This window comes from Arachis hypogaea, chromosome 12, assembly GCF_003086295.3.
Source record: "Arachis hypogaea cultivar Tifrunner chromosome 12, arahy.Tifrunner.gnm2.J5K5, whole genome shotgun sequence".
NCBI lineage: Eukaryota > Viridiplantae > Streptophyta > Magnoliopsida > Fabales > Fabaceae > Arachis > Arachis hypogaea.
The window spans coordinates 13618364-13762542 of record NC_092047.1 but is presented as its reverse complement, the minus strand read 5'-3'; the positions used below and the strand labels follow the sequence as shown (position 1 = coordinate 13762542).

The following is a 144179-nucleotide window of genomic DNA, read 5'->3' as shown; positions in this document are numbered from 1 at the left end:
TAAACCCTAAAATTAGAAATGAAGTTAGTTAATTAATTAGGGACTACTACTCACTGATGAAGGGGACAAAGATGAGGACGATGTAGAGTGCCAAACCAGCACCGGTGCCGGCGAAGAAGAGTGCGATGGGATGGACGGAGACTACGACGGCGCCAACAGCGATCGTAGCGAGCAGCTGAAAGGCGATTATAATGTAGACCTTCCTAATGAAGGACCACCGAAGTTCGGGACTCTCGAGCATCATAGGGTACAGTGGTCTCGCTCCACCACCCCTTTCTAAATCAGTCTTTCCGAACGGTTGGTTCCACATCTTCGCTGAAATCGTTCGAACACGGAAGGAAGGTTTTTCGATTCCGGGAGATTTTTCTTCTTTGTTTGTTTGTTTTATTTTCCGGAAAAATTTGTTGACTGGGAAAGTGAAGGAAAACGAAGAAGAAAGAGAATTGAATCTATGGAGATTGTGTTTGTGCCAACGCAAATCGATAAAAACTCTCTCTCTCTCTATAAATATTATAAATAAACCGCACATGAGCCTCGTTGAATTGATTAATTAATTAATTAGTTATACTTAGACAATAATTTAAGAGATTAATGATGATTAATCATTTTTCATTTTATTCCCTCCGATAATATTTATTGGGCAGAAAAGAAAACGAATTAAGAAAAATAAAAAATATAAATTAGACAAATAGATTAAAAAGTACACCACAATATTATCACAAATTATTAGTGCCTATTGATTTTTTTTAATTTGTTAAATATATATAAAAATAATAAAAATAGAATTAGTTAAGATAATAAATTTTTATAATTTAACTAAAAAAGTTTTTAATTTAAATTTTGAAAATAATAAATGTATTAATTCTTCTCATATTTTTATATGTATATGGTATAAAAATATAGCTATAGATATAAATTATAAAAACATTGACTATATATAAATATATATATAATAGTTTATTTCTATAATATTAAATATATTTTTATTTTAAACAGTAAATTTTCCGAAAATTTTTTATTAAATTAAAAAAATACTATTTAAATATTATAAATTAGTAACTAATTAATTTGAATTTGAATTAAGTAGGCAAGGAAAGGGAAAATATTGAGAAAGTTCCCGAGAGATCGCTTACCATTGGAGGATGAAGGATCGCCGTCATAAGCGACATGAACACGTGGGTGTTTTACGCTTTGACACGTGTAAAAAGATAACATTTCTAGACTTTTCCAACAGTCAGATTCTGGTTACCGAGCGGGGAAAAAAAACGTCACTCACAAAAAATGGCACTCAACTAATTTTATTATTAATATCCCTACGTTATCAACAGTATTTCTATCAACTTCTACCAATTTTTATTTATAATTATATTTAATGAAAGTGTCTTTATAAATGTGTCTAATAAAAATATCTTTTTTATGGTTATATTTAATGAAAATGTCTTTATAAATATATTTTTTAGATGTGTCTCTTTATATATGTGTTTAAAATATAATAATTAATTATTATTGACAAAAAATTGACAAATAATATATTAGTACCCTATACTTTTTCTTTTATTATCGACAAAAATACATTTAAATTTTATTATCAATAAAAATATTTTTAAATAATTTTAAAATATAATAAAAAATACTTCACATTAAAATGTATATTAAAAAATATTTTAAAAATTAAATTTTGATATACTCTTTTATAAACATGATTAAAAAAATGAGATTTTTTTTTAAATTTAGTAATTTTTTATTAAATATATATTTTTTGTGATTTTTTTATTAACAACCAATAATACTTTAAAAAAATAAAAAATATAGAAATCAAATTTTAATTCACTTTTTTAAAATAGTTATCTAAATATTTTTATAAATTTTTGGATTAAATGTATAAATAGTTTTTTAAATACAAAAATTGTTTGTCACTTATAAAAAAAATAATATTTTTAAAATATTTTGTCGATTTTTTTTTAATATTAACTGTCAATTGGTATAATACGTGATTATAATAAAGTTGTGTATTTTATTGTGATATTCACTTTTTACTATTTGTAAAAACAATAAAAGACCAAAAAGTATCAGAAAGGAAGATGGAAGAGATGACTAGAAGCATGGTGGAAGCTATATAAGTTATATAATAATATGAAATAACTAATGTGACTATAATTAATATTTATAAATAAATTAAAAAGTTATAATTTCTTAATAATAAATATATGATGATTAATTAGTAATTGGTTTTTTTATATTATATAATATTTTTTATTCAAAAATAATTCTTTGTTAAATATATCATTTAAATAATTATAAAAAGTAAATTTGATTTGATAATACCGTATTAAAAAAATTTGCTAGTTATAGGTGAAAATAAATTAAACTCGTTACACAAATGGTGTAATATGTCATATGTGTATTCTGTTCAAAATTTAAAATGATTTGTCACCAAAAAAAAAAAAAAATTTAAAATGATTTGGCTCTCAATGTGAAACTATAATCTTACTATCTTAGCGCATTAGCATATGCGAGAATGTGTGAGAATATCCCTATATGGTGATTGGTGGATACCTTCTAGTCTTCTCCCAAACTTTTTGGTCAACGTGGTTAACTGGTTATATCTATTTTATGGTAAGTAAATTACATTAGTATTTTTTCTTAGAATAAAATATCGGAGTTTAAAATTAAAATGGTCATTGAATTTTTATTTGAACTTCAAATTAGCTCACATTAATTTCTAAAGTATTTTTTATTAATGGCGTATATACTAATGTGATATACTAACATAGAAATATCAAGTGTCAAAACATAATTCTACCGTATATTGTAGGATAATAATATGTGTATTAATGACATGTGACATATTAATGTAAATAATAGTATTATGTTATGTTATACCATAATTTATTCAAGGGTCAAGTCTTTTATGTAGATTAAAAAAAATATCTATATGTGTAAATTAAGAAATGAATGAGTGTATAAATGATAAGTATCTTTTGAAGAGGACAAAGACTACAGTGAATGCAAGATGTGCAGCAGATGCAATAAAATTCACTGCTAAAGGGGTCAAGTACTTTTTATATAAAGATTGCTAATTACCATTACGTTGATTAATTAGCAAGTTGGTTCATTTTTGTTTTGTTTTTCTTGGATTTGACCAAATGGTTAAGTGAGTTCAGAGATGATTTTTTTGTAACAAAAAGTTTTTTAAATGAAAGAATGATCCCTGAGAAAAAAAAAAGTTGATCCACTGCTATCACTATTTCATAGTTAATTATTTTCAATGGCTGATAGAGTTCAAAAAAAGAAAAGCATCGAAAGAGTAAAGACTCCTCCACCATGGTTACGTGCTATTTGTTGGATTTTTTTTTCTCTTTTATGAGGCACAAACTCAATATTTTGAAGGTATTTTTTTGCACTTCACAATCTTAATCAAATTTTGAGAGTCATTGAGAGGTAGAGAGTGTAGCTACCAAAGTGAGAGAGGAGAGGGAAAATAGAATTTTCGTTTTTATATAAAGCAATAAATCTTAAATGGCAATTTCTCATTCGCTCACCGTAGGATCGGCTTGAAATTTGAACTGCGTATTTCTATCATCTTGTTCTTCATTCTGGTCGGTGGAGATGTTGATTGAAGATTTGCAGCGGGAGAAATTGGCTTCTCAAGAGAAAAAATAGGTTTCCCGATTTTACACAGAGCAGCATTCTTTAAACAGCCGTTTCTCATTCTGTCACCGTTGGATCAAAATAAAATTTGGACTGTAGATTCTGCACATTTGGTTCTTCATTCTGAACGGTGAAGATTTTGGTTGGAGGTCTGAAGAGAGAGAAATAAGCTTCACACAACAGCTCTATTTTTTGGTATTTTTCATCTTCTTGCTTCTTATTTGTAAGCTTTGGTGCTTTGATATTTTGGCTAGCTATATGCACGTTTTTGTACTCTGTTTGAGACTCTCTTGTATCTCATTTGATTATAGTGGAGCTATTTCATTGGTTTGGGCGACCCGTGGTTTTTACCTCTCACATTGAAGAGGTTTTCCACGTTAAAATCTCGGTGTGTTCTTAGCTTGTTATTGCTTTACTTGCTATATTTGCTTGTTATAGTTGCTGTCATATTGTGTTGTGAGTGCTTCCATATTATTTTTATGTTGGATATTGTGTCGTTTCCGCTGCTAGGCTCTTTCATACTGGCATCAGAGCTTGTTGGTATTTTTCTGGACTTGTGATTATGTGAACAATGGAAACTAATACTAATACTAGTAGGATGATCACTCTTAATGGTCCTAATTATGATTTGTAAAAGTCAAAGATGGAAGATTTGCTTTATGTAAAAAATTTTTATCAATCAATTTTTGGTACAGAGAAGCCTAATGATAAATCTGATGATGATTGGACTTTGTTGCATAGACAAGTTTGTAGATATATTAGGCAGTAGGCTGACGATAATGTGTTGAACTATATTATTGAAGAGACACATGCTCGAACCCTTTGGATTAAACTTGAACAATTGTATGCTCGGAAAATTGGGAATAACAAGATGTTTTTGATCAAGTAGTTGTTGGCTTTGAAGTATACAGATGGGACATCAATGACAGATCACTTAAATAACTTCCAAGGAATAATGAATCAGTTATCTATCAAGTTTGATGAAGAGGTTCAAGGATTGTTACTTCTTGGCTCCTTACCAGACTCGTGGAAAATTCTCAGAATGTCATTGTCCAATTCTGCTCCTGATGGTGTAATCTCTATGGATCTTGCCAAGAGCAGTGTTTTGAATGAAAAGATGAGAAGAAAGTCACAAGGTACATCGACTACACATTCAGATGTTCTTATTTCTGAGTCTAGGGGGAGAAACAAAGTCGAGGTCCTAAAAGTAGAGATCAAAGCAGAAGCAAGTCTCGAAAAAAATATAAGAATATTGAGTGTCATCATTGTGGTCAAAAGGGACATGTGAAGAAATTTTGTTGGCAGCTAAAGAAGGAGAAAGGTAAAGCGAGTAAAGACAATAGCACAAATAAAGATGATGGTAGCAATGAAGACAAGGTTAATGTAACTCATGATGATTTTCTTCTTGTTGAGGAGTTTGAATCTATTAACCTTGTTGATAATAGCACTAGTTGGGTAATTGATACTGGTGCTTCTATTCATGTTACATCTAGGAGGGATTTGTTTACATCTTATACTCCTGGTGATTTTGGTGATGTGAAAATGGCTCATCAAGGTGTTGCAAAATGTGCCGGTGTTGGACAAGTTTGCTTAGAAACTTCCAACGGTACCAAGTTGACTTTGAAGCGTGTGAAGCATGTTCCAGATATTCGGTTGAACTTACTTTCTGTTGGTAAGTTGTGTGATGAAGACTTGGATAGCTCATTCTCTCGTGAGAGTTGAAAGCTCACAAAGGATTCCATGGTTGTTGCTAGAGGTACACGACACTTTACTCTTTATTTAACTCAAGCAAAGATTGTGAAAGATGCTGTTAATGCTACTGAGTTTGTTGATGAAACTGATTTATGGCATAAGAGATTATGTAGTATGAGTGAGAAAGGCATGAATATGTTATCCAAGAGCAATCTTTTATCTGGTTGTAAGGTTGCTTTGCAAAAGTGCAACCATTGCTTTGTTGGGAAACAAAACAGGGTTTCTTTCAAGAGTCATCCACCTTCAAGAAAGTCAGAGATACTTGACTTGGTGCATTTTGATGTATGTGGGCCGATGAAGACAAGAACACTTGGAGGGTCTATCTATTTTGTAACTTTTATTGATGATCATTCTTGGAAATTATGGGTTTACACTTTGAAGACCAAAGATAAAGTTTTGAATGTGTTCAAGCAATTTCAATCTTCTGTTGAAAGAGAAACTGGGAAGACATTGAAATGCATTCGTACTGACAATGGTGGTGAGTACTCAGGTCCATTTGATGTTTATTGTAAAGAGTATGGTATAATACATCAGAAGACTCCTCCGAAAACTCCTCAGTTGAATGGCTTAGCTGAAAGGATGAACAGAATATTGGTTGAAAGAGTTAGGTATTTATTGTCACAGTCTAGATTAGCAAAATCCTTTTGGGGTGAAGCTTTGAGCACTGTTGTTCATGTCTTGAACTGGACACCATGTGTTCCCTTGCAATTTGAACTGCCAGAGAAGGTATGGTCAGGTAAAGATATTTCTTATGATCATTTAAGAGTCTTTGAATGTAAATCTTTTGTTCATATTCCCAAAGATGAGAGATCTAAGTTTGATGTAAAGACTAGGCAGTGTATTTTTATTGGCTATGGCATGGATGAGCTTGGTTACAGATTTTATGATCCAGTTAGCAAGAAGGTGATTCGGAGTAGAGATATTGTCTTTGTTCAAGACCAAATATTGAAGGATGTTGATAATGCGGAGAAGCCAATGGTTCAGTCTAGTGATGATTTTTCTAACTTGGATATTACTCCCTCTATGTTTATGGTAGAAGATGGTATAGTTGAAGCTTAAAATAATGAGCATGATACAGGTGCAGGTGAAGATAGAACAGTTGATCCGATACTTGATGAAGTTGGTGATGATGATCAAGATGAAGAACCAGCTTTGGAAATTCCTGCAAATGCACTCAGAAGGTCTACAAGAGAGGGGAAGCCTTCATCAAAGTATTCTCCACATAAGTTTGTTTTGTTGACTGATGGAGGAGAACCTGAATGCTTTAGAGAGACTGTTGAAGATGAAAGCAAAGCTCAATGGCTTGAAGCTATGCAAGAAGAAATGAAGTCCTTACTTGAGAATGATACCTATGAGTTGGTGAAGCTACCGAATGATATGCGAGTTTTGAAGAACAAATGGGTATTCAGAATCAAGAATGAAGAACACAATTATAAGTCTCGGTATAAACCTAGATTGGTTGTTAAAGGCTTTTGCCAGAGAAAAGGTGTTGATTATGAGGAGATCTTTTCTCCTGTTGTGAGGATGTCATCCATTCGTGCTGTGCTTGGATTAGCAGCGTCTCTTGATCTGGAGATTGAGCAAATGGATATGAAGACAGCTTTTCTTCATGGTGATTTAGACAAGGAGATCTACATGGAGCAATCGGAGGGCTTTGTTGTTAAAGAAAAGGAAGATTTTGTGTGGAAGCTTAAGAAGAGTCTTTATGGGTTGAAGCAAGCTCCAAGACAGTGGTACAAGAAGCTTGAATCTGTTATGGGGGAGCATAGTTATCGTAAGACAACTTTAGATCATTGTGTATTTGTACAAAAATTTTCTGATGGTGATTTTATCATTCTTTTATTTTATGTGGATGATATTTTGATTGTAGGCAAGAATGCTTTGAGGATTAATGAGTTGAAGAAATAATTGAGCAAGTTCTTTGCTATAAAGGACTTGGGTCCTGCCAAACAAATTTTGGGCATGACTATTACTCGTTATAGAGATTCCAAGAAGCTTTATTTGTCACAGGAGAAGTACATAAAGAATGTGCTTCAAAGGTTTGGCATGAATGATGCCAAATGTGTTGGTAGTTCTTTTGCTCCTCATTTTAAGTTGAGTACCAAGCAGTGTCCAACCACTAATGAGGAGAAACAAGCAATGGATGAAATTCCTTATGCCTCAGCTGTTGGAAGCTTGATGTATGCTATGATGTATACTAGACCAGACATTACTCATGCGGTTGGTACTATAAGTCATTTTCTCTCTAATCCAGGTAAGAAACATTGGAATGCTGTTAAATGAATTATGAGATATCTCAAAGGTACAACTAATTTGAGTTTGAGTTTTGGTGGTGAAAAATATTTGCTAGTTTGCTTTACTGATGCAGACATGGCAGGAGATATTGATTCTCAAAAGTCTACTTCAGGTTATTTGGTCAAGTTTGCAGGGGGAGCTATTTCATGGCAGTCAAGGCTACAGAAGTGTGTTGCACTTTCTACCACAGAGGCAGAGTTTATTGCAGCAAGTGAAGCATGTAAAGAGTTGTTGTGGATGAAGAAGTTTCTTGTAGCACTTGGTTTCAAGCAAGACCATTATGTGTTGTTGTGTGATAGCTAAAGTGCTATTTATCTTGTCAAGAATTCTACTTTTCATGCAAGATCTAAATATATTGATGTTAGGTATCATTGGATACGAGATGTGTTAGATTCTAAGTTGTTGGAACTTGAGAAAGTTCACACTGATGACAATGGTACTGATATGATGACAAAAACATTGTCAAGAGAAAAGTTTGAAACATGTTTGATCGCCGGAATAGCGAGAGCCTCCACCTAGTCGAGAAGGGAGAGATTTGTTGGGTTTTTTCCTCTCTTTTGTGAGGCCCAAGCCCAATATTTTGAGGGTATTTTTTTACATCCATTATACCACAATCCTAATCAGATTTTGGGGGTCATTGAAAGGTAGAGAGTGTAGCCACCAAAGTGAGAGAGGAGAGGAAAAACATAATTTCCATTTTTATACAAAGTAGTAAATTTCAAATAGCAGTTATTCATTCGTTCACCGTTGGATCGGCTTGAAATTTGAACTTCATGTTCCTATTATCTTGTTCTTTATTTTGGTAGGTGGAGATGTTGATTAGAGATTTGCAGTGGGAGAAATTGGCTTCGCAAGAGAGAAAATAGGGTTCCCGATTTTACACAGAGCAACATTCTTTGAACAACAATTTCTCATTCTTTTACCGTTAGATCGACGTGAAATTTAGACTGTAGATTCTTCACATTTTGTTCTTCATTCTGAATGGTGAAGATTTTGATTGGAGGTCTGCAGATGGAGAAATAAGCTTTGCACAACAGCTCTGCTTTTGGATATTTTTCATCTTCTTGCTTCTCATTTGTAAACTTTGGTGCTTTGATGTTTTGGCTAGCTATATGCACATTTTTGTGCTTTGTTTGAGACTCTCTTGTACCTCATTTAATTATAGTGGAGCTATTTTATTGGTCTGGACGACCCGTGGTTTTTACCTCTCACATTGAAGGGGTTTTCCACGTTAAAATCTCAGTGTGTTCTTGTTATTGATTTACTTGCTATATTTGCTTGTTATAGTTGCTACCATATTGTGTTGTTAGTGCTTCCATATTATTATTGTGTTGGATATTTGTGTCGTTTCCGCTGCTAGGCTCTTTCACTATTGGCGACTGTCATTGTGTGAGTCTGGGAAGAGAATATACAACTTATTAGAATAATAAGAATTTTCCCCTTTCTTTAATAATATTTAGGGTAAAGTATTAAATTGGTTCCTACATTTGGGCGTAATCTTATTTTGGTCCTTAAAATTTAAAGTGTTCTATTTGTATCCAAAAAAGTTTCATTTATCTTTAATATAGTCCCACAGTGAGGTCAAAGCTAAATAATTAATGGAATGTCCTACATAACAGCAGTACAAGAACTCGATAATATGGAAAACAAGTACAAACTCCAGAAGTACAAAATCAACATTGGATACATCAATACATTTATTTATCATTCTCTTTAGTTCTCTAGAAAAATATTTAATTTAAATTGTAAGAAAAATGATAAATAAATATATTAATACATTCACAGTCGATTTTGTGCTTCTAAAACTTGTATTTGTTCTCCAGATTATCTCCATTATTCTTGTACTGCTGTCATGTAAGACATTTAATTAATTATTTAACTTTGACCTTACGGTGGGACTACATTAAAACTAAATGAAACTTTTTTGAATTTAAATAGAACACTTTAAACCTTAGAGACCAAAACAAGATTATACCCAAACGTAGAGGACTAATTTAATACTTTACTCGTAATATTTACGTATAATCTTTCTGTGTTATATTTTTTTTTATCTCAAATCAATTCCTGAAAGATAATTAATCGAACAATTTAATATTGAATAAATTTTAATCACTAAATTAATCTATAAATTTGAATATCTAAATTTGTCATAATTTATTTTTTTTAGGATTAATTATTAGGGTAAAAAAGTGTTAAATCATAACATTAATAATATAAATAACATTATTTATCTTTTATTATTATTATTATTATTATTATTATTATTATTATTATTATTATTATTTACCACTCTCAAATAAATGTATTCTAAGCAGTAGAATGATTTTTTTTTTTCCGAAAAAAGATAGAAATCTGGTTTTTAAATAACGATGATTTGTAAATAATAACATTTATACTGTCTTCTATTATTCTATCCCATTCATTTCTAAATAATATTATTATCTTTTGTACTGTTATTAATATTTGTGATTTATATTAATATTATAACTACTAGTAAGAAGTGTACCTAAGTGTTATTATTGTTGTAAATATAATTAGTAGTGTTAGTACGTAGTTGTAATTGGATCATCGTTTTATTCTAAGGTGATACAAAAAATAATTATGGTGTATTTAATTTGTGTTTTTATTTTTTGTTTTTATTTTTTATATTTTTTATTTTTTAAATTTTGTAAAAGAAAAAATAAAAATAGAAAACATAATTTTATTATTTTATTGTTTTTACTTTTTTTTTATAAAATTCAAAAAATAGAAAATATTAAAAATAAAAACAAAAAATAAAAATGCAAACTAAACACACTCTTAGTAGTTCTAGTAGTTATAACTGGATTATCATTTTCTAGTTGTTACAAAAAATAATATGTAAGTCCATTAATAAGAAAAAAATTACATTGTTCTAAGGTGTTAAGACCCATAAAATGTTTAGTCCAACAAAACGTAAATGTGCCTAACTGATGTCTAATGACACAACTTCTAATTAATTTAATCAACTTCTCTTAATCCCAAAAGTTACGCCATTATACACTGACTCCTGTTGACATTGGTACGCCTGCCACTGAATAATCCTCAAATTTGTCTCTTTAAACAGATATTTATCAATCAGATGTTTCTCCAACACAAATCTACATGTCTAGATTTATCCCTGTATCTATATCGAAAAATTGGTCTTATCCAAATATTGCATGTGATAATATTATTTGTTCATATATTACAATTCATCTATGAAAACAACTCAAATTAGTATATTAGCCCTTGAATTTTATCAAACGACTTAGTTTAATTTTTGAAATGAAAGAGTCGTGAATCAAATATTCAAAGTCTAGTGACAATGAGATTGTTCTTAGGATTGTAGATATAACCGGCATTTTACAGGATTTTTTATTTAAATTAAATAAATATAATATTTATAAAAATATATAATATATAGAAGAATTATAAATTTATTACACATTTTGGATATAGAAACATAAAATTTAATAATATCACAAACCGGATAATCTGTATCCGGAATATACGAAAAAGATTGGGTGCACCTAAAATATAATATAACTACTACATAAACCAGGTGTATAGTATCAGAAATATAGCCTTAAATAATTATAAAACACTGTGTACCTGGGATATGTGCATGAATATATAGGAGTCTTTATACTTTAAATAAGTATAAAATGTTACGACGAGGATACTATGGATAAGAATGGATGTCCATTAATGAGTAATTTAACTTTTTTATACTGAGAAGAACAAGTTTTTATATTGAAGAACATTAATGAGGTTTGAAAAAGCAAGTTTTGTATGCCTATAAAAGGATGTACGGGCAAAAGGAATATACACACAACAACAGAACAAAATACCATTCTCCCTTCCTTTTCATACAAATAAATCAATCCTATTTTATGCTGCAATCAAATACTCTTCTCCTTATATTTCTACTACAATACTTTCTCTTTTTTTATTTTATAAGTATTTTAAATTCTATTTTCTATTACTCTTTACATATAATATTAATAGCATTATTAATCATCTTTATTATATTGAGATTGTAATAATAAACAAATGCGATTCTCCCTCTCTTTATTTTTAATACTTCTTTCTATCTTTGTATATATATACACAATACAACATATAATTTTATTATATATATATAAATTATTATTGAGCTAATTATTTTAATACTAGAGTCTTCTATTTATACAACTTTATTATATATATATTTTTTATTTCACAACACGTTATCAGCACGAGACTCTGATCAAATTTTTAGGAAGACTCAGGTAACAAATTTTCATTATGTCGAAACTCTCTCATCTTGAATTCAATGCTCTTGATATATCTGGAAACAATTATTTATCATGGATACTAGATGCTGAAATCCATCTTGATTCAATGGATCTTGGAGATACCATTAAGGCTGAAAATAATGCATCCCAGAAGGATAAAGCTAAAGCCATGATTTTTCTTCGTCGTCATCTTGACGAAGGATTGAAAAATGAATATCTTACATTAAAAGATCCTGCAGATCTTTGGAAAGACCTTGAAGAAAGGTATAATCATCAGAAAACGGTGATACTTCCTCAGGCCCGATATGAATGGACGCATTTGCGTTTACAAGATTTTAAATCTATAAATGAATATAATTCTGCAATGTTTCGAATCACCTCACGAATGAAATTGTGTGGGGAAAAAATAACTGATCATGATATGTTGGAGAAAACTTTCTCAACCTTCCATGCCTCGAATGTGCTCCTGCAGCAGCAGTATCGAGAGAAAGGGTTTAAGAAATATTCTGAGTTAATTTCTTGCCTTCTTGTTGCCGAATGCAATAATGAGTTATTATTGAAAAATCATGAAGCGCGCCCAGCTGGCGCCGCCCCATTTCCTGAAGTAAATGCGGCAAATCATTACCCCAGAAGAGGTAAATGGCAAGCTTTTAATAACAAGAAAAATTATGGAAGGAAAAAGAATTATGTTCAAAAGAGAGGATCTCACCAGAAGTGGGACAAAGAAAGGAATATCGGGCAGAATAAATCAACCGAGGAGAAGTGTTTCCGCTGTGGTGGAAAGGGCCATTGGTCACGTACCTGTCGTACCCCAAGGCACCTAGTCGATCTTTACCAGGCATCTTTGAAAAAGAACGACAAAGGAAAGGAAACAAATTTTGTTTCAAATGATGCTGAGAACTCCACCACTTATTATGATGTATCTGATTTCTTTGAGGACCCTGAAGGAAATATTGGCCATTTGATCAATGATGGAATAGTTTAATATGTGAAATTGTGAAGTATCTATGTAAATAAATAATGTAAAAAATTTATTGTTAAGTTTTATGTATTTAAGTTTCAAATGTGATGTACATAAATAATGAAATATTAATATGAATTTTGAAATTATTAAATGTGTCAAATTTTAAAATAAAATTTTAGTATATGACATTATTTTATGTACAGTATTTCTTAGAAAAATAATTCTGATCAAGTATTCAATTTATCTGTGCATACTACTCATTTTATTATTATTTGTTTTTTGAAGAGAATGGCAAGGATATGTAATGAAGATGTATGCCTTGCGGATAGTGCAAGTTCGCACACTATTCTCAAAAGTGATATATATTTTACCCATCTTGTGCCAAAAGAGGAATATGTTAATACTATTATTGGCTCAGGCAATGTGATAGAGGGCTCCGGAAGAGCTATAATTTTGTTTCCTGGAGGAACAAAATTTATAATAAATAATGCACTATTATCTACCAAGTCTCTGAGGAACTTGTTGAGTTTCAAAGATATTCGCCGAAATGGATATCATGTTGAGACGATGAATGAGGGAAATCATGAGTATTTATGTATCACAACTCATGATTCAAATAAGAAAGTTATATTAGAAAAATTACCCTCACTTTCATCTGGGTTGTATTATACCAAGATTAATGCAATTGAATCACATGCCACTGTAAACCAGAAGTTTATTAGCCCAAATGAATTCATAACTTGGCACGACCGATTGGGTCATCCGGGAACAACCATGATGAGAAGAATTATTGAAAACTCTCATGGACATTCACTAAAGAACCAGAAGATTCTTAAAACTAGTGAATTTTGTTGTGCTGCATGTTCTCAAGGAAAGTTAATTTTAAGGCCATCACCAGTAAAGATTGGATTTGAGTCTCCTGAATTCCTGGAAAGGATTCAAGGTGATATATGTGGACCTATTCATCCACCATGTGGATCTTTTAGATATTTTATGGTCCTGATAGACGCATCTTCGAGATGGTCACATGTGTGCTTATTATCTTCTCGCAACCTGGCGTTTGCGAGATTACTGGCTCAAATTATTCGATTAAAAGCACAATTTCCAGAAAATCCAATTAAAGCAATTCGTCTTGATAATGCTGGTGAATTTACTTCCCAAGCTTTTGATGCTTATTGTATGGCTAATGGAATAAGTGTTGAACATCCAGTAGCTTATGTTCACACACAAAATGGGTTAGCAGAATCACTTATTAAGCGCCTCCAATTAATTGCTAGACCCTTGCTTATGAGAACAAATCTCCCAACCTCGGTTTGGGGGCATGCTATTTTACATGCCGCAGCACTTATTCGTTTGAGGCCAACGAGTTATCATCAATTCTCTCCTATACAATTAGCTTTTGGCCAGCAGCCAAATGTTTCCCATTTAAGAATATTTGGGTGTGCGATATATGTTCCCATTGCACCACCTAATCGCACCAAAATGGGATCCCAAAGAAAATTGGGGATATATGTTGGATATGATTCTCCCTCTATAGTGAGGTATCTTGAGATACAAACTGGTGATGTGTTTAAAGCCCGGTTTGCGGATTGTCATTTTGATGAATCAAAATTTCCAACATTAGGGGGAGAGAATAAGCTTCCTGAAAAGGAACTTAATTGGAATGCATCATCGTTGATGCATTTAGATCCTCGATCAGGGCAATGTGAACTAGAAGTTCAAAAGATTATACATTTGCAAAGAATAGCAAATGAATTGCCTGATGCATTTTCCGATACAAAGAGAATAACCAAATCTTACATACCAGCGGAAAATGCCTCAATTCGAATTGACGTCCCAGTAGGACAAGTAGCCACTGAAGCAAATTCACGCCAGAAGCGTGGCAGGGCGGAAAATGCCCCAATTCGAATTGATGTCCCAGTAGGGCAAATAGCCACGGAAGCAAATACACGCCAGAAGCGTGGCAGGCCTGTCGGTTCCAAAGATAAAAATCCTCGAAAGAGAAAAGAGGTAAATACGATTCCTGTTGAAAAAGACATAGTAAAGACACCGGCAGTTGTCCAAAATTCTGATATAATGCCAGAAGACGTTCAGGTACCTGAAAATTGTGAAAATAACGAGATCTCGATAAATTATGTCTTTACAGGAGAGAAGTGGGACCGAAATAAGACAATTGTCAATGAAATATTTGCATATAATGTGGCATTAGATATCATGCATGAAAGTAAGGATCTTGAGCCAAGATCAATTGAAGAATGTCGACAAAGAAATGATTGGCCAAAATGGGAAGCAGCCATGAAGGCTGAATTAGACTCACTTGCAAAACGTGAAGTCTTTGGACCTGTAGTCCGTACACCTGAAGATGTAAAACCTGTTGGATATAAGTGGGTATTTGTGAGAAAACGAAATGAGAAAAATGAAGTTGTGCGCTATAAAGTCCGACTTGTGGCACAAGGTTTTTCACAAAGGCCCGGTATAGATTATGAAGAAACGTATTCCCCTGTAGTGGATGCGATAACATTGCGTTATTTGGTCAGTTTATCTGCATATCATAAACTGCATATGCATTTAATAGATGTGGTAACAGCCTATTTGTACGGCTCATTAGATCGGGATATCTATATGAAAGTCCCTGAAGGACTAAAGATATCCAAACCATCCAATGAATATTCGCAAGGGTTATACTCAGTCAAATTGCAAAGATCTTTATATGGTCTAAAGCAATCTGGACGAATGTGGTATAATCGTCTTACTGAGTATCTGGCCAAAAACGGATTCAAGAATGATGATATCTGCCCGTGTGATTTCATAAAGAAATCTGCATCCGGATTCATTATAATTGCTGTGTACGTTGATGATTTAAATATCATTGGGACTCCTGAAGAGATTCCAACAATTATAAAAACTCTAAAAGAAGAGTTTGAGATGAAAGATCTTGGAAAGACTAAGTTTTGTCTCGGCCTGCAGATCGAGCATATAAAAGGTGGGATCTTTATTCATCAAACAACATACACAGAAAAGATCTTGAAAAGATTTTATATGGATAAGTCACATCCATTAAGTACCCCAATGATCGTAAGATCTTTGGATGTGAAAAAGGATCAATTCCGTCCTAAAGAAGAAAATGAAGATATCCTTGGTCCTGAAGTACCATATCTTAGTGCCATTGGAGCGCTAATGTATCTTGCTAATAATACGCGACCCGATATATCATTTGCTATGAATTTACTAGCAAGATATAGTTCCTCTCCAACCAGAAGACATTGGAGTGGAATCAAACAAATCTTTCGATATCTTCATGGGACGGTTGATATTATCCCTATGAATCCAAGTCACAATTAGTTGGTTATGCAGATGCTGGATACTTGTCTGATCCACATAAAGGGAGATCTCAAACAGGATACCTGTTCACATATGGTGGTACAGCTATATCTTGGAGGTCCACAAAACAGACGATTGCTGCAACATCCTCTAATCATGCTGAAATACTGGCGATTCATGAAGCTAGTCGCGAGTGTTTTTGGCTGAGGAGTCTGATTCAATATATTCTATCATCATGTGGACTGATTGATCATAAGATAGCTCCAACTGTCCTGTTTGAAGATAATGCAGCATGCATTGCTCAACTTAAGGGTGGATACATCAAAGGTGATAGAACAAAGCATATTTCTCCCAAATTCTTCTTCACTCATGACCTTCAAAATCAAGGGACAATTGATGTCCAACAGATCCGTTCAAGTGACAATCTGGCAGATTTATTTACAAAGTCACTCCCAAAATCCTCCTTTGAAAGATTGGTACATGAGATTGGAATGCGCCGATTTCGAGACATTAAATGATGTCGGCAAGAGGGGGAGACTGTACTCTTTTTCCCTTGGTCAGGTTTTTTCCCATTGGGTTTTTCTTGACAAGGTTTTTAATGAGGCAGTCCCCATCATTAAAGGATATTGTACTCTTTTTCCTTCACTAAAGTTTTTTTTCCCACTGGGTTTTTCTTTAGTAAGGTTTTAACGAGGCAATAATCCTAAATGGACATCCAAGGGGGAGTGTTATGACGAGGATACTATGGATAAGAATGGATGTCCATTAATGAGCAATTTAACTTTCCTATACTGAGAGGAACAAGTTTTTATATTGAAGAACATTAATGAGGTTTGAAAAAGCAAGTTTTGTATGCCTATAAAAGGATGTACGGGCAAAAGGAATATACACACAACAACAGAACAAAATACCATTCTCCCTTCCTTTTCATACAAATAAATCAATCCTATTTTATGCTGCAATCAAATACTCTTCTCCTTATATTTCTACTACAATTCTTTCTCTTCTTTTATTTTATAAGTATTTTAAATTCTATTTTCTATTACTCTTTACATATAATATTAATAGCATTATTAATCATCTTTATTATATTGAGATTGTAACAATAAACAAATGCGATTCTCCCTCTCTTTATTTTTAATACTTCTTTCTATCTTTGTATATATATACACAATACAACATATAATTTTATTATATATATATAAATTATTATTGAGCTAATTATTTTAATACTAGAGTCTTCTATTTATACAACTTTATTATATATATATTTTTTATTTCACAACATAAAAAAAGACTTTTTTATAAGTAGTTTTTTGCCTCAACCATTTATCACACTACATCCATTTCAATTGTATGCATAATTATCAAAATCGAATCGATAATTAACCCAGGTAAATTACTGGATTATTGAGTTAATGGTTCAACTAATAAGTTACTGATCGAACCGTTTGATCCGATAATAATTAAATAATATATAAATTAAAATAAAATTATAAAATATAAATTTAACTTTGATGCACTATATCAATTATGTAATGCTATATTAATAAAAATAATTAATTAATTATCTTATAATTAGTTACATAAATAATCATTTAAAAAACATAAATATAATTAGACAACTGTATAAAATATTATATAATATTAATATATCAAAATTAAATTATAAAAATAAATAAATACAATATTATTAATGAAGAATAATAATAATATTTTTTATTATAAAATACATAATTGATTAATTATTAGTCTTTAGTATCACTACCAAAAATGCAGTGATTAGCCACGGAAAAACCGTGGCTAAAATAAAGAAAAAATTTTGTGGCAATTAAGGGTTAACAACGAATAATTTCTGTGGCTAACAAGGGCGATGCCTTTTCAGTTATCCACGGTTTTCGGCCTGTTAGCCACAGTTTTATGACCCGTGGAGACATCTAAATAGTCACGGTTTTTATGTTATTGGCCACACTCTAAACCGTGGCTAAATGACAACAATGTAACCAACAAGTATACTTTTGCCACAATTTTTTCTTGGCTAATATTGACAGACTGAGCTTTTTTGTCACATTTTTTCTGTGGCTAAACAATGCTGATTTATTTAGCCATGGTTTTTTCTGTGACAAAAAAAAATATGTACAAAAAATATTTGACAAGCTGTGTTTTTTTTCACACTTTTTTCCATGGCCAATATTATGGGCTATTTACCAACACATAAATCCGTAGCTAAATTTTTTTTAATTAAAAAAAACTCCCAGCCATAATTACCAATTGAATATTTTTTTTAAATCGATATTGCATATATTTATTTCTATATATATACTAACATGTTAAAAATATTTTATAATAATAAAAACAATCCAAGCAACAATAATAACTATTAAAACAAAAAATAGCAAACTAAGTAATAACGGTAAATTAAAGCATATGCATTGTTCATATATATAGTAAAGAAATAACAAAAACCAAGTTCTATAATTCTGTACAACAAAAAATAAAAGTATCTCTAATCACAGTATAAAATAGAAATAAATTAAGATTAAAATAAACATGACATGAGGTGCATCAATCCGACTGAATGTGTGGCATAGAATCAGAGAAGGTAGGTACTTCATCACCGTATTTCTGTTGTAGAAATTTGTAGAGAGTTGCCATTTGATCTTTAGCTTCTTGAAGTTGCCTCTCTAAATCTGCAACATGTTGTTGCAATGTATTGTTAGAACTTCCGCATATTACCCCTCCAAAGATGCGCTTTGACTTACCAAAACCACTTGGACATACAGCATTACTAAAGCCACGCACTCGCTTACCATTCTCAGGACAACAAACTTTTCCAATTTCATCATCCGGATGAGTCAAGACTTTTGAATAAATACCTTCAGTGGCAGACTAGCAGCACGCTCTTGATCTTCAGGCAAATGCTCTGCTATTTTTTCCTACAAACAAATGAAAATCGAAATGGATTAGAGTATTGACATAAGGCATATAAAAAAATATACAATCATATAAAAAAATTGAGACACTCACAACTAATCGTTGTCCTTTCCCGCTTACATAACTTCCATCTTTCTTTAGCAAAGTTGATACAATAACCTTGCTTCGACATACAGGCCTTCCCAATTTTTTCTCCTAATATAATAAATACAATATTAAAGATAACCACAAATTTAATTAAAATTGCTAATTTTATAGAAATGGTATAACAGTACTAGGCTCAATAATAATAAAAAATAATACCATCTGAGTTGCTCTTCTAGTATTGCTTTTACTTCCACCGGCATGTGAAACTATAAGCTTCTCACGATTTCTGGCGTTTTGCAAACATTGTTTCTATGATTTTCAAGAACAAAAAACTAGTAAATAAATGTTACCAGATATCCATAATAAATATTCAATAAAAAAAATAAAAAAGCATAGATTAATTCTTTACCTTTGTTTTAGGGTCTATATAATGATCCACAAAGCAGTCCATTCAACAGGAGGTATGTCTGAGGGATTGGCAGCCAGAATTTCTGCATTTCTTTTGTTAGGAAAGAAGTATTCTCCTCGTAAATTATAATTATGGGCCTTCCATCTGTCACCTAAGGTCCTTAGAGCCCATTTGACCCCAGCAGCATAATCAAACTCAAAATTTTCCTTAAAATATTTCATAGAGGAGATCAATTATTAAATGACAACAAATCAATAAAAGGCACATCAAAGTGAAATAAACTTACTTCAATAAGTTCCCACTATCTTTTTGTGTTGTCTTATGGCATCTTATCCTATCTTTTGATTGATATGGGACAAAATATAATTCGACGAGCTACTTGACCAAGAAATCTCACAAACAGGTTTGAGCCGTTATCTCGACCTTGTCCATCTGCATCCAACTCCATCATAACTTTTTTACGTTTTTCAAGGTCCAAACTTGAATCGCTATCATCTTGCGAGTGATGATTTCTCCAGTAGAGGTGTCTGAATTAATGAAGAACGTCAAGTCAAACTAAACCAAAATTAAAAAAAGAAAAACAAAATGGCATAGATGACAAACTTAAATTTATCAAATTAATTTCACCCATATACATCACTAACTAATCTAAATTTCATACTAATCTAATGTAACTTGCATACACATATCGGTACCAAACTAAATATAGTATTTGAACAAGGTAATCTTTGGAATCATATTTATCAGTGATGTAATGTATTCTGTTTGCTGATTATTGGAGAATTAGAAATAGAGTAATCTCTGCTGTTCCTAGAATTTTCAGAATATTTCTCAATTTTAGATGGATATGTCCATGGCTTTTTCTAAAATAAAAAATATTATGCATTCTCCCTCTTTCAGGCTTCTGTCATGATATCAATAGCCAAATGACCACACTTTCATTGTGTAATTTAGTATATAGCATTTTGAGAAGTTTTAAACAAGAGGCTTTGTAGTGTTTTTTTCCCAGTTACAATTGATTTGTCCCAGATGAATAAAGCTTGAGATGCAATACTCTAGGAATGGCATGGCAACTTACTTATTCTAGTATCTCCACTGGACTCACAATAGAACTTCACCTCATTTCGGCATTCTGTCTGTTAAGAAAAAATAGGTTTGTTGAGTTAGCAGTTTGTGATAAGAGCCTTTCTAAGTAAGTTGTAATGCTGTTAGTTCAATCTGGAAACATTTGCAGGCATTGGACACTTTCAACACTACTGTCGTACCACCATTTTACTATGTCATGTTTACAACATTTACCATTTTTGCCAGCATGATCATGTTTAAGGTGACTTTTACCTTTGTGCCCATTATGAATTTTTTGTTCCAAACAATTGTTACTTTTGTTTAGACCTTAGAGCTGCGATACTATCTTCAAATCTAGTAGTTTGTGGAAATAAAAATGCCTTATTCAGAGTGCATGTCAACGTAAAATTGAAAGATAAAACATGGATGGAATATGTGATAAACATCATTACCTATGGTATTAACAATAAATCAGTACTCTCTGGCTAGTTTTTACAGAACATGGACATCTATATTTAGGCACACTGAATTTAACAATATTATGTGAATTTGATTAGTTGAACTAGTGATCACGCTGCTAGAGTTACAATATAGAGAAAAATAAATCTACTCTATTCACAATGAGGTTCTAATTTGTATTTCAGACACCAAGACTCCAAGATTATACTTTAGAATCTGTTGATCTGTTTTCACATAAAATCTATGTTGACACTTTGCAAATGATGTTCTTCTCTACCTTGGTGGTTTATTTTTGGTGCTGTGCAGGATGGGCCTCGCAAAATGCAGCGCGAATCGCGACTGAGTTGTACAGATTTGTCACAATTTTATTTGAGACCTTTCTCCTTCACAAAACTATGGACATGCAAGAGAAACCGATACTTGCTCCCCATGTGTTCATAACTCCAAAAGACACTAGAAATGTCTCAGAAACAACATAGGCAGTGTACTGTGCAGCGGTGATGGTCTTTTCCCCTTTATTTAGAGAAATTTGATGAAGGTTATGCTAAATGCTCTTTCAAAGATGAAAGTTGTAATAGAAAAACGGCAAAGCCAAAAAGGCATCATCTTCCAAAGATTACAGGAAGCGTAGCTGGAAATTGTATATAGATACATGCCACAGTTTAGTTTCTCTTGGTCTTGTTGAATAATTTTTCTTTTTTGTACAACTAAATTATGGAAACAGATACTTTTATTTTATTTTTGGGCAAAAGACTAACAATAATCTTGGTTGAACATGTATAATTTCCTTTATTTACGTCATAACTGTGACAACATTCACCGGTAGATAATAACGTTTTTGAATTTATAAATGTTATATACGATTTTAGTTTATGGAATTAACAACACTACTATTAATACTAAGTATAAATAAAAATTTTCACATGGAAAATAAAACAAAGCATAAAACAGCATCATAAATTGAATTGGAAATTTCAGTGCATCATATAGTGATGATCATATAGCATGTTCAGATGAAAACCAAATGTAACATTAAACAGAAAGACTAAGCCTAGATAAAATTGGAATAGGAAACTAAGAGAGCTAATAATATAGTGGGGTTATGTTCAACGAAACTAAACTTAAAGCACATTAGACATAATATTCTCCTGGATACCAAATATCACAAAATCGTCTAACTTTCTCATGAGCAACAAGATCCAAATCCTCCTTCCAGAATGGCTTCTTGTTAAGATCAAAATCCTTTACCGTAGCCTGGGTTTCTGGTGATTCAGTTGTAGAGCGAACATATCCTCTCTTTTGAAAAAAATTTGCAATGTGTTGCTCTATGATGATAAATTGTTTTTGACGTGCCCACTTGAACTCACATGCTGTCTTGGTTTTAACGCTTGTCTACATAGATAAAAAATGCAATGATTTATATTCAATGTATAGTGTTATATACAGGTGCTAGCAAACAATTTATTTTTAAAAGTTACCTTCAGATCCATTAATATAACATCTGCATCCCAGAAGAAATAGTAAAATATGGAAACCCATGTTTTTTCAGATACTGCACGCTAAGTGCATATATCTCCTACAAGTTTCCAATCAAACCGAATAACTATAGAGAATTATTAAATAATAACATCATGTTAAATTCGATAACAAAGCGCAAACATAATATTAAAGACAGAAAACCTCTATACTAGAATCCATAGCAGAAGATGGGGCACTAGTGTAAAATGCATGTGAGAAGGGCGACTTTTCAAAGATATTAATGTGAGCATTGACTGCTATCAGCAAAGAATGCATATTAATCTTGTTACACTAAATATCGGAGGTCCCATCGAGTGCGTGTTGCAACGAGGAGAATGGAGAAGCAGAAGCCATCTTCGTAGCAAACTTGATGCTTCCACAACATTCAAGTAAGTCACGCTCTTTCATAGTAATCCAGGTTGAATCTTTTCTGCAAGGTCGTGCAATTGTCATTTTGCATGAACTAAATAGTAACAAATACATCAAGATTTAAAAGCATAATTAGTCATATTTTTATAATTGGGACAATTAATCAGATTCATATAAACAAATAAAAGATTGAAAAATCACTAGAATATACTAACAAAATTAGTTCTCATTCACTTCACACCCCAAGTCAAATCATGCTCCTTATCAGAAGGAGTTAAACTATACTAACATACCATAATTATATATAGAAATAGCCATCAAAACTAAAAGTTAAAGATGAAATTCAAAACAGAATTAAAACCTGACCATGAATAAATTTTGCATGTTCTTTATTATTTGTATTTCTTATCTTTTTATTTTTTACTATTTATTTATGGTAGAGTTAAATTTTGATTCTATTTGAGATACATACTTAAGAATACAGACACAAGAGTCACAACAATCATCACCAAACTATTGAAAGAGAATTCAACGCTACAATAATAATCCATCATATATATGAAAGAAATATAACTGATATAAAAGGTGATTTTTAGTCGATAAATAGTTTATAAAATTAGTTTCTTTTTGTACTCTTTTGTACTCTTCTTATAATTTTAACATATATAACATGGATCATTATTATTGTAGCATTGAATTCTCTTCTAACAATTTGATGATGATTGTAGTGACTATTGTATCTGTACTCTCAGGTATGCATCTCAAACAGAATCAAAATTTAACTCCACCATAAACAAAATAGTAAAGAATAAAAGGGTAATAAAAACAAACATAACCACAATAAATAAATAAGAAAGAATAAATTGCATTTGGCAAGAAAGAACATCGATAAAAAAATGTGCATGGTAAAAATGAAAGAAAGAGTGAAATTGCAAGTCATGATCCGCATCTAATTTTTATACCGCTAATAAACAACATAACCACACTGAGAAATTACTATTTAATCAAGAAGCGAAAATTAACAACTTTAGCAATCATGAATCGCATCTAAAATTAAATAATTAACATACCTTATTAATTCTCAATGGCAGCACTGGGAAGGAGGAAGAAGAAACCAATTATTAGGAAACTGAAAAAAAAAACTTGCACCCTAGTATTTATTTGAGGTTAATTACGGTTTAAATTTAAGAAAAATATGAACTGCGTAAAAATATTTTGAAAGGGTTGGAGAGAAACACCAAATTAAGTGCAGAATTGGAAGTGAACATCATTCCATTTTGTCACGGTGATCATTGGGTCTGTGGCAAATGAGAAAACCCATCTCAAATTGGCCACCGACAAATAAGAACGTCGGAAAACTCCATAAAATTTGACCGCAGAGATACAATACGTTGCAACTGGATACCACAGTCATTGAACTTTGCCACAGTTTATCGTTCGTGGGTACCTTCCCGTTGGTAATTCCCATGTTTTTTGTAGTGTATGATGAGTAAGTTGATGTTAACGGAAGACATTTTTTAGTTATATATGTAATTATTAGCCTAGCATATTGTAAAGAATTTGTTGGTCCAGTAGCAGATGACTAGCCTTTTACAATAGTGAAGGTCTCAAGTTCAAATAATGTAGAATGTATTTTTTGGATTAATATAAAAGGCTATCTCCTACCATGATCCAGCATATCGTTGGTGCACTGTGGAGGCGCGTGTCCCATCGAGTTAAATCGATTTTGTCCGGGCCGATAGTAGAAGTGGTTGGAAGCTTAACTCGGACCGGTTTAGAATATGGTAAACCGGTCCGAATTTGATAACTATGATTCTATGTATTTTTCCTCTCCTTGTTTCTCATACAAAGAAGTGATATTTGAGTACAATTCGGTTTGAAAAAAGTTGACATATTTGAGTACTATTTGATTTAAAGAAAGTTGGCCGAGTAGCATATAGATGCCGAGTCGTCCAACAAGAGTGAGTCATCTAAGGAGTATGTGCTGGATACCCCACCTTGTGGAGTTGCTCAGTTTCTTCTTCCTTCCTCGTTGGCTATTCCACAATTATCAGAAAATCTAAGCCATTATCACACTCTTAATTTAGATGCGATGCAATTAGAGGACCTTTTCAATCTTGGTGACAGGAAAGATTACAACATAGATGGTGGTGTGAAATTTCGAGTAGGCCACATATTTTGGAATAGAGATGTTGTTCTAATGGTAGTGAAGAATTACAAGATTCAAAGAAAAGAAAGTATAGGAAAACAATAATAATTGTAAACAACATGGATAATGGATTAAAAAAGAAAGGTAAAATTAAAATAAAAAATTGGTTTAATTACTCTGCAGGTCCTTATAGTTTCACCGAATTTTCAATTAGGTCCCTATACTTTTTTGTCTTTTCAATTGGGTCCCTATATGTTATTTTTTTTTCAATTAAGTCCCTGTCGTGAGAATAACGTTTATGATAACAGAATATTCTTGGTAAAAAAACGAATATTCCTGTCATTTGGTTGGAGTAGCTAGCTGAACAAATATTAATTTTTCCAAAATACCGAAAACACCCTTTACATTTTATCCCAAAGGAAAAAAGAACCCTAAGTTGCTCTCTAGAGATCGTGTCCACTGCCGTCTCCTGCGTCGGTCCATCGTCATCATCCGTCTCTGCGTCATCTGCAACAAACGCTTGGTGGTCTGCTGTCCGTCGCCTCCTTCTCTGTGCTGGTCTGCTCTGCTTTGTTATGTTCGGAGGTCTTCTGCGTCGTTTGCCCGTCCAAGCCGTCGCCGTCCCTCGCGGTGCTTCGGCTCGCCTGACGCCACTGCGCCGCATGGAGCCGAGCCTCATAGCACCTGGCCTCCCATCCTCGCATTGTGCTTCTGCTCGGTCTCCCTGTACTCGAACTGTCTGTAAACAGGTGACAAAAAAGCCTCTTTTTCAGCTTTAAAACTTGATGTTTATGCTAATTTTTTTTTTTTAAATATGGCATTGGTTGAGTATCTATTTGTTGAATTGATTTTTGGATTGTTTTGATATAATGGTTTATTTAGGGTTTACAATATAGATATTTATGTACAGAGATTTTGTTAATTGGTGAATTGACATATAAATTAATTTTGCTTATGATGAATTTGGTTTATTCTTGATTGTTGATTATTGTTGCTGTGATGATGTCGTTTTATTAGGATTCTGTTTCTCTTTTTTTTTAATGTAGTGATGGGGATTCAGATTTTACCATAGACATATATCATGGTTGCAAGTTTCATGATATAGGACATGTGCTAGAATATTTGGGGGAAGGAAAGTGGAAGAACATTCTCAAAGATCCCCAATTCGCACCCTTTCTCACTTCACGTTACAAAATTCTCTTAAGTAGCCTTTTCAATTTCGTGTCTTTAAGTTTTAAATTTTATTGTAATGTGCCTAATTCTCTTTCGTGTATTCCATTTTTTGGATAAATGGTGAAATTTGAGCGTGAAAAAACTGAATCAAGGGTTTAGGGTTTTTAATTTTTCTTCTTTTGTGGTAATTTCCCTGCTGGTGCTACCCCAGTTGCTGCTGATAATGCCATTGTTGTTTTTGGGGAAGATACTATTCTTGTCACCACTATGATTCATCAACCTGATTTTTCTGTTGCTGTTGGTGATTCCTCTCAAAATGATGAAGATGCCAAGAGTCCTCTTGGGTATGCGAATTAATGTCACTAATTCTATATGGATTATTGCAATCAAATGATGTGGATTAGGATTGTAGTTGTGGTTAAAACTGTTGTATGCCTCAATAAGATAAAAAAGATATTTTGTTACTTTTGAATTGTTCCAAGACTTGGTTGCTTTTGTTTATCTTCTCCCCAGGTACAATGTAATGGTTTTAGAAGCGCTGTCAGCTCTGGGATCTAACTTGAATGCCATTGTTAACTTCATTGAGGTAAGATTATTCATTGTTTTTTTTTATCATAATGGTTTCAATACATCTATGGTTGATTGAAATGTTGTATATCTGAGATTATATGTTATATAGGTGTTACATGTAAAAGCTGCGAATAGAAATGTGTTAAATATAGTTATGCATTTCTTATTTTTAGTGATGGGTATATGGAGGTGTATATGGAAGTGTCCGAAGAACCCCAAAGAGATGAATGGATCTCACAAAGATGATTTTACTCCGACTTCTTTTGTTTCGAAAGCAGGATGCCATGCTTTTATTGAAGTTTTTGGTGAAAAAGACTATCTTGTTGGGACACCTGATGAACTCAAGTTTGCTCTTTCAGAATCTTTTTCGGCTTGGAAATTGGCCGTTATCAATGTTATTATTAATTTTATACTAGTTCAGAGTGTGGGAGGCTGCAATACAAGAACTGATTTCTATATTATCTGTATTGCATTGAAAACTACATTTTCTATGGTTTTCGTTTTTAGATTTCAAATTTCAAAAATACAAATTACATAGTCTTGTGATTTTCTATGGTGTACCATGATATGATAAAGACACAAACTATATTCCTACACAAATGTAAAATGTTACATGATCATAATGAATACTTGAATGATGGAAATTGAATTTTACATATACTGATTACTATTATTTCTGTTTCATTTTATCCCTTCCTTTTCGTTATATGTTCTTAAGATAAGGTATTTTAATTGTAAAAAAAAAGAAGAAGGTATTTTTTGTATAATTTGTATATAAATAAGTAAAAGAATGATAGTGACAAAATAAAAAGGACTATAGGAATATCTTTCATGTCGTAAAATCATTAAATAGGGATTATAGGAATATCTTTCATTGAATATTTATACTTTCACCGAATTTTCAATTAGGTCCCTATATTTTTTTTCCTTTTCAATTGGGTCCCTAAGGGTATACAAGTAATTTCACAATTCACTAACATTTTTTTAACGTTTAACGTTAACAGGGACTTAATTGAAAAAAAAAATTAACGTACAAGAACCCAATTGAAAAGAAAAAAAGTATAGGGACCTAATTGAAAATTCGGTAAAACTATAGGGACCTGCGGAGTAATTAAACCTAAAAAATTATATCATTAATTAATTATTTAATATTTTAAAATTTGAAAAGTTAGGATTATCATTTAAACGCATTCACACTACTTATTCCTAATCTCACCATAACCTCCAATACACGTCCTCATCGTCATCATTGTCTGGTCCTCACCTCGTGCAGCTGCACCCACCGGCCACACCGACGTCGCCGCAGCCTCCCTCCGTAGCAAAGACCAATGAACTCTGCATGGAGATTGATCCACCCACGTTGGAAGGAAGACAGTGCGAAATACAATATATATTTTTTCTTTCTGATTTGGGTGCTGTTTGGCATGGCCTCCGACGCTACAGCAGATGGTCTTTGTCAGGCGATCTTCGGGTGGATATTCACTTTAGTCTTTAAATTAGGATAAGCCTTGAAAGCTTTCACGAACTCTTTCTCTGGAATCCATGTGCAGTGCAAGTACGAGAGTCCCTTTCACTTAACAAGGTATTGTTTCACAAATATTTGCTTTGATCCTAAATTTGTGGCATCATCATTAGCAGCTACAGTAGGGTGCATCTCACAATCTAGTATTTTATCAATATCATTGAGTGGGCTAACACATTCAAGGCACCTCCAGTTGTCTGGAATGGGAGACCACTGCGTGGAGCGCCGGCCTTACCGCCGCAATTGTAGCTGCACGCTGCATAGCAAGTCCCATAACGGAGGTGGCGCGTGGGCGTGGAGTGAAGGGAGCTTGATTATGGTTGTTTCTTCTATTCGTTCATCTCTTTCTTCTTCTACTTCAATGGCCAGTTTAGGATAGTCATTTTAGTAGATATGCGGATGGTTATTTTAATTCTTATGTGGATGATTATTTTGATTAGATTAGGTTTCATTATATATAATTAAAATATGTTGGATATTCAATTCATTAGGTATGTGGATTTTTATTTTTATCCTTAAATGGATGGTTATTTTCTATAGGGGTGAGTAACGCTGGTGGCAGCGTGTGGCAAGCCAACCAACGACGGTAAAATGGGATGATTATTGATGAAGGTAGGGGTGGCACCAGGTTGAAAAAGAAGAGGGTATTAGAGTGAAATGCTTTGGTAAATTAGGGTTTGAGATTATTATTTTTGTGGAATAATTAAGTGATTTTTTTATTTAGGTAATTTATGAAGTGTTTTTTATTTTTTATATGTATTGGACTAAATCAGTAGCCCATTATTCACATTGTTTAGATTTTCTATTGTCTCCCTAGCGAAGTTGTTCGAAAAAATGCTGAATACAAGATTGTAGAGTCGGATAGACTGAAATACCATTGTCGATGCAAGTAATTCTCTGTTGGGTGTCTATGGAGTCTTCGTGTAACACTTCGACAGAATCTGAACTACTGGTAAATGTCATATTTTACACTTTATATAATTAAAGTAATATTTATTAAAGTATATCTTAGATGATAAATTTTATAAGATCTTTTGTGGTCTGAGAATTTTCTCTTGCGTGGGGTATGGTGGGAGGAGTGAAATGTGGCTGTAAATTGTATTGAGATAATTCGAATCCTTATATAGAGTATACCAACACTAAATCAAATCAGGTTTCGATTATGTTGGTAGTGTTTCCTTGTAATTCGAATCTATTTAATTCGATTTACCTTGGGCATCTCTCTTGTAAATCGAGTTCAATGGATTTGATTTATTATGGACTATCTATCTAGGGTAAATCGATTTCAATGGATTCAATTTACCATGTGCTACCAATATTCTATAAATTGAATTTAATGTTTTGATTTGCCATGTGCTTCTAACATAGTGTAAATCGAATCCAATTAATTTGATTTGCATTGAAAAAGTGTAAATCAAATTTATTTGATTTGATTTACATAAAGTCAAAGAAGTCATGCATGTAACTAAATTCAGTTTAGGATATTTGTGTAATTTTAATCCTCATTCAATTTATCAGTATAAATTACCTAATATTAATAACACCAACTTGTTTTTTTAGATCTTGTTTGTTTCGCAGACCATTAGCAAAACAAAGTTTTCATCAATTTGAAAAGTGATAAACCAAAAGCAAAAAATATAGAATAATTACCAATCATGTTTTAATCAACTCAGGTGGATGAAGTAGTTAGCTCGCTTGTCTACTTAAATAAGTGTCGAGATTTGAATTTTGCTTTGTGTATCCAGTAATTTATTGACTAGCAACAAATCTTTAAATAGAACTAAGATACTTTAGTCCTTGACCTATCGAAATGAAGATATCATAATAATAAAAAAAAAATCATATTTTTCCACATTTTAAAATATGAAAATGAAAACTAATTTTTAATAAATAAAAACAAAAATAAAAATAGAACATATTTTTTGAATATAAATACACCTAAGCAGTTACTAAAACTCACACAATTTTTTTATAATGGATATAATTAATAAAGACAGATAGAATTTTATTTTATTTAAAAATTTTCTAATTTAAAACATAGGATTGCATTTATTTTTAAAATGGAAAAGAGGACAAATATGTCCTGACCTTTTAAAATTCTGATAAATATCGGTTCCTCACAAATTTTAATTATAAATGTATCTTTGATGTTTGCCAACGACGAACAGATACGTTCTTTCGTCCATTTGCCTCTCCTAAAGCAAACAGAGATGACTGAGCTAGTGCCCACATGTTCATAACGGAACTATGTGTCTGTTACGATGCTAAAATATAATCTCTCAAAAAAACTTAGAGGACAACTAGGTTCTTATGCTTCCAAAACAGCGCCATTTTGAGAGCTATCTTAAATCTTCAAATTCTAGTCAAAATCCAGATCTTGCATTACCCGAAGATGGAGATTCTATCACCGTCAGAGACTCCCTACCACCCCATGTGGGTCGAAGAGGCTCTTATGTTGGTGTTGCCGGAGGGCTTGCAATAGTGGACGTGGATATTGTGGATGATCACATTCAAGGCGTATTGGGGCGTGATGTAGCCGTGATCGGTGACGTGGACATTGGTGCTACAGCCGTCCACTGTCTTGTAGTTGTTGAAATCTTGTTCAACTTCAGGAAAGGATTTTCCCTCAAAGGTGTTCCACATTCCAAGGGTGAACGCAACTGTTGTTCCGTAGCGATACGGACTCGACCCGCTCTTACCCACTCTGGGGCACCATAGCCGATTTACCCATGGAAAGGGATTGAAAGCCTTGGTTTCACCACCCCTATTTCATTAGTAGATCTGGCTGCCTTTCTGCCCATTGCGTTGCATCCAAAGCCGATGCCACAATCGGTGAGCTTCTGCCGATTTATTAACCAGTTTAGGTCGCATCGCCAGCAGTCGTCGATGGGATTTTCAGTGAGAGAAATAAATGATTGGTCTTTTGAGAGAAGCTCCCTTCTTGAAAAATGCGAGGATCTGATTCCATGGAATAGATGTAAAAAAGTTGAATATTTTAGCGCTTGAATTACGAGAAAACAGCTAAAGATTAAGTTTTTATAAAGGGGGTTCTGGTTTAGTATAACAATGACAATGTTATTTATGTGTTAAGGTTGAATTGAAAAGGGGCTTATCTTTGAACTTGATGAACAGCACTGCAATGGAGTCTAACAAGAATTTGAAGATTTAAGACAGCTCTCAAAACGACACCATTTTAGGAGTACAAGGATCTAGTTGTCCTCTATTTTTTCTGGGGAGATTACACTTTAACACCGTAACAGACACATAGCTCCGTTATGGACACGTGAGTGCCAGCTCAACCATTTCCATTTACTTTAGGAGAGACAAATAGATGGAAGGATATACTATTCGTCGTTTACAAATGTCAGAGATGTATTTATAATTAAAACTTGTGAGAAATTTATTTGTCAAAATTAGTTAGAGACTTACTTATCTTTTTTCCTTTAAAATGCACCGCTCATGGATGGAATATTTAATAATAAAAGATGTTGGCAAAATAATAAAATCAACATATTGCAAGTAACCAAAAATCGAGGCCATATAAGCATAAATGCGTAACACAAGGTATAGCTATGACTGTTCTTCTCTTACTTTGGTATTTAACTTTGTCTCTTTTTTTTTTTCCTTTGGTCCCCTCATCATCTTTAGCTTGTGTTGTTGTCTTATTTCGCGTGGACAAGCCAAAAAGCCAATATTCAAGAATAAAGATGGTGAAAAAAATTCTCCAAAATGAATATTTACATGATTAATTGCGACTACAGATTAAATGAAGACCTGTCAAATATTTATAAGCACATGAACTTGCTCCCGCAAATAAATAGGAATAAAGACGGAAGTATAAGTATTCGTTTCACAGAGATCCGTCAAGTCTTTGCGAACGTAAAATTATTAAAGTATCATAAAAAATTATGTTATTTTATTATATTAAACAAATATTTTTATGTTATTTTTTTAAAATTATTATTTTTTATAATAAATATGTTATATATTTTTAGTGTATAAGTTAGATTATGTTAAATTGTGTTAGCTTCATATTTAATTGTGTTGAATTGCATTAAATTCACTTATTATGTTATGTTTTTTTTATTTTTTTAAATTTTTTAAATATAATATTTATGGATATTCGCAAATACTCACTTTTTGTGGAATAATTAAATAGAGGAGATTTTTAATTTTGATATGAATCCGTTGATGGAGTATAGCAGTGAGATGGGGGTTATTGGTGTTTCACGGATTTGTGATGGCTGGGTAGCAGAAATCGGTGGCACCGAGTGGTAGGAAGGAAATCGTAGGCACCGATTTTAGGACGCGGATGGTGCACAAATCGGTGGGTCCGATTTGTGTTCCCTGTCCACGCGTCACGCATGCAAGCCTCCCTTGGTTGGCCCGTGACTCCCTTGGTACAAAAGACCAATGTTCCCCCCTCCCGGATTCAGCAGTATCCCTTTCACTCTCGTCTCCCTCTCTTCAACACACACTCAACCCCACCACTTCTTTCTGCATCATCATTGTTGGACCACAACAAATCTTGGACTGAATTAAAAAAAAATGCCAAGAAGACCAAAAATTAAAGAAGTAAATCAACCAAAAAATCTTAAGCCACTAATATAAAGTCTAATATAATAACTAAATAAACAAAATTAAAATATATCAAATTAAATTGAATATTTTAAAATTATAAATTAATAATTTTTAAATAAAATTTAAACTCTTCATATAACGAATATTTAAATCACGTATAAAAATGTTAATTAAAAAAAGTACTCTTCTATTACACAAATTTCTAAGATTTATAATTAGAATCTTATATATGATATATGCACTTATTTTTCATGCCCACCTAAACTATGAATTGGGCTGTATAGGCATTTGTTTTACTACAATTTTGTTATTTTAGTAAGAATAGAATATAATCAATTTGGGTTGGTCAAATAATCAATTTATTTGTTTGTTTAAGTTAATATCAAAAGTTTGAATCTTATCTTGTACATACAATAATTTATTGACCAATAATAGACTCTTAAATAGAGTTTAATCTTTGATGTATTGAACCAAAAAATACTCTATACAACGAAAAAACAAAAATATGAAAAAGTGGTATATATACATTTAGTTGGCTTAGTTAATTCACTTAATTGTTTTGTTTGGGTTTTTTCCCTGACTTTTTTATTTATATACGCATGGAAAAAACATTATTTTCCATAATGCTCATGCCTCAAAAGTGTTCATGATGCGCATGGTCATTTCATGCTAAGTATTCACGAAATGGAATTAGCCTCCATTTTAAGGGAGGTGTACACGAAATGGGTGAGGAGTACTGTGCGCGTCAGAGAACCCATTTCAAGGGAGGCAAGCATGAAATGGAACAACTCATGTATACCAACCACGAAATGGAACAATCTGTGACTGACACACGCGAAATGGGGACTTCAATGGAGCTGAACACAAAATGATTTACTACTTGTATAAATGATTTATTCTTCATTAATTTTAAAATATAAATATCAATAAAAATACTCGAATTTAGATTCAAATAAAATATAAAAAAATCAAAATAAATAAAAATATAAATTCAAAATTTGTATTTTACTTCAAATTCTAAAAATCTACATTTTTACGAATTTATAAATTTAAAATGAAACAATAAATAATTTTTAAAAATTTATTAAAAATTATTCTTTGACTCATTAGCATCTAAAGAGTCATAAATGAGACTTTTGATGTTGAAAAAGTTAATATAAAGTATAGCTCTTCAAAATAGCATATGAATTAAAATTTGGATTTTTCAAAGTTAGAAGTAACCTATAATATTATCAAAATGTTTGTTCTATACTTAATTTTACAAATTAAATAATAATTTAATTGATATAATATTTTAATTACTTTTAAAATTATATATTGTATAAATTGAATTAAGTTGATTCGATTTAAATAGAAGTATGTATAATTTTGAGCTTTATTTATTTTATTTATATAAATGATCCAAAATTAAATTTATATAATATTTTATAATGTTATCCATTAAGAGCATGAGAATGTGCGATATAATAATAGGGATAATCATAATAAAGCTCATCAAATTGGTATAATGTTGGAAAATTTTAACTTTATAATCATCATGACATTTTATTACATATATGGAGTAAGAAATTCAATTGATTTAATATTGAACATTAACTGTAGAATGAGTTATGCACACAGCTGAATAATGTATGACCCATCACCTATATATGAGTGGCCATTTCGTGTTTAGCTGTATTGAAGTCCAGGAGTGGTCTATTTCGTGTTCAACTCCATTAAAGTCCCCATTTTGCGTGTGTCAGTTACAGATTGCTCCATTTCGTGCCTACTTCCTTTGGAATGGGTTCTCTAAAACACACAGTACTCCTCACTCATCTCGTGTGCACCTTCTTTAAAATTGAGGCTAATTTCATTTCGTGAATGCTTGGCATGAAATGACCATCCACATTTCAAAAATACTTTTGAAGTATACGTATTATGAAAAATAATATTTTTTTCATGCGTATATAAATAAAAAAAGCCTTTTTTTTCCCTGTATTTTGGAATCCAATACTTATTTATCGAAAAAAAAGAAATATTTTTTAACTAATAATTTAGACACTATCTTAGATATATACTTAGTAATTTATGTATAAAATAATCGAGCATTATTGTAATAAACTAAGGGATGCAAAAGAAGAGGAGGAGGGAGGGGGGATAATGGGCCGGGATCCCCTATTGAATTCTGGAATTATTTTAATATTTATCTTTTAATATTTTAGATGTATGCATTTTTCACTTTAAATTTTGAGAAACTTTTTTTTCTCATAATTTGCATGATTAGAAACTTCATTTTTTTATTTTTAAAATTGGATTAACAATGATATTTTTTTGAATTGTAAACTGCTGTGATTTTTTTTAAAATGTGGGATGATTTAATTTAGGGAGTAGAAGTCAGATCATCCGATTTTTAAGAAATACAGAAATTGGACCATCCAATTTTTGGGTATAAAATCGGACCTTCTGATTTTTGTACTCGGATCCTCCGATTTTTGTACCCAAATTTTTTTAATTTTTTAAACATAAATCGGAGGGTCTGATTTGTGTACCTTCTACAGTTTTAAAAAATACCAAAAATTACAATGTTAAAGTACATCATTCATCCCACTTTTATATCTAAATTTTTTAGTTTTAGAAACTTCAAGTGAAATAAAAATTATCGATTTAAAGATGAAAATCTATTGTGAAGAACCAAATTGAATTTTATATGAATATGTAGATTATAAAGGAATTTTTTATTTAAATAAATAAAATAAATATAATAATTACCGAAATAAATAATTTAAAAAATATTTATCGTTTTGCATTCTCAAGTCATATCTCGTTTATAGTGTAAACGAGATGACAATGCATGTGTAAACGAGATATGACACGTCAACTGCAACGTGTCTATCTCTTTTACACTATAAACGAGATATGTGAATTGTTCATCTCGTTTACAGTATAAACGAGATACATATAAGACAATCGAAGCAGCTATAAAAGGATGTGTAACTCTTGATATTCTTCACAAATTTTTTCTATCCTTTTTGTGTCTCATATTTCTCATGAATACAAGGCAATATGGCCAGTAATAATAATCCATACATAGTTGTGCTTGTTTATCCCAATTGTCGTATGAGAAATGGCGACAACGGGATGACATTTGAGTGTGAGGATCCGATATTGTTTCGCACTCAGCGTGTGGAGACGTTGTCGGATTTGAAGAGTTTGATATTGAGCAATCTCGGTGGTACACAAGCGAGGAAATTAGAAGGTGGCGTATAGGTTGCTGGCACCCATGGGTAATGGAGTCTTCCGGTTTTGACTATTCCGACTTCAAGGGGACGAGCATGTGCGACTGATGTTCGACATCCATGGGAGGATTATGGTGGAGCAGGTAATGGAGCTTTCCGCGGAGGTGGGACACAATGGTGATGAGAGTTCTGTACACTTGACCTATGTACAGGACGACCGACCTCTCGCACCACCGCCCATTCATGTCGCCATTCCAGTGGATGAAGCAAAGGAGGGCGAGGAGCAGTCGGACGAGGATTACGTGGCGGACAGTACGGACAACGACTTGTCCGATGGTGGGGATGAAGATGAGTGTGTTCCGGATACACCTGTACAGACTGCGGCGCGCCATGTCCTGCCTCCACCTCACCTAATTTTCTGTTATCGGCAGTGCCAACTCACTATCAGAGTCTGGATCTGGACGCCATGTATGAGAGGACTCCGTTTCCTGACACGGGTGAAGAGAATTACAACCTAGACGGCAGTAAACGAGATAGACACTGTAAACGAGATATGACTTGAGAATGTAAAACGATAAATATTTTTTAAATTATTTATTTCGATAATTATTATATTTATTTTATTTATTTAAATAAAAAATCCGATTATAAATACTTAAATGAAAATTTGGTTAAAACTGTTATGAGCCAATCACATTAAAATGTTTATTATATTCATACAATAGTTATACTCATAACTAAAAGCAATTACAATAGTAGTTGATTACATGCCTAAATATGAGAGTATTTTTTTTATTGTCAGCTTTTAAATTTATTTTTAATTTAAAAAAGAGGTTATTTATTTAATATTCCTTTCTACTCAAATATAATAACAATAGTTACTATTATTTATTTCATTCTTTATTTCTAAAAAAACCTGTCATTCTCAAAACCTTTTAGCAAACACTATTAAGAAATTCACAATAATAAATACTTTGATTTTACCAAAAAAAAGTAATTATAGGGTAAACCTAAATATCAAATCTAATTTATTTATCAGTTGTTTAAATTACACAAAGTATTTCAAATTCTAACAACTTAGATATTTATCATAACAAATTTATTTGTAGTTTATATAGAGATGGCAAATGGGCCTAAATCCGCCGGACCGATCCGCGTAATTCGCCAAAAAATATGGATCGGACTAAAAAATTAATACCGCCACACTTTGAAAGTTCGCCTAACCAACACTGCTTAAACCGCGTACTTTGACAAGGCGGGAACGGACCTCCCCGGTAGGTTCAGTGCTTTTTTTATTAGATATATTTTTTTAAAGATATTCGAATTTAGTGCTTTGAATTATGTTTTACGTTTGATCAATTATGTTATAAACTTATAGATGATTAATTATATGTTTTGGATAATGTTTATTTTGTTTTGGAAAATATCAGTTTTATTATTTTATTTTAAAAAATTTAGTATATGATTATATTTATTACATATTTATATTTTTAAATACTTTAATATTTATAAATTTAAAAATTATAATTTTTTATGTCTTTAAAAATTTATTAAGTTATAAAATTATATATATTATTTAATATTTAATAATAATAAAAAAAGATTTGGCAGGCTGCCTGCCCGCACTTAAACAGAGTGGGGCGGGACGAACTTCCCCCCTTTCTCACCCCTAAGTTTATCACTATCTCTTCAAATTGGATACGCAATAGATCTAATTAGAAATCAATGTACAAATCATAGTCTTCTAATATTTCCTTCTTTTTTGTTTTTAGCGGCATACTTGCAAGATTGGAAAAACTACCATTTGTACCCATAAATTTTGCGAACGCTGACAAAAGTACCCATCAAACAAGAAAACTAATGTTGTACCCATGAAAGATGGGTTCCATGTGACAATAGTACCCAAACCGTGATTTTTTGTTAACTTTTTAATAAAATTCCCAAATTACCCCTTCTATCTTCTTTTCCAAATTCTAAATTTCACAACCCTCATCCTTCGTCTTCCTCTGCCACCGCCAGTCACCATTCCCTCAAGACCCAATCATCTGATGTCTTCCTCCAACCTTTATTCTCAACTTCCATCTCTCTTTATTCCAATCCTAATTTGTTCTCCAAATCTAAATCCAAATCAACTTTAACATCATTACCCTTGTTTCTTTCTTCTTCGGATGCAACAACAACACTAAGAAAGCACATCCTTGTCAAACTCTTCAACCTCTTCAACCTGAATATTGTTGTTCTTTTTATTCCAAAGAAATAAGTAGCAGAATTCAGCAACCAGAGCCAACAAGAGGCCGGTGGCCACGTTCTCTTTCCAACAGTGACTCCAAACACTGCTCAGCGCCGTCGATCTGTACAAAAAGGGCTGCTGTTAGAGTATCTTCATGCCATTTGGTGGAATGATATTCATATCGCAGCCGCCGCCGCTGTGCAGGCTAGGCTTCCGAGGCCACCGCAGAATCCTCTAGAAGGTTGTGGTGGTAGTAACGTTATTGTTGAAGGACCTTGTTTCACTTTGAGTACTGGAGAACAAGGAGGGATGATAGTGGAAGGGTACATTGATGAGGATGAGCTTCTGAACATGCCGAGTATGATCGAAGACATGGCCAGGGGAATGCAGGGTGAAGAAGGACTCACACTCCCAAGCTCACCTTCGACGACGACATCATCAGCAAGTGCTGCTCCTCCGGTGAGTTCCCAGCGAAGCTTTTCCTCTGCAACAAATGCGACCGAGACTATCACATCTTCTATCTTCGACCTATCATTCCTTCCGTTCCCAAAGGATCTTGGTTCTGCGCCTCTTGTTCCCACAGTGACACTAAGAAACTAAAATGTATACTTTTTTTTTGTTAATTTCAAACTTCTTTTTCTTTTTCTACACCAGATCTTCAAATTCATAATATTTGAACAATAACCTCAGATAATTAATAATCCACTGTTTTTATGGTGGCTGGCAGCAGCAGACGAAGACAAAGGATGAGGGTTGTGAAATTTGAAATTTGGGAAAGAAGATAGAAGGGGTAATTTGGAAATTTTATTAAAAAGTCAACGAAAAATCACAATTTAGGTACTATTGTCACACGGAACCCATTTTTATGGATACAACGTTCGTTTTCTTGTTTGATGGGTACTTTTATCAGTGTTCGCAAAATTCATGGGTACATATGGTAGTTTTTCCTGCAAGATTTTTCCATTGTATCGAAGAAAGCAAAATTAAACATGAACAGTGTCATGGATGAACTTATAAAACATTTACAGTATGATAAGCCTGATTTAACGGATGAGGATGACGAACCCTATCAATTCAAAGATGATACTTTTCGGTCTATTGATGAGATTGAGGAGCAATGGCGTCGAACTAATGTTGAATCTTCTGCTGATAAAGAAGACAAAAAAGTCACCAAAAATTTGACAAGGTAATGTATTTTATGATAGTGATAATGATGATAGAATTTTAAATGTGAGGAGCAAATATACGGGAGTGGATCCTCTCTAATGGGAAAAAAACTTGATAGTATCCAGTGTTTGATTTTACCATTCATTGTTTTCTCTCTTTTATTAATTTCTGGTCCCACTTATAGAATTAAAGGTGAGAGATCACACTTTATTCTCTCCAGTGAAAAAAAAAATGGAGAGGATCCATTTCCCGCAAATATACAATGCGCAAAAGGATCATTTTTGGGAAATAGAAAATATGACTATATGCATGAAAAGTATTTTAGGCACCACTTTATGAGAAGAGAAAAGAGAAAAGAGTTAAGGTATTTAATGATATTGAAATTTAAAACTCATTTTTTTTCAATAAAAAGTTTTTTCTTTCGGATTCTTAAGGTGGAATTTTAAGGTTGTTGGTTACCAACACTCTGATTTTGATGTTCCTTTTTAAATTTAACTGAAATACAAAAGATTATTCGATATAGAACTGCCTGCTAATTGCTTCTAGTTTGGTTAAAAATTTAGATAACGCTACATCACCAAGCTATTTTAGTAATCAAATAGGTCCAATAGTTTATATGCGCAATAAAAATCAGTTGAAAAAAACGAGACACACAATAATAATAAGAAAAAAAACCTTAGTTGAACTTGTTTACAAAAATAACTTTTTACCTAGCATTTTTATAAAAAGTTTTACCTTTTTTTTTCTTTTTTGGGATAACTATATATTATTCAAAGTAGCACAACCGTGCGAAAAATGGTGTGACAGAAATGGTGGTGAAATTGCAAATAGTGCTAAGTGCTAACCCATTATCAATGAGGGCGATCCACGAGAAAAGCCCAAAGGGGAAGAACATAGTGCTAGTGGCATTAGAGAACAGGCAAACCAGCATAGTTGAGGAGTTGAGGAAATTCAGTGAATGGGATAACATGATACAATCAGTGGATGATGAAGGTAATAATGCACTGCATTTGGCAGCCATGTACGGACACACAGCTATACCTTGGTATGTCTCTAGTGCTGCCATGCAAATGCACTGGTATGTCTCTGGATTCTTGCACTTTCATATTAAAATTGTGAAAATTTGTCTGATATATGAATTTTTAGGGGAAAAGTTGTCAATAAACCCGATTCTAGTTGTAATTTGCAGTTTGCCATGTCTCTCTCTGCAATTTTGACAACTTACCTCTAGGAATTGTAGACACACCTTTATTACTTTATCTAGGCTAGTAGGCTTAATTATTGTGAAACCACTCCTGTAGGTACTGTTTGGTTTCAAATATTGGAACTGAGAATTTGGATTCAACATTGTGTTTGGCTGTCAGGATTAGAGTTTCAACACACAATTTTAGTCCCTTCAGTACATCCAAAGAATAAAGACACAGAGAACTAAAATTTTTTAAAACAAAAACTAAAATTTTAACAATATTTTCTTTAATAATTAAAGATATTTTAGTAAATATTTTTATTTTATTTCCATATTTATCTTGAACCAAATATGATATTTCGACATAACCCAATCCTGTACACTTTATGCCAAACTTAATATAGACTTAATTTAATCTGAATCCCTGTCTCCCTTCCAAACACAATTATAGTATTCATGTAGTGCTACTAAGTACTAACCTTTTTAATTACTTTCTTCCTATTCCATGCATTTTTAATTTGAAAAAGCAGTATGTGAAAGAAATTGTATCGGCAAACCTAATTTTCAAAGACAACAACAAAGGTGAGATCTCAGGTGAGAACTTCATCGAAAGCCACAAGGAACTTGTGCGTGAAGGCAGTGAATGGCTAAGAAACACGGCGGAGTCTTGCTCTGTGATGGCATCACTCATAGAAGGCGTTTCCTTCACCACATCAGGCAATATATCCGTCGGCAACAACAATAACGATATGCCAAACCTAGAAGGAAAACTGTCATTCGACACATTTGCCATGTTGTCATTGGTTGCGCTTTGCTTCTCCATCTCGGTGCTGATCGTGTTCCTTTCCATCCTCACATCAAGGCAACAATCGAAAGATTATTCGTGATTTGGTTTGCCACGGAAGCTCCTTTTGCGGGTTGAGCTCCCGCTTGTCAATACGTTTCATGCTCATCTTTTTGTGCTTCATATCTCTTTGTTCTCCAAGATAGGATACAGGATGTGATGTTTGTCACCTATGGCGCAACCTCTGTGCCTGCTACTTTTTTTGCCATGATACAGTTCTCATTATCTCGGGATCTCGTTTTAGCCATTCCTTGCAAGGTTCCAAGGCCAACACCCAAGGAGAAGAAATATAATTGTTACATCTTCCATGACCAAAAAAAAAAGTTTGTTACATCTTCTATTGTATCTAATTAGTAATTACGCAGTGTCTTAACACGTGTGCTGTATTTTAAGTGTGACTTGGTAAGTTCCACATCCAAAGACATTGTCGCTTTTTCTTTTCTTTTCTTTTTCTTTTTTAAAAAGGCGAGGTCGTGGTTTTTCATTTAATCTTTGGAGTTGAATTTCATTATATCTGGATTCTTTCTATGGATTCATTATGCGAGCAATTGTTAAAAACAACAAAATATACAATGCTATAAATCAAACAATGCTATAAATCAAACGATTTGGTGGATATCCTATCAAGGTAAATGATCGTAATTTCCCCTCACTGTCAATACGGGTGACATTGGTGGTTACGCTTTCTGATTGAAACTTTCTCTTTTTACTTTCCTACTCTTCTCATCTCTTACCGTAATATTCATATTGTACAACACTTTGTATGCAGCCACCATATCATTTTCACCATACCTCTATTGTAAATTTCTTTTTATCCATAATTTTGCTTCATCCAAAACTAGATATCTCAAGAAAACAATCTTGTCTATGTCTCAATGTACAATACAGAAGTATGATAAGCACAGAGTGATTTTCGTACCTGTTAGTAGTCATTGTGGCTTTTAGTCGTCCTTTTGTCAGGGATGTTCATGTATTTCAACAATTCTTCTTCTTGCACCATCATCTATTTCCGTTGGGTGGGTCAGTGATAGGAAACAAAGGATGTTTCATCCTCTAGATTGAATATTTTGAAGTTGTTTCCTGTATGGTCTCATCCATTGGCAACTTTCAGATTAGTAAGTTTAAATAGCTCAAGAATGAAATAATATCATGGGTAGGACATAAGGTAGTTTTACCCAACAAATCATCCTCTCGGGGGAGATTGGAAATAGGGATGCTGCAATGCCTCATCAACGCTTATCCGGTCCTCCTACAATTTTAACACCATTAGATACAGTAGAACCCAAAGGAAAGGTTAAAACATTCTCAGGGTAGTAAATAATCATAATAAGAAGAGAATGCTTCATTCTCATCTTATTAGCAATAGACTATTTAGTAGCATGATAGGCTTCTACTCCTATCATAAAGAGTTCGTAGAAGAGCTACTTGAAACAGGCACCTGGATTTAAATGTTGAGAATAAGGTAACGACAATTTAAGCACTTTTGATAGATCGGGGTGAGATGTTATACAATCCTTTCCATCATATAGTGAAACATCACACTTAACCTTATCAATTGAAAACAAAATTGAGAGGATTCGTTTTCTTTTGACGGTAATTAGAAAGAAGTGATTACTATGGTGCCTAAAAGGTAGTGCCTAACTTACTAAAAAAGGTTAAAAATTAATATTTAATTTAGAAAGTATAAAAGTAAATAATTTTTAAAAATTTAAAAATTACTATAAAAGATAAGTTAAGCAAAATTTAGACACCAACTCATAAGCACCATAGAATTGGCCTTAAAAAAGATCACAAAAGTAAAAGAAGCAAACTTAATCAAAATACTCACTGGGTCCCACTGTAACAGATGGCGCACTAACCGCAAAGCCCAGATATTTGAAAAACTGAAAGGATTAGAAAACATTATGACAAGAAAACAATTTCATCATGAGAGAAGACTAGACAGTAGACATTGGTCTTGTTTGTTTGTGCTTCGGGGATAAAAGAAATATTGTTACATTTTAAAAAATAAGTATTTATTTTATTTTTTGAGTTCTTTGTTTGTTCTTAAATAAAAGAACAGAAGCAGGAAAATAAGCAGTTTTTCTCAAGGTTCTAAAAATCTATCAATAACTAAATATATAATAAAAATATTATACATTTCATTTTTTTAAAAAATTGTTATGTAAAATATATTTAGTCATGACCATAATTGTAATTTTATACAAAAAGTTACTTATTATATATTTCTCATATCCAAATAGCTTAACTGCTTCTGATATTAATAAAAAATACTTTATATTTATATCAAAATACAAAATATTTTTCTGCTATTTCTGAAACACTTATCTCAACCGCTCAAACAAACGAGACCATGATAAAATAAAATGATAAAATGTAAGCCTCAAAAGAAATCAAGCTAACCCTATTTTAAGAGGATCTCGACTCTTTATTTGATGAGAAAAGAATTCTTCCGAGCATTTCCAAGATGCAGGTGAAACGCCAGCCTACATGAACAATCCAAGAATTTAATCAGCGCAACAAAAATGTTATGTGTAGACTAAAATCAGCCTCCATTATTGTATAAATATATGTACTGTTTCTCACATTTTGAACGTGTATTTTGTATTCTAACATATATTCTATATGACTAATTTGGTAGCTATTTTTTCGTGTACCCTTAGTATTGTTGATTATGTTGGACAGTTGGAAGACATCGTCTTTCCAACAATAATATAATTGGAAAGAATCATATAGAGAACTTAATTTAAAGGTCCATCTTCCCTAGAGAAATGAAATTCTAATTTCATCCATGTAACTATCCGCCACCTAATAAAACAAGACTTAATTGTGATTATCATTTATCATTGTCATCTTCATGGTCCATGGATTTATAAGCAAACCAAGTTCTCTGTTCAATTGTTTTCTTTTGTTTTTCTTTTGGTCCACAAAAAAGATATTCCCCATGGGTGGGATAGCTGGCCTGGAATTTTAAGGTTTTCCATGCCCAAGGTTAGAATCGAATCCTCCACACTTGGTTAAGGGAGGATAACCAGATGAGCCTTTTTCACTCAACCACACCCCCTGGGTTTTAAGCAGACCATTTCTGTTAGTGGATAGTTTGTGCATTTTTCTATGTGCTTTTCTTATTTATATATATATAAGAAGTAAGATCTTGGTAGAAGAAACATGGCCTAATATGACCGGAAATTAAATCGTGTGTTTATTCCTTAAGTGAAAATCAGAGGTTGAGATTCTATGGAGACTCTCCAGCTGTAGTTAGTTAGTAAGCTCTTTGGAATAAACTAGCACAAGATACATATTCAAGTTCTTAACACTGAAAAATGAACATGAAATCAAAAGTCTCCAAGGTAGTATAAGATTTCGTATATATGCTATCTGAGTCCAAGTACATGCTATCAAAGCCTATGTACTAAGCCGAGATGCAGGTTTAATCTCCACTTATTTTTTTCCTTAACTTAAGGGGAAACCAAAGAGATGGAAACTTTTCTTGTTATATGAATGAAATATAAAAATGTTAGCCTATGTTGGATAGTAATCTAACCTGGTTAGCTCTGTGATACTTTTTTGAGGAACTTCTGGATATCTCAGGGATTAAGATACACAATTCCATGAATGATCTGAGTCTGTAAACGCATTAATAAAAGAAAGAGTTACAATTATAGAGTTGAGCGATTCAAAAGAACTAATGAATATTTAATTCCTTCAGGAACAACCTATTACATAAGAACAAATACTAAAGTCCTATGTTTAAGCCATTAACTATATTTTGGAACCCACCCCCAATGCATGAAAAAACTTCAAAGATATAGATATGACAAATGATTTGAGGAAACTGTACGAACCTTTTAGTTGTCAGACAAAACTAGGCCTATTAAAAACTTGTGAAGACTTTTTTGGAGCAAATTCCTGAGAGGTTTTAACAATAAATACCTAAGACCTAACATCCAAGAACTAATGAAATTCAATGTTACAACAAAGTCAATGATTATATATATATATATATATATTCCCAATATACAAAAATGCAAAGAGCGAGTTTCCCAAATGGCTAAAAACATTTCAAAGAAAAATGAAAAGTTGTTCAGGTCAAACCAAAGCAGAAGGCATCTCTACAAACAGACAACCATCTAAAGGGAGATCATTCATTTTGAATTTGCCACTTCCCATTAGTATAAATTTGCATCTTTTGTGCATAGCAGGAAAGAAAAAGAAGCGACGGGTAGACTATCAAAGAGGGTCATTTGAAATCATGGTTACTACAAAAGGTTAGGACATAAGACATAGGACTACAGTCTTAACAGTCACTTACCTGTAAGCCAGCTCCTTCACACCCTCATTCCAGCCGTCAAGATGCTGGTCCAAAAGAGTTTGTGTTAAAGCATCGATCTGGAAAACATTTGGTGTCCCTAAGACCAACTCTAACATTACAACACCAACACTCCACATGTCATATCTGTGATAGAAGAAAGGTTGAATCAATAGCCGAAGGAAGTAGTGCATAAATTTGTCAAATTAAGAAGCATCCATCCTTTGCAAAAATGATAAAATGAAATGAAGATGCATGTGGACGTTCCTCTTAAAGAAGAAAGCTTTGAATAAAAGATGTTGCCTTCATGTAAAACATGACATACTTCAAAGTTGAGCTTGTTGGGCCTTGATACCACGTAGCATTTAGCAAAGCTTCAGGAGGTGTATACTCATAAGTTTGTTCAGCCCTGAAGAAGCACAGGCTATATTTAGCACAATCACAAAATTATATAAGCAATAATCAGTATGCAGAGAGAGAAGCGAGATACCTAGAAGGCCCAGCTGAACCATATAAATGCTTCAATGTGAATTCATCAATTCCACTGCCAAAGTCTATAACACGCCTGAAAGAATCAGAAAAAGGGAATCAAAATCATTACGCAAAACCAATAAATCAAGGAGACATAGACAAGCGCCCAAATAATTGGATATCCAAATCAAATTTAGAGATAAGCACTAAGCAAGTCTTCTTGCCACTGCAGCTAATCAAACGACCCTAATAATTATTGGTTAGAAAAATTGTTAGTGAGAGAGAACAGACATTTGAGCATATCAAACCATCTCCAAGTGGCCTTAAATACTTATATTTACATTTGCTGAAATGTCAGTCAGACAGCCAGTCAGCCACCAAACATACCTTATTCTGGGATCAGGTGAACAGTAAATATGCATCTAAATGTATAGAATTGAAATGATCACAACATTAGTAATGCAATGGAAAAAGATCTAATTCTTCCAAAGCCAAAGAGAATCAAGAAGACATAAGCTTAACTTGCATCAGGTTGGTAACAGAGTTAGAGAAGCTAGAAGATCAGTCTTCCAGTTCTCAGCCATTTAAAGAGAATGATCACAATGAATTAGTGCATTGTTCACAAATAGCAGAGCTGTAGAACTTAAGCTTCTTGAAATTTATGATAAATATGTGATTTACCATTGCTGTCCAACCAACTATAAATTGTGGTGGAAAGAGAAAGAAGGGCTGACATATAAATTTAAATATCATACATTACAAAGTGAACTTCAATAGCCAAGAAGTGTTTCAGATATACCAAAACTATGATAGAAGTAAAGATCAGGCAAGACTTTATCATTCTGTTGGACACTAAAAACTACGGTTAAAGTGCACAATATTGCTTAAACATTAATTGATCCAATCATATTATAAACTTAATTAACTAGACAAATCTGAAGTCCAAGCATTATAGCATATAGAGTAAAAATGTTTCCTATCATTTAAGAAAGAAGGCGGTCAAAATAAAAGCAGAGTACTAAAATTGAAGAAAGATACTTTACTGTACATTTTGGTGGAGAAACTATTTAGTTTAGTCGGTATATCTTTCAAACATCTTCCAGTCTCCTGATCTTCAAAGCATATCACCATATTTTCTTCCAAAAATCAAATGACCCAAGTCAGTTTTTACAGAGAAACAAAATTTTCAATTTAACACTGCATAACAATAAAAACAAAATTCAAATATATACATAAAAGATGGCATGCTTGTATGGACTATGAAAAATGGGCAAACATAGGCATTGTGATTACGATTAAATACCAATCAGACACTAAAGAGATCCTCCAAGTTTGAGATGAAATTTGTTCCAATTTTCCCAGATATGATTTGAGCTTAATTTTTGAGGGAAAAAAAGAATGAAACAAAATGCAGATACACAAATTACAAAAAGTAGATCTATTGTACAGTAAGAGCTTGGTTTACCGTAAAAGGATAAAAGCTGAACAAAAGAAGCCACTTAAAACAATCATACATGCTGCTTGAAAAGTACCGACTTCCAATTTAACCGTGAAAAACTAATTGGTATTATTTAGATTCATATCTAAATTAACACAAAATACTTCAGCACAACAAATTAACCCCATACTTACCAGGTTTAATGTCCCTGTGTGTAATATTGCGATCGTGACAAGATTTCAGCGCCAGAAACTGAGGAAACAAATAACAAAATCAGAAAATCTGACGAGATTTCAACATAGCCAGAGAAACAGAACATGCCCACCTTTTTTGTGTTGCCAACAAAAAGAAAATTAAAAAAAAAAAAAAGCAACACGCACCACCAAAACATTAAAAAAAGAAAAAGAAAAAGAAATAGGAAGAAGATATGGGGATATTCAAATATGTAGCCTCCAAAGCTTTCCACAATTGAGCAATAAATGGTGACCATATGACCAAAGTAGGAGCACCATAAATATTTTTGAAATTGAGAACTGTATACTTCTGAATAAAAAACCTATTTTTTCATATTAACCACAAATTTCACACCTGAAAACATATAGTGCAGGGGTTTATTATAATATAACCACAAGAAAAAGAAAAATGCATGTGTCAGAATAAGGAAAAGTTAATAGTTCAACAAAGATATATAATATGCTAAAATATTTCTGCAAAAAAATGAAAAGCATCCTAACAAGACTGATCTCGCTTTTATATTACCTTTGCATTCTTTTCTTCTTTTGTTTATTCTTTTGTTCTCTCCCAAAAACAATTTATTTGTCCACATTCTGTGTTTATACAAATCACTTTTGCCAAAAGACCAAAATAGCAAATTAACAAAAATAGTAATAACATAGAATAAACATCTTTATTTTGTCCTTGTCAGGGTAAAAGAGTTGTGTAGTATCTATTAAGATTTTGTAGTGTATTTTAAATGCCAGTATAAACCATAAAGGCTGCTAATAAAACAAAACCCCCTTGGAACCCACATTAATGACATACCAGCTGCCAGATAAGGTTGCGCATTTCCTCTTGCCCTTCTTCTGTTGTTTTCAACCAATGCCACCACTTCGATGGACGCAGTATTTGGACATGTTTTACTTGCTCAGTCTTTTCTTTCTCAGCAGTATCATATGGATCTTCCACAGTATACAAAAGTTTAGACAACGATACGCCTTCAAAACTGAATACAAGCCAAATTTCATTGGACCGAGATTCAAAAGACTCCACATATCTTGCAATATGGTTCAAGCCTTCTTCATATACAGATCTTTTCGACCAAAATTTGTTTGAAAATGTATTCTCAAACCCAAATTGTGATGTTTCCAAGAGACAGTTTGGTTTTTCAGCTGATAGCAGATCTTCAAAGCTTGAGGAGGCATTTAAAAAAATTTCTCCAAAATATTTCTCCCTCAGGCCACTTAAGTAAACAGCAGACCCTCTCTCTACCTGTTTAGTACATCTACATGTTATTTGTGTTACATGCTTACAATGTGTAATTATACAAAAATGCCTCTTTAAAACAAAATATTGCACAGGTCAAAGCTGGAAAGATAAAAAGCTTCACAGTGGATATCCAATCTGACATAAAAATAAACAAGTCTCCTTAGAAACAAAAACTAGTGTGGAAACAACTTCTAATTTCAGAAACTGATTACTCATTGGACAGTGCAGACTTCATTAAGACTAGAAGAAACCAGCTTTACTTCGAATGGAAATATTTATTTTATCCCAAGGTCTTTTTGACTTATGATGGGTACAAATTAGAGCATGGGGGCAGGAAGGAGATAAATGTAGGCTACAGATAAGAAAGGACAAAGTTCAATTGACATGCCATGAGAAAGTTTCACTTAAAATAAGTAGAAAAGGAGGAAAGCAAAAAAGGATGGGGCATTAGGTGGGATTCAATGGGAAAACAAAAATAAAATAGAGACTAAGTGAGAGAAGTCACAAGGTATTGAACAGACACAATAACTGACTACAGAAATCACAATTAGGAGATAATAATATAATATTTCTTTTTCAGTTTTATTTAGATATAATTGCAGAGAGAAATGAATTGACCTATAACACGATCCAAAGCATAAAATATAAGTTGAAGAGGAACAAAAATCATCAACTACAAGAGTTAAGTAAGCATCTGCCTCTCAGGCTAAATAATCAACAGAGCAATAAAGAATGCATATGATATGATAGAACTGGACTTAATTGAGCAGAAAAAGAAAGTATATATCGTTATTACTTATCCATAAGCAGTGACAATGGAATTCTCAAGAGATCCCATGCTCCTCAACAACATCACCACCAGCAAAGTCTTATCCCACTAAGTGGGGTTAGCTACATGGATCAAACAACGTAATTGCACCCTATTGTGTATCATGTCTGAACTCAGCCCATACATGCTTAGAAGATTCCTTACTCTTTGGAGATCTGAAATTTCTACCTAATCAGTAGATACCCTCTTCCTCCCTAAAATTGTGTTCTATACATCTCACATTTCTAAATACAAAGGCCCGTGCATTTCAAATTGCTGAATACAGAGGACCACCAATCACTACCAGCTACCTATCAGCATATTGACAACTAAAGAGATCCTAATGCATTCAAACCATCAAAACCAGTGATTTTTTGCTTCAAGTTATTACCATTATACGCTTCAAAATATACAGAGTATAGTTAGTGGAAGCATCCTGGAAATCATTGGTGTTTGAGCTGTCATTTCTATTATTGTCATTGTTGCTCATTTCTGCAGCATTAATCCCTTCATTACAATTCCAATGAAAAGCTAACCATACTTCACCATATGATCCACGACCGAAACTCTTCTTTAGTTTGTACCTAAGCACAATATGCAAATTGGTTAAATTGTTAGACTAAAGAAAAAACACTTCATAGCTCAAAGAACCAAATTTGCACAAAAACAAATGCTCTAACTTCCCACCATAAGAACACAATGGTAATCATATGATAATACAGACCTTTCTTGTAAAATTAAAAGAAAGGGGATTCTCAAAACTGTATGAACATATAAAGTAACTCTTCCATTAGAAATGAATCCCCCTAATCTTTTACTAGGAACTATTTTGGCTTCTACATGTGTCAATACACTGGGATCCAAAGCAGATTTACCTTGATTCAGGCATTGAATAACCAGAGGATCCATTATGTGAACCAGTATCATGTAAAGGAATTGATTCAAGAAGACCAATAAAATTTGCAAATGCTTCAGGATTTATGCATTGTTCTTTAGATTCATTAACAGTCGGACCAAGTTGTAAGCAGAAGTTTTGGTTATCATACAAATATGCTGGACCATTTACTGCAGAAAAAAAAAGGGAAGAACCAAACAGTATTTGAGTGTCTATAGATAAACTGAAACTTGATAGCAATCATAATAGGCCGACAAAAAGTGCACCACTATGATATGATTAAGGAATATGACATGGTTGCTTACCAGAATGTTGATGTGTATCTGGTAAGGGCTGAGGTAGTCCATATAAATAATCTTCCCAGTCAGTACTTTTGGTAGGCTGCTTAGAGTCCACAAGATCATCAAGATTTTCAGATAAATAAAAACATCCAAAATCTCCATGTTTCACTTCAACCTATCATAAAAAAAATGAAGACATACGTATTCATTTAGATTAACTTTGATCATATGGAATTTTATTTCAAATTGAATGAATGATTACTTATAGATCGTAGTGAATTCTATTTCAAATTGAAGCAACTTTCAACCAACATTACTTATAGATTAGCCTTGTATACATAATATTACAAAAACAAAAAATAAGAAAAAAAAAGTCGAACACAAAAGAGCAAGAAATTGGTAATCAAACTCTACATAAACAATACCTAATTTTCTCCTCCTTTTTATCGATTGAAAAATAAAACCTTAATTAGGCTAAGGTAAAGAAATGTAAGTTTCTTGTCTAAGTAGGAAGGTGCAAACCTTCCCACTCACTTCATCCCAAAAATACAATAAAAATGATATCAATTAACATGATAATACACCTCTATCTTTCTTTGCTGCTAAAATGTTAAGTACCTAAAGAAAGTGGGAAATCACACCTTAAAAGCTAGTTGTTAAGGGAGAAGAACCCACTCTCCTTAAATACAAGCATCCCATACTCCCTGATGTGGGGCTTTGGGCACCCCATAATACCCAAGTCCCTAACATAAAATTACAGCCCTGTCTAAGCTTCAATTTCTCAATTTCCTATTTTCTTGGAGAAATAATTTCGCAATTCTTGTATCATGATTTCAAGTTTTCCAGTAAAGCAGGTTGATCCTCTTCAGAAAATTTTAAACATATAAATCAGTCCAATGACAGTAAATTTTGTATGCCAAGTTTTCTCCTCCAATGCAAAAAAGTTAACAGATCCACAACTGACTCAAAACACATTTTTCAAGAATCACGGCATGAGAGTCCACTAATTAGCACAGACAAACAATCATCCTGTAAGATGTTTAAACAATATCAATCTGCTCACAAGAATCAATTCATTCATTATTCCATCCGGCAACTTATACGAGAAAGACAAATTAAATATGGAAGAAAATAAAAATAGTAAATTTCCATGGTGTCAGCCATACCAATATACGCTTAAACTTGGTATCCACCGCATGAGGATGCCTCAAGTGCATTACATCAGATATGACGTCATTAGCTGAACAAGATACAAAATAAAATTAGCTGATAAGCATCAGTACCAGGAGTACAAGTTGTCTACCTAAAGGCATAACCAAATCAACCAACGTCATAACCAATCAAATTTGTTCTATAAGTTTCTCAGTATATAACATGGCAACTTTGATTTTTATTAAACAAGGGATACTCACAATGCACACCAAAAATATTTACAACTTAATCTAAGTAGAACAACCACGTCTAGCCAATGAATATGTGTTAATATATGCTACAACAAGCCACAGATTTCTTTTACATTTGTATATCACATAACAAGAAGATAATTTGAACAAACAGAAGGAATGAGTTGTGGCGTGAAGTATCATTATTTGAATTCAAAATATATACCTAAACTTCTTGAAGCAAGTTCCTGCAGTGCAAGCAGAGGATAATCAGCATCCCTCTTCTCAATATAGCTTCTCCTAAGCGAGTTTGCAGAAACTTTGGCAGATTCCAGAGGAACAACAACGGCGGCCACATTATCCATACTGCCCTTTCTGAAGGCAGTGTTGACAATGAAATCTGCTAACGAATATGAAGGTGAAGGTGAAGGGGCACACTCTGATTCTATATTATTAGAGAAAGAGTGTACTTCCCATAACAAATCACAGACTTCCTGCATGCTCATCTTCTCAAAAACACCATCGGATGCAGCCACTAAATAGCTATCATTGGCAGTCAGAGGCTGCCAATCAGTCACTTCTGGCACAGATATAACACCATACCTGTTGGCAATTTCATCAAGAAATGCATCAGAATTTCAAAATATATCTCTAGACAGTACAGATACCAATCACTCTAAGATCTAACGACGACCCATTTGTGGTTTTATTTTAGTATTTTATCTCTACAGATTGGAGTTAGCATGTACTGAGGCCAAGTTTACCCTAACTATTTTTGTTGAAAGTTTTAACACAAAGGGCAAGTCCACCCTTACTGAGAAGTCAGGACACATTTTGATTTTAAATTTTTGGGATAAAAGATTAACAATTTAATTATGAACGAGCAACCAAAGTTATTTCTATGCAAGATTGGGGTTCATGTAAAAAGGATTTCCACTAAACCTACCTTTTAAAGAATACATCACCAATTGCCCGTGTAATAGCCAGCTGGCCATTTACACGAGGCACTCCCCCCCAATTTATAACTTGACCACCAGCTGCTTCCACCCGAATCCTTTCATCATCTCTGTCTGGGTGATGATCACTGGTCAATTCTTTTACAGCAAAATGAGTCAGTCCATGGGAGGAAGCTAACTTATACTTTTCACGATTCCACACAGCAACAGAACCATCAAGCTCTTTCTGCCTATATTGCTTCAGTAATAAGTCTACAAATCATAAGAAAGCAAAATTAATTCTATTCATATTTCCATAAAACAAAAAAGTTAAGCTTGTTGCTTTATCATGATGAGTGCACACATCATTTTTCAACTCTATTAAAGAACAATAGAATAACAAAGAATATCCTATATTTCTATTTATGCTTTTAAAAAGCTCCATCTTGAACATTGCAAGTTTGGCTACATTTCCCTAATCTTTCTCACCTTTGGCCTCTCTAGGAGACTGAAAATTTTCAGAGCACAAGAAAGCCTTAGAATCTCCAATATTGGCAACTAAAATGTTATCATCTGCCATCAATATAATGATTGCCGTAGACCCTGAATGAAGACTATTTCTGAAGGCTTCCTTCATAGTTCAATTGAAAGATGTCAATATGAGAACAAAAATCATATAAAACTTTTACAACTGAACATGAAGTAAATTTTACCTCAGAAAATTTTGCATCAATATCATGGATAGCTCTCAATAATGCTTCCTTCAAAATTTCCAAGTGAAAAGAATCATCAAAATTTGCAGAAAATGTATTTTGGAACCTGGAAAAATAATCTAATTGAGATAAACATAATCATACAAATGCGAGGAATAAAACAAATTTGTAAATAATATCTGAAGCCCTTATAGCATGCTTGGTTTAGCATTTAAAACTCCAAAACCATGGTTTGAACAAAACCAACATAAGACATTTTCTGAACAAACTACAATATAGCCTTCCACTAGAGAAAACAAACCAATTGTAAAGCCAAACCAAAGTAAGCAGCAGAATGAACACTCTAAAACTCATTTATAACAGGCAGATGCTTGTTGTAAGTCCTTGAAAGGAAACACCATCATTCATGTAACTTTGACATTCACTTCATTGTAGAAACCAACCCTTCTCCAAAACGATGATGAGCAAAGCATAACAAACTATAAACTTGATTCTCAAATCAATAGAACTAACTATACCATTAGTGTGCATCTGGATTGGCTGATTTTGCATTCCAAATAACTTATAATCCAAATAATGCTAAGAGAACATCTAAACACAGAAGCATGCACTTAGCAGACATTAGCTTTCAAGACAAATATGAAATATTATTTGATTAATAATAAAAATCAGCTTTAATAGACAAATAACGTTAATAAATTATTATTGATTTTCACAAATAAACAAATAAATAAAGATAAAATAAAGGTACTATAGGAAGTAGGTACCTTTCAAAATGCAGCTCATGCCAACCTAGAATCTCCTTCCACCTACGCATCATGTTCAAACGATTGTGCTCTCTCTGGTGATGCACTGTTCCCCTTGTTTTTGATATAACAGAAAAAGCTGCATCAAGTAAAAAATAGGTGTGCAATACAAAATACTCCATCAGAAGCTTTGACGCCATTTCACTAGCTTCAGCACCATTGTGCCCGTCAAAAACTGCCACGATTCCCACCGCAACCTCCCTGATCCCATCCGCATCTGGTCCAACCACCACCATGTAATGAGTATAATTATACTTAGCTCAATTATTGTAAATACTAAATAGCATTAGATATTAGATAATATTAAAATAGTATAAATATGACATACGAATTGTAATAATAATAAGCCAATAAGTGAAATGTGAAATGTATTTAGGATTTAGAAATCTTTTCTCTCTGAATTATCTCTCTTCTCTATCCCAAATTCCCAATTATGATTATACATTCACCCTAATTCTAGAAATTACAATAGTTCAATCAATACCATTACAAACCAAATCAAAAGAAAGAAAAAATTGCAGCCAACACTTCAAATTAAAGCTTCTCTGAAAACACAACAAACTTTCAACCATCGAATTAAATAAAATAGCGTCCCACATTCATTGCCATAAATTCTTGCTTCTTCCTGGAGACAATGCTGGAAAATTTTAATCCATGGTTTTAAACCATACATTACATCCTTTGGGTGCGGCTAACGCGGGATGCTTTTTTTTTTGTGCAATCACAAACACATTTGCATGTTGTGATCTCCGCAGTCACTTAGCAGCAGCAATTGTGGCAGTATCAGCTGCAGTTTTTCTGGAATTACAATAATCTCAATGCAACAGTAACTGCAATTCCAATTGAAGATTTTTTCTAGAAACACACTTATTGCCTTGAATTGTTACTTCTTAGTAGTTTTGAATTGCTAGTGACAACATCAATGCTACTGTTATTACATGCAAATGTAATTTTCTACTATTGTGGACTCCACAATCGATCGCGACTGCATTTGCTGCGGCATTTCCTTTAATTTCAATCATTGCAACCGCAGTTGCAATTGCGGCTTGCAACTCAGGTGCAGCTTTTTTTTCCCGAAATTTCAATCTCAACAAACAATCGCAATTGCAAATTAAAATAACAACTGTGAAGAACCCGTTAGGAATCGGCGTTACCGGGAAACGGAATCCGGAGATCGAGGACGCAGAGAGTGCGGTCCTCCTGGGAGGAACGGCTGCCCTGGAGCATGGCGGACTGGCAACGCGGCGTCGCATGAGGCGGAGAGCGGCGACTACGGTGGTAATCGGAATCGTCGTCTTTGCCTTCGCCTTCGGGAAGCTTCCATCGGGGACATTTCGGGGATTTAAAGACCGCGGGAGCACCGCCGTTTCTGTAAACCGTCAAGCAGGTGGAAGACTCTCCGCGAACGCAAGGGATTTTGATTATGGAAAGAAGAATAAGAAACCCTAAGAAGGAAACAAAGAGAAGCGATGATTGTAGTGGAGCGTGAAGCATGTTTTAAGTGTAATGAAAAATTGAAGTGTAGTTTATTGCCATTGGAGTATTGCTAAGTTAGTTTCTGCAAGTTTCATTGCTTGTTGCTTCCGAAATCCCAATGTTTGTTAGTTCTACGCGCCAAATATCTTCCCTCAGATACTAAGAACGGGTGGCAACGGGGCGGATAAATTGCATAGAATTTGCTTCTTATTTGTAAGACTGCAAATAGTCAAATAATAAAAAGTTAAACTCTAATTCATTTTTGTCCGTTTCTATAATTATTAAAATTTAACAAATAAAATTAAATTTTAAAATTTATATAACTATCTTCACATATATAACATAAATTAAAATAAAAATTTAAATATAATATAATATTATTAATTATTTTATATATATTATATATATTATATATTAAAATTATATATATATTATATATATTGAGGTGGGTAGAAAAAAGTATTACCTAAACCCGATTCGTTTCGGTCTGCCCTGCCCAAAAAATCTTTTCAATAAAAATTTGTTCTGGATGAACAAAAATGAAGTAGGTACTCCCAGATTCAGATGGTGTTGACATCCTTATAATACTAAATACAACTATACAAGTTTAAAAGCAAGTTGCATTCCTTCTTTGGATTTTGAGAAATCTAGATCCTGTTTGAATTTTAACTTCAAAAACTAAAGTTTAATTTTTTACTTTTAAATATATTTTTTATATTATTTTTTAGTTTTATTTATAAAATAAATAATAAATAATTATATTTTATCTCAGAAATAAAATTTAAAATTTAAAAATTTAAATTTAAATTAAAATATAATCCATAATGTCATTTTTATTTGAATACCAATAATATTAAGAATTTAATTTTGATGAATGATAATATAAAGTATTTTTTATAATTGTGCAATTATATCCGTTCTTTTAAATGATTATTCATATGATTAATGTAAAAAATAATTATTTTTATTGATATGATATTATGTAATTAGATACACGTGTAAATTTATTTTACATTCACAATGTATCAAAATTAAATTATAATTTTAATAGGAAGATCATACCGTCAAAGGAAAAATAAAAAAGAACATATGATTATGATTTATGACTTAGTTAATCAAGAACTGGCTACAAATAGGTCTGATTTAAGGTGAAAGTCATTTGATAGTAAACTAATTAAGAACAAAAAAATGGATACAAAAATCATTTATCAATAGAATCGATTTAATTTTTAGTAGTTAATAATTTAAAATAATAAATAAAAAATAAAATTTATTTATAAAAATTAAATATTTTGTTAAAATATATTAATTTATTTTATTTAATTTATTTCTGATTAAATATTTAAAATTTAAATTTTTTGGTTTGATTTTGAAAATTGTAAACAGATGTGAATTAATAATTTGTTATTTATAGAAAATTAAGTTATGTGACAAAATATATGGTTAACAATGATAGTTTTCTTTAACAATTTGATAATCTGATTTTATGATTTGATCTCTGGGCTAATTGATCTTATAACTAGAAAATAAAGCAGAATAGTTTGTTTGCCAATACTTCTTTTCTCAGCTTATTGACATATCAAACTTTTAACTTTTTATTAATTTTTGTTCAAGCGTATGTACACATATGTGAACTTGACATCCCAGTACACTTAACATGTCACATGCATTATGATAAAGAAATTTTTAAAAGGTTGAGAGTAGAGAGACATAGACAATCTTTGTGTTATCATGGGGTGGCTTACCATTTTATGGTATTAATGCGAGTTGTATTTAATTTTGAATAGGTATGGCCAATGCCATCATGTCTTACTGACAGTAAGATAGGCTCTGTATTTGATATTACGGGAGAACTTCCGAACTCATTTTCTCTAGTCTTATCATTGGAAGTAGAAAAAGATATTACAGATGTATTTGACATGTCAACTGACGCTGATTTCTTGGTTTCTGGAAACACAATCTTTCTACTGCGTAACCACATGCAAATTCAAAACTTTTGATTTTTTTTTTTTTGACAAACTACAATCTATTGACAAAGTCCCACCGAGCGTGCCAATTTATTTTACTCGAATTTTGTTAATGTTTAAAAAAAATCTAGGTATCTCAATGTCGCAATTATATCATCAATAAGAATTAAAAAAAGATTGAAAGTAACAAATAAATAAAAAAATGTGAGGTGACGGAGACAAAATAAATTGTAAATATTAAAACAAACAAAAAATTAAAGAAAAAAAAACATAAAGGTAAAAAGAAAAAACAAGTAAAAATAAAAAAATTTTATTAATAGAAACTGAAAAAAAATAAATTATAAGTGTTTAACTACTAAAGTTAGATTTTTATTTTGATAATATTTTTTTTTAACAATACTTTTTAAAAGGTGTTGCTAAATAATAAAAAAATGCTACTTTAATTTTAACAACACTTTTTAAAATATTATAATCACCATAATAATCATAAAATAGACCTACTAAAATGACTATATATATATTTGTGAGCTGTGACCTTTTATTTTTTGGCATGCTCTCATGATTTATATGGATTGAGTTATTATGTTTAGTTTTGAACCAAATAGATAAAAAACTCGTTGGAACCGGAATCTATTGCAAAATTGAAATCATGGTTCTCTAGTTTTGAAATGGCATATTTAAGATTTTATTCCTTTCAAGAATTATGTGATTTTTTTTTTTTTTTTTGTATTTTGTTACGTAAGAAAATTAGTAACAATTTAACTTATTATATCTATATATTTTATAAAGTTTAATTTTTGAATAAATTTGATTAAACATTATGCTATCAAAATCTTTTTTTTTTTTTAAATTAATTTATTTTAAAATATTAAAAATATATTGATATGTAATTCATGTGAATATTAGTTAGTTTAAAAGAAAGTTTAAACTTAGCCGAATTATATGCACATATGACATATCTATGGTAACTATATATTTGGAGGATTAAGAATGAATTAATGTTTATTATTTATGCAGACAATAATCGGTTCAAAAAAATTTATTGTTTGACCAAACAATAATGATTGAACTTTATGTTTATTTTCTATTTAATTATGCAACACTATAAGATTTTTATTTATTTGTGGGGGATTTCTAAAACTCTCAAAATTTAAGGTGTCACGAAATCTTTTGTGGGAGATTTTTAAAAACCCCCACAATCTATTTAGTGAATGTTTTTATGTGTTTAGTGAGGGTTTTATATTAGACTTTTGTGGCAGTTTAAAACCCCACAAATTAATTTTTTAATTAATAAAAATTAACTATTTTGTGAGATTTTCAAACCTCCACAAATCCTGTAATTATGTATTTATTTTTAATTTCAAATCATTCATTAATCTCATCTCATTTACATATTCTCAAATTAAAAATTTATTTTTTAATATCAAAATTTTAAAACTAAATTTTTATATAATTAAATACATGTATAAAATTACTTTACACCATGCATCAAAATTAAATTCAAAGTTAATAACATAAAGTTTTGCTAGCAAAATAAAAATGGTGTTTTATTAGTAAACTATTAAAATTGACCATCAAAGATTATGTGTTTGTTTGGGCGCCATTAATTGATAAAAAAAAATTTCAATGAAAAAGGATCTTTGTTATTCTTTAGTGTGTTTGCCAAATTTCTAATAGAAAAATAAAAGCACTAGAAAAATTTAAAAAAAATTTTTTTTGAGAAGTTATAATTTACATCTTTTTTTAAGAGATTTTTAAAAAAAAATATATTTTTCACATAATAAATGAATAAAAAAATACTTTTATCTTATTTTATCCAAACACAATTGATAGATAAACATATATTTTTACATGAGATATCCAAACATAAAATTACTCTTACTTTTATAAAAGATCTTCTAAAAAAATATCATTAAAAAAAATCTCTTTTGAGAATGGCACCCAAATAAGCCCTATAAAACTAATAAAAACTAACTTGTAAATTAAGTTGGATTGTTTAGTGGTTAGTTCACTAAGCCGCTTAAATAAATGTCACAAAACCTTTAATTGGAGCTCCGATCTGTGACGAATTAATTTTTGACTTGATAAATAAAATAAAATTATCCAAACTATAAAAAATTTCCTAAATTACTCCTCTAACCTAGCTTAATCACTCAGAACTCAAATCCTATCTCATTCTTAATCTTAGAGAGGTAACTTATGAATCAGATATGGCCAAAATGATCCTCACTAAATTTATTAGATCGGACCAAATTCAATATCTACACTTTTTATATTCAGATATCGGATATAACCACAAAATACAAAATAATAAAAAAAACTTATTTCTAGAAAAGAAAAGTAAAAAATGCTCCTTTTTCACTCTAATAAATTTTTTTTTACTCTTTTAAACATGTTTATTCCTAAAATATTATTAAACTAACTTTTTTTAAATAAAAAAAATAAAATAATAAAACATATATAAATTATAATTATTAACAACATATATATTATTTATTTATTTATTATTTGGTGCGGATATAGATATGATATTGTGATCCGATTCGATTAGAATGCGGATCAAATCTGATCATCTTACAAATTAAATCGTATTTACAAATTGTGGATTAAATACAAAAAATATTGCAAAATTGTTTCTAATTACAAGTTAGTTTTATTCTTCTCTAGTTTGGTCAATTTTAATACTTTATTATTTTTTTTAATAAAAGAACCGTTTTTATTCTATATGTTGATCTAAAAACTGAAAAGTGGCATAATATTTAATTACAACAAATTTTAATGAATAGAAATATAGATTAAGTTAAATCTCTTCCATTTCTAAATCTACTAGAAAACTTTTATCGAAAATCCAAAACTTTAACTTTTAATGCTTTTTGTAGTAATTTTTTTTAAGTCTAAAAATTATATTATATATGATCCCTTGTTAAGAGCTCTGGTTAGGAAGATCCAATTCGATAAAATATTTTGTGCACATTTTGTATATATTAATAAAATTATAAAAGAATAAAGAATAAAAAATTATTATTGTTGTACTATCTATTTATATTAATTATTAAATTAATTTTAAATTTTAAAATAAAATAAAATAATTAAAATTTTTAAATGATTCTTTTTTTTAAAAAAAAATAAGTATAACTATCTTTAAAGAAAGATAAACATAATAAAAATTATTCTAAATAAAAAGATAAGATAATAAATAAAAATAAAATAAGAAAACACACACCACTGACCACTATATATGATCTTTCTTCATCACTTGTTTTTGTTTCCTCTCATTCACTCCTTACTGATCAGAAGATGGCGAAGGAACAATTGCAGGTGCTGAATGCACTGGATGCTGCAAAGACACAATGGTACCACTTCACGGCCATTGTGATTGCTGGGATGGGTTTCTTTACCGATGCCTATGACCTCTTCTGCATCTCCCTGGTCACCAAGCTCCTTGGCCGCTTGTACTACTACGATGGTTCTGACAACCCCGGTTCTCTTCCGTCCAACGTCTCCTCTGCCATCAATGGCGTTGCATTCTGCGGCACCCTCGTCGGCCAACTATTCTTCGGTTGGCTGGGCGACAAGATGGGAAGGAAGCGTGTCTACGGAATGACACTGATGCTCATGGTTATTTGTTCCCTTGCCTCCGGACTCTCCTTTGGAAAAGAGCCTAAATCTGTGTTGGGAATAAGACACAATTCCCCCTTGAGAAAACACCTTTGACAGAGAAATAAAATAGACACAATCACAACACAAGAATTTAACGTGGAAACTCCAATTACCGGAGAAAAAACCACGGCCGTTGTCAAATGACAACCAGAGAATATCACTATGTGAAAATTGTTACAACACATAGACTTCTTTCTCTCACCGGCACCCCAGTACACCCACACTCTTTCAAAGCAAATATCTAACTACACCTCACAACACTCTCTAATCAAAGAGTACAGAGGAAAAGAAAAATCAGATACAAGCTTAAAGTGTTTCTGACTGGTGCAAAAACAAATGGAGAACTTAGCCTCATATTTATAGCCTAGGCCACCCACTCCATTTGCTATCCTAAGCAATGTGGGACTAATTCAACCAAATCCTAACAATCTCCACCTTGATTGAAATAGTCACACATCTTCAGCTTCCATTGTCAACACCGACAATTCTTTGCTGCCATTGTCTATACCGACAATCATAGTTCAGAGAACTATCATACTCCACCATGAAAGTATACTCACTTGGAATTAGACCACTCCAAGAATTTCGCCTTGGTACAGATCGAAACCTTGCTGAAAATTCATGGTGCAACTTCCAAATTGGCTTTTCCTGGAAGTTCTTCAGCCATCGACCTAACTCCGCCACACACCTTGCATCTCAACGCCAACCAATGCCCGTGTGCAATTGTGGACCTGATTGCCACAACTCATCCTTATCCATGGCAGTGCGGTAATACCATGAGGATACTTCTTGTCTTCTAGAGAACATCATCTTCTCTCATAGAGAGAGCAACCAGAGATCTTCTCCTTCAACGCCTTGTGCAAACCTGATTGTATCAACACATCCTTGACTTGTACTTGCCACAAGCCAAAATTGATTCTTCCATCAAATTTCTCTATTTCAAGCTTCACAGCACTTGAATATCCTGACATTGTTGCAACCGTATACTGGAATATTATAACTCAACTGTAGACCGTGCACTAGGAAGGGTCCCCAGGAAAGAGAGGTGGGTCACAATGGACACACTTAAATACCAAGTCTTTCCTTAGCCAGAACCTTTTCCAAACTGCACTCTCACAGAGTCACACTGCCTTCCAGCAACAACAACAGCAACCAAAGATCAACCTCAAGCTACAGGACAAAATTCTTTTTTGATGTGGAAGATCAGACTAGGCTGCAACCACAGAGCATACTAAGAATAAATCCCACCGAACCGAAGCTCTGATACCACTTGTTGGGAATAAGACACAATTCCCCCTTGAGAAAACACCTTTGACAGAGAAATAAAATAGACACAATCACAACACAAGAATTTAACGTGGAAACTCCAATTACCGGAGAAAAAACCACGGCCGTTGTCAAATGACAACCAGAGAATATCACTATGTGAAAATTGTTACAACACATAGACTTCTTTCTCTCACCGGCACCCCAGTACACCCACACTCTTTCAAAGCAAATATCTAACTACACCTCACAACACTCTCTAATCAAAGAGTACAGAGGAAAAGAAAAATCAGATACAAGCTTAAAGTGTTTCTGACTGGTGCAAAAACAAATGGAGAACTTAGCCTCATATTTATAGCCTAGGCCACCCACTCCATTTGCTATCCTAAGCAATGTGGGACTAATTCAACCAAATCCTAACAATCTGTTATGGTCACTCTTTGCTTCTTTAGGTTCTGGCTTGGGTTTGGGATCGGCGGCGACTATCCTCTCTCCGCAACCATTATGTCTGAGTATGCCAACAAGAAGACACGTGGAGCATTCATCGCGGCGGTCTTTGCCATGCAGGGATTTGGAATCCTTGCAGGTGGCATGGTTGCGATCATAGTTTCGTCCATTTTCAAGGGACTGCACCCTGCTCCGGCGTTTCAGTTCGACCACGTGGGGTCCACCGTGCCAGAAGCCGATTACGTTTGGAGGATAATCTTGATGTTTGGCGCGCTTCCCGCTCTTGCGACGTACTATTGGAGGATGAAGATGCCGGAGACAGCAAGGTACACGGCCTTGGTGGCGAAGAACGCAAAGCAAGCAGCTTCGGACATGTCCAAGGTTCTTGAGGTTGTGATTGAAGCAGAGGAAGAGAAGATTGAGCAGCAAGAAACAGGAGGAGGCAACGATTTTGGATTGTTCTCGAGAGAGTTTGTTAAGCGGCATGGGCTTCACCTTGTTGGAACCGCCACAACTTGGTTCCTTTTGGATATTGCTTACTACAGCCAGAATCTGTTCCAGAAAGATATCTTCAGTGCCATCGGTTGGATCCCAGCCGCGAAGACAATGAACGCAATTGAAGAGGTTTACAAGATTGCGAGAGCACAGACTTTGATTGCACTGTGCAGCACTGTTCCCGGTTACTGGTTCACGGTGGCACTCATTGATAGGGTGGGGAGGTTTTCCATTCAGTTGATGGGGTTCTTCTTCATGACAGTTTTCATGTTTGCATTGGCAATACCTTATCATCATTGGACTTTGGAGGGAAACCAGATTGGCTTTGTTGTCATGTATTCATTGACGTTCTTCTTCGCCAACTTTGGACCCAATGCCACCAGTTTTGTGGTCCCTGCCGAGATCTTCCCTGCTAGGCTCCGATCAACATGTCATGGCATCTCAGCTGCTGCAGGCAAAGCTGGAGCTATGGTTGGTGCTTTTGGATTTGTTTACGCTGAGAACGGAATTGGCATCAGGAACACCCTTATCATCATGGCTGTCGTTAACGTCTGTGGCTTCTTCTTCACATTCTTGGTTCCTGAATCCAAAGGAAAATCACTTGAAGAAATGTCTGGTGAGCTTCAGGACCAACAAGCTGTGGATAATAATAATAATGTTGTTTAAGCTTTAATTAATAATTATCAATCTTGTACATTCATGGTTCATTAGCTTTTACTATGTCATTTTAAGACGGTGGTATAGTACATCATGGAGTTTTAGTTTTAAGAGAAAGTATTGGAACCAATATTGAGAAAAGTGATAGTGACAGTAACTTTTGTGTTTTGTAATTATCAATTGGTTATTAATAGTGTTTTTAATAGTGTGAGATTATATTTAATAATAGGAGATCACTCATTTTTCTTTTAATGGTTAAGTGCTGACCATAAAATATAAAAGTTGCTGCCCCTAGATTTTTTCTTTGATTGTGTACAATGTGCACGATGAATTAAAAAAAAGATAAAATTAAAATTAAAAGTTACATCATTAATTAATTATTTAATTTTAAATTTAAAAATTAAAATTAATATTTAGATCCATTCACACTATATTAAGTTATTTTTAATCTTACCATAACTTTCAATACACGTCTAAAACTCACCGTCATCTTTTCCGATTCTCACATCGCATCACTGAATTTCTTGTCGGCCATTTCTTGTCGGCCATACTAAGGCCACTGCATCCTCCCCACCGACACCGTTTTCATCTCCGCCGGTCAACCCGATGCGCCTCGCCCTCCGACGAACGTTGCTGCCGCTGTTTCCGTGTCTCTTTTCTGAACTGGCTTCGCTTTCACCCATTCCTTTAAACTCTTTCTCACCGATGATACCACCATGCTCTTTTTCTTCTTTGGATCTAAACATGATTAGCTTCTTTCATGATTTGAGCCGTATACTTCAGTGCCACTTTTGTCATGACTAGTCATTTAAAATTATGTTTCACTACAATAGTAGTTTCTTCTGTTTATTCATCATCTTCTTCTATTTTAATGGTCAATTTAGGATGGTCATTTTAGTAGGTATGCGGATGGTTATTTTATTTTTATGTAGATAATTATTTTAATTGGATTGAGTTTAATTATATATAATTAAAATATGTTAGATGTTCAATTTATTAGGTATGCGGATTATTATTTTTATCCGTAAGTAGATGGTTATTTTTATTAAGAGTGAGTGGCGTGTGGCAAGCCAAGTAGCGATGGTGAAATGGGATGATTATTGATGAAGGTTGGGCGGCCGCCGGTTAAAAAAGAAGAGAGTATTGAAGAATTTCAAATGGCTATTTTTTTGAAATAACTAACTGAATTTTTTAAAAATTTGAAATTTAAAATTGGAGAATTTGAAATTTGAAATTTGATGTGAAATAATTGAATAAGAGTTTTTAAATTTATTATTGCGTGAATAATTTTCATTTTTAACTCATATTGGACTAAATAAACAGCCTATTGTACACATTATATAAATACCACATTAACTCCTTAGTGGGACTCTAGTTTTAATTATTAATTATTATAGATTTAAAAAAGAGAGTAGAAAAACTATATATATACTATTCAACTCTTTTTAAAATAAAAAATAAATTACTTTTTTATGATATATATAATTATTATTAAATAAAAATAAAATAAAAATTTAATATATATATATATATATATATATATATATATCCTTGTTTTTGTATTTCATAAATGGTGATGTTATATGATCAAATTATTTGAATAATTAAGTTCATCTAAGTTAGTTTAGTCAAATTAAGGGATTGAAATTTTAGTTAAAAAAAAAGAAAAAGAGGCATAAGAAGAAAAAAAAATTGGTTCAACTTAATTATAAAAATAATCTATTTACCTAATATTTTATAATTTATTTATAAAAGGCATGATTTTGTCTAATTAATTCATATTTTGAATACATTAAAAATTATTTTACCACATTAAATTTAAGGTATTTTTTAGCATTTTTTGAAAATTGAATGATAAATTATATTAGTTTTATTTTTTAAATATTTTATTTAGAGATTTTTCTTCTGTTAAAAAAATTACAACAACATAGACCCACAAAATATATGATAAAGTAGTTCTCATATTTAATAAGATTAATACGAAAAAATACATCTAACAAATAAGTGTCATTCATAAAAAAATTAAAGGTTGTCAAAATTTAAAAATATATAATCTTAAAATCTCTTGAGCTGGCAACGGGTAAGGTAGGATAGGGTTTAAACTCTACCTTAACTCTATCTGTGGGTTAAAAATTTTCTTAAAACTTTACCTTACCCTACTAGTAAGTTAAAAATTTTTCAATCCTAACTCTACTCGCACCCTAAAATTCTAAACTCTATCCTACCCTATCCGACTCTACCTGTAGAAAAATAAAATTTTTTTAAATAAGTATAAAATTCAACCATTCTAAATTTTATACATATTAATAAAATAAAAAATAAAAAACTAAGTTCAAAGAGAGCCCTAACTATAGTTATGTATATGACTATAAGGGTAAAGAGATTTAGGTATCATTCATTCAACTGATCAACCCCTATGTTATTATTAGGCTAACACAATTTAAAAGGCCAGGCTAGACTATGCCTTTTTTATTTTTTATAAGAAAAAAATTTTGATTGGCCTAACTTTTGTCCCATTATTGTTAGAGGCTCTACTTTTTAGCCTGGCATGACTTATTTTAGAGACCTGGCCTTATGTTAGACCTTTGTTGTGAGTCTGTTTCGTCAAAAGAAAAAAAAAAAAAGAGTTAAACTCAATCCCAATTCCGGTTTATTTTACGAAAAAACAATCCAATTTTTTATGATTAAAAAATAACAATTTGATCTTTAATCATTATTTTTGTTAGATAATTAGATCTTTTTGTTAAATTTAGAGATGTATATTAAAAAAATCAAAATATAATTAATCGGTTAAAAAATTATAATTACATTTTAATTAATTAATTTAACAAAATAATTTTAAAAATTATATCTATATTTTTTAAAATTAATTAACCAAAATTAAATTAAAAAAATCAATTTTTAACCGATTAACCAAAATCAAAATAAAATTTTAAAAAATTTTAATTTTAATTTTTAGATTAAAAATTTAATTTAAAAAAATGTTTTTTTTTTTAAAATCGAGTTTTTAGTCCAAAAACCGATTTTATTTTTTAAAAACCAATTTTTCTATTCAAAACCAGTTATTTTTTAAAATTGGTTTTTATTTTTATAACTGATTAAAACTAACTTTTAAATTTTATAACCAATTAATAACTAATTTTATTATATATAACCAATTTGGTTGATTAACTAAAATTAAATTTTTGATTAACTAAAAAACAGATTTAATTTTTGGATTAACCAAATTATGTTCAGCCCTAGTTAAATTTAGTATTAGATTCACTATTAACTAAAATTAAATTTTTTATTAACCAGAAAACAGATTTAATTTTTTGATTAACCAAACCATGTTAAGCCCTATTTAAATCTATTAGATTTACTATTAGATACTCACGTGTCACTCAACTATTGAATTTACACAAAGGATTATGCTAGGTAAGCAATGATTTTTTTGAACAACACGAACAACCACCAATAAAATAAAAACACACTACACATCTACATTACCTACCTAAATCTTAATATTAAAATAACTATCTGCACACCTAGTGAAATGAACATCCGGTATATCCATTGTTCACATTGTCTAGTTTTTTCATTGTCTACCTATAGTCTAGGGGGCCAGCAGATTTTGTGGTTTTTAGCTATCAATTAGCCATCAATGATGTTTTTAATGGTGTGAGATTGCATCTAATGGTGTAGAATTATTCAATTTCCTTTTGATGATTACGTGCTGCCCAGAATTTAACAAAAATGCTACCCTAGCACTCCTCTAATTCCCTCGTCAAAATGTTCAATTGAGACTAATAACTCCTTATGAAGACAACATTATCTATTCTTCTTTTTCTTATTCTTCTCCTTCCTCTTTTTCTTCCTTTATGAATGAAAGCATTTACCAACTTACTACTGTTCTAATCTATTCTTCATAACAGCAGAGACATTAGAGGCACAGAGGAGCACAAGCTATATTGAATCTATTGATTTCTTAGAAGGAAAGAAATCATGTTAGTTAACTTAACTTGTATGAATTGGTGCCATGCTTCAAGTCTCCAGTTAAATTTGCAAAGGATTGAATATTCTCCAATTCACCAATACAAGGTCACTACTCACTAGTGTTGTGCTTAGAACTAGAAAACTTAAGCTAGTAGTTACCATAACAAAACAAGAGTTAAGCTAAAAGGGTCAAAGATTTGATTCCCTAGATATTCAAGTTAAATACACATAGCTTGAATTAGAGGTAGCTATAGAATATCTTAGATAGATGATGAAAACAAATCAAATCAAATCCCATTTTTGTTTTGTCTCTCTGCAACAATGGATAGAAGTCTAGAAACACCTTGAGTCCACATATCATATTCTCTTTGGTTTCTGCATTCAAACTCCACAATCCCTCTTGATTCTGTCTTCAATCCAAAGTACTTTCTTTTCTCTTCATCATCAAATAGATGTCTCCCTGGCCATGCTGCTAAATTTGTGCACACATCCAACACAACATCTACAAATTTTAAGAGGAAAAAATATATTAGGTTTATTTACTTACTCTAGTTACATTATTAAATTTTTAGTTAGGTCTCTGTAGTTTAAATTCGTACTAAAAGTCTCTATAATGCAAATAAATTTTGCTTACGCTTTTTCTTCTTGGTAATGGTTCCAGCAACATGTTTGCTCTTCATCTTCAACATAACCTAAAATGGTTACAAGCAAAGTGATGAATTAAAACTGAAAAGAACATGTAGATATCCAACCCCATTTTCTTTGATTTATTTAAAAGAAAAAGGTTTAATAAGTTACCTGGCCTGTTCTATGCATGTAAACAGAAACTATTTTCCAGTGAAGATCACCTACAAAAAAAAAAAAAAACATACTCAAGAGCTAGTGCTTAATTAATCCTTAGGGTTGTGTTTACGAGTTTTGATTTTCGGAAGAAAACGAAGGATTTGAAGTTTAAATATTAGTCTAATCTACATTTTTAAACATTTTCTTCCCTCCGAAATCAAAACTTGGAAACCAAGTTTTAAAATTTTTATTTTAGAAGAAAAGAAAACGAAAGGTTTAAAGCATAAATTTTTAGTACATTTTACACTTTAAACTCTTTTTTCTTTTTTTTTTTTCTAAAATAAAAGCTCGCGATTAAGGCTTAGATTGGTGATAGTTCGTTGGTACCTTTTCGAGTTCGTTTGAGCAATTCAGTGCCCTTAGCAAGGAGCTCTAAGGTGCAAACACCAAGAAAATTTTCTCCATTAATGAACTCACCACTATCACTTGTGCTTGAAGTACTATAACTTGCTTTACCACCACAAATTCCAATCCCAAAGCCTCTCTCTAATGGTGCCACTGAGGTGATATTCCAAACCTCCTTCAATGCTCTTGCTTTCAAGGTTGCTGCGCCTCTTAGAGCTGCATATCAATATGGCCATTAATATTTCCACATTTCCAATACAAGGAGACAAAGTGTGTCACAATCTTTGTTTATTTTGGAGGACAAAAATACATGAATAGAATTTTCATTGGAGTATTCATTTATATGAATTATATATTGTAACTCATTTTACGTTTTAAAATTTTTTTTTTATTTTTTAGTGGAGGTTTACATATTGTTGTTTTTATACAAAATTGATAGTGGAGAATTATTAAATAATTTAACGTTTTTGAATAAATTATTATCTAATGATTTTTAGTTATTAACTTTATATCAAAACAATTGTATGTAAGCATAATTTTTTCTTCTGAAATCAAAACTAAGCAAACATGACTTAACGGACACGTTTTTTTTTTTTTTGGTGACTCTTAACGGACACGTTTGGTTACTTGTTTAAACTTTTCAATGTTTTATCTATTTTTAAATTTTATAAAGAAAAATAATAAAATTCATTTTTAGTATTTTATAAAGAAAAAAAGTGAAAATAGTAAAAAATAATAGAAAAGAAGTTTCTAGAATTCAACCTGTGGCAGCAGCAGCTGTAAGAGTATTGATATCATCATCAGATTTGACATTAACAGCAGAACCAATCACTGAAGCAAGATGTTCCCTTTCAGCCCCCATTGATTCTGCAGCCTCAACACACTGAGCAGCAACCAATGTTGCTGCTGAGGCCACAGCCATGTCTATCTTTCCCATCTTCTCATCCTCCCTGTTGCTCGCGGACAAGGTCGCAGTCGCGGCCGTAACAGCTGCAACTGCGGCTGCTACCGCGGCAACAGATATGGATGCATGGAGTTGAGCATTGTGTGTTCTGTTTTCTTCTTTCTTTTTCTCTCTTCTTTCCTTTAACCATTTTCCAACTGTTTTAGGCCCTGATGATGATGATGATGAGCATGGTGGAGTTGTATTGCCATTAATGCAGGTAGAAGAAGAATTCATGATGGCTCTTCCACCATTGAATAGAGGGTGAATTGAATTGTTGGCTCTAAAGAACTGCAATGATATAAATAAATAGATGGAAGCTTGTTAGCGTCATTGGTCTTTGGATTATTCATCATTATTATTGCATTGATTGTGTGCTTGTTTTTGTGTTAACATATAGTTTGGAAAATGTTCATGCACTGACATAATTTAATGTTAGTATAACTTCTTACATTTAATAGACTAAACTACTTATTCTAAAAAGATTAAAATATTGATAAATAAATTTCTAATGCTGCATTTAAAAGGGAGATTGAGATGAGAGATGGATATTAGAAAATTGAAGTTTAATTTTAAGATTATATTTAGTGTAAAATATACTGAACTGAATTATGTCTTAAAATTATATTAGTTTAAAATAAATATAAAAATTGAGAAATAAATTTAAAATTTAAAAAATTAAATAGAGATATTTTTTAAAAGAAATATTATTAAAATTTCAGTTTCTATTTTCAAAAATTTTAGTTACATGTGTCCTCATTTTCTGGAGATAATGAAAAGACTGAAATTTTGTGTTCTAAAATTAAAATTTTAATTTTAGTCTCTAATCATTAAATACAATACTAAATCTCAGTCTTCCAATCTCAATTCTATTCTCTGAAACAGTATTTCAATAATAAATTCTACTTCTATTAGTTATTTTTCAAATATTTTTAGTACTAAAAATATTGAAATATTAACTTTTTAAAGATTAAATTATTATTACATTGATTATCTGAAATCTGAAATCTGAAAAAAAAAATTGTGAATATAATATTTTTGAAAGTCTAAATTGTTGGTGTGCTTCATTGTTCACTGTTCACTATTTCTATTGAATACACATCACTGAATTAGCTGAGATTCTTGGTTATCTTAGTGCATTTTGCATTGAGTTAAACTTGGTAGATTTTAAACTTGAGTCATAGCTTAAACCATAGTTTGGTTTATCACATAACTTAACATATTCTGGTAAAATCATGTTTGAGTTAAAATAATTTACCCTCTTGTGTGATAAAATCACGATATCCCAATGAAACCAAACATATCCTTTTCTAAACATTTATAAGTTTGAAAATAAAAATACTGACAACAGAATTGATGGTTGTGACAAATAAGTCAGTAGCAATGTCTTTTCTTCATTGTTTCTATGTCGGTGTTAAATTTTTATTAGTTTCAATGTCTCATAATTTCATAATTTCATTGTTTCTTAGCTCTGTTCTTTCTAGTGAAAGGCCAAATTTGACTTTTAATGCCTTACAAAGAAAGAAATGTCAAAAGGAGAATGTGGAAACTAAGGTACATTAGACATTCAATCTCTTTGTCCTGTTATGAAAGCATGCTGACTTAGAAAACCAATGTGTATCATTGCCCTATTTCAATAGGACTAGGCTAATTGGAAGTTAATGTAAGTTTTGAAGTTTCATATTCATTAATAAATAAAAAATTTAATTATTTTATTAGTTTTTACAGATTTATTAATTTATAAAGATTTTTATAAATTTTTTAATTAAATTTTTACATTATTTTTAATTTTATAATTGGTTTTTTTCTGTATAAAAAATATTAAAATTAATAGAATATTCTTTCAAAAAAAAAATAGTTAACAAACTAATTAAGCTCTTAAATATGGATACTTTCAATTTGTAAAAAAATATTCTATTAACTCTAATATTTTTTATACTAATAAAGACCTAATTATATAAAAAAAAATAGTATGTATAGAGATCCAACTAAAAAGAAAAAAAAATATAAAAATCTAATTACAAATTTAGTAAAACTATAAAATTAACAAAAAAATTAAACATAAATAAAATTTATACATCTAAACAAATTCATATATTTATTGTATTTTTTAGATTAAAATATGACATTTGACCTGATTTTATAATTTCTCATTAATTTATTGATTGTGACCAATGTTAATATAAAATTAAAACATTTAAGTTTTTAATATATATGTTATTAATTTACTAAAAAAAATTAAATTTTAATTAAATTGTGTTAATAAAAGTAACCTTAACGAACCTTGTTATCACAAACCCTTGTAAATAATTATGTTTTGAATGTTTGATATGTCACTTTATCCAGATATACAATTAATGAAGTATGTGTATGTGTAGCACTTAGAATGGTGAATCATTTGGGTCTTTCAAGTTTTTTTCTTGTATATATATTTTTTATATTTTTATTATTCTTTTTACGTTATATTATTTTTGTGTATATTTTTTATTTTTTAAATTAAAAATAATTAATAAAAAAAAGTGAAAGAAAATAAGAGTTTATCTTTTATACCATGAAAAAAATATATAAAAAGAAGTATGCACAAAGAATAATATAGATATCATTTCTCTTTCTTCGAATAACTTACAAAGAAAAATGCATAAAAATAATATTTAATTTGTAAAACTTTTTATATATTTTTATGCATTTTTCTTTGTAATACTTCTCTAACTTGTTACCCTCTTAACCCATAATGTTTACTGTGTTATGCTTCATCCAAGAGCAAATAAAGCCTCTAATTTATTTATATTACATACTATAAATCTATGAAGACTCTTGTTATATAATAATAATAATAATAATAATAATAATAATAATAATAATAATAATAAGAGCATCTCTAATATAATATTTTTAGAGTATAGTATTATTTTGATATTTTCAAGAAGTAAATTGATTTAAAATTAAAATTTATATTAAAATTAATTGATAAAATAAAACTAACATCACTTTAGAGATACAATATCACATTGATAAAAAGTCAATAAAATTTTATCATTCGCATAATTATGTTGATCAAATAATTAAAAATAATATAAAATTTTAACTGATTAAAACTAAATATTAAAATAATAAATTTTATTTTTAATTATAAATTATTATTTATGATATATAATCTCACAAATATTTTTATATTATTTACAGGACTCAAAATAAAATTAAAATTAGACTTTAACGTTATGATTATTCATATTAATGAAACTTGGAATCAGTGTATCATATTCTAATTAAGATAATCTGAGAGTATAAATTCAAATTATGATAGATGTTACCTTTTTATAATTCAAATCCATGGCATTAAATAAAAGGGAGTGCTAAGTAAACAAATAATATGAACAACCATCAATCAAATAAAAATACACTACACCTTAATTTAATGTAATTAATTAAATTTATTTTTTTAATCCTATTAATTCACATTATTCACACATTGTTAAAAAATATTGTTTGTTATTTATACTTTTCCTTGAATAAATTACTCTAATACATGATACACTAGCATGTTAATTTGGTAGATTGATATAGAAGAAATCCAACGTATTTTGACAAAGTTAATTGGAACATAGATTGATAGAACACTATTGCAGCTGTGAAAGAAAACCACTTTTCACTGCAAAAATATAGTCACTTTCACTTTCACTTTCACCTCATCAGTGCCTAACCAACCTGCTTGTTCCTCATCATGGGCCCCACCATGCACTAGAGAGAGAGAGAGAGAGAGAAAGAGAGTACCTTAAGAAGATCATCATCATACTCATCCTGAGAAGGAGAAATTGGTGGACTATCATCTGTTCCTGTTTGGGAGCCACCACCATTATTGTTATTATTATTATTATTATTCACTGCTTCATGATCAAGTGAGACTCTTCCTGATGTTAATGGTGGTGACACTAATTCCTGTTAGATACATTCAAATATATATGAACTTGAAACATAAAATAACTGAAAAAGGAGTAGCTAATATGCATATCAAAGTTAATGCAGCTATTTTTTTCTTTCTAGAGAAAAATCTCATGTTAAATGTAGTTGTCTTTATCTAAAGTTGATAATTGAGAATATTAGATAATTAGATAAATTTGGCTAAAGTACTATGATTATCAACTATCAACTATCAACACTATTAACTTCATCCTGAGTTTTACCTAAATATAATTTATGATATAAATTTAGTAGCTGTAAAGATAGAAATACAAATTTTTTGTATCCCTTAAATAGTTTTTATATATATATATATATATATATATATATATATATATATATATATATATATACTTCCTAAGTTAGCAACAGAAGATATTCATATCTGATTCTGTCTCTAGATATCTTTGTGAAAAACAGAATCCTAAAACAATCTTAAAGAACATAAAAAGTAAATAACCCCCTACGATGTGAATGTTAGTATGTTACATATAAATTTCATGATTTTTTTTTTCAGAGAATATTCTAATAGGGAAGAAATTAAAGTTAATGAAAAAAAAGAAAAGAACCTGTCTAGTGGACTGTGAGAAAATGCAGTCAAGGAGAAGCTGTTGTGAAGTGGCAGAGTAAGAAAAAGAGAACTCATTATTATTATTATTATTATTCTCTGGAGACATGGTTGATGATGAAGCATCATGTTCTTGAGGAGGAGGAGGAGGAGGAAGAAGAGGACTCTCAGGCATGGAAGAACTACTGCCATTTCCATGCAACTCATTATTTTTCATTATTCTTGAATTGGATTCCATGGAAGGATAGTAGTATCACACTTTTTTGGCCTTTTCAAATCTAACTCACTTCTTATGGGATGTGTTGTTTACATACATCTATATATATATGGTGGGATTTTTTTTTTTTTTTGAGGGATTAAGAGCATAGTTATTAATATGTTATTAAACCAAAAAATTTAGAGGTTCAATTATTTAAAAATTTAATTTTGATGTAAATATTTATTAAAATAATATATTTTATATAAATAAATATAATTTTTTAATAAAAGATAAAACCGACTTAACTAATTCGATAATTTTTTTTATAATTAATATTTTTTTAACTTGACCGATCAAATGATCGATTTTCTATTCATTTGGTTGAATGAATTTATTCAGTCAAATTTTTTAAATTATGGTGGTTACATTTAATTTAACTATTAACTCCGATCAAGATATTCAATTACTAGCCAATGAGCTATAACTCAAATGACATAATCTCTCCATACTCATCTAAAAAATTGTGGGTTCGAGTCTCTGTGAAAAAAGAATTTACCCAATTACACATTTTCTAGTGGTAGTAGCGGAGAAGAGTGTGAGGAGAGTTTTCTGGCTCTGGTGCTTTGCTCTGCGAAAATTCAAAAAAGAAAAAGACACAGTGTTAAATTTACGGACAAGGAACCACTTAGTCTTTTTATCCGGCGTTGGGTGTGTGTGGGACAAAGTGGGTTAAAAAATTGTTCTATAAGATTCCCAAGGAGCATCGGGTTCCGGCACACAACAATATCCTCCACACTTGTCAGCGTTGAACTTGGAAGCCATAGGCGAACAATAGGAGGTCGGGGCAACCTATGCGGGTCAGGGTCTGCACGATGCAACCGCTCTAATGGAATTTCAGATTGGCCAATCTTTCCAGAGTAAGGAGGAAGCCGTGCTAAGTGTGAAGGATTACAGTATCTGACGTGGAGTTGAGTACAGGGTGATGAAGTCGGACCATCTCAAATACCAAGGAAAATGTAAGGAGTTTGGAAAAGGGTGCACGTGGATGATTCGTATCGCACTGCGGCAACGGAAGAGCACTTGGGAAGTTAGGAGGTACAACGAAACGCACACGTGTTTGGCCACATCCATATCTAGCGACCACAAATAGCTTGATTATCATGTCATTTGTGCGAGAATTTTTTCGTTGGTCAGGGCGGATGCGTCGGTTACGATTAAGGTGTTGCAGGAAGCAATTGAGGTCACCTATGGTTTCATGCCTAGTTATAGGAAGGTTTGGATGGCGAAGCAGAAGGCAGTAGCACAAATCTACGGGGACTGGGAAGAGTCTTATAGCGAGTTGCCCCGTTGGATCCTTGGGGTGACATCCACCATGGAGGGTACGATAGCTCTTCTGAAGACCTCTCCGGTTAGAGTGGGTGATCAGGTTGATGAATCGACTGTCTACTTTCATCGTCTCTTCTAGACATTTTCTCCCTGTATTGAGGCCTTTCAACACTTTAAACCACTAGTCCGCATCGATGGTACGCACTTGTATGGCAAGTATGGAGGCATTGTTGTTAGCTATTGCTCAAGACAGAAACTCGAACATCTTGCCTATTGCATTTGCACTTGTGGAGGGAGAAACTGCAGAGTCTTGGGCATACTTTCTACCCAACCTGAGAAGACATGTGACTCCACAATCGGACATTTTGGTGATCTCTGACAGGCACAACGGCATCAAGGTGGCACTAGAGGCACCTGATAGTGGTTGGCAACTTTCTCATGCTTATCGAGCATTTTGTATCCGGCATGTTACCGCCAATTTTGCTCTCAGCTTCAAGGGGGCAGGATACAAGGAGGTGGCTGGTGAATGCTGCTTATGTGAAGACAGAGGCCGAGTTTGAGTATTGGTTTGATATTATAAGAATAGAAAATCCGGCTATGTGTGATTAGGCAAATAGGATGGAGTATGAGAGGTGGACACAGCACAAGGATGGCGGCAGGCCATATGGTCACATGACAACCAACATATCTGAGTGCGTCAACTCTGTTTTGAAGGGAACCAGGAATCTACAAGTGACGTCATTGGTGAAGTCCATGTACTTAAGGCTTATAGAGTTGTTTTTGTTCGGGGTCAGACAGCAGAGGCACAACTGGGATCTGGACACCGGTTTTGCTAGGCACTCCACGTAAACTGCTACTGCCTCCAGCGATTTACGTTCAACACCCAATACACATAAACTGCTACTACCTGTAGTGGTTTATGGCCAAACCACGTTCTACAAAAACCGTTGCTACGTATAATGGTTTCTGTTATGCCACCAATACACGTAAACCGCGGCTGCTAGCAGCGGTTTACGTTCTCTCCTAATCCGCTACTACCAGTAACGGTTTCTATAGAATTATGAAAAAATACATTTGCGTCTTGGTATTTAGAAATGTTTAATTGGGTAAATTCTTTCTCCACTTAATTTATTTAAGAAAATTGCCCTAATAATTAAATAAATATTTAATTATTCTGCAGGTCTTTATAGTTTTATTAAATTTTTAATTAAGTCTCTATATTTTTTCTTTTTAATTGAGTCCCTATAGTATTTAAATTTTTTTAATTAAGTCTTTATTGACGTTAAACGTCTAAAAAATGGTGGAAAAGTGTGAATTTACTTATTTATCCATACCTACATTTATAATTTTCACCCTTACTGTCCTCCACCATTCCCCCCACCTCGTCCACTATCTCCTCACCCTCTTCCTCCGTCACCACCCTCCCTCTACCAACAAGCTCCCTTTCTACATAGTAGAAGGAATGGGGATCGTGCTTTCAAGTGAATTTCACCGTTGATGGTGCGGCGAAGCTGAAGGAAAGTGTGAAGGAGAAACTTAAGGAGTTTATGGGGGAGTACAACATGTGCAACACAGTTCCACCCAATAATAACAAAGTCAAAAACTAGCATCAGCACAAAAGAAATTAGTATGCATTAGAACCTGCAACAGGCATTCAATCAGAGTACAGATAGCCTTCAATTCTATTACCATAAGTGGCCTCTAATTATAATTTATATTTCTACTACTAAATTCACAGAATTCTAAACTTTGTATGCACTTTTTACAGGAAATTTCAACAGAAACCCTTCTCCAATTCATCCAACTGAACTCATACCACATCAAAATATTTAGAAACTAACACTGATAACGGACGGGAAGAGAGCAACTCTTCGACATCAAAACCATGATAAATTCAAATCACAACAACAATTTCATATTTGCAATTGGAGCTTCTAATTCAGGAACCAACCTACCTGAACGTGGAACACGAGCTCTGAATGTGGAACACGAGCTCTGAATGCCAGTGATCGTACGTGGTGAGGAACAGAACCAACTGAGGAAGACGGCAACGTCTGTAGCGGCAAAATCACCCAACACAACGATGGTGCGCGACGCACGGCCAAAAATGGCACCTCAAGTGTCCCAAGCTTATGATCTTGAAAACGCGCTTCGACGTTGTCATTTTGGTGGCCAAAGGGTTGGTGTACTTGCACCATTGTTGTGGCCCTCCAGTGATTCACAATGACATTAAACCGAGAAATATTTTGTTAGATTCTGAGTTTAGGGCTAAAATTGGAGATTTTGGGCTTGCCAAGGTGAAGGAAGAGGTTAGGATTGTGGCGGTAGAAGAGGAAGTTCACGGTTGTGGTTATGGTAGTGGCGAGCAGTGGTGATGAAGAGTGTGATCATAGTTCGGTGGTGGAGAGTATGGCGAGTAGGAATCAGAAGATGAAGAGTTTTGTGGCAATGAGGGTTTTGGATTTAGATGCGTCTCCGGCAGTGGCGGGGACTTCGTCGAAGGTGGGGTTGGAGAAAGGTAGCGTCTTATCGGACGGGGTGATGAGTGTGGAGAGTGGGAATAAGAAGAGGAAGAGTGACAGTAATGGCGGTGATTTTGGTAGGGATTGGTGGTGGAAGCAGGACAATGGTAAATGATTATATTATTGAATGAATTGGTACTGAAAAAACATTGAAGATGGAAAAAAAAATGGTGATTTTGAAATTTAGAAAATATGCAGATGTCCTAATTAAGTTTAATACACTTAACTTAGAATATTCAAATTTTTAACAGAATATCCATTATTTTAGATATTTTTGTAACGGTAGGGACTTAATTGAAAAAAAATTAAATAGTATAGGGACCCAATTGAAAAGAAAAAAATTATAGAGACCTAATTGAAAATTTAGAAAAATTATAGGGACCTGCAGAATAATTAAACCTTAAATAAAATAGACATAATATCACAAGGTATGAGTTAGCCAAGCGATTATTATTACTTCTCATACCAAGGGCATAAGCGAGTATAGATAACTCAATTATTCGATTAAAATCAATATGAACTGATTATATTAGTTCTTGTTCTCAATAGGTAATTTGATCTGATCGAATAAAATTTGATTGTATTTATCCTTAATTGGTTTGGATATTAATTTTTATTATTACTTTTTTGGTGAGAAAGAAGGGTCAATGACCCCAAAAAGCAAAAGAAAACAGAGCAAAAGCAAGAAAAATAACACAGACACCTAATAAAGGAAAACCAAGACTAGCCTGATCCTCTTAGTCTAAAGCTTCCTATTCCATCCAGACGCAACGCTGATTTTATTTCAGAAGTGGAATAGTCAAACACATGAAGGCCATGAATAATCTCTTGGCCTTTCTTTGCAAGAATGTTAGCCACTGAGTTGGCTTCACGCAGAGTATGTCTCCAGTTGATATGTTGAACACAACTCTCTAGGATCTAAATATCTTCTATAAGGGGCACAAGGGTGGGAGTTGGGGTACCCTTCTCTTACAAAACTCAAAACCATCAGGAAATCAGATTTAACCAAAATATTCTGCAAACCATTAGTTATAGCAAGTTGTAGCCCTTTGACAATAGCCCAAAGTTTTGCTTACATAATAAAGCAACTCCCCAAATTACAAGCAAAAGCTTTAACGAATCTGTCCAAGTGATCCCGAAACACTCTTCCACAGGCAGCATTATTGTTATGGCTAAAGAAGGAGACATCCACATTCATTTTAATCATTGTTTCTGCCAGAGGAAGCCACCGAATCAAGACATCAGTCAGATTGAAATCTTTTTTGCGGTAGATGTTATTTTTCCAGATCCTATCAATCTCCACCCAGCGAGCTTGAATGGAGTCATACATAGTTTTCAGAGCATTGGTTTTGCCTTCAAAAATCCACCTATTCCAAAAATACCACAAGGAAGAGATTACAATCCCAAATAAGCAGGCCCACCTCCAATCTTTAGATAGATTAGTATTAATTCACTCTTTTGTATTAGTAGTCAAGAAGTCGTCCTTATAAATATGAGGATTCAACAACTGCCAAGTTTCTTTGGCTACATAGCAATCACAAATGACATGAAGAACACTTTTCTCATTACGGTTGAATCTGGTGCACAAGGATGAATTTGTCATATGTCACTACAAGAAAATAGAATATTTGTAACAAACATTTTGTAAGAAATTTAAAATTGTTACAAAAAATTAGTTATTTGTTATTTTGTAACGATTTGATTTTTTTGTTACAAATTATATTGGTTTTTGTAATGAACCGGTGTTTTGTTGCAAAATTTTATAATATTTTGTAACAAAAGATGAAGTTGTTGCAAAAGTTTAAAATATTTTGTAACAAAATATCTATTTGTTTCAAAAACTCTAATTATTTTGTAACAAAAAATTAATTTGTCATAAAATTCAATATTATTTGTAACAAATTATTTGTTTGTCACAAAATACATGAATTTTTCTAACTAAAAAAATTATTTTAAAATATTAAATCTTTAAGATAATTTTATTTTGTTTTAAAAATTTATTTTTTTAAAATATTATTTGTATTAATTAATTATTTTTTATAAAAAATTAAAGATTAAATGATCAATTTTTAAAAATGGTATATATTATTTTATATTTTTTATAAAACTAATATGTAATTTTTACTAATAATCAAGTCTTAAATGTTGACTAAAAATTAATTTTTTAAATTAAAAGAATTAATTATTAAACATAAATAAAAATAATTAAAATTAAAAAATACAAACAAATGTTGAGTTAGCGCGTTTAAAAAATTAATTGATATATCAATTATTTAAATAAATATTGTAAAATGAATCTATTTTTGTAACTAAGAATAAAAATGTTACAAAAGTAAGTAGTATTTTGTAACAAAATATTATAACACAAATCTAAAATGTTATAAAAGAGAGTTTATTTGTTAAATTTGTTGTCACTTTTGTAACAAATTTCAATTTTTTTATCAAAAAAATTTGTTAGAAAATATCACTATGAATTGTAATAGTTCCGTTTTTTGTTACAAAATTTTTTTGTAACGGGACATACTGCAACGGCCTCTTTTTTTTATTACAAAATTCTTTTGTTTCAAAATTTTGATTTTTTGTAATAATTTTTTTTGTTACAAATATTGTTTTTTTTGTAGTGTGTCTTCGTCTTCGTTCAGAATTAGTGAGAATAGCCTCTTGTGCCACTAGCCAAAGGAAGGTGCGGACACACTTAGGCCTATTCCAAATCTAAATCAGATTGAAGGTATGATTCGGCATTCCTGGATCCTTAATAATACTTTGGTACGTTGTTTGAAGACTAAAAGCTCTATCTGAAGTTTGGTTCCAAGCTATATGATCAACATTCTTCCAAGGTGAAGGTGGTGACATAGCCATAATTTTCTGAACTGTACCCAACGGAAGAGAATCATTTAGTTTCTCACCATCCCATTCACCTGAAACATTCAAAAAGTCCATCAGGGAGGCATCCAATTCCAAACTAGTTATTACCTGAGTTGTATGATTTTCCAAGCTATCCAAGGTTGTCAGCCATCTATGTTTCCATAATTTGATTCTAAACCCATCTCTAATGCGCCATATTATATTACGTTCCACATCACTCCACCCTTTGCAAATGCCCTTCCACAGATTAGATTCACAACTTCTTCTTTCCATTCTTGGTATAATATTACTACCGCACTTATACTTTGGGCGGAGGACTTTAGTTCGAAGAGCATCAGGCCTTTCAATATGACCCCACCCAGCCTTTATCATAAAGGCATGATTGAGGCCTTTAGCATGATGAATACTTGACCCTCCTAAATTTTTAGAATTGTTGATCTCCCTCCAGTTGAGCAGGTGCACCTTTTTCGTGTTATCTGTCTTTTCCCAGAGAAAGTTCCTGCATTTACGATCAATCTCATTACAAGTAGCAATAGGTAAACTAGCAGTTTGTATATTATAACTAGGAATAGAAGAAATGACAGATTTCACCAGGATAGTTCGTCCTGCTAGAGATTGAGAAGAGGCTTTCTAGCTACTAAGCCGAAGATTGAGCATGCTAATTATCCCATTAAAGGTGTCGTTTGATGTTATGTTGTGAAGGATAGGAACTCCAAGATATTTTCCTAACTCATCCGTTCTTGTAAAGTGGAGAGCTTCACTAATATCTTCTCTAACATTATTGCCCACATTATGAGAGAGAAAAAATTAGAATCTTTTCATTATTAACTTTATGACCAAAATTGTTACAGAAAGTTTCAAGCACCCGATTGATAATGTCAGCTTATTGCATATTAGCCTCCACAAAAAGAATAAGATCATCCGCAAAGCAAAGATGGGAGAGGCTGGGACTATACTTCTTCAGACGGATAGGTTTCCAGAACCCATGACCAACTGCTGTATTGATTAGTTGAGATAAATGCTTCATATATCGAACAAAGATATAAGGAGAAATCAGGTCTCCTTGGCGAATACCTCTAGAGGGGGCAAATTCCTCGAGCACCTCCCTATTCCAGAGAAGTCTCATCCTTGGAGTAGTGATGCAAGCACAAACCAATTCGACAAAGTGCTAAGGAAAACCAATATCAATCAGGGTATTTCTGATGAAACTCCAGTTATGTCTGTCATAAGATTTCTCAAGATCGATCTTTATTGCTATCTAATATTTTTTATTCCTCATAGAATGTATCACCTCTTGATCAATGATGATATTGTCCGAACTATTTCTTCCAAGAACAAAACTGCATTGTGTAGGAGAAACCAAATGCTCCATAACTTTTCTTAATCTCGTAGAAAAGATTTTAGTCATAGCCTTGTAAAAGATATTGCACAGACTTATCAGATGCATCTGTTTGAGATTGGTCGCTAGCGCAACTTTTAAAATCAGGATGATCAATGTTTCATTAATCTCAGCTACTTTCAAGGGGTCTTCAAAGATACAAAACAACAACCTGCAGAGATCAAGCCCAACCAAATCCTATTTACCTTGATAAAAGATGGCTTGGAGGCCATCGATCCTCGGCGCTTTCATTCTTCCCATGCTGAAAATGGAATCTTTGATCTCTCTCGCCGTTAAAGGCGCATCCAACATAGCTGTTGAACCATGATCTAGAGGAGGAAAAGCATTTTCGAGAATATAGTTCACAGCAACATCGTCATCATTATAAAGCTTAATATAAAACTCAGTAGCCATATTCTCTAAGCATGACTTATTTGAAATCTAATTACCACTATCATCTTGAAGGGAGAGAAACTTTATTTCTTTTTCTAGCGAGAGTGGTGCTATGAAAGTATTTAGTATTTCGGTCTTTGAATTCCAGCCAATTGCATCTAGAATTCTGGAACCAGATCATCTATTCTTAGACTAGAATTTCGTCATATTTTTCCATAAGACACTGTAAATTCTCAAGATAAGAGCTATACTTGTTACTCGAGCTCACAGACAACCCTTGTAATCTCTTGATAATTATTTTTTTCTTTTGAAGATATTACCAAAGACAAATAAGTTTCACTCCTTTAAAGCATCTTGGAAAGAAAGCAATCAAAGCATGCAGTTAGATCAAGACTCGTCAAGTTTCCAGCTGCTGATAAGATCTTCAAACCTAGGGTGTGAAAGCCAGGAAGCCATAAATCTGAATGGCCTTTTTCCTTTGTTAGGTGTCATCGTCGAAGATAGATTGAGGCATAACGGAGTGTGATCCGATTTAAGGTAGGGAAGGTGCTTGATAAAAGCTTCTGGAAAAGCAATTTGCCAGTCCAGATTACATAAACCTTTATCAAGCTTCTCCAAGAAATTTTCCCTTTTCCAATTGGAAGGAGACCCAACAAAACCTAAATTAATTAACTAGCAGTCATTAACACACGATTGAAAGTCCTGACAAGCACCTCTGCTCTAATTAAAAACACATTCTACACTCGGGATCAAGAAGAAAGGCGTTGAAATCTCCAACGAGGCACTAGGGAAGGTTATTACTCCTTCTAAACAAATGAATATTGTCCCAAAGTCCCTTTCGATTAATCCTCTAAGGGCTACCATACACTGCCGAAAGAATCCAGGGATTATGATTACCTGTCAAAACCTTCATATGAATAACCTGCGAGCAGTGGTCCATCACATCCACTTTCCAAATATTGGTGTCCCATAAGCTCCAAATACCACCATCATGACCTCTTGCCTTTTCGACAAAGACTCCATTAAAGGCCATCATTTTACGAATATCCCCACCTCTGTCCCTACTCACATAGGTTTCAAGTAAAACAAAGAAACTAGCATGGAACTCTCTTCTCAAGTCTTTAATCAGAGAAGGAAAGGTCTTCTCTCCAGCACCTCTATAATTCCAGATTATAATAGTCATAAAAATAGACTAAAAGAAAAATGGAAGATCTTCAGGGACCTAAACTCAGGAACACCCATCTCTGCTCACTGGAGTCACGGAACTGACAACAGCAAAATTAGCTGCAACCTGCGTGTTTTTAGCTAGATCCCTGTTCGAATGATTAGGAGTGGCAACCGAGAGAGAAGGATGGCGCCTAAGATTCATCTTCGAGGACGACGGATCATGGATGCCCGTCGGAACCTGGTTTAAGAATTCATTTCTCACAGTGTGAGCATCAAACATCTCTTTCGCTATTCTAGCAGCCACAAATTCCTCTATCTGCACTTTGTTTAGCCACCTCATGTCTTCAAGCATGGCCATTTCAATAGCCACCCTCTCTGTACTCCTGGATGAGGAAACGGTTTTCTATGCCTCAGTTCTAGAGATATCAGCTAAGGGGAGATTGTTTTCATCGATCTTGTTCTTAGCCTTGGCAATTTTTCCTTTGACATTGGGCCCAAGTTTGATGGCATGGCCTTTTTTGATACCCTGCAGGTTTTTTTCCACTCTAGCTTTCAACACTTTCTTGGGAAGAATTGGGAGTGGCCCAAGTTTGATAGCATGGCCTTTTTTGGTACCCTGCAGATTTTTTTCCACTCTAGCTTTCAACACTTTCTTGGGAGGAATTGGGGGTGGCCCATTATTTTTCTGGGCCTCCGGTTTAGATATAGCCAGCCCAACTAGCATGGTTTCCTTTGAAGAACTCTCCATGTGATTCTCCTGCACAACCATATCCTCCATGATTTCTTCTGCCAGAATATCGAACCTGATCCTTTCATATTATTGTTGTCTTGCGCATAAGCCTTCTTTTCCAACTTGGAGAAATCTTCTTCCTCAACATAAGGTCTCGTTGTTAAGCACTTTCTTCTCATATTTTTTCTTCATTGGTCGTTGAACCATCATCCACGACCCAAATTGTGGAGTTTCCTGATTATATTTTTTAATGTCAGGATGTGATTGATTCCCTTGAGTCTCGCTAAATTGGCCCGCAATTTTGGGATTCAGATTAGCTTGCCTTTGTCCTTCCTCTTCGGTAACTAGACCTCCTTGGGGACTCTCCACCATCTCCGATGGCTCCAAACACGAGTCTGATAGATGTCCATACTTGCCACAATTGAAGCAAATTAAGTGGAGACCCTCATACTCAATATTCAGAACAGTTCCAAAAATCGAGATCCTAGGAACAAGCTTTTAGGTCAAATCAATCTCCACGCAAATTCTTGCAAAGCGACCTCGAGAGTGAATAGATGTAGCGTGATCAATCTTTAACATAGTTCTAAATTTCTAATAGCCGAACCTACTCGCCAGAGGAACCGATGCTTATATAATTTAATAGGTAAATTAGGAATCTAGATTCATGCAGCTATCTTCCTCATAGTATGCTCTGAAGATAGGAAGAAATGTCTCCATCGTTGAACAATTAGAGAGTGCCTAGCGATCATCCAAGGGTTGCCAGTAAGTGCATGGGAGTAATCTTCTTCATCTGAAAAATGAACAAGAAAATAATCACGATCCATATCAATAACATTAATCTTACCTTTTGTAACCCAATCACGATTCAGACGTTGTTCTATGAAACCCAATCCTACTTGCTTCCCAAGAACTTTGACAATTAAAGCAGCATGTCAGGACTTGCACCATTTATCAAATTCTTCTTTCATGACTTGAATGATCAGGCACGGGTCGAAGGGTTTTTCTTTCATATGGCCTTCTTCTTCTTTATATCAGTGGTCCTCAGGAACAGGTTCATCTTCTTCAATATCAAAAAAAGATTATCAATAATCTCCTCGCCTTTATCCGGCATCGTCAATAAGGATTTCTTGTAAGACATCTTTGGACTCTCTTGTGATTTTTCCACGACCTCCATGCTAACTCCTGGTTGATTTAGATCACCCTCCTCTCGGTTCTTCACTTTTTTCGTGCTACGTTCAACAAGATCAATTTTCTTAATAGAAACCCTAGGAGAACATTCGCTAACCATCCGTGTTAACATAAAATAAAGTCCCAGTAATAAGATAGTAGTTGAAACTTTAGTTAAGTGACAAAATATGATGCAATTCAATAAGCTTCACTTCGTTCGGATATTAAATTTAAGAGTACAGAATCTAACTGACTCAATTATCTTATATATCACATTAAAAAATTGGTGAATTCTACCATACCTTTTGTAAAGTAACATGTAATTTATTCTGTGTGATGTGTTACTTTTTAATTGGTTATTAGGTTAACCATAATTAGACTATTTTACAATTAAATTAGTTTTAAAATGGGTAATTATGCAATTTTTTTAAGTATTAAAAATTGAAACATGGTTTTTTCCCTAAATCATTTCCAGAAAATGTATCCCAATCCTCTGTAATAGCTTTCGACCTTTTGCTCCTCCCCCATTCCTTCATCCTCGTCGCGCCTCCCAAGCAGCATTGCCTCGTTGATTGTAATCAAATTATAAGCCAACTGAATAACTAAAAAAAACTGATAGGAAGTTTCAAGAACGTAGAAAAGAGAGAAAACCAACTTGTCCAAGCACGACGAAGCAGATTCTGGCAGGGGTCACAGCAGCGACAGACGAGGACATGACGACGAGAGACGCACCGAAGGAAGGAGACGCGATGACGCAGAGCAGGGGAGCCACAGACATGACGGCGCAGTGTTGGAGACGCACCGGAGCTGGCGAGATGAATCAGAGGAGCCGGCGATTGTGACTTCTGGACTCTAGAGTTCGGCCGTTCGAGACTTTAGGAGAGGCTGACTGGTGAAGAAGAGTTGTTGAGTGACATTGAAAGAGAACAAGAAATAAGAATTTAGGATTAGGGCACCGTTAAGGTGATTTGGAAAATTAAAAAAATCAGTTTCTAATCTTTTAATACATTATATATTTACCCCTTTTAAAAATTTAATTACAATATAATCTAATTATGGTTAACATAGTAACTCAAATTAAAAGTAAATATCCAATTAAGATGTGACACATTATAGGGAATAAGTTACATGCTATTTTAGAGAGAATTGGGTAAAATTCACCTAAAAATTACAGTATTCATGTTTATTTTAAAAATACCTAACTCCAGTTTTAGCCACCTACAATTACAATTTTCCTTTCTCTCTTCTTACCTATTTTTCTTTTTTATTTTTTATTATTGCATAATTTTTTTTTAATTTTTTTATTTTTGTTAATATTTTATAAATCTAATTTTCAATCAAACATCTGATTATCTAAACCAATCTAGCTAACTCATATTTAATTAGTTTAAATTAATTCAAGTCTAATAAAAAAAGATATGTTAACCAATCCAACTAAAACGATTGTTAATTCTCTCTAAATTTAAATTATCTGAATCCGTTTACACTCCTATTGTATACAAATCTATCATGTAAAGATCTAAGGATTGAATCCACCAAAATAGAAGTTTTTAATGTGTGTGCCTGTGTGGTCTATGTAACAACTAGGGGTGTATATGAGTCGGACTACATCGAATTTGGCTTAACCCAGACCCGACTCGAAATATAGACAGGGCCTAATTTTTAGACTCTAACTCGATCCTAAACCCGATGAAACCTACGCACCTTCGAGCCAGATAAAAATTGGGTAAAAACTGGATGAAAACCAGGTCTTTAGCATGTAAAAATTACCTAATCTCCAACCGTTATTTCACAATTCACATAAAAAAATTCACTTAAAAAAATATAACAAGAACCAACCCTTCTCTAAAATTAAAGCATAACCATAATCAATATTAATATTGTCTAATAATACCAAATATTTAAGTCAATATAAATAACACAATATTATGCATTAGTCTAAAGTCTTATGCATTTTAAACATAAAACATTAACTTATAATCTTATAATGACTAACAACACAAAATAATAAGGTTTATAATATTTAAATTCCACATAAGAATAGCCATCATCCATCACTAATAACACAAAATATTAATTATGTATGATGACCGGACCACCGGACTGAATTCGGGTAACCCGAGCTATGGCTAGGACCCGACCCGAAATAATGATCGGGTCTATTTTTTAGACATTTACCCAGCTCTAGACCCGATGAAATCACACTAAATTAACCCTTAAAATATTCGAGACTAGACCGAATCTTCGAGTCGAACCAGACCATGTATACCCCTAGTAACAACTCTAACGGTTAACCATCTAATAGTGGATGCAAATTTTTAATATTGTGTATGTGAAAATGTAATATGGATGAGTCTTATGATATTAGTTGAAAATTATCTTAATCCACCCTCCTTAAAAAAAGAAAAAAAAAATCGAATGCATTGTTCAAGGTTTATCGACCCGCTCGGTTCAATAACTTAAATTTGGTTGATTTGCACTGGTTATCAACAAATTTAAGAGTTTGTCATTGGTTAATGAACTGTTATATATAAAATAGAATTTAAATCCTCAATACTTATTTAAACAGACAAGATAAATTATCTACTCGATCAACTAAGTTGGTTAATTTTAATGTTAACCTGAACTTAAGAGGAGGCAACCGATTCACCCGTTTTATAATTGGCCTAGCCGATTCATTTCAAATTTGATAACCATGACGACTAAAAGGTTTAAGAAAATGCAATATTTCTTTTTATATAAACTAATATAATATATAACTTATTTTCATGATTTTTCACTTCCTCGTTTGTATATATATTTAGAGTATTGACTTTTTAATTTATTTTTAATACACATAGAAATTAAATGATTAAATGAGTTGCACAACTATTTTTCTTTGTATATAGAAATAGCTAAATTTGGATTGAGACATATGCGTATGTATAGAATTAAGGGAAGAGGGTTATTTTGAGCTTAATTTAAGGTGAGAATACTTATTAATATATTATCCACCGATAATCAATGAACGAATCCATAAAAACGTTCTTCGCAAGAGTTTACTTCACGAGTAAGCTATTAATTCTGTTACGGATCCGACCCACGGAGTTCGGATCCGGGACTGCATTCGATCCGGCTCTTCGGGTCCAACTCGCATCTCGCTCAGAAGGTCCAAAAATCGACTTTTCAGAGTTCCCAACCAACTTTCAAATTCATCCGTCCATCTTATCTTAACCAGATAAGATAAGATACCCATCATCACCTATAAATAGAGGACCCAAGTCCTTCCAGGTATTCATTCATTCCTCACACCTTCTACCTCTTAGATCCATTCTGACTTGAGCGTCGGAGTGTCTTTGCAGGTATCGCCCCCCATTGCTCCAGGCAAGTGATCCGGCATCTGCCTCAACCCGCAAGTTCTCGATCCATCTCTCAACCCGTACCAGAGACATCTCGTACATTGGCGCCGTCTGTGGGGAACTTGTGCCAGCCGAGCCGGATGGGGGACGTCCTGGAGGAAACCCCCTCAAGCCAGGATGACTCCCGACCGCTTAACCCAACCCCAGAACACCGGGAGGTCACAAACCAAGCAAGAATAGCAAGTACTGTCCACCACACGAACGACCACGTCGTCACGGACCAACGACATCCTGAGAAAGCTAGGGACAAAGCGGCACAGATCATCCAGGATCTCTGCCTCCTGGTCCAGGAACTCGAAGGCAAATTAATCAATAGAGAAAAATACAACAACGAACACGGAAGCCACGCAACTTCCAGATCAAAGTCTCGCCGCGGTAGGTCGCCAACCCGACGACACGATAGAAGAGACGGTCGCAGTGCCTCACGCGACCACGGGCACGAGAGATCGCCAGAACGGCGATACAACAAGAAACACAACCGCAGCGCTTCCCGAGATCCGAGTCATCAACACTACTCAGACGAAGATCGGAGGTACCGAAACACCAAGCGCACGAGAAACGACCATACAATAATGGGAGCTACACCCTTCACAGAAAGAATCTTAAGAGCAAAACTCCCCAAAGGTTTTGACAAACCTACCGACATGAAGTATGATGGAACCAAAGATCCCCAGGAACACCTAACGGCCTTCGAGGCCAGAATGAACCTGGAAGGAGCGGCCGACGCGGTCCGATGCAGAGCCTTCCCGGTAACCCTAGCAGGAGTGGCGATCAAATGGTTCAACGCCCTCCCAAACGGATCCATAGCCAGTTTTCACGATGTGACACGAAAATTCATGGCCCAATTCACAACCAGAATCACTAAAGCCAAACAACCCCCATCAGCTTACTGGGGATCACGCAAAAACAAGAAGAATCCACAAGGAAATACCTCGACCGCTTCAACGACGAATGCCTGACGGTCGACGGACTCACGGATTCCGTCGCAAGCCTTTGCCTAACCAACGGACTCATGAACGAAGATTTTCGCAAACACCTCACCACCAAACCAGTATGGACCATGCACGAGATCCAGAACGTCGCCAAAGATTACATCAATGACAAAGAAGTCAGCCAGGTCGTCGCCGCCAACAAACGGCAACACGACAACACCCAACACGGCAACTCGGCTTCTCGCCAAAACCCACCACCCAGAGAGAATCAAAGACACCACCCCAGACCGACAAATACAAGCCGACCACCAAGAATTGGCAAATTCTCTAATTACACGCCCCTGACAGCACCAATTACCGAGATATACCACCAAATAGCAGATCGAGGCATCACTCCAAAAGCCCGACAACTCAAGGAAAGGACGGGAGGCAACAAAACCCTCTACTGCGACTACCACCGGGGTTACGGTCACAAAACACAAGATTGTTTTGACCTTAAAGACACCCTCGAACAAGCCATACGAGACGGCAAACTCCCAGAATTTGCCAAAATCATCAGAGAACCAAGACGCGCGGAAAGAGACAGGTCGCCGGAGAGAGAAGGGCGTAACCCAAGAACCCAAAAGCAACCCCCCAGGGAAAGCCCGGAGGAAGACCCGACCATCATAGTAAACGTCATCACAGGCAAGGACGTATCAAGTAAGTCAAAACTAACGATGAAAAAAGATCTCAAAGTAATGGCCGTCAGAAACCAAACCCAACCGCTGCGGTCGACAACACGATAACCTTCTTACCAGAGGATTGCCAGCACGGCACCTCGGCCGAGGATGCCCCTTTCGTCATCTCGGCTAGAATCGGAACAGGACTAGTGCGAAGGATACTGGTAGACACCGGGGCAGACTCAAACATTCTTTTCTGAGGAGCCTTCGATAAACTTGGGCTCCACAATGACAACCTCCAAACACACCGTAACGGCGTCACGGGACTCGGAGACAACTTCCTCAAACCAGATGGCTCAATCACACTTCCCATCACCATAGGAACGAGCAGCCAGAAGAAGACAATCCTATCTGAATTCGTAGTCCTAAAAGACTCCACAGCCTATAACGTGATTCTCGGAAGGAAAACAATCAATGACTTCTCCGCAGTCATCTTTACCAAATACCTCCTTATGAAGTTCAGAACCGACGACGGCTCCGTCGGTACCATCCACGGGGACCGAGAAGTCGCAGCCGAATGCGACAACACCAGCCTAGCCCTAAGGAAGAAATCCCGAGATGCGGCCGGGGTATTCCTAGCCGATCTGGATGCCCGACAAGACGGCCAACCCAGGCCAGAACCAGAAGGAGAAATGGAAAAGCTACAAATAAGGCCAACCAAAGATGAATACACCTTCATTAATAGGAACCTCCCATATGATCTCAAAGAAGAAGTCTCCCAACTCCTAAAACAAAATAGAGACTTGTTCGCATTCACACCAGCCGACATGCTGGGAATAAACCCCGACCTAATGTCCCACCGGCTAGCCGTGGACCCCAAAGCTAAGCCAGTGGCACAAAGGAGACGAAAAATGTCATCAGACCGAGCCGCCGAGGTCAAAAAGCAAGTTAAAGCCCTACTCGAAGCCAACTTCATCAGAGAACTCCCCTACACGACATGGCTAGCCAACGTCGTACTAGTGAAAAAATCTAACGGGAAATGGCGAATGTGCATCGACTACACGGACCTCAACAAAGCCTGCCCAAAGGACGCCTTTCCCTTACCAAACATCGACGGATTAGTAGATGCCGCATCCGGCCACCGATATCTCAGCTTCATGGACGCGTATTCCGGCTACAACCAATCCTCACCAAACCCCAGACAGGGGAAACACTCTACCTATACCTCTCCATAACGGAGGAGGCACTCGCAGCAGCACTAATCCGTGAAAACGAGAAAAAAGATCAAAAACCCATATACTTCATAAGCAAAGTCTTACAGGACGCGGAATCTCGCTACTCACGCATAGAAAAGCTAGCTTATGCACTCCTTACGGCCTTCCGGCGCCTACGACAATACTTCCAGGCTCATTCCGTTACGGTCCGAACCGACCAGGCGGTCAAGCAGGTACTACAAAAACCCGACCTAGCGGGCAGAATGCTAGCATGGTCCATCAAACTATCGCAGTTCGATATCAAGTTCGAACCCCGATATGCGATCAAAGCACAAGCCATGGCCGACTTTATCGCCGAAATGACACCAGGAGACTCCACCCCCGAATCATGGAAACTACACGTTGACGGCTCCTCAAACATCACTTCCGGAGGTGCCGGAGTCATTCTCGAAAGCCAAAACGGAGTCGTGATCGAACAGTCAGTACGATACAAATTCCCAGTCTCAAACAACCAGGTAGAATACGAGGCCCTCTTGGCAGGCCTATCCTTAGCCCGGGAAGTCGGAGCAAAGGTCCTAGAAGTAAATACCGATTCACAGGTAGTCAGTTCCCAAATCAACGGAGACTACCAGACATGAGATCCCCTACTCCAACAATACCTCGCCAAGGTAAACAAACTAAAAGAAGGATTCGAGCACGTTACCATACAGCACGTTCCTAGGGAACGAAATGCCAGGGCATACCTACTTTCCAAGCTAGCCAGTACCAAACCCGGACACGATAACAAATCGCTAATCCAGGAAGTCGTTAAGTCACCCTCCGTGTCAACAACGACCAATGCTCATCTGACATTCTCGAACCAGGGATCTTGGACCTACCCTATCCTACAATACCTCCTCGACGGAACACTGCCACCAGACCCCAAAGAGAGAAAACGAATAAAAAGGGAAGCCGCCAACTATACCATTGTCGCAGGACAGCTATACAAACGCGGATTCTCGCAACCCCTGCTCAAATGCGTCGAACCTGAGAACATGGAGTACATACTCCGCGAAATCCACAAAGGCTGCTGCGGCCACCATGTCGGAGGCAAAACATTAGCCCAAAAAGTCATCCAGGCAGCCTACTTCTGGCCCACGGTTATCCGGGATTCCATACAAATAGTCAAAAGCTGCGACAAATGCCAAAGGCACGCTAATATCCACCAAGCCGCCCCTCACAAACTCAGCATCATCTCGGCAGAACGGCCATTCGGAACCTGGGGGATCGACCTCGTCGGACCCTTCCCTACGGCACTCGGTCAACTCCGGTATCTCATCGTCGCCATAGACTACTACACCAAATGGATCGAAGCTGAACCCTTAGCCTCCATAACGGCAGCCCAATGCCGTAAATTCCTCTGGCGACAGATCATTACCCGATTCGGGATCTCTGAGATCGTTATCACGGACAACGGAACCCAATTTGCTGACAAAAAGTTCAGAAAATTCTTAGAAGGACTACGCGTATCTCACCGTTTCAGCTCGGTAGAACACCCCCAAACAAACGGACAGGTGAAATCCGCAAACAAAATAATCGTCAAGGGACTCAAGAAACGGCTCGACGAAGCCAAAGGACTATGGGCCGACGAAATCAGATAAGTCCTATGGTCATACCGAACCACACCGCAAACGACCATGGGAGAAACACCCTTCCGATTAACATACGGCGTGGAGGCAATCATTCCGGTGGAAATCAGAGACCCAAGCCCCAGGAAAACGGTCGGCGGTAACGACGAGGAAGCAGAACGAGATCTCATTGACGAGGAAAGAAGCATAGCTCATATCAAAGAGCTAGCCCTAAAACAGAGAATCAGCTTAAGATACAACCATGGAGTCATCCAACGAGAATTCGCGACCGACGACCTCGTCCTACGACGAAACGACATCGGTCCCCCGACCCCAGGAGAAGGGAAACTCACCCCCAACTGGGAAGGACCATACAGAATCAAGGCGGTAATCGGAAAGGGAGCGTATAAACTCGAACGACTTAACGGCGACGAAGTCCCAAGGACCTGGAACGCCGCCAATTTACGACGATACTACACCTAGGCCGAACTAACTAGGTCACCCCTTTTTATTTGTATCTTCCCATTTTACAACTCCTGAACTTTAATTTTCGCTTAAGTATCTATCTCGGGTACTCTTTCCCCCCAAAGACGGAGGGTTTTAACGAGGCCCAACCATTCAATAAATATTTCGTTAAAAGCTATTTCTACCTTTCAAAACGTCCCAAATACGGAACAAAGACACGGCCACGACTGGAGGACTGATCACCCCCCAGGCCCAACACACGGATATCCACAAAAACCCGACCAAACGACGGTCCGAGGGAACAATAAAAACGGAATAGCTCAAACAAAACATATAAAAGGCCCGAACGGCCGAAAATACCATAAAACGGAATATACAAAGGCCCGAACGGCCGCAAATACCATAAAACGGAATATAAAAGGCCCGAACGGCCAAAAATACCATTAAGCGGAACCCAATGTCACGAAATAGCAACTACACGGCCCTTGGCCATCCAAAATATTCAAAAACAAACAAGTTCAAAATAAAATTACAAAGATAAACAAGCTACTCAAGGTCGACAATCTGGCCGTCACGAACAGTCTTGAAGGCTCCCATCACGGACACATCCACTCCCGGAGCCAGCACTAAAGCCTGAGCCCTCATTGTCTCCTCGGTAGCCGCAATCGCATCCTTCGCATCACCCAATAACTCCGTCTTCTCCCTCTTCAAGGCAGCAATTTCGGCCTTCAGAGTCTCCGACTCAGAGAGAAGCACGGCAGCTTGAGAACCCGCATCTGAAGCCCGCTGCCGCTCCTCTGCCAATTGGGAAAGAAGCAAAAGTCTCAACCTCGAAAAGTCGGAGAATCTCCGCCCCGGCTTCCTCAGAAGACTTCACTGCCCTCTCCTTCGCAGCCTCGGCAGCCTCAAGTTCCTCCTTCAACTTAGCCACCTCAGCCTGAGAATGACGAAGCTTCTTATCCAACAAACCAACCTGAGCCATCACGGGCTCAGCCTTCCGAACGACAACGGCAGACCGAAGGAGGAAACGATACACCGACTTGGCCTGAAACGAAACATCGCAGCCATCAAAAAATGGCTCCGTACCAGGCATCAAGTGTTGATCAATGAACCCCGGGGCATCGAAGCGTCGGTCCATCACACTAGGCACAAGACCCTCTTCCTCAAAAGTCTCGCTGCTCGGCTCCTCATGCCTTTTTCTCTTCCGAGAAGCCTCAGCAGCCGTCACCATGACGACTTCAGGCGAGTTCGCAGGACCAGGAGAAACCTGAGCATCGGCCCGCACACCCGAAGAAACCACCTCTTGAGAAACGGCCTGCGACCCCACGACAGGGTTAGAAACAGGAGTAGCCGGAGACGACGACCCCTCCTCCTGGGCCATCGCCGCCTTCAACCGTGCCAAGGAAGTCAAACCACCAGCCATCTCAACTGAAAGAAAACAAAAATCCCAAGTTACGAAAACAGGAAAACAAACATAAAAAAAAAAAGAACAGACACACACCAACATACGACCGACAAGCAACCGGATCACCCATCACATCCCGAGGATTAAGAGGACGCTCTCCAAACAACTGCCACAAAACAAGAGCGATATCCCGCTCCTCCGGGGTCAGGAACTCTTTCGAAACCCGAGTAAACACCGACGGCCCTGCCTTAAAGTTCCAATAGGTTGGGAACCGACACTCACCCTCCAATGTCAGCCAAAAAGGATGATGTCCCCTTACGGGACGAACCTTAAAATACCCGCTCTTAAAACCATGAAAAGAGTCTTCATACAACCCGAAGACCCGACGATGCGGCTGAGCTCTAAAAGACACATACCCCTTCTTGTGCTTCCCCTCCTTAGTTGGAAGGGTACACAAGAAGAGAAAAAGGAAGACGTTTACCGAGGCAGGAAGCTCCAAAAATTCACAAACAAGCACGAAAGACCGTATCACCGCCCAGCTATTCGGATGCAGCTGGGATGGCGCCACGGAGCACCGGCTCAATAACTGTTGAACAAACGGGGAAAAGGGAAGCCGAACGCCAAGCCGGGTAAACATCGCCTCATACACCCACATCCAATCTGGCACAGTCGGGGAGTCAAGATTAGTGTAGCAAACCCTCTCATCAACCCCGGGAAGAGAAAGCTCGTAATGGCGTTTGGCGTCACCACCCCCGCAAACAGCTCCTTGATCGCGGAGCCGTTGGAGGTCCACCTCCGTCATCCGCGACGGCGTCCCCCACACATCACTAGTAACCCAAGAGAAAAGACCGGGGACACCCCCGCCAGGGCCACCGGAGCCCTCACACCCTCAGTCCTTCGACGAGTCATACCTAAAATAGTGACGAGCACCACCATCAGCCAAACCCCACAGCAGAAAACGGCAGATGAAACCAAAAATAGACACCACCATACACCACCAATTGTACAATGGCGCTCGCCCCCCTTACGGAATCCACTACCCCAACAGAACTATCTACCACTATGCAATACCGTCATATACCATAAAATAATCCTAAATCTACACAAAGCAGAGACGAAACAAAATGCAAAGAAAGACAAAGCAGAGGAAACAAAAGGAAACAGAAGAACACCAACCTGATAATGCGAAGGAAATAAATCCAAAGAGAAAATGCTGCAGCAGAAGACCAAACAAAGCCACAGAGTGCGAAAGGAAAGCAGAAGATGTTCTTTCGGAAGAAGAAAGCAATAGAGAAATGAAGCAAACGAGGGAACTGAAGGAAGAAAACCAAAACGGTTTTGAAAAAATGAAATAACGCAAATACCCCTGGAAAGCAAAACAAACGTAAGGACAAAAGAGGAAAACGCCCCCTCACAATAAATGCCCCCTTGGAAAAAACAATTAATAAATCACGCCTCGAAGAACGCAACGGGCGCAGCAGACACGGAAGAGTCACGTCAGACCAAAACGGTCAGACGAATCTTCCACAAGACGAAACCGAGGCGCCGACCTCATCTCAAAAGAACCAAACGGCCACCTTAGAAAAACTAAAGGCCTAAACCCGCAGTAAAAACAGTATCTCCCAGCGACAGACCGACCTCGCTCGCTCTCCCGCTGCGGGGGCAACTGTTACGAACCTGACTCACGGAGCTCGGACCCGGGACTGCATCCGACCCGGCTCCTCGGGTCCAACCCGTACCTCGCTCAGAAGGCCCAAAAACCGGCCTTCCAGAGCTCCCAACCAACTTTCAAATTCATCCGTCCATCTTATCTTAACCAGATAAGATAAGATAAGATACCCATCATCACCTATAAATAGAGGACCCAAGTCCCTCCAGGTATTCATTCATTCCTCACACCTTCTACCTCTTAGATCCATTCTGACTTGAGCGTCGGAGTGTCTTTGCAGGTACCGCCCCCCCATTGCTCCAGGCAAGTGATCTGGCATCTGCCTCAACCCGCAAGTTCTCGATCCATCTCTCAACCCGTACCAGAGACATCTCGTACAAATTCCTTTTTCAACAAAATTTAAAAATGTTAGGTAAATCTATTTACAAACAAAATTATGAAAAAAATAGTTTTATATTTATAAAAGATGAATTAATTATTATTTTTATTCATAAAAATTTTAATAATTACAAATCTACTAATAAATAAAATTAGCATTTCTGTATTTTTATTACATAAAAACTATCTATTATAGATACAAAATTAATCTTATTTATATAAATAAATTTATCAAATTTAAGTTTTACACTTTTATAGATAAAAATAATATCATAATCTTAATCTTAATTGACTTTGAATAATAATTATGGCACCTCTTTTTTTGTTTTTAAAATAAAAGTAATTGCATTATTTTAAGAAAGTGATACAAAGTTTAATGTAGGACCAAAAAAATAGTAGTGGAGTTCTCTCAATTGAATTTATAAGTGGCTACAGTAATAATTAATAAACTAAAGAAAGAAAAATATATTAAAAAATTAAAAAATTTGTCTTCTGTTTATCTCCTAACAAATCTTTTTTACTGAGTTCGAGATCTGTTGGGCAGAGATCTTCTCATTTTCAAACACTTCTTTATTACGTGCTTTCTACAATGCCCAACAAAGAGCAGCGAAGATGTTGAGGGCGCGTCACCTTCTCTCCCACTTTCAATACCTAATAGTACCTGGGTTCACCACTCCACAAAGGGAGAACCACTTTGCAATGGCGGCACCAGCTCTAAATCAACTGCTCCCCATACCTCCTGAGCAGGGCCGCACCATCCAAGGCAGTGGATGATGGTTTTCGAGGCTAATCTACATCTGAGACACAAAGGTGGAATCGATTGAAAACGCTGGTGGATGAGGCTTAGTACAGGTAATCTTTCATGCACAGCTTTTTACAAAAAGATTTTAATCTTTGTTGGTAACTGTAAGCCCCAAATGTTCCTCCAGCTTCTTGGATTTTGCATAATTGCAGGTAGCTGATTGATCGGCTCATGCGCAAAGCCATACGCAACCACATATCCAGACACCACATCATATTGCTTTTGGAGTTCAAGGCCCAAATCAAAGAGTCCTTGTCATTATTATTCAGCTCTATAGAAAGGATGTGGGCACTTACTTTAGGAAAAAAGATTAATTCGATAAGCTCTCTCTTCTATCTTCTTCCTATGATCAGTATGTCCTTTACTATATTAATTATTGAAAACATATTGTTACTAGATTGATTGCTAAGACTAATATGATATGGGTATAGGGCAGCAGCTAGAGTTCTTGCCAAACATTAACGTCATCTCCTGGCCATATACTCCACAAAAATCTTTTTTTCACCACTTTTCTATTGTCTAAGACTTTGCCAGCCCCAAGAAGGGTTACTCCCTTTGTTTGCACGCAGTCAAAGAAGACTTATATTTAAAATACTTACCCTTTTACCATTTTTCTGAGTAGTGCATTAGGATTAACAGCCAATTTTCAAAATTATTTTTCAAAATTATTTTTCAAGTATAGCCAAATTTTGTGCACGCAAATCTTTGAAACCCAATCCTCATTCTCTTTTGGGTTTTGTCATTTTAATCCATGACATTCTCCTTTTAGTGCCTCTTTGACCCCACTAGAATTGTGTTAAGATCTTGTGAATCTCATCTAAAAGTGAATCAGGTAGCTTAAAATAGAATAGAGTATACACAGAAATTGCTTCTTCAACGGCCTTAATTAGGACATGTCTTCCACCTGCTGACAATAGATTTCTCTTCTAAGATTGTACCATCTTTTGTACTTTGTCTTTGATGGTTTCAAAAGTGACTTTTTAGATCTTTATTTGTATAATTGATGGGAGGCCTAGGTATTTATCTTGGACACTATGACCGATATTCAGATGTTTTGCTAGTTGATGTCTAATACGGAGCAGAATCTTATGACTAAAAAAGACTGCTGACTTGCTTAGGTTGACTTTTTATCTGTTAACCATCTCAAAGTCATAGAGTAGAGTCGGGATATTAGCACATGATTCTTCTGATGCTTTACAGAATAAAATGCAGTCAACTGCAAAGAGAAGGTGGTTAACAGCCGGACTTCTTTTGTGAATTTGAATTCCCTGAATAACCCTGTTTTTCTCTGCCCTATGTAGCAGAACGGAAAGTTATTCTGCACAAAAGAGGAAAAGATACGGTGATAGGTCCCTTGACGGATATCCCTAGTTGGCCTAAAAATGCCAAAAAGTTGGCCCTCTATAAGTACAGAGTAAAAAATAGTAGAAACCAGTTCTTTGATCCATGTTATTCATCTAGCATCAAAACCCATCCTCTCCATAATGAACCACAGAAAACACCACTCCACTCTATTGTAGGTCTTGCTCATATCCAACTGTAAAGTCATTTCATTCACCAAACCTGATCTTTTTGACTTAAGATAATGCATGCACTCATGAGCTATTAGAATATTGTCAGATATTAACTTTTTTTCAAGAAAGCACTTTGATTAGTATTCACAATGTTATTCATAAACAATTATTGTCTATGAACAAGTATTTTTGATATAATCTTGTAAAAGGCTAATGAAAGACTAATAGGTCTTACCTGTGACATATCTCTGGCATCTGGGATCTTGGGTATTAAACAGATTTGTGTGTGGTTGAAACTTTTTAAAAAATTTTCACCTCCAAAAAAACTACAAACAGCCCTGTGCAAATCGTTACCTATGACATCCCAGAAAAATTGATAAAATTTGGCTATAAATCCATCATCTCTGGAGCACTCTGAGCGCAAACACTAAACATAGCTCTCTTAGTCTATTCAAGTGAAACTGGTCTCAATAGCCTAGGATTCATATTAGTTGTAATTGTAGGTCTGAAATCCTCAAAAAGTATTCTCGGGTCAGCTTAGTTGGTAGTCGTAAAAATCTTTTGAAAATAGGATTTAGCTACCCTCACTATACTTGTTGGATCAGAAGCGACTTCTCCATCTTCTCTAATTAGTCCCTAGATTTTATTCTTCCCGTTTTTAAATTAGAATTTTTGATGAAAAAATTTTATATTGCTAATTCAATTGATTATGACACCTCTTCTTATCATGGGAACAATATGTATACTAATAACAATAATGTTATGAAAACAAAAAAAATAGTCAGAACTTATTTTATTTAGTATTTATTAATTATTGTAATAATTAATAAATATCAAATAAGATAAATTTTGACAATTAAGTTTTGACTAATTTTTTTTATTATCAAATATTTCTGTACTAATAATATACATTTACTTCTTAAAATATTCAAGTAACATACCACTCTTAACTAAATAAAATAACTTTAATCTCAACTTTTTTGCTCTACATACACTTTGTAATAAAAATATATATGATCTTTCCGGAATGAGAAGTTCTAAATGATAATGTTTAAAAAGCAATGGTAATGCATGGTCAACAAATGTTAAAATTAAAAGTGAGTGGAACTGTGAAAGGGTCTAAGAAATAGTCAAACATACACCATGTGATCCAAGTACTTTGTCAAGAACCCTTCACTTACTGCAAAGGTGAAAAAAGTACTGTCATATGTTCTTTCACATATTTTTTAACATTTACATTAACCATGCCATTTAAATAGGGTTTTTTATTTATTTAAATCTTTTTATTTTTCATTTTATTTTATTTTAAAAAAATTATATTTTTGTATATTATCTCACCATTTTTTATTCACTATCTGCAAAAATAAAAAATAATTTTTTTTCTATTTCAATTTCGCAGACAGTAAATACAAAATGGTGAAAAATGCAAAACAACATATTTTTTAAAAATAATTTAAAATTAAAAATAAAAATTATTTAAATAAATAAAAAAATTTATTTCAAATATTTAAATATTAAAATTAATTAAATTAAAATGACTAACTAAATAATAACATGAAAGTATCATAGGAAGACTCAAATATTTTATTATAAATAAAGACAATATACAATTCAACCGTATTAATTATGTATGTGTTTTTTTTTATTAAAATATGTAATCGGACTGTTTGATTATTTTGTACCAAGATGGACTTTTCAATTTTTGTTTTTCAGAAATTAAAAAATTTAATTTTTACATTCTAAATCAAACAGAATCATATTTGAGATTAATATTTTGACCGTCCATAAATCTAAAATATACTTACTTTCACCCAATATAAAAAATAATTTGCGCCATATGAAGTAGTTTGTGTATAATTTATTTTAATCTATTCTTTTACACATACTAGGGAGTAGCTAGTGGGTATAGTAGTATAGCATAGGGGGGGATTTTGTGCAGGGGCATAGCAAGAAATTTGGTGACATTTATGTCATTGAGAGACAAGACATATTTACCGGACTCTCATGTATGTACTTTGATCAATCTGCGTATCTATGACTCTGGATCAATGTCACCATTAAGAAATTTTATTTTCTTATTGCCATGCATGCATGCATACATATGACACAATAATTTACAATATTATATATAGGACTTTTTACCCCTCTGAAAATAAAATAGTAATAACAAATAAGTTACAATAATACATGACGTGAAATTAGATGTGATTTAAGGAGCTGACCAAACGGCAAATTACAAAATACATACCAACCATATTATGATTATTTAATTAAATTTAGTGAACATTTAAAATTCATAAAATTTATTTTAAAAATATTTGTTTTTCTGAACTACATATTAAGATTGCTAAAAAGAAAAAAGGAGGATGTAACCAGGGACGATGTATGTACATGAGTGTGGGACAATTATTCCACTATGATTTGAAATTTTTTTGAATAGTATATAATAATAATATTTATTTATTCTACTATATTATTAAATTTGACTGCATAATAATTTTTTACTCAACTTTTAGTATTTTTTTATAGTCAATTTAAAATTTTTATATTAGATGTCATTAGAATGATCAATTCTCAATTTAAATAAAATTTGTATTTTTTCTTAAAAATTAACTCGAAAGAGTGTTATTTATCTTTTTTTATATTAGTTTTAATTTTTTTCTGTAACTACATTAATTGAAAGAACTTTTTCAACTATAAATCTCAATAAGAATTGACTTTTAATTGTATAAGAAGTAAATTTCTAAATAAGTATTTACTTATATATATATATGTAAAAGAAATACTACACATCTAAGTCTTTTTATGAACTAAGTTTAACCAAATTAAACAATAAAACTTAAAATAATATTAGTCATAACTGATTTTTGTTGTCTTAGACAAATTTGATTGGACTTGGTTAACAAAAAATATGAATATGTAGCATTATCCTATATAAAAAGACAGATATTTACAAGGGTAAAGTATATTTTTTGTCCCCAAAGTTTGGAAAAAGTTTTAAAAAATCCCTAAGTTTTATTTTATTTCAATTTTGTCCCAAAAGTTTTCGATTTGCATCAAATATATACCCTCGTAGACTAAATTTTCAAAAAAATTTAAGACCAATATAACAATAATGCATAAAAATTATGCTTGATTTGCTTGTGTTGAGGGGTTGTTCTTATGAAATTGTTGTTGAATCGATTTTAAATTTTTTGAAAAATTAGCCGTCAGGAGTATATTTGATGCAAATCGAAAACTTTTGGGACAAAAATGAAACAAAATAAAATTTAGGGATATTTTCAAAACTTTTATCAAATTTTAAAGACAAAAAATATACTCTAGCCTATTTATAAATGATTATTTTAGTGTTTTAATTTGTAAAATTAGATATTATAAAAACTAATCATGTTATATTTACATCGAAAATAACTACCTGTGTATATATATATTAAAATAAAAAATACATATTAAAAATAAATTAAACAATATATATATTTATATACAAATATATAATGATTAATAAATAATTTAATAACTAATTTTTATGTACGCACATAATATTTTTATTATAAAAATTATTATTATATTATATATATATATATATATATATATATATATATATAGTCCCACTATCAAAATTTTTTGGATTCGTCAATTTATCTTTGATAAAAATAAATAAATAAACAATTTACATTCAAGAGAAAATATAATGATACTTGCTCCTCTTTGAAAGAGGAAGAAGAAGCTGAAGCTCTGACATTACATTAAAGAAGAAATAATAATAATAATAATAATAATAATAATAATAATAATAATAATATAAAAAAATTAAAAAATGATTAAAATTTATTATTTTTAGTTATTAGTTAATTATTAATATTTAAAAATATGAGTTAAAATATATTATTGGATTAATAAACTAAAAAAATAGATTAATAATAATTAAAAATAATAAATTTTATTATTATTATTATTATTATTATTATTATTATTATTATTATTATTATTATTATTATCTGTCAGAAGTGAAGAAGACTAATAATAGGGTTTGAGAGTAGAGAGCTGAGTGATGGTGTAAGTTGTAACAGTAGGTCTTGGCAACATCCATGCCCGACATATTGTTAGCAAGTAAGTCCAAAACAAAATCATATTATTATTTTTTATTTATTATCATAAAACATTTTATTTTAATTTATGATTTTGTTTATTTTTTCTTAATTACTCTGATTTGGGCACAAAAGCTGTGTTTCCTGAAGGGGACATGCGCCAAAATTCGCGTGCATATATGCATACGTCATCACTCATCAGCACCTCTTGTTTCTTATTTTTATATACACTTTACAGTATTTACTACCTTTTTTTATTTACATAATATTATAAATCTCTTGAAAAAAAATCGATTTATAATATTTTCTTTTTTTGACTAAATTGATTCATAATATGTTACCAGAATCTCTATAATTATGTTATGTGGTGTCTAGAGTTTAATCATTGTGTTTCTCTTTAGTCTAAAATCTAAATAGCTAGAAAATTAGGGTTAGATTACTTTGTCTCTTACTGTTTGTATAAAAATTGAAAAATACCATATGTTAATGTCATTTCTCCTTAGGTAGTTGATAACTTTTTAATGATGGGGTGTACTTTAAAGGATTCAGAAATTCAAATCAAACACAATATATATTCAATATTTAATAATTACTAGAATTAGGATTTGATATCATACTTAAATTATTGGCTTAACTAGATTGATATATATATAGAGTAAATTTATATCATAGAAAAAAGGTATGAGCCTTTTAATTTTATGGGTTTATAACATAATATATAAATATAAAGATCAATATTTTATGAAAAAGTAGCCAACATCAATTTAGTAAATTATTAATTTAAAAATTAGCCAATAGTTGGAAGAAATAAACATAAAACAACATTAAAAACTGAAAATGATAAAAAAATCCAAAATTTAAAAAAAATCATTTGAAAGTAAAATAAAATAAAACTAATATAAAATATAAAATTTATGATTTATAATTTAGAATTTATAATTTAAAATTTAGGATGGTTGATCACAAGCTGAAAGTGATGGTAGGTGGCTAATGGTGTTAGAAAAAAGAAGTGATAAGAGATAAAAGTGTAATTTTAAAAAATTTGTTAATGAATAAATTTATGTGTGTTTTAGTTGAAGTTGGTTGATATAGACTAACTCCCTGATTGGAATTGGATTGATATTTTATATTAGTCACCAATTGAAGTTGACACAAATAATTAGAGTATCTAAAATATAATTCATGACCTTTTATAGTGACGAATTTAAATTCTCCTGAAATCATTAAATCTTTTGTTGGTTGAATATGCACAAAGAAATTTTTTATTATCCAAAAATTTTTCATGGGTCTTAGATTAGACTAATTTAAATAGATAAAAATTTGTAATTAAAAGCTATTAAATTTACCATTATAATTGATGTGTCTCCCCTTACTAGTATTTTGAATACCCAAACGAAGAAAAAAAAAAGAATTATATTAGTCACTTAATGTTAATTAAAAGAAATCAAACCTATTTAAATATTTTGTATCGATTAGGTACTTATATAAATAAACTTAATAGTTAATAGTCCACTTAAGCAAGTGTTAAAAGTTCGAATCTCGACTTGTGCATGTAGTAATTTATTGACCAGTAAAAAATCTTTAAATAGAATTCTAATACACAATAACTTAGTCTTTGATCTCTCGAATTAAGAAATACCATTGTCAAAGAATAAACAAAAAGGTGTGAGTGATGAGAAATAAACAATATATACCAGCCTTAACTTTATGGTTTTGTTAACTAATAATTAGTGTATATAATTTTTGTTCTGATTCTTCATTTATTACTGACAAAAGGTAATAACTTTATTCCTTTTGCCTCATTTCCTCCATGATGATTACTCTCTGGATTTCAATTGCAATTCAAATGTGCTTTCTTGATGTTATGGTGAGAATGGTTTATCATCTCTCCTCTCAGTTATTTTTTCTTTTTCCCTCACTTTTTGAAGTCAATTTTGGTCACCCTTTTAGACCACTAGCAATGAGAAAGCGAAATCTAATACCTAAAGGCTAAAGTTTCATTCGTACATAGATTGTACAAATCATACTTTGATGCAACCAAAAAGTTGTAGTTATTTATTTGTTTTCTAACCAAATTATGTGAGAAAAAGTTAATCTAATTTTACTACTAATAAACATATTAAATTATTAAGCAACTAAAATATAGTAGTTTACACTCTTCAAATAAGAGATTGAGCTTTCTCATCATCAAACCTAAGATACTCCTAGAAGCTAAGTTGTTCATAAAGTGAAAGTAGGTTTTCTTTTTCTTCTCTTTTTTTCTTTTTAAGTTTATTTTTACCCTTCCTTTTTCTTTTCAACTCAAACGTATCTCTCTTTGTCTTCTTCATTTACCAAAGGTGAAGATGGCCCCTCCACATACCCAGCATATACATGCACATTTATTTTCAATGATTAAATAAATAGGATTGTTCTGAAAATCAAATTGAACCGGATTAATCAGAACATAATCACCTGGTCGATTTGGTTCAGATTAAAAAACCGATTAAAAAATTGGTCAAAAACTAATAAATTAGTTGAACAGAATTTTTTTATTATGGAAAAACAGCTAAATTTTTTTTTTAAAAAAAGGTTAATTTTTATGAGAATATATATTAATATATAAATATATTATTTTATTTTATACCGTTCAACTCTAATTATACTTTAGTTGAATTTTTAAACTTTGAAACTCTAGTTTTACTAATTCAATTACTAGTCTAATCTTCCAAACTTTGATAAATAGTATAAATTTAATAGAAGTTATTAATGTAAAGTTATGTTAAGATTTAGGCCATTAAATCACCCTAATAAATAACATATGATAGCATTATTAGTGTTCATTTCTATGCCAATGGCAAAAACAAACTTGTGTCCAAAGAGAAGGATAAAATATGGCCAATAAGGATACTCTTGTATTTATATTCTTTTTTTATTCCCACAATATTTCTCAACTTGGCAGGTTAAAGACTAATCTGCCGCAATACTGAGTTCCATTTTAGTTTATCGCTAACCAATAAAGTTTATATAAGTAGGACTTTTATTAAGCTTAAGCTTTGGAGTCAATTCAAGAGAAATAGAGAATGGGCTAGAAGCCTAGAACCTTGCAATGCAAACATATTAGAAATTCAAGAAAATAAACCATTAATTTACTTGCAGGATAAGGTCATTCTTATGCTGATTTCTGTAAAAGAAGCAATTATTCTTCTAGAGATCCATACAAAAATTAACAGAAATATAGTTTTATATGTGTTAACCTATGCAACTCCCCAATTTCATCGCCATTCTCTTAAATGATATTCAGTCCTCTATTGTTTAACTCTCTGCAAATTTGTGAAAATTCTTTTGAAAAAATTACTGAAATTCATGAAGAATAAAATGTTAACTTCCCCAAAATCTATCAACTTTTTTCAGATGGTATGCATTGATGAAAACCAGAAACCATCATTTGTTTGATTGCAAGCCACTACCACCATAATACTGCTTTGTTGTCTCGCGCGAGAACTCAGCAAAAGTCATCCCATCCTTCAACCTCGATGAAAGTGGGGGGACGATTTTCTTAAATTCGTAGCTCAGTTGTTTATATCTATCCTCCCCAACCTGTTCATCATCATCATCATCATCATCATTATATTCCTTCATCAACTTTGCATGAGAATAATCTGCAGTAGATAATGTTTTGGTCCATGCAGGCTGCAGAAACACAACAAAAGTTTCCCTGCTCAAATTGTTAAACTTCACAGGCCTATGAACGGCATGCAAGGTTGCGCGAAGCTTCCCCTTAGAGATTATATCAGCAGATTCCCCGACCTGAATAATGAAACTGTCAGGAGGGGCCTTCACCATGAAGATCCTCTTCTTATTTGGATCATAAATTTGCAAGCAGCTATGCCCGGTTGGCATGGACATTCATCAAAACATGAATTAGCAAATACATGTTCTGTTTTGGCTGGATCCGAATATGATGACCAAAGAAAGAAAGGAGCTGTTAGAACAGTGAATATACCATAATCATAATGCCACTGCTGCCACAAATTTGAATGAATTCCACATGAATTATGATCATCACGAGCAATTGAATTCGACTCTGATGATCCTTGTAATGATTTCTGCACATTCATAACGCAGCTACCCTGGTCCCTCTTGTTATTTTTAGCTTTTCTTTTACCTGCCGCGCCGGTCTTCTCAACTCCTTTCAGGAGGAAGCTGTCCAAACGCGAATGGTAATGTATAAGCCGCCCCTTCGCTGCACAGGATTCCAAGAGGCTCTGCTCCAACTCGTTGCTCCCGATAGCCTTGTCACATATTCGAGCAAGGCAAAGTCCCACCTCCATCATGCAAAGCCCTAACTCTTTGAAAGTACTCCTTAGATTCTTAAACTCCATATCATTACATTCTGCGGATGCTTCCTCGACATCATGAGGATACGCTTCGGAATGTAATTGATCAGTTGTGGTCAATGCTTCCGGAGCTTTGGCATATTTGAGATTCATAGCAAAGGAGGACACACTCCTATCTGGATTTCTCAAAGGAACATCACTGCCCAAGTTGTGTTCCTAAAAAGAGCATGCAATGCAATCACAATGAGCACACTCAAAATATGAATAAGCTAATTGTAAGCCTAACTCCATTCAGATTTATGCATACTGAAAATTTTTCGATATTACCTAAACAAATTTCACAAGCCATAGACGCAATAATGACATTAATCAAACTATATAACAATTGCATTCTTTTTTCCTTCAAATCATCACAGTTCAAAATATATCAAGACTTCGATTTAGCAATTATCAGAGTAAAAATTCTCAATCTAAATTTATGCATAATGAAAAACTTAGTAGCTTTCATTTTCCCCAAGTAATTTTTACATAAATAAAATAAATTAAATACCCACTTACTAGATTCTTCTAATCAGAAAACACATACGTATATGACTTTTATTATCATTATTATGAAAATTGCTACAGGTGGAGTTTTAGCGTTGTTCAATAAATCCAATAACCTGTAGAGATTCCAGCTCAAAATTCGAATGCCCATTTACTCCATAATAGCGATTGTTGAACAAACCTGTGATACTTGAAGGCCTGCCATGAGTCTTAATAAACCTTACCATCCTGTTACACATAAATCGCTACAGGCAAGAGGGTTTATAGATTTTAAGATAAACACATGACCCAACAATAAACAAATTGCTTTAATAAATCGACACAGGTAAAAGGATTCCTAGCTTTTTTCTGTAAACCCAACATCATGTGGCAATTACTGAACGAATTATTAACCCCAATTTCCAGAAACGATTTTTCACTCTAAATATAAAAAAGAGAAGTTGCATACTATTGCAGCATAACCTTAATTGAGCTAGACACACTTAGAAGTAAACTTGAATCATAATGTTTTGAGTTTTTTTTTTTTTGCTGCGATTCACCACAAAAGTAAAATTAAGGAAACTAGAGAGGGAACAACTTTTTGTAGCAAGGTCCAATAGCTGTCTTTGTGGAACCATCAATCCCTTTGACGGATGTGCTACGAACAATTGGCGTTCCTGAGCAAAAGTTTGAGTCAATTACTACATACGGGATCCTGGCAACTCGAACCCAGCATATAGCTACCTCCAGAACCACTTCCCCCTCCTCCTCCATCACCTCTGCCTTCATTGCTGCCTAGCTCACCTCTTCTCCCAACTCTGCCGCCTCCTCTCCCTCTTCGAGGTTGTCGTCCACCATAGTTGCGCTGAGATGTACGAGTGCCAACACGTGCACGACGCTCAATGCTACGCCTATCGGGGACATCCGGGGCCTCCACCATCGCGGGGGCAGCCCTCTCGCCTCTTGGTCTTGCATCCTGAGGAATCCCAGCTACCCTAGGATCTACAAGTAAGTGTTCTGGTGAAAGGAACCTCCGAGCTATCCTGAACCACCAATTGAGGTAATCTACTGATGGGCCTGGGTTAGGAACAATTTGAAAACGGAGCACATTATCAAACCTATTGTTCCAATGTTGGTGCCAGGTGGCAAAGACATTGGGGAACCACCGGTCTCCTCCTCTACCATCCTTTGCCATAAGAGAATCTATGTCAAGGGCCTTGTGCGGCCGATGTTGGACCCCACCGAGCTGTGGCAAAACCCGATCCACTTGATGCCACTCAATAACGGCAAAGTATATCAAAGATGTCGTCGACCTCCATAAAACCTGGTGTCTCTGGTCCAGGGCATCCCCCGCCGCAATCTCAAGTACATCAGGCACAGCATATGGTATCCACAGAAACTGGAAAAAGGTTTATCATGTCAACCTAAGTAACTTACTATAATATTTAGGGAATAAAATTTGAGGTAATAACTTAAAACCTAACATCCACTTACATCATCGGGTCTCAACTTATCGAGCTTGAGCCTCAACTGCAACACTCGAGGGGATCTCTGGTCAAGTGAAGGAATATACTTCGCCCACCTAAAAATGCAATTCAATTGGCATTTAAAATACTGTAACAAAGCATAAGAGGAAACAACAAAACAAAATACAAATAGTATTTAATCATTATTACCTTGACGCCAATGGCCAAGTGAACGTGTTGAACCCATGAGGCCGCAATGTGGGGAAACGCCAGAAAATCCAAGATTGGAGCAATGTTAATGGACCAGCGAGCTTAACCACATTGCGGTTAGCAACACGGCACAAGCAACGGTACAACCATGCTAATGTAGATGATCCCCAACTATATCGGCCCAACTCCTCTAAGCGAGCAACGAAAGGCAACCACCGGATGTGAACTCGAGTCCCAGATTTGTCTCCAAACAGCTGGGATGATAGTAGCACCATAATATAGGCCCGAGCATACATCCTAACCGTATCCTCCGACGCATTATCTGGAAGCACCTCAAACCTCGTTTGGAACCACTTGTATGTCACAGTAAACTTATTGATACACTTGACAGGAGGAAGCTCACCAAACAGCTCCTGGAACCAAGTCCATGATGGTTTCCCACCCTCCATAAGCTGCTCAAAATCAGAAAGGCATCCACTGACTGCCTCGCCATCAATCGGAAGACCGAGCTGGTATGAAACGTCCTGTAAAGTGACCGTACACTCGCCAAACGGCATATGAAATGTGTGCGTCTCCGGACGCCAACGCTCAACAAATGCACTAATGAGAGGCTCATCAAGCTTAAACCAATGTGCATTAAGCCTTGCCACCTGCTCTAGACCAGCAACCTTCAGGTAGGGGATGACACGATCATGCAATTTCATATTTTGCTGCCGACGAACACTTGAAATGCAACGGGTTGGCTGAGAAAAAACAAAAACAAATTGGAACTCGACAATCACCGTAATACACTCATGATTATTTGAACAAATTTATTTAAACTAACAAGAGTAGTTATTGACCAACAATAATTTACCAAAAACCTACTTCATCCTATTTCAATATAATATATAGAATCAACTAACATAGACGATAAATTTAACTACACAAATGAATCTGCAAAAATCACTTAAAAATGAAGAACAAATTCGAGCAACCTCTTCGTAAATGCATCCTGCCACTAAAAAGAGTTCCAGTTTCTCTACTGCTAGAATCCAACAATTTAACATTCACACAAAATCCTAATTAGAGATTCTAAATTAGTCAACAAATATTCTACTAAAAACCTACATTTATCCTGTTTCAGTATAATATATTCTAATGATGAAATTAGAAAACAAAATGCTAAAATTACGTAACTAAAGCAAAAATTTTCAACAAACCTCTTTGTCAATGTATCCTGCAATATGAGCAATGCCGTTTAGTCGATATAGCTGATCTGCTTCGCCCATTTTCTGACTGTTTTGACTTCTTTTCTGTGAGAACCAACACCCTTTTCCTTTCAACAGCAGCGATTCTTCTCTTCTCTCCCTCCAATTTCCACGCTTCTTCTCCACAATGGTGGTCTCTCTTCTTCAATAGCGGCTGACCAAGGGTTTTGATAATTGATAGTGACCTTCAAAATTTGTTGCAGTCCCTCTTTATAATGTGTGAGAATTGTGGCATTCCTTTAGGTATTTCCATTTGTTCAATAAATCGGGGTAACATGCTTCGATTTACGTGTAAATGAGCATAACAAATTTGAGCTAGAATCGTTACAGGTGGCCGAGTTTATTGGACACACATTAAAACGCGTCTACCTCCCGCGATTTACTTAGTAACAAAAAAAGGACCCATACGTATGCAATTTAATTTATTTTATATATGCAAAAACTAAAAACCCACTAATTAATGAACATTTCGATTTTTCCAAACTCAATCAACATATGGCACTGCATTTTTCTGAATCGTCCTTCAGTGCAAGGTTATTTATTATAGAAATTGATTTAGATTTGTTTCTACTTGAAATTAAAAAATAAACATTTTCAGCACCTTGAGAACACGTTTACGTGTGTCGCGGTGGAGAAGGGCGAGCTTGGGAGCAAGACGGAGAAGTTCGGAGCGGAGCTCGGAGGCGTTGGGGACGCCCGTAACGGCCAACAGGCCTGGGCCCATGGGCCCTAGGGCTTCCATTACTGAGCTCGTTTTGCGAAGAAGGTCCTCATCGAATGAAGAAGAAGAAGAAGCATTAGTTGAAGTTGGATTTGAAGAAGATAAGAGAATGAGGTCGGAATGGTGAAGCTCGTGAAGTTGTAAGATTTCTGCTGCTGCTTCTTCTTCTTCTTCCATTGCCGTGTCCCTGTTTCTGTTTGAAACAGTTGCAGAGAGTCATACCAGAGGAACACTCTCACGTGATCCAAGGTTTGGGCCTCTAAGTAATGGGCTGGGCTCCAAGGTGGATTTTGTGTTTCTCCAATTGGGTCTTCAATTCTTTGTCTCCTATTTAACCACTATGTCTAGTCTCTCACTCTTTTTGTTGCTTTTCAAAAAAGCCCATTTAAATCTTAAGAGTAAGTTTATATTGTATAGAACATGAGTATTGCCATTGGGCGACAAAACTCAATATGTACATAAGTTTAGCTTAACCGAAATGAGAATGCTTTCAATTCATAGTATTTATAATCTCAATTTAACTTTTAAAATTTTTTAATATAACAATTTTAAAAAAATTATAATAGAAAAACAATTTTACAATTTAAATCTTGTTACAATTTTATATTTTACGTATTTAATTTACTTTTTCAATTTAAATAAAATCTCGATTTCTCTACGTTAACTTTCATTATTTATGTCCATCAGATTAAAAAATAAGGATATGAGAGAGAAAATTAGAATGACACCCATTGTTAAAAAATAATGAAAGTGGTTTGTTGTTTGTAGAAATAGAAAAAGGGCTATTATGTGCCTATTTCTATCTCATCTAAAAGATAAATTCTAACAAATTCTTAAGATAAAGGGAATAGCCATCTACCAACAGGGACAGATATACGGGAGACGAATCAGTCCCCCAGATTTTTTTTTTATTAATAGTAATAAATTATTAAGTATGATTTAATTTTTTTAAAAATTTATTTAATATTTAGTCTAGTATAAATAAAAGTCCATTCCAACCTAAATATTAATGATTTCTAATATCTAAAAAATAAGTAACTATTAAAAAAATATGAAAAAGATATTATTACTAATATTTTTTAATTAAATAAAAAATTTTAAATCCCATAAAGTGGATTCTTTTTTTTTTTTTGTGATCGTCTTTCTAAATTTATTTGGTATTAATTCTCTCAATTTCAACTACTACAACTGAAAGATCTTTTTCAGCTATGAATATCATGAAGAATGACTCAGAAACAAAATGAAAGATGAATTTCTTACTAATTGTCTTTTAATTATATTGAAAAAATTGCTGAAAAATTTGACACAGATTCTATTATCGATGAATTTTATGATACGAAGAATCGACCACTTCGTTAGTAAAAAGTACATACATATTTTTTAAACTTAAAATATATTCTCTATCGGTCTATTTTTGTAATACATCTTACATTATATAATTTTTTGCATAATTTTTTAATATTATATATGTTAATGGTCCCCTATAATAATATTTCTGGATCTGTCCCTATTTACCAACAAAGGTGGAACTAATCCACTAATCCAAAAAGATGATTATCGACTCTACTATAAATACACTGACATTCCTCAGGTATATTCACATTCTAATACTACTAAAAACCTGTCAAAAATCCTTGCTAACTTAAATATCGGAGTCTCTTGCAGGTATCACCCCCACCTCCTTACAAAGACTTCGAATGGTGACATCTCAGCGCAAGAATAGTTGGACATTGCCTCACAGAGAGTCTGGACCTCACGTTTAAGCCGTTTCAAGTAACCCTCGAAACAAGTGGAATGTGCATCGATAGATTAAAAAAATGAGAATATGAAAAAGAAAATTAGAATGACACCCATTGTTAAAAAATAATGAAAGTGGTTTGTAGAAATAGAAAAAAGCTACTAGAATATTCTATGAAAATAATGAATTAAATGAAACATGGACAAATAGTTAGAGGTGAGAATAATAAACAGATGCGACGAACAATTGATTATAGACAAAAAGAAGACTTAAAAAGACTCTCATAAAATGGTGAGATTTTTATATATGATAAGATGTAATAACGTCATTCATTTAATCAATTTCATAAGACTTTGTTGTTGATGTTTCTGTTTCCCTCTTTGGTCTGGTATTCTTTGTTTCAACAGTGCTAGATGACAAATCCTGTCTCTGAATCTCTATACTTTATCAAATTATAATGCAATTTAATGCGAAACATTTTCGTAATAACTACTAACGATTTTCAACAATTTAATGCATTTTAATTCTTTCATGGGTGTCTACTTCACCTCCCATAATTAAAATACTCACTTTATTATAGGTATTATAGAGGTATAGATTTTAAGAAATTCTTAGAGGTGCTTTTGGGCGTTACACACACGTCACACCTATTTTTTGTGTAAGTAAAAGTTGTATTATTTTATTTGCATGGAGATCAAGCATAAAAATAGTGAATTTTTTCTTTCACAGATAGAAAAAGTGAACATGTTAATTTGATCTATTGGTGAGATTGAGATAATCATCACCTTCAAAGTTCAAACTACTACTGCAAAATAACCAAATAAAAGTGCTTACATCTAAGAAAGTGCCTACACTTATATATATGATTAGGATCTAGGATCTAATCTTACCATTAACTCTAATGTCATTAAGTAGAACTACATTAATTAATATATACTGTCCCTGGTTAATTATCATAAGAGTTTGCATTAGAAAAGAAACCTTATGCCGCAGTTTCTTTGAAGCTCTTAGTCAACCAAATAGCTGTTTCCCTTGGTGAAACCTTCTCAGGTCCAAATGGTTTCAACAACACACCAAGCTCTTCAAACCTCTGTTGCTGTAGGAGCCTTGCACTGAACTCCAGCAACCCTTCCAACGCCTCCGCGCGCTGCTGGTACGACGAGGTGTCGAACCTGCGCTGACGAGAGTCAGCCGAGGAATGGCTTGAAACAATAGTTGCCCCGGGCTCAGAGCATTCACTGCCGTGAGAGACCGGAGCTGGAGTGCTATTAACACCAGTGGTAATAGTAGGGACACTGGCCTTGTCCACAACTTGGACTGTACACTTGTCTTTTGTGAATGAGCATTCGGCGCTACCGGGGGAGCTAGACGAGCAATGAGCCGACGTTGATGAGGTGCCACGAACGGGGAAGAAATGATTGCCCTCGCAGGATGCTAGAGGGAACTCTGCCATCTTGTCGATTCGTGGTGCATTGACAGAAATATCTGGTGAGTCCAGGCTTCTTAGAAGGCCAATGCTGGCTCTGTAAGGGGTAGCTGTTGCCATGACTCCAGTTGAAGGTGTAAGAAGTGGAAGAGATGCTCGACGAGTTGGTGGGGCGAACTTTGCGGCCGGAGATGCTGGAAGCTGATATCAATAGCAAATGGCAAATTAGCTCTACAAGACATTAACATTAAATCAAAAGATGATAGAATTTAGAATTTTTCACCTGATAATATGACTTGGATATAAGTGTTCAGATTAAATTAAAAAGCATGGAGAACAAATAGAGTCAACAGTCAAGGTTCAATTTGGTTCCATAAATTGTAAGCATGCTTTGAAACTTACTGAATCACGCTTGGAGCTAGTATGTGATATCGACGGTATTATCGGCCGTCTCGGGGTGGAAATCTTCCCTGCTTGCGATCTTGGTGTCCTGTCGAAAGCTGAGAACTTTGCTGCTTTCGACTTGTTAGCATTCAACTCTTCCCGGACACAACCAACAGAAAGATCATACAATCTCTCTTTTGAATAAGTGAAGGATCCTTGTGCTCTTTGAGCAGAACAGAGAGAACCTACTTCAGTTCCAGAAATACTAGGATTCAAAGCTCTGTCATTGCTAAAGGATAATCTTTTGTGTCTGTCTGAAATAGTAGAAACAGATTCTGGCTCGAAAAAGCGGTTTCTCCTTAAGTAACTCGAATCATGCCACTGGAAGGGAAAAGTACTTCTTCTTGGGGTATTGAGTTTCAGGTGAATTTTGTGAATATAAGGCTGAAGATGTGGATGATTTAGTAACTCTGCAGCCTGATAAAATAAACTACGGTTAATTTGTATCAAATATAGGTTTAATTACTCTGAAGGTCCCTATAACTTAACTCAGATCAAGTCTTTGTATTTAGAAAAAATGTGTAAATTATACTACTTTAGGGACTCAACTAGAAATGTTAAAATTACAAAAATCAATATAAAAAATTTTATACAATTTAGAAACTTGATTACAAACTTCCAAATTATAGGACCTAACAAAAAAATTGAACAAAACTACAGGGATGAGAGAAATTTAACCTTGAATTACATCAAAATAAAATTAAGTAGTCAACTAAGTAGAATGTGCATAAACAAGGAATGAACAATATCACAAAATATAGTAGTGCATTTCATGAAATGTATGTAGGACATCTTTTAAACCTGAATGTTTAGCATTAAAACCTCAAATTATCATGTACAATCCTTTCCTAAGCTTTATAAAACGAATGTGAGAATTCAAGTGATGTTGATGGCTGATGTCAAAAATGATGATGAGGAGGAAAACAATCAGCTTGTTAATACGAAGTTTAAAAGATGAAAAGTAACAGTTAAGAAGTCAAGGCAGTAAACATACACTTGGCCTAAGCTCTGGATTTTTCCGCAGCATACTCTTGACAAGCCCTCGACTTGAAGAAGAAATATAAATTGTCATTGTAAGTTACTCAAATCATGTAAACAAAACAAGTGGTAAATAATGATTGTAAATTACAAGATTAAAAGCAAAATGCAAGTCAATTCTATGTATCTACCTAGCTCTTGAAGTTCATCAAGAATTCAACAAAATAAGATTGCTTGTAACTAAACTAAACATAACATTCCAAAATGTATAATGGCAAAGTAAATTCCATATCATCAGTTAATTTTTAATGAAAGGTAATATCAAATAAATTGAATGCTGTAGACATGCTTTATACAAATTAGAAAACTCAAATTCTAATCCACAACAGCTTGAAGTTTGATTGTAGGATATCAGCAAAAGAGAATACAAAAGCATAATAGTTAAATAGAATACAAGTAAAAGAAATATAGCGTGCATAAAGAGCTTAGATATTTTAGGAAATAGAGATCTCACAATGGACTGGAATACATGGTTGGTAGTGGAGCCACTAAAGACTTGTTTATTTTATTAATCAATGTTTGCATATCCTGCTCAGATAGAAGACAAAAAATAAAAAATAAAAAATATTATAGTGAACTATTTTATGGTCCAAACATCATAAATGAAAATTACCTTCTTGAATGAGCAAGATGATTACCAAAATGAAAATTCCCAGACATAACAGGACATTAATTTATGAAACAACACAATATTTGATGATTTGCAAATTAGAGTAAATCCTCAGTTTCGTCCATAACAAAAAAACATGGAGGACAAAATAGTCCTAGGTTTTAAAAATGACAAATCCCCCCACACCATTTTCTTAACAATCAATTTGCCTCTCACCATTTTGTCATGATTTTCAAATGGTGAGGGGACAAACTTGTCATTTTTAAATCCCAAATGACAACTTTGTCCTCCATATTTTCTACCAAGAATCTGATAGAGGGTTTACTCTTCAAATTAATTACTATACCCCCACCAAATTTCCCTTCTCAGGATAAACAAATTTGAGTAATGTTCTGTTAGGAGAGGAATAAAATAGTGAATATCTACCAGGATCAGATAGTTACTTACAAGAGCTTTGAAAGCTGGCTTATGTGCAGCCATTTCATAAACACAGCATCCTGAAAAATATAAGTTATCACCAATGTCAATTTCGATTGAAAAAGAAATGCAGAAAGAAGTGAATAAAAGAGTAAATAAGTCTATGTGATCTCTCATGAGAATAAAACAAATGTATGTTACCTAAAGACCAGATATCTGACTTAGAGCCATAAGGTATATCAGCAAGAAGCTCCGGACACATATAACTTGGAGTCCCGACAACCTAATTGTAGTGCAAGAACAGTAATGAGATCCCTTTTTTTTTTTGAAAAAGAAAAAAAAAAGGATCAAAGTATACACCAAACTAGTGAACAAAAAGAATGGCTTGGTCATAACACTCACCGAGGAAGCAAGATCATCACATGTCAACATTTTAGCAAGACCAAAGTCACCTGCATCCAGCACACATAACATAAGATAGGACATTAGTAGAGATATTAGTCGATAAGTAGATAGTTAAAAAGTTTTTTACTTTTATAAGGTTTAACACCAAATGCATGACAGAACATTTTCCACCTTTTAGGGAAATTTCGGTTTATACTTTTCTCTTAGTCCTCATTATTCTCTGATCAATTTTCTCAACAGATATACCAGAAGAAGGCTCGGAGATAGAGATGTCGAGACTAAATGCCATGTGAAGTCAAAAGAATGAAGAAATCAATTACCTAGACGTATATCTTGATCTTTTGTCAAGAATATATTTGAACACTGCAACAGATGTGGAGAAAAATATCAACACGGTTGCTCAATGATTTCATATAACTAGCAGCGTGACTGAACTTATAGGATTCATCATTCACCTTGACATCACGGTGCAGAATATGATTCGTATGCAAGTAATCAAGTGCCATCAGCAGTTGAACAAGCCACTTACAAAGCTTCTGTATGCCGAAGTTGACAAGAACGTGTTAAAAATTAAGTTCCAAAAAGTTATTTGCATACGAATGAACCATTCACCAGGCTTGTAAGTAAAAGAAGTCACAATGAGCGACCAACCTCTTCGGAAAAATGAATACCATTAGACTTTCTTATAGCTTCAGCCCTGTCACAACATAGAAACCAAAGAAAGACTGCATTATTAACAATTGAAAGATAAAAGTAGTGTCTGCATAAATATTCATAGTTCCTCAGGAATTTGACAATAACCAGTACTTACATATCTCCGCCTTCACAATAGCCGATGATGATACATACAAAACAACCCTGGAAGTGAAGGTACCAACTTGCCAATTTCAGAATCATAAAATCAATCAAGAATTATATAACTATGTTCTGTGTTATAAAATTTAGTTCAATTAACGAAATCATCAATACTCATTAGTATGATATAAAATCAGCATTTGAAACGAAATAAGTACCCTCACCATTGAATTTTTTTATGTTAAAATCTTCATTCTTGGAACTCTTTTAAGTAAAATAAACAAAAAAGACAATAGACAACTAACTTAGAAAGATTTGAATTTCTTTTCCAAAAATTATTTTTTTAAAAAGAAATAATAACAAAAGCCTGACCTTTTCTACCCAGGAATCTTTATATTCCACGATAAATGGATTTCGAACTTTAGAGACGAGTTCCATCTGCAAAACAAGAAATCAACAAAGCATGCACAATTTAATAATTAGTGAAACAACAAAAAGTATTAGTACACCCCAAAAAGAGGAACAACATAAGTATATCTTTTCACCTTTTAAAAACACAACTATAAACCAACAAATATAAAGAATTGCACTCTCAATATACTCTTTACTTGCTTTTAACCGTCAGCATCATTTTTGAGTACATCATTATATCAATTTATCCAAATATACCAATGATGTGCCAAAAAATAACAATGACAGATAAAAGAAAACGAAGGGACTACATGACATTAAAATTCAAATGTGATATCAAAGGAAAACCCTAAACCCCAGAAACCGACAGTGACATATAAAAGGAAACCAGATAAGGTACATTAAAATTTCAAATGAGATATTAAACAAATAAAACTCATCTTAAAGCTCAACAAGTAAAAAATGTATCATTCTAAACAACATAAATGAACTATTCATCAAATTCAAAATCCACAAACAAACAAACAAAAGTGGCAAAACCATAAACCATAGAAATAAAAATGAGAATGTTACCTCTTGATGAGCAGATCTACGAGTTCTGTCAGTTTGGCGAGCAAGTTTGATCTTCTTGAGTACATACCTTAAATGGAAACAAATATAAATAAATTAAAACTAATTTATAAATATCACATTATAGTCAAACATTACACATTAGTTCATAGTTCATACATATTTTATAGAAGAAGCTTGAAAATTATTTCAAAGATAGAGAAAAAGAAAGATATGTTGAACCACAGTTATAGTAATGAACATTACTTTCTGTTTTCATGTCTGTGCCTAACAAGAAGAGCAGAACCAAAGGAACCTTTGCCAATCTGTTGAAGAATCTCATACTTCTCCATTTTTTCTGTGAAATGAGAAAATCAACACTTCAAAGGTTCAAACTTCATTGCTGAAAAAACAGTGACAACAACATTAAGCTCAGTCATTTCCACAAACACAACATATGCACTTACATTACATACTTTGAAAACGAAAATAAAAACAAAAAAGTGATCACATTTAACAAAATAAATAAATAAAAGAAGAAGACTAAAAGAAAATACCCAAAAATGGAAGAGATAGCTGAGGATAAAGGTGATAAAGAGGAAGTGAAAGTGGAGCTTTGTTTTGTTTTGGTGGTGGCAAAGTAGCTTATGAGTAATGAAGAACACAGAGTACCCGTGGCTTTAATATTTTATTAGGAAATTTTAATTAACAATTTAACATTTAAGTTATGGATAAAATATAAAAGAAATAATTTAATAGAGACTAAGTTTAAGAGGTGAAAATCCGTATATAATTTTTTCTTTTTTATTTTAAAGTAAAAAAAAATTAACACAATAAAATAGAGCAAAAAGTAAACAAACAATTTATAAATCTAAAAATAATCAAAAAATAATTTCTAATCATTTCTGACATTGTCATTAATACCTATAAAATTCACCACCAAATCGCTTGTAAGAAAGTTAGTTGAATAAATATATTTTTTATCAAATTTTCAAATCATTCTATCTTCTCTCTCAATTGTTTGTAAACCTCATGAAGTTAGTTTATTAATTTTAACTCCCACTGAAATAACTCTTTCTGTCATTGAAAATTTCATATTCACTCTAACCCATCCTATAATCCATAATCTCTTATAACAGATCCTCTAAAATTTGAGACCGACAAAAATTTTGAAAATGTATCTTTTAGCACACCACTCAATAACTAGTTGTCCTCCCAAAATCGTATCATCCTGCAATCTCCTAGTTCCATAGACAATTCTCGAATCATCTTCTCTCTCACTTGTGACTCTCTAATTTGTAACTGGCAGATATCATTCTACGGACCACTTTTTGTAGGTATCGGCTGACCACAAATCATCTTAAAAGGACTCATGTTATTACAGGAGCATACAATTCTTTTCCATAATTGGCAATCCTCTTTCGAAAACTTCCACCACCACTTGAATAGAGAGTTGTATTCCGAATCACTGCATCACCAACTCCTAACCCACCTATCTTTTTTTGGGATTGAACAATTTTCCATCTCACTAGAGGCATCACGTTCCTCTCATCCTCTTTACTTTATAAGAATAGTTTCTATAAGGAAATCAACTTTTTCGCTACTGCTTTAAGTATTTTGTACAAGTTGATATAGTAAATAGGCAAGTTATTAAAAACAAATTTAATGAGAACTAGTTTACACATTTTATGAGAGACTTTGCTTTTTCACATACTTAACTTTTTTTTCACATTGTCAATCACTGATTTCTATGTCTTGACTAGTTTCAAATTCGTTCATAGAGAAATGGCAAGATATCTAACTAATAATAATGTTTTCTTATACCCCCTATCATATTCTGCTCACAGTTCATCGGAATCAAAGCTAAAAATTATTAGTTATTATTATGTGAAATTATTAGTTAAAACTTAAAAATCGTTAGATAATTTGACATGTTTCATTAAATTATTATTTAACGATTATCAACTATTAATTTCACATAAAAATAACTGCATGTGAGTATTATTTTTTTAAATGTTATACTTTTAAACAATTATATAAAATTATTTATCATTTAATTAGATTGAAAAATGTTCATTTTTTCCTCTAATTATACCCATATATACTTACTTTAATTAAAAGTGCATTAGATTTTTGATATGTATTTTTGCAAAAAAGTACACTTAAAAATAAAGAAAGAGAAATATTTTCTTTTTATATAATTTTTTGAGTTAAAGTCAAATAATCTTAATAGCATTCTATACTAACAATATTACAATACATTAAAGTGAAATTTGAATTGAACAATTTTAGTCAAAGTTATTTATTTATTATATCATCATCAAGACATAACAACTTCAGTCTTGGGATTATTTTAATTTTTGTGTCCTTGTTGAGTCCTTTTCCTGAATGACACTTTAAGAAAATTGACGCATGCTTTGACCAACTTCCATTCTTGTCCTCTTCCTACCATTTTTGAATTTCAATTATTGCCCTCTTCTCACTTTTGCTTCTTTCTTTCTTTGATTCCAAAATTCCAATCTTTTCTTTTGCCGCTCTCTCTCAATATTGCCATTGTTCATTTCATTGAACTTTCAACTTAAGTTGGTTTTCATGATTTAATTAATTGTCGGAATTTACAAAATTATGCAATCTCTTTGTAATATAAGTATTTCCTAATTTATGGATGTGATATTCGGCTACGTTGGTATGGGGTACTAATATTAAGATTGAAATTGAGAATTAAATTTTAATATTGTATTTGGTTGAAATTAAAATTTTAATTTTAAAAAACAAAATTTTAATTTTTTTTAATACCTTTAAAAAATAAAGATACAGAGGATTAAAATTTGTTAAAATAAAAATTAAAACTTTAATAATATTTTATTTTTAAATTATTTTCGTTATATTTTTAAATTTCTAACTTCACTCTTCTACGAACAAATAAGAGTAAAGCTCTAACCTTATTTTCTTTCTCCTCTAGAAATCGTGGTTCCTTTTTATTACCACTTTATTTGTCACAAATTCTAACTCATTGTTCTTTTCTTTTAAAGTCTAGATGTTACTGCTGGATTTTGTGCTAATTTGATATAGAATATCCATCATTTTTTGCTCGATTTTTTACCGTCAAAAAAATTGTTCATGAATAATATTCTGGCTAGTTGTCATGAGCTCTTCCCACATTTGATTAATTTTTATTTACATATTTTGGAGCTCGTTTGTCTTAAATTTTTATTTTTCAAAATTTGATGAAAAAATTTGTTTTTGAAAGAATTATTATTAATTCAACACGATAAGGTTAAAGGTTGTATTTGGGTATCTGAATGTTTCACATAGTAAGTCATAGAAAGAGACATAAAGAAAAAAAATCATCAGCCAAGGTCCACTAATTTCACAGTAGCAACCTCCAATGTGGTGGGAAGAAAGCACCGAAAATACGATCTTTGAGAGTTTTTAATGGTGTGATTGAGAAGCGTTGGAAACATAGTGACGCGTTTCGTTCGACGGAATTGTCTTCTACGCCGACCTTGGTGATGCTGCCGGCGGCTGGATTGAAGGGAAGTTGGCTTCACTGCTCAGGCGCTGTTCGTGCATATACTAGGAGGGGGTTACGGATTTATTTTAACATCGAAATATAAATAAGGGTATTTTAGTAATTTCAATAATTTTAATCCCTACTTTTATCTTAAATCAAATAGAATACTGAGACAACCAACTTGAGTTAGTTGAATGGTCAGTTCACTTGTTTACTCAAGTAAGTGTCAAAAATTTAAATCTTAATATATAAATTTAATTTAATTTTTATCTTCTCGTTTTGTGTTTCAATCTCTATTTTAAACACAATAATTTAAATTATCTCACCAAAAGTGATAGAATATACTAATTTATAAATATAAACAAATAAATAGATAAATAATTTAGGCCTATATTTGTCAGTATTTTAGACTTGACTTAATGTCTACCTATTATATTGTCAAATTTTGTAAAATGTAGTTTTTTTAATTTTATTTTTGTACAATATTCAATAATTTCAAACTTTTTTAAAGTCTAATATCTTCTCTAAAGGATGATAAGCTGGTACTCTGTTAAATTGGTTTTTAATAACGTCTTCGGCACAAAATTAGATGGTCTCATAATATTTGGACCATTAAATAATTGCATAATAAAATATATTTTTTAAATTTTTTAATAACTGCTAAATAGTTTTTATCTAATTTTAATTATAAATTAATTTCTTATATATTATTTAATTATAAAATATATTTTTTATTTTATAAATCATTATTTTATCATTTATCTATCATAATCAAAAACAAAAACAATAACGAATTACATCTTCCATTAATCGTAATAATTTTTTGGCAATTCTAATCGATTAAAATTTTATCTTTGATTCGTTACATCAGTATAGGGTTGTGAAAATCGTGTTTCTTATAAAATCAATCGATTGAATTTCAGATTTCCCATAATTCAATCGATTGGAATTCAGGTTTCCACACAACAATCGATTGAATGTTGGATGATAGTATGATTTTCTCAAAAATCAATCGATTGTAACTTTTACACAATCGATTGAAGGATGATTATGATTAGAATGTGGGTTATTTCTAATTCAATCGATTGTTCATGTTACCCAATCGATTGGAGGCTTCAAAGCAATATGAGATCTCACAATTCAATCGATTGGTTGTGTTACCCAATCGATTTAAGTCTTCAAAGTAATATGGATTTTCACAATTCAATCGATTGGTTGTGTTATCCAATCGATTGAATTGTGCACTACGTTACATGTTACGCCGTTCTCAATTTTCCTACTTGTGTTTATAAATTATATTTTATTATCTATCTATCTTATCCTTAAAATTCTATCTTCAATTTTTAAGTTTTTATTTTGATTTAGATACTCTAATCTTATTTTTTCTTTAATATTAAGATTATAAATTAGTGAATGCAGAACTTTTACCCTCAACCCTAGCTCTTTTTGCATTTTTAGTTCTGGCCATTTTGGGGATATTGGTTCGGTGGGTTTTGTAGAGATTTGAATGAGGATTAATAATATGTATGTAGTTTGAAGTGGATGTGGATGAAATTGGAGAAGAAGAAGAGAGAAGTTTTCTGGATTTAGAGAGAGAAGAAAGGTTATACAAAAATGGAGTTGTAAAAATTAAAAAGGGAAGGGAGGCTGAACACGAATGGTTATCAGACTTAATATATAGCGTATATCAAAATTCAATCGATTGTATTATTATACCAATCGATTGAATGTAGAAAAAAAAACCTTATTCACGTCATATTTAAATCGATTGAATGCTCATACCAATCGATTGAATTGGAAAATACCATTAGTCGCGTACAAATTTCAATCGATTGTATTATCATACCAATCGATTAAACTTTCATATATCATTCTAATAGCGTAAGTCAATCGATTGGGTAACAGAACCAATCGATTGAATTAACTAAACCCATATTGCTTTGATGATTTCAATCGATTGGGTAATATGACCAATCAATTGAATAAGAAAAACCTCACATGCCTTGCAAAATTCAATCGATTGTGTATCAATTCCAATCGATTGAATTTCTAACAAACATGATTTTTTCAATCCAATACGTATGTAACGGATCAATGATAAAATTATGATCGATTAGGATTGCAAAATATTTATTACGATTAATGGAAGATCTAATTTATTATTGTTTTAGTTTTTTATTATTAATAAACATGATAGATGAATGATAAAATAATGATTTATAAAATAAAAAATAAATTTTATAATTAAATAATATATAAGGGATTAATTTGTAATTAAAATTAGATAAGGACTATTTAACAGTTATTAAAAAACTTAAAAAACATGTTTTGTTATAAGACCATTTAATGGTCCAAACGTTTTGGGACCATCGAATCCAGTGCCTCCTAACCTATTGTAAAGCATATTTAAGACACTTAAAGAGATTAATAAAATAGTACAACCACTGTTATGAAATCACTCATCCCAAAGGCTTAAGCTGATGGGAGAAGCCAACATTAATGGTTATATCTCTAACACTCCCCCTCAAACAAGAGCCTCTTTTTGGATTTGTTTGATTTTGCATAGGCCTTCTTTTCTCTTTTATTTGCCTTATACTATTTTTTCACTTTTGGATTTCACCAAGGATTGAACTCTTGACCTTTCGGACATAGAGCTCTGATACCTTGTCATGAAATCAAAATAGCATAAGGCAAATAAAAGAGAAAAGAAAGCCTATGCAAAAATCAAGCAAACCCAAAAGAAAGGCTCTTGCTTGAGGAAAAATGTTAGAGATATAACCATTAGTATTACCTTCTCCTATCAATTTAAACTTTTGGGATGAGTGGTTTCATGACATGGTATCAAAGCTCTATGTCCGAAATGTCAAGAGAAATAGAAAATCAAGCAAACCCAAAACGAGAGGCTCTTGCTTGAGGGAAAATGTTAGAGATATAATCATTAGTGTTACATTCTCCTATCAGCTTAACTTTTTGGGATGAGTGGTTTCAGGATATGGTATCAGAGCTCTATGTCCGAAAGGGTTCAATCCTTGGATATATGCATTAGTGTTATCTTCTCCTATCAGTTTAAACTTTTGGGATGAGTAGTTTTATGACAACTACAAAGACTTTTTTTTTTAGAGAAGAATAAGTAGTCAATATAATATTTCTTTTGGTAGAATAGAAACTCATCCAAACGATTAAGAAATATGAAAATTTGAGGATAAAAGATGTAGTTACTTATTTAGATTTGATCTGCCTAAATTTTGAGTTGACTGGTTTAAGTTTATGTTATTTATGGATCATAATTTTTCAGTTTAAATTGTTTATAGTCAGTTTGATGGATTAAATAGGTTAGCTCGTTTAACTTTTTATTTTATTTTTTAAAATATATTTTGATAAATAATATCATTTTTAGGTTAAAAATCTTAAATAAATAGTATTTTATTAGTTAAAGAGTCTATTTTTAAGTCGAATAAAAAATGTTTAATTACTCTATTGGTTCCTATAGTTTCGCAAAATTTTCAATTAAGTTCCTATACTTTTTTCTTTTTAATTGGGTTCTTACACCAATTTTTTTTAATTAGGTCCCTCTTGGTAGTAATTGGCTTAATTGTATAGGGACCCAACTAAAAAAAAAAAATTGGTGCAGAGACTCAAATAAAGAAAACGAAAAAAAACGTAAAGACTTAATTGAAAAAAAAAATTGATACAGGGACTCAATTAAAAAGAAAAAGTATAGGAACCTAATTAAAGTTTTCACTAAACTATAAGGACCAATAGAATAATTAAATCAATAAAAAAAAAATATTGACTAAAATTATTTTTTTAATACAAAAAATTTAAACGAGCCATCTATTCAACTTACGGGCTAATTCGTTTAACATGTTACTTTTTAAGGTTAATCAAGTTTGATCCATTTAAATCAAATTTTAAATAGATTTAGTTTTAGAGATAAAATTCACTCATTTAAATGGATATAGACTAAGCCGATGAACTTAATCTATTTTTATGTTCCCAGTTATGAGGAATAATATACTGCTATTCAAATAATGGTAGAAATTCTCAAATGAACATAGTCTTTTGTAGAGGAGAATAATCGGCACAAATTACAAGTTAGAACTATATAAATTAATCAATAAGCAGAGAGATTTGTCTTAAGGTGGTCTATAAAAAAAAAAATCCATAAAATAATAAAGATAAATTAATTGTTATAAATAAAGACGGATCTATATGTATTTGTGTGGGAGCACTTGCTGCTACTGAGTTTTTAAAAAACCAATAATAAATATATGTAGATATAATTGTCTCTATTGTAATAACTTATTTGTTCTCACATTTCAAAAAAAAAATTGTGTAAGAAACATGTATATTAATAGATATTAATACAATAATAAAAATTATTGTATTATATAAATTTAAAACAAATAATAATATTAACTAATAATAGTCTAATTATTTAATTATCTAAAGTCAAACTTACTTTTTTAAATATAAATGAAATTATTAGTATTTAATATTTTTTATAATATATCATTTATTTACTTTTTATCGTTTTGTTTACTTTAATTTTGTTTATACATATAATATTATTTTCATCGAAAATTTTTTTATCATAATATTATAAAATGTCAACTTTGCAATTAAATGTCAAAAAATTATTTGAATATTTGCTTAATAGAAAAAAATATATTATTTTATCTATATTTATATATAAAAAAAATGTTGTTGTTTGATTTAAATTTTTTTTTATAAATTTTTTGTCCCTCTTACATAATTTTAATGAAGACCCAAACACCAAAATAAAAAATAGTAAAAATTCTAAAATAATTCATTCAAATTATACTTGTAGATTTTTTAGCTACTGAGTTATAATTTTTTTTGTATCATATAAAAATTAATCAATAAAAATATGATTTGATGGATATTAGATATTTGACTAAACGCTAATATTAATAATAAATATATTACTCATGTAATATTAACAAAATATTAAAATAAAAAAACTTTTAAATTAATATATTTTTAAATATGTTAATTATATTTATTTATTAAAAACTTGATTAATTAATATACTTCAAAATTTAATATTTAAATATATTAATATTAATATTTTTATTATTTTACTATATTATTTTACCATCACTTCTAAAATTTTTTAGATCCTTACACATTATAAACATTACAAAGCAAGACATAGTAAGAAATATAGGAGATGGTGGGAAGATTTTTGTTTTTTAAAAACTATCGAATAACTTACCTATTGACTCAACAAGATTCATGTATTACATATATGATATGGTGTATTAGAAGCAGAGTGGGAGGAGTTCTTAAAGTAAAACAGATTCTTATTAAATACAAAAAGATACAAATTGATGAATTAATAAACGCTATTAACCACGTGACACTTGTTAAGTACTAGATAATTAACGTAACAAAATATATAGATAAAAAAAATTAAAATTTATATAAAATATTTTTTTTTAGAATTACAATTTCTCTTTATTTAAAGAAGATTATAATAATATTATTTCTTAACAAAAAGACTAAAGGAGAATATACATTTTTCTAAATATAAAAAAATCTCTCAAAAAAATTTTTTTCTATGCAATGTTATTATTATTCTTGTTAGATGAATTGAATTGAAATGAATTAAGAAAAACCTTAATTTATAAGTGAGTATCTTTAATATGAATCATCGTCAATTAGGAGTATATAATTATTCTTTCCTTTTTCAACCATTAAAATTCTATGGTTATAAATAGGGGTGGCAAAGCGGGCTGGTCCGCCCCAACCCGCCCCGCCTAGGCCCACCCATAAACAGAACGGACCGGCCCGCCCACCAACTAAAATGGGTTCAAAATGCTAGCCCGCCCCGCTTTATGGCGGATTGGTGGGCTAGCCCGCTTCTTTTTTTTTTTGAAAAATAAAATTCATTAAAATTAACCAAAAAATAATAATTAAAAAATCAAATACAAATAAAAAATAGTCAAATTATAATATAATTTTTTTATTATTTTTTTAATTTTTAACTTCAATAAAATTGTTCAAAATAATATTTGTCAATAGAATCATCTTTATTTTAAAAAATAAGTCACATAATTTGAGCATATATACGAAATTGTAAAATAAAATAAATAAAGTTAATAACTAAAAGAAGAATAAAAACAAAAAATAAAAAAAAGTGTTTAAAAATTCTATAATTATTAATTTTATAATAGTAATCACTCTTTTATTTAATAAAAAAAAAAATTCGTCCCAGCGGACCGCCCCGCCCCGCCCCGCCAAAATCCGCCAATTTGGCGGTGCAGGTTTGGCGGGTTTTTTTAATTTGGGCGGGCTCCAAATCCTAACCGACCCGCCTTTTTAGCGGGTTTAGCGGATCGGCCCGACGGGCTCGACCCGTTTTGCCACCCCTAGTTATAAACTAGGATTGTTTATTGCCTTTCATTTTATTTAGCTATTATTATTTATTTATTTTCTAAAATTAGCTTTACTAATTTTTACAATCTCCCACTTAAAGCTAATTTTGGTAAATTTTCAAAATTCATGTTGCTCATATATTCGACAGGCCATATGAGGATCTACACCATTTAAACTTTTCAGTGTTGATTGGTTTTGTCATGGCATCTGCTAGGTCATCTTTAGTGTGAATCTTCTATATATCAACACTTCTTTCTTCTACTACTTCTCAGACAAAATGATATTGTACTCTAATATATTTTGTTATTGAATGAAAGACAGGATTCCTTGCAATGTGCAAGGCATTCTAACTGTCACAATACACAAAAATCTTCTATTGTTTGTGCCCGAGCGTTCCTCCATCAACCTTTGGATCAAATTAGCTTCCTTGCATGCTTGTGTAGCTGCCATATATTCAGTTTCTATAGTAGATAAAGCTACAACAGTTAGAAATGACAATTTTCCCTGGCGGAGTGGGTATATGCGGGGATTTACCCACTGAGGAGTAGATATGGGGAGCGTTTTTTCCCGCGGGTGACGAGGACGAATACCTGTCTATTAAATGGGGCGGGGACAGGGGAAGAGGTACCGCCCTATGGGTACCCGTATAATACCCGCGAATATAAAATTACATAAATACCCATATATATTAAGTTAAAAACCCTAATATGTTACCCTAGCAGCCTCACTTTAGATTCACTTTCTCTCTCACCCCGCAGCCTCACCTTGACCTAGTCACCTCTTTCTTCCTCTACCTCCAGTTGCTGTTTTTCTTCTCTAACAACAGTGTTACCGCCGTCTTTCTCCCGCCTCGTAACCTCGCCAACCACTCCAAGGCTCTTTGCGTCTCCGCCGCTTACAAGCCTCATCGTTGGTCACCGCCACCCTCCCTCATTCACATTGCAAATCACTGCCTTCTCACTCATCGTCACCGCCTCCTGCTCCATGCTCGTTCATCATCATTGCAGCCTCCTAATCAGTCTTCCTCGTCATTGCCGCCTCCAGTAGAATCGTCATTGCCACTAGCACAATCGTCGTCGCCTCCAACAGCCTCTTCGCCACTAATCGTTGTGCCTCTCGAAGCCTCGTCGTTGCCGCATCAATAAGTCCCTTTCTCTGACTAGTTTCTTTTGAGTTTTTTTCAACATTTAGGGTGTAGGGTTTGTTCAATTTTTGAAATTGTTAATCTTATGAGTTTGTATCTTTATTTCTGCAATTGTTGAACTTTTATTTGGGAATTTAGGATTTGTTCAATTGCTAATTTTCTGTATTTGAAATTGTTTGAAATCTTTAATCTTTTGAGTTTTATCTTTGTTTGGGCAATCTTTGTTGAATTTTTATTTGAAAATTTAGGATTTGTTCAATTATTAATATTCTGTGCTTGAAATTGTTAATTTGTAAAATCTGCGGATATCCAGGTCCCCATCGGATATGAGGTCCCCGTTACCCGTGGCGGGGACAGCGCAAGGACGGGGGGAGGATTATGGTGACGGAGGCGGGGGGCGGGGAGTGTGTTCCCGCCTCCATGGAGATCCGTTGCCATCCCTCACAGCAGTCTGTAATTTAGATAGCCAGCTCACAGCTTCTCCTGCAAGTATGAACACATATCCTGTAGTAGATTTTTGTTTATCAAGATCACTTGCAAAATCTGAATAGACATATCTATTGACAATGAATTCTGATCCTCCAAAACATAATGCAAATTCAAGGTACCTTTGATGTATCTCAGAATCCTCTTAACAACATTCCAATGCTCTTTACCACCGCAACTACTTGAGCAATATCTGGCCATGTACAAATCATGGCATACATAAGGCTTTCCATTGCTGATGCATATGGTACTCGAGACATTTTCATCCTCTCTACTTTACTACTAGGGCACATACTTGAGGATAATTTAAAATTCATACGAAGTGGGGTGAAAATTGGCTTACATTCTTGCATGTTGAAGTGTTGCAAGATCTTCAAATAATTCTTTTGCGATAGCCAAATCTTCCTATCCTTTTTGTCTCGGTGGATTCGCATCTCTAAAATCTTATTTGCTGGTCTCAAGTCTTTTATATCAAACTCCCTAGTCAACTGTGCCTTTAATTCTTAGATTTGATCTTTGTTGGGACCTACCACCAACATGTCATCCACATACACAGCAGAATGATGAAATCATTATCACCATACCTCTTGTAGTAGGTACAATAATCTGAACTAAGTCTGTTGTATCCAAGCCTAATAATGAAAGAATCAAATCTCTTGTACCAATACCTTGGCGCATAATTTAGACCGTACAGAAATTTAATTAACCAGCAAACCAAGTTTTCTTTTCCTTGTTCTTCAAAATCTTCTAGTTGCAGCCTATATATCTCTTCTTCAAGTTCTCCACGAAGAAAAGCAGTCTTTACATCTAATTGCTCTAGATATAAATCAAATGCAGCACACATAGCCAAAACTACTCTGATAGTAGTTAGTCTCACCACTGGAGAAAATATTTCATTAAAGTCAACACCTTCTTTTTGAGCATATCCTCTGACAATCAATCTTGCACGATATTGTTCCACCTGATCATTACTATCTTGCTTGATCTTGTAAATTCATTTGTTTCCAATGGCCTTCCGACCTGCTGGAAGTGCAACAAGTTTTCAGGTATGGTTCCTATGTAATGCCTCAATTTCTTATTGCATTACTGTCGTCCACATAGAAGCATCTGGATTGTGCATAGCCTCCATAAAAGTTGTTGGCTCTCCATCTCCTGTCAGAAGACAATATGCATCATGGCTTGTCAAAACATAATTTGACAGCCATGATGGTGTTTTTCTTTATCGAGTGGATCGACAAACTTCTATGTCATTGGCCTCTGGTTCTTGTTCTTCGTGCTCTGGTTCTACTTCAAAAAGATCACATTCTCTACATTTTTCATCTATTTGAACAGTTGTTAATTCTTTAATAGTGCTGTCATTTTTTTGTTCTCTTTGGAATTTATCTTCTGTAAATACTATATCTCTACTAATAACTATCTTACGAACAATGGGATCCCGCATGCGATATCCCTTATCTCCGTCAGCATAACCTAAGAATATACATTTTCTAAACTTTGGGTCTAGCTTTGTTCTTTCTTAAAAATTGTACATCACATACACAAGAGAACTAAATATATAAAAAAAAGAATAATTAGGTAGCTTACCTTGCCACATCTCCATTGATGTCTTCAATTCAATTGCAGTTGATGGTGATCGATTTATCACATAACAGGCAGTTTTAACAGCTTTTGCCCAAAAAGACTTAGCTAAACCTGCAGTTTGCAACATAGCTCGTGCTCTTTTCAAGAGAGTCCTATTCATTCGCTCTGCTACACCATTTTCCTGAGGTGTATATGCAACTGTGAATTGCCGTTGAATACCTGCTCGCTTGCAAAATGTTAGAAAGTCACAATCGATATATTCTCCTCCGTTATTTATCCTTAAACACTTGATCTTCTTTCTAGATTCAAGTTCCAACTTTGCTTTGAACTCTTTAAACATCACAAACAGGTCTGACTTCTTCTTGATCAGGTGCACCCATAGCCTTCTAGAGTAATCATCAATAAATGATAAAAGATATTTTGTTCCTCCTAGGGACATCTCCGGCTATTCTCATATATCAGAATGAATCAACTTCAATATGTGCTTGCTTCGAGGAGTTGATCTACCAAACATCAATCTATGTTGCTTGCTTGTAATGCAGTACTCACAAAATAGTAAGTTTACCGATTTGAGCCTGGGAATGAGATTACGCTCCACAAGAATCTTCAAGCCTCGTTCTGACATGTGGCCCAGTTTGCGATCATCGTCATTTCTTCTTGGCTTGCTGAAGCAACTGATGCATATGCCTCTTGCAAGTATCTCCCATAAGTATGTATAGATTTGCGGCAATATTTTCTACTTTTATTACCACAAGAGCACCTTTAACAACTTTCAAGATCCCACCTTCAATATAGGTCTTGCAACCAAGTTCATCCAATTGCCCAATCAACAACAAATTCTTCTTCAAGCCTTTCACATGTCTTATCCCTTGAAGTGAACGAATAGAACCATCAAATATTTTTATTTTGACAGTACCTATTCTAACAAGTTCTAAGGCATGATCGTTTTTCATAAATACAGATTCTTTCAAGACAGGTCCATATGTACAAAACCAATCATGATGAGGAGTCATGTGTCAGGTTGCTCCTAAATTAACAATCCAAACATCAGTGAGTTGTTTGCTGTCTTTAGAACCAATTGTTGCTTTGTCATACAGGATTTTCCATCATCAGAGGTACTCACAACACATCCTTGAGAACTTGGTCCTTATGGAACCTTCTCTATACTCTTCTTATTCCGACAATCTTTCTTAAAGTGCCATCTCTTGCCACAATTGTAGCATTTGAATTGCTTCTTTCCTTGTGACTTTAGTCTATTTTGGCTCCCACTGGAACCATGCTCCATTGATCTTTCTCTCGTCATCAACAGCGCCTCTACTTGCTTTGAGCTATCTAATCTATCTTCCTTATTCTTGCGCTTGGATTCTTCTTGAAGAATTGCAGCAGCCATATCATCAAAAGGAAGATAGTTTGTCAAAATATTATTAGTTAAGTTAATGATGAGCTAATCATATGAATCTGGTAGACTTTGAGGTAGAAGCTCTGCACGTTCGTTTTCTACTATGTTGTAATCCAATGACGAGAGTTGGGAAAATAGCGTATTTAGATTGTTGATGTGATCTGTTGCCGATATAGATTCACACATTCGAAGAGTATAAAATCTTCTTTTCAAGAATATCTTGTTGTGAAGTGACTTGACTTCATATAATTTAGTGAGAGCATCCTAAGTTTCCTTTGCTGTCATTTTCTCTGCTACACTTGACAAGACTGAATCACCGAGTGCCAAGTGTAAGTTTGCAACGATATTGTCATCCATCTCCTTCCATTTTTCATCTATAATCCCAGTGGATCTACCTTCAATTGCTGCCATGCAATTGTCTTTTCTCATAATTGCTTTTATTTTCAATTTTCATAAAGAAAAACTACTTCCACTGAATTTTGGAATCTCATACTTTGCTGTCATTTTTTTAGATGGTAACTCGCTGTGGAAGAAAAAATTATTAATCAGCAACCTTTGACTCTGATACCACTGTTAGGTACCAAACAAATGACACAGCAAAATATAGAGATGAAAAAATTAGAAATTTGTATCAAATAACTTTCTTTGAGAATTACAACTTCTCTCTATTATAAGGAGATTACAATAACACTCTCTCTTAACAAAAGGAGAATACACCTCTCTCTAAATATAGGAGAAAATCTCTCAAAGAAAAAACTCTCTATGTAACTCAATGTTACTATTATTCTTGTTGGATGAATTAAATTGAAATGTATTAAGAAAAACCTCAATTTATAGGTGAGTCTCTTCAATATGAACCATCCGTCAATTAAAAGTATATAATTCTTCTCTTTTTCAATAATTAGAATTATATGCTTATAAATTAGGATTGTTTATTACCTTTCATTTTATTTAGCTATTATTTATTTATTTAATTTCTAAAGTTAGCTTTACTAATTTTTACAACACTAACCTGTGAGAAGGAGGATACTTTCTGTTGGATCTTTGATCTTAATAAAACATAGAGTAAATACTAAATAGTCATTTCTAACTATAAAAGATTCGAACGCTGACTAAACTAACCATAAAAAATTAAAACTAAAGTTATACCCATACAAGATCAATTTTGTTTGATAAAAATGATCAAACACTAAAAACAATAGAAAAATTCCAAATTACCCCCCTTTCTCCACCACTCACCCATCCCACCATTAACATTATCACATTATTCTCTCTCTCTCTCTCTAAATCTCCCTCACGTCACACAATCTCTTCCCTACCTCCTCCCACCTAGCAAATCGTATGATGAAGAATCCTGTTGGTTTTATAGTCATTGGAGTTAGGTCCACCAACTATGCATCTCAATGGTAAGTTCTTACTGTAAGCTCTAGCTATGGCATTTAGCACACTAAACACTCAAACAGTGAACGTAACAATGCACATGCCAACTCCACGTAATTGCGCGTAGTTGTCTGCGACGTACCCTGCATTGAGCTTGTTACAACAACCAATAAGGTTGAGGCCTGGCTCGGCTATGAGGTGGTCGAGGAGAGTGAGGTTAAAGCCACCGGGGACAGAGAAGATGTCGGTGACACCAATCTGAACGAGGCGGCGGGCTAGGTGGTGGTAGGGGTGGCAGTGGGGCGGGTTTTTGTCCTACCCGACCTCGTCCCGCCATTCTTGCACTCCACTACTACTCGCTCCACCGTACCGCGAGTAGTAGACTGCTCTACCCTAACCTGCCCCTGCGGTATCCGCCCCTATAAAAATTAAATAATATTTTAATTTTTACATATTCATATATAAATTAAGATAAAAAAATTTAATTCATACCTAAATTAAAATACAAACATAAGATTCATATAATGTCAAATAACTTGAAATTAAAAAAAATTAATGTTTGATCATTAAAAATTTAACGCCATAAATAAAAAATTGCATCATTAAATATAAGATTCTTCAATACTTATTCTTGATTACTTTTCACATCTTTATCATCATTAAAGGTTTGAAGGACAAGATTCAAACCTGAAAATTAAAAGAGATAGCAATTAATTGTCACCAAATTAAGAAGCTCTATTTCAAAAATAAAAACAGAATACCCTGCATCGAAAACTCATTGAAAGATTGATAATACATACCATAGATGAGTCACCAATGTGCAAAACGAGCAGTGTATCATCCCCTATGAAGATTGCAGTTGCTGTTGCGCCTGATTCGTCCTCCTCTTTATTCATTTCAAGCCTTTAAAAAAAAGAAATATTGTCTAAACCTTGAATTGAATCATACCAATATGGAAACCAATTCAATTAGACACATTTTGTGGATTCCTTACTTTGTAGACTAGTTTATTGCTTTACCATTTCAACAACTTGGTGTCAGCTTTGGCAAATGCTTCCTCTAATGCTTCTTTAATGGCTTTAAAATCTTTCTCAACTAATACTAACCCACCTCGTAAGGCTTTAAGAAACTCCTTGTAGAGCTCATCCCTATAGTTTGCACTTGGCACATCAAATCAACAAATCAGATTATGCAAAGAATAATAATTCAACCAATCACATATCCTTAAATTAATCAATATTGTGTATCCTACGAAAGCAATTAACAATGTGTATCAACATAGAAGGTGCAATAGACATGAGGAATTCAACAGAAGCACTCTTAATGGTAGCCAAATTAAATTGATATTGGTATGAACACAAGAATAATTAATTAAATATCATCTTCACCATAAGACTAGTTTCACAGCAAAATTATGAAATACCATATATACACTTAATTCAATTGTGTTCACATGATAAATATGTAAGCATATTATTCGAATAATAATTGATAGATCATATTTTTTCTTGTTATAGGTGGTTGTTCATTATTTGTCAAAATTTTTAGTTCAGTTTCTTTTATAGTATTCCAAAGTAAGCTTCCTGCATTTTTCGCAGAGATGGTAAAGCATGCTTGTGGGATGACAAATTTGCAAAGACAGAGGGGTTCAGAGACTTATCGGCAGTTAGAGACATAGAAAAAGGACTCTGATGACAGGCTCACAAGAAACAGTGATGGTCAAGCTCACAGCGATGGCGACCAAACAATGAATCTGTGGAAGAATAAGAGAAGAACTTATATCTCACAATGATAAAGAGACAGAGAGCGCGAGAGAGCAAGAGAGATAGAGGAACTTACGGAGCTGTGCGAGCTGAGCAACGATGGCGAGGAGTTGCGCGACTGAGCAGCAATGATAGACGGGAGGTGAGCAGTGACGCTAAGGAGTTGCGACGATGGCAAGGAGCTGTGGTGACGGCAAGAAACTGTAGCGACGGCGCAACGGTGGGGAGGGGATGAGAGGCTGAGCTGAGCAGTAAAGAGCTTTGGTTCTATGAGGAAGAATATGACTTAGGAATTGGGGTCTGATGGTTGGTGAAGACACTTAAAAGTCCTAATCTTTAAAAACATATATATATTTTGTACTCTGGGACGGGTAGGGGCGGGTTTACCCTGACCCCGACCTCGCCCCGTTCAAAACCCGCCCCGAGAGACCCCGACCCCGCCCCGTCTCGGGTCGGGTTTAAACCCGTCCCGACCAGGTAGGGACGGGATGGGTCGTGTACCCGTAGATTTGGGTACTCTTGCCACCCTAGCTGGCGGCCGAGTATGGCTTTCGATGAGGCGACAGTGGTGGCTGAGACGGTAGTAGAGTTGTTGTTGGCGCAGGAGATGATGTCGTTGCTTGGGAGCTGAGTTTGTGTGAGTCCACGAATCCAATCTTTGTGTCCATGATGACGGTTTGGTGAGGTGGAGTGAGAATTGGAAAGAGAATAATGTGATGATGATGCTGATGGTGTGATATAGATGAGTGGTGGAGAGAGAAGAGTAATTTGGAATTTTTTGATCATTTTTTAAGATTTGGTCATTTTGTCAAACAAAATTTATCTTGTATGAATGTAACTTTAATTTTAATTTTTTATAATTAATTTTATCAGTGTTCAAATATTTTATGGTTAAAAATAGTTATTTACTTTAAAATATATTTATTGAGCTTTTTTTTAGGTACAGAAAAAGACAAATTTAAAAATAGTGAATCTTATTTTTAAAGAAGAAACAAAATTATTTAAAAAAAATTGTCTTTTTTAAAACACAGATAATTAGATGATTTGTCCATAATTAAATATTGAATACCAAAAATAAGCTTTATAAACTAAATATTTTATATCTGGTCGAGGTAATATATTATATATATATATATATATATATATATATATATATATATATATATATATATATATATATATATATGCCTGTTTTGCCATTCTAAAATTAAAACTATAAATCATTTGTTTTTCTTATGTTAAAAATTATAGGAATGGTAGATGAAAATATTAAGCGGTAAGTTTGTAATTTATGTGATACACCAGGTGTTATTTTAATAAGTAGAAAGATGTAAATTCACTAGGATTAGAAAAAAACTCGTAGGTAAACACACACACAAAAAAAAAAAAAAAAGAGAAAAACTCGTAGGTTGTTGGATATATATTTTTAATTGTTTAGAATATTTGGAAACTAAGTAATAGAATAGTCTTTAAAAGGTATAAATCTAATTGGATTTTTGAGAAGTTGAGTCTAAAGCTAAGCTTGGTTGACAAATTAAAAAAAAAAAAAAGTAAATATTGTTTTTATTCGAAACGTTTTGGGTAAGTCTCAAAGTTATCCCTAACGTTTAAGTTGTCTTATTTAAGTTCTTAACGTTTTAAAATTGACTCAATGTTATCCTGTCATTAAGAATCTGTTAACAGAACGGCCAGACGAAATTGAGACAATTTTAAAACAATAGGGACTTAAATAGGACGAAAACGTTGGGAATAAAAACGATACATAGAAATAAATTTTAATTTTATCCTTCAATAATATCAATTTTTTACGGTACATAATTATTCAATTATTTTTAATCACATCTAAGTAAATTACATTTAATCACATTACTTTCATTCTAAATAAATTTATTTTTTTATAATTTTACTTTTAAATATTTTTATTCTTAAACATTAAGAATTTCGATACATTAGAGACAAAAGGTACAATTTATACTTTATTGTATATGTATCATTTTTTTTTCGCAAGTTTATGTACTATTCATTCTACAAACATTTCATGATGAGTAAAAAAATCTTTAAGAGTAAGATTATGAAAAAATAAATTTATTTAGAATAAAAGTAATATGATTAAGTTTAATTTATTTAGATGTGGTTAAAAAATAATTGAGTAACTATGTACTGTAAAAAATTGATATTATTGAAGGATAAAATTTATTTTTACGTATCGTTTTAGTCTCCAATGTTTTCATCCTATTTAAGTCCTAACGTTTCAAAATCGTCTCAATTTTTGTCCCGCCGTCAATCTGTTAACAGATCCCCTAACGGCAGGACAACATTGAGTCAATTTTAAAACGTTAGGGACTTAAATAGGACGATTTAAATGTTAAGGAAAATTTTGAGACTTACCACAAACGTTGGGACAAAAATGATACTTTACTCTTAAAAAAGACAAAAGTACATATGAATTTTTATACGATAAATAGAGATATATATATTTTTTAATTTTTTAATGAGTTATATGTACATAATAATATTAAACTTCGTTGGTTATTTTTATTTTTTCGTTATTTGAGTAATTTTTTTGACAGTAATAACTATCAAGTAACACCTTATTTGACATATAGTGGCTATGTGGGTTATTTGAGTTATTTTTTTTTACAGTAATAACTATCAAGTAACACCTTATTTGACATATAGTGGCTATGTGGATTATGTGATGTGACTTTTTTGATGACACAGTGAAAAATAAATGTTAAATAAAAAGTTTTACAAGTTACAATATTTTTTTATTCTCTTCCTTCTCAAAAGTTACTTTGAACAGAATCGTAGTAGAAAATGAACAATGAGAATGAATTACTGAAGTTTTCGCATTTAAATTTGTTGCAGTTCGTAGTCTTCATTCTGTGAGATTAAGATGAAATTTTTTCTTTAAACCTTCTTCGTGTCTCTTATAATAGGAATTTGTAAATCTTAAAGTAAATCATTGAAAGAATCCAAGGTAAATCTTCTCTCTAAACTTTCTTTACGTTTCTCTTACAAGTTTGGTGCTATTTCATTTTCAACCTAGTAAAAATTATTGAAAGAAACATATCCCAAATCTTTAAATAACCCACCACAAAAAATGTATTGAGGGTTTGACATTCACTCTTGAAATAGCAACAACCTCCCTTTTAACATATTTCAAAACTCCATTCGTATTTCTCTCAAATCGTCTTTATGATGATACACAAATGTTATATGATTTACTATTTGTTTATGTAAAAATTCTCAATCAAACTATAGAACAAACAAAACTTAAATTAATATCAATCACTAATGAACAACTTTTTCAGTAAAACATAAACCAAAGTCAACAATTAATAAGGGAAGAAGTATTATCTTTGATCACGTTTGCTACTCAATTCTCCTCGTTTGCCTACTAATCTACGTGTGGAAGAAACCCTTCTCGCCTTTTACGTCTGCCTTCAGAATAGAATGATGACTACGAACTGCAACAAACTCGAATGCAAAGACTTCAACAATTCATTTTTAATAGGGCTGTCAAACGGGCTAGCCCGATCCATTTAGGCCCGGCCTGTTAAACCCGTGGATTAAATGGGCTGCCCGTTTAAGCCTGCTTTATTCGCGGGTCAAATTTTTTTAACCCGGACCGTTTATGATCAGCCCGATGGGTTAAACGGGCCAGCCCGTTTATCATTTAATTTTATTTTTTGAAAAATATTTTGACAAAAAATACCACTTTTAGGTCAAAAACCTTTTAAAAAATTTTTTTTTTAGTTGACGGGTTGGATTTCGCGTCAGATTGGGAGAAATATCGACTAAAAGTATTGCTTTTTTTGAAAAAAATATAAAAAAATTAACGGGCCACCCGTTTAGCTCGCGGGCTAGCCCGTTTAACCCGTCATTTTTTTTCGGGTTAATCGGGCTCAGCCCGAAATTTATACGAACTTAATTTTAGAGACAAAGTCCGTCCATTTAAATAGGTAAACGGATTGACCCAATGGGTTTAGCCCATTTTAACGGCCCTAATTTTCATTGTTTATTCTCTACTAGGGTTCTATTCAAAGTAACTTTGAGAAAGAAGAGAACGAAAAGACGTTATAATTTGTAATTTTATTTTTATTCTAATTTAATAAATTTAATAATTTAATACTTAATTTTTATTATGTCATAAAAAAGGTCTAGTCATATAATGCATAGAGCCATCATAGTAAATAAAGAATCAATTGATAGTTATTATTGTTGGAAAAGTTATTCAGATAACGAAAAGATAAAAATGATCAACAAAAATTTAATATAAGGTAATTTATCTAAATAAAATGGTTGGGAGAAATTTTACTCAAATACAATAATTGTAATTTCTTTACTTGCGTGTTCTGATTCATTATTATGTAAATCGTAGTAAGTTATCACGTTTTACATTTTACACATAAACCGTGGCAGATAAGTACAGTTTACGAATGAGA

At 33.2% G+C, this 144179-nt stretch overlaps 8 protein-coding genes and 1 pseudogene across 16 annotated transcripts in view; 2 read left to right on the top strand and 7 right to left on the bottom strand.

The window, feature by feature from the left end:
* The window catches only part of LOC112726931 (protein LIFEGUARD 2), a 2071-nt gene extending 1540 nt beyond the window's left edge, over positions 1 to 531 (bottom strand). The window contains exon 1 of the mRNA XM_025776508.3: positions 55 to 531. Within this exon, the coding sequence (XP_025632293.2) occupies positions 55 to 529 (475 nt within the window). The 5' untranslated portion in view covers positions 530 to 531. The remainder of the gene's footprint in view (positions 1 to 54) is intronic.
* Positions 532 to 39325: 38794 nt separating this feature from the next.
* LOC112726929 (probable inactive protein kinase At3g63330) lies at positions 39326 to 56923 on the bottom strand. Of its 9 annotated transcripts, none has more exons than XR_003165484.3 (22): positions 56416 to 56923; positions 55223 to 55478; positions 54456 to 54561; positions 54232 to 54373; positions 53754 to 54015; positions 53034 to 53410; positions 52592 to 52665; positions 51450 to 51600; positions 51125 to 51314; positions 50641 to 50833; positions 48998 to 49444; positions 48151 to 48208; positions 47567 to 47654; positions 46538 to 46612; positions 46373 to 46456; positions 46051 to 46194; positions 45283 to 45364; positions 44142 to 44224; positions 43567 to 43621; positions 42914 to 42987; positions 42658 to 42818; positions 39326 to 39684 (listed from the first exon to the last, which is right to left on the bottom strand). XR_003165484.3 is itself a non-coding variant. In XM_025776504.3 (21 exons), exons 1-20 carry the CDS (start codon positions 56753 to 56755, stop codon positions 42922 to 42924), a joined length of 3273 nt encoding a protein of 1090 aa, XP_025632289.2. In that variant the 5' UTR covers positions 56756 to 56923; the 3' UTR covers positions 42290 to 42818; positions 42914 to 42921. The 9 variants fall into 9 exon arrangements, 5 of the variants coding, with proteins under 5 accessions (XP_025632289.2, XP_072064976.1, XP_072064977.1 ...); XR_003165483.3 differs by lacking the exon at positions 39326 to 39684 and adding an exon at positions 41198 to 42040; XR_003165485.3 differs by lacking the exon at positions 39326 to 39684 and adding an exon at positions 41198 to 41988.
* Positions 40518 to 41781, top strand: LOC140176635 (uncharacterized). The gene is made up of 3 exons (XM_072208169.1): positions 40518 to 40786; positions 41010 to 41067; positions 41425 to 41781. Exons 1-3 carry the CDS (start codon positions 40518 to 40520, stop codon positions 41779 to 41781), a joined length of 684 nt encoding a protein of 227 aa, XP_072064270.1.
* Positions 56924 to 62001: 5078 nt separating the features above from the next.
* LOC112729717 (inorganic phosphate transporter 1-4-like) lies at positions 62002 to 65238 on the top strand. Its single transcript, XM_072208168.1, has 2 exons — positions 62002 to 62368; positions 64052 to 65238. Exons 1-2 carry the CDS (start codon positions 62002 to 62004, stop codon positions 65236 to 65238), a joined length of 1554 nt encoding a protein of 517 aa, XP_072064269.1.
* A 4008-nt stretch (positions 65239 to 69246) lies between these two features.
* Positions 69247 to 76137, bottom strand: LOC112726928 (VAN3-binding protein). Its single transcript, XM_025776502.2, has 7 exons — positions 75862 to 76137; positions 75107 to 75271; positions 71155 to 71626; positions 70375 to 70608; positions 70003 to 70052; positions 69839 to 69896; positions 69247 to 69706 (listed from the first exon to the last, which is right to left on the bottom strand). Exons 1-7 carry the CDS (start codon positions 76096 to 76098, stop codon positions 69492 to 69494), a joined length of 1431 nt encoding a protein of 476 aa, XP_025632287.1. The 5' UTR covers positions 76099 to 76137; the 3' UTR covers positions 69247 to 69491.
* A 4842-nt stretch (positions 76138 to 80979) lies between these two features.
* Positions 80980 to 84564, bottom strand: LOC140176634 (uncharacterized). The gene is made up of 6 exons (XM_072208167.1): positions 84357 to 84564; positions 84064 to 84245; positions 83729 to 83940; positions 82979 to 83271; positions 82678 to 82825; positions 80980 to 81274 (listed from the first exon to the last, which is right to left on the bottom strand). The coding sequence occupies exons 1-6, from the start codon at positions 84562 to 84564 to the stop codon at positions 80980 to 80982; spliced, it is 1338 nt and encodes a 445-aa protein (XP_072064268.1).
* Positions 84565 to 108837: 24273 nt separating this feature from the next.
* On the bottom strand, positions 108838 to 114716 carry LOC112726927 (uncharacterized; annotated as a pseudogene).
* Positions 110888 to 114110, bottom strand: LOC112726926 (serine/threonine-protein phosphatase 7 long form homolog). The gene is made up of 4 exons (XM_025776501.3): positions 113461 to 114110; positions 112259 to 113001; positions 112077 to 112164; positions 110888 to 111981 (listed from the first exon to the last, which is right to left on the bottom strand). The coding sequence occupies exons 1-4, from the start codon at positions 113527 to 113529 to the stop codon at positions 111277 to 111279; spliced, it is 1605 nt and encodes a 534-aa protein (XP_025632286.1). The 5' UTR covers positions 113530 to 114110; the 3' UTR covers positions 110888 to 111276.
* Positions 114717 to 116664: 1948 nt separating the features above from the next.
* LOC112726925 (serine/threonine-protein kinase Nek4) lies at positions 116665 to 122752 on the bottom strand. The gene is made up of 15 exons (XM_025776500.3): positions 122620 to 122752; positions 122330 to 122465; positions 122087 to 122153; positions 121475 to 121540; positions 121119 to 121165; positions 120959 to 121004; positions 120763 to 120843; positions 120628 to 120670; positions 120305 to 120354; positions 120104 to 120185; positions 119933 to 119982; positions 119330 to 119403; positions 118832 to 118883; positions 117796 to 118254; positions 116665 to 117594 (listed from the first exon to the last, which is right to left on the bottom strand). Exons 2-15 carry the CDS (start codon positions 122413 to 122415, stop codon positions 116950 to 116952), a joined length of 1848 nt encoding a protein of 615 aa, XP_025632285.1. The 5' UTR covers positions 122416 to 122465; positions 122620 to 122752; the 3' UTR covers positions 116665 to 116949.
* Positions 122753 to 144179: the final 21427 nt, after the last annotated feature.

What these genes read in the sequence shown, in the direction of transcription:
- LOC112726928 (XM_025776502.2), bottom strand. Translation starts at nt 76,098, where the DNA reads ATGGAATCCAATTCAAGAATAATGAAAAATAATGAGTTGCATGGAAAT. An exon ending in TACAGCTGCTGCTGCCACAG is followed by an intron (nt 70,609 to 71,154) that starts GTTGAATTCTAG and finishes ATTGATATGCAG; the next exon opens with CTCTAAGAGGCGCAGCAACC. An exon ending in GCTCAAACGAACTCGAAAAG is followed by an intron (nt 70,053 to 70,374) that starts GTACCAACGAAC and finishes TTTTTTTTGTAG; the next exon opens with GTGATCTTCACTGGAAAATA.
- LOC112729717 (XM_072208168.1), top strand. Translation starts at nt 62,002, where the DNA reads ATGGCGAAGGAACAATTGCAGGTGCTGAATGCACTGGATGCTGCAAAG. An exon ending in CTCCTTTGGAAAAGAGCCTA is followed by an intron (nt 62,369 to 64,051) that starts AATCTGTGTTGG and finishes CCAAATCCTAAC; the next exon opens with AATCTGTTATGGTCACTCTT.
- LOC112726925 (XM_025776500.3), bottom strand. Translation starts at nt 122,415, where the DNA reads ATGGAGAAGTATGAGATTCTTCAACAGATTGGCAAAGGTTCCTTTGGT. An exon ending in CACAGACATGAAAACAGAAA is followed by an intron (nt 122,154 to 122,329) that starts GTAATGTTCATT and finishes TTTCCATTTAAG; the next exon opens with GTATGTACTCAAGAAGATCA. An exon ending in AGCCAGCTTTCAAAGCTCTT is followed by an intron (nt 119,404 to 119,932) that starts GTAAGTAACTAT and finishes CTATCTGAGCAG; the next exon opens with GATATGCAAACATTGATTAA.
- LOC140176634 (XM_072208167.1), bottom strand. Translation starts at nt 84,564, where the DNA reads ATGGCTACTGAGTTTTATATTAAGCTTTATAATGATGACGATGTTGCT. An exon ending in CCAAGCCATCTTTTATCAAG is followed by an intron (nt 84,246 to 84,356) that starts GTAAATAGGATT and finishes TGATTTTAAAAG; the next exon opens with TTGCGCTAGCGACCAATCTC. An exon ending in ATATCATCATTGATCAAGAG is followed by an intron (nt 83,941 to 84,063) that starts GTGATACATTCT and finishes GGTTTTCCTTAG; the next exon opens with CACTTTGTCGAATTGGTTTG.
- LOC112726926 (XM_025776501.3), bottom strand. Translation starts at nt 113,529, where the DNA reads ATGGGCGAAGCAGATCAGCTATATCGACTAAACGGCATTGCTCATATT. An exon ending in CAGGATACATTGACAAAGAG is followed by an intron (nt 113,002 to 113,460) that starts GTTTGTTGAAAA and finishes GTTTTTTCTCAG; the next exon opens with CCAACCCGTTGCATTTCAAG. An exon ending in ATAAGTTGAGACCCGATGAT is followed by an intron (nt 111,982 to 112,076) that starts GTAAGTGGATGT and finishes ACCTTTTTCCAG; the next exon opens with TTTCTGTGGATACCATATGC.
- LOC140176635 (XM_072208169.1), top strand. Translation starts at nt 40,518, where the DNA reads ATGGTGGTGAAATTGCAAATAGTGCTAAGTGCTAACCCATTATCAATG. An exon ending in GCTGCCATGCAAATGCACTG is followed by an intron (nt 40,787 to 41,009) that starts GTATGTCTCTGG and finishes CCACTCCTGTAG; the next exon opens with GTACTGTTTGGTTTCAAATA. An exon ending in ATTCAACATTGTGTTTGGCT is followed by an intron (nt 41,068 to 41,424) that starts GTCAGGATTAGA and finishes TTGAAAAAGCAG; the next exon opens with TATGTGAAAGAAATTGTATC.
- LOC112726929 (XM_025776504.3), bottom strand. Translation starts at nt 56,755, where the DNA reads ATGCTTCACGCTCCACTACAATCATCGCTTCTCTTTGTTTCCTTCTTA. An exon ending in TTGATGCAAAATTTTCTGAG is followed by an intron (nt 54,374 to 54,455) that starts GTAAAATTTACT and finishes TGAACTATGAAG; the next exon opens with GAAGCCTTCAGAAATAGTCT. An exon ending in GTGAAGGAGCTGGCTTACAG is followed by an intron (nt 45,365 to 46,050) that starts GTAAGTGACTGT and finishes ATGCGTTTACAG; the next exon opens with ACTCAGATCATTCATGGAAT.